General features: G+C 43.5%; 2 protein-coding genes and 1 pseudogene across 6 annotated transcripts; 1 reads left to right on the top strand and 2 right to left on the bottom strand.

The window, feature by feature from the left end:
* The first annotated feature begins 28,503 nt into the window (after window positions 1-28,503).
* On the top strand, window positions 28,504-61,577 carry Pitrm1 (pitrilysin metallopeptidase 1). Of its 2 annotated transcripts, none has more exons than XM_028890917.2 (27): window positions 28,504-28,609; window positions 30,092-30,191; window positions 33,298-33,404; window positions 33,869-34,020; window positions 34,994-35,108; window positions 35,192-35,288; window positions 36,143-36,303; window positions 37,383-37,509; window positions 37,737-37,825; window positions 39,210-39,338; window positions 39,915-40,028; window positions 40,424-40,520; window positions 42,742-42,876; window positions 44,344-44,482; window positions 45,912-46,028; window positions 48,517-48,649; window positions 50,234-50,354; window positions 50,468-50,544; window positions 50,771-50,936; window positions 52,256-52,356; window positions 54,488-54,608; window positions 55,645-55,716; window positions 56,377-56,489; window positions 58,357-58,482; window positions 59,442-59,587; window positions 60,932-61,034; window positions 61,170-61,577. In XM_028890917.2, exons 1-27 carry the CDS (start codon window positions 28,554-28,556, stop codon window positions 61,261-61,263), a joined length of 3,108 nt encoding a protein of 1,035 aa, XP_028746750.1. In that variant the 5' UTR covers window positions 28,504-28,553; the 3' UTR covers window positions 61,264-61,577. The 2 variants fall into 2 exon arrangements, with proteins under 2 accessions (XP_028746750.1, XP_028746744.1); XM_028890911.2 differs by having other exon boundaries at window positions 30,089-30,191.
* Window positions 61,578-63,179: 1,602 nt separating this feature from the next.
* On the bottom strand, window positions 63,180-128,648 carry LOC114707953 (phosphofructokinase, platelet). Of its 4 annotated transcripts, XM_028890905.2 has the most exons (23): window positions 128,428-128,648; window positions 114,316-114,389; window positions 102,114-102,191; window positions 99,297-99,486; window positions 97,417-97,582; window positions 95,984-96,028; window positions 95,652-95,760; window positions 91,071-91,166; window positions 89,322-89,414; window positions 88,644-88,769; window positions 87,027-87,091; window positions 86,530-86,599; window positions 86,145-86,291; window positions 84,774-84,844; window positions 82,256-82,343; window positions 76,973-76,988; window positions 76,354-76,490; window positions 72,034-72,198; window positions 70,486-70,547; window positions 69,944-70,055; window positions 67,589-67,688; window positions 64,470-64,572; window positions 63,180-63,639 (listed from the first exon to the last, which is right to left on the bottom strand). In XM_028890905.2, the coding sequence occupies exons 1-23, from the start codon at window positions 128,540-128,542 to the stop codon at window positions 63,483-63,485; spliced, it is 2,385 nt and encodes a 794-aa protein (XP_028746738.1). In that variant the 5' UTR covers window positions 128,543-128,648; the 3' UTR covers window positions 63,180-63,482. The 4 variants fall into 4 exon arrangements, with proteins under 4 accessions (XP_028746738.1, XP_028746721.1, XP_037061845.1 ...); XM_028890888.2 differs by lacking the exons at window positions 76,354-76,490; window positions 76,973-76,988 and adding an exon at window positions 81,383-81,535 and having other exon boundaries at window positions 128,428-128,646; XM_037205950.1 differs by lacking the exons at window positions 76,354-76,490; window positions 76,973-76,988 and adding an exon at window positions 81,383-81,535 and having other exon boundaries at window positions 128,496-128,636.
* An 11,216-nt stretch (window positions 128,649-139,864) lies between these two features.
* LOC114707809 overlaps window positions 139,865-144,179 on the bottom strand; it is a 17,876-nt pseudogene continuing 13,561 nt past the window's right edge.

The following is a 144,179-nucleotide window of genomic DNA, read 5'->3' as shown; positions in this document are numbered from 1 at the left end:
CCTTGCATTTCTTGGTCAAACTCTCTGCACTTTATTTTTTATACTCAATGAGAACTCATTTTAGGGAAGAAATCAATTCCTTCTATCTGTGGGAAATGGCTCAGACATAGAGAATCAGAGAACATACTACAATCTCAGCATCTTGTGCCTGTATTCATAACTGTCATGCAGCCAACTGCATCGTTGGAAGAAATAGCTTCAGAAAGATGACATATAATCTCCCAATTCTGTGACTTGCATCTGAATTGTGGGGGCTCAATACACTCTTATTTCAGAAGAAGCAAGTCAGAGATATTCCTTACATACTGATTGCAGACACAGAGAACACAAACAAGTACATACTAATAAAATTAAACCTGCTAGCTCAGAGAGGCAGAGAAAGCACCTGGCTGACCTTTCTCCTCTGCTGAGTTCCCAGAAAGAGAGTCTCACCTACACTACCTCAAAGGAAACTCCTCACACTGAATGTCCCTTCCTTCTACTTCCTGTGCATCTCTCTATCCATTCTCCTGACTCCCTCTTACTCTTCATGGTTTTTTCCCGTCAATCGGTGGTGGCTTGCTCCACCTCCTAACCTATGGTTGACTTTATTTGATCCTGTTTACAATATTCAAGCAGAATACTCTTGAATTAAAGGTGTGTGCTAGGGCTGAGCCACACCACAACTAGAAACATGATTTTCCAGTAAATAATGGAATCTCAAGGTTCATGGTGTGATCAAATATCCTGCAACATCCACAGAAGATTACAATGGTGATATTTAGGATTGGGGAATGGCTTATAATGACACATGCCAGGCTGGTTTCATAGCAGAACACAGGAAGCTTTAACTGAAGCACTGTATTTAAAACCACAAGAAGGTGTGATTAAACAGACCCCGAATTTAGCATTCTCAGAGTGCATCTGTTGTATGGTTCCTCCAAATTATACCATTCAGTCCTTCTCATAAAACTTGAGATGTAGCCAAGGCCAGTCTGGTCTGCAGAGTGAGTTCCAGGACAGGCTCCAAAACTATGCAGAGAAACCCCGTCTTGAAACAAAACAAAACAAAAACAAAGACTTGAGATGTAAACTAAACTAAACTCACAAGACTCAGAAATCTACTGAAACTTAAGAGTCACAATGCTTTTTCCCAAAGTTAGGAAAGCAGTCACTGTTGCTGAAGAGAAAAGACTGCTCCACTGGCCAAGCTGCTTGACAGTCATGCAATTAGCTCAAGGAACACAACTTTCCTGAGACATCAGTCATCAGTCATGCTGTGTGGACTTTTCAGTGATGTTCCTGCCTTTGAGTTATTCATGATTATGTAAGAAAACCTTCACTCATACTCCTGCAACTAACCCCAATAAATTTATTGGTTCACAGCTTATAGCCTTGGGTGGGATTGGTCTGTGGTCAGTGCCTTATCTGGGGTAATCAGACAGTTGTTCACGACTCCTCAACCAGCCCCCACATTTATTTACCCCAGGGACTATTGAGGAATGAGGAATAAGAGACTTAGTTAGAAATGAAGAGGGGAGAGAAAAAGATAGAAAATACAGGATAGACTCGGGAGTGCCTGGATCCTAATTCATCAGGCCCCAACTGTCTCTGACCTAGGGTATTTAAAGGAATGGCAAGGGGTGGAGCAAAGGACCTACCCCTAGCACAGCCAAGTGCAGACCATCTCAGACACCAGCACTCAGGCACTTGGCCCAATCACCCTCTCTATTCAGAACTGCTTTGTAAAGCCACTAGGAACCTGAAAATGATTTCCCACAAGTCACATACCACATTGCATCTAATATCACAAGAACTGTGGTCAAAGAATCACACACAGAAGACATGGAAGTCACGCCGGGCGGTGGTGGCGCACGCCTTTAATCCCAGCACTCGGAGGCAGAGCCAGGTGGATCTCTGTGAGTTCGAGGCCAGCCTGGGCTGCCAAGTGAGCTCCAGGAAAGGCGCAAAACTACTCAGAGAAACCCTGTCTCGAAAAAACCAAAAAAAAAAAAGAAGACATGGAAGTCAAGCATACATCCCATGCTCACATCAGCATATAAAGAGCCAGTTTCTAAACCCTAGCTGATGCATGTGGCAATCACAAATGCAAATTTAGGATTGAGAAGAGACTTATTTAATACTTCTTCCAAAATATTTTTCCTTCTTTGTAAGCCTTCCTCAATAACCTCAGTCATACTGGTTTGTACATTCCCAGTTTTTTCCCAAAGGTGTTCTAGTATTTCCTTTTCCATTTTCATAATATTTTCAATAGATCACAAGCCCAGATTTGACAATGGTAAAGAACCAAGTTAATATCTGTCCTAAAGAAGATGACTGAACTTTTTCTTTGGCAAGGTTTTCAGAGCAGGGGCCCACAGGAAGAATGCATGCCCACAGTTCTATGCAAGAGTGCTCTGTCCCTTGGTGAATTCACTGCTACTTCCTTTTTTTAAGATTTATTTATTTATTATGTATACAATGTTCTATCTCCATGTATGCCTGCAGGCCAAAAGAGGGCACCATGTGGTTGCTGGGAATTGAACTCAGGACTTCTAGAAGAACAGCCAGTGCTCTTAACCTCTAAGCCATCTCTCCAGCCCCTCCTTTTTCAATTAAAAAAAAAATCAAGGTTCCCAACAGAGTGAAATGTTTGAACAAACATTTTTCATGCCTTCTTGTTCTCCGGCAACCAGCAGGTAATGCTTCACATTCTCCTGCTGCTGTTCTCTTCTCCTTATTCCCTGTGGGCTGGGATGACAGGTGACAGCCATTTGGTCAGAAAGCCAGGTCTCCTTCATTGTCTAGAGCTCCCACCAGAATCCCTGGGTTGTTTGGCTGGTTGGTTGGATGGTTGGTTGCCTGGCTGGTTTTTTATAACAGAGAATGTGATTAAATCTATTTGACCCTCTTCTCAGAAAAAAAAATATGAATGTGCATAGCTAATTTTAAGAGGTTCCAAGTTCATTTACATTTGAACATTTCTTGAGATTTCCATCCTGAATCAATTTTCATAAGCAAAGCTCAACTCTACAACAAATTTATAAAAAGTTTTGTGTGATTTGAGTGAACTAGCAATACAGGGCAGTAAGCTGGCTACTATCTAGTAAATCTCCCTCACTCCTAACACTGGGACATGGAGAGTGGTTTTGTTCTTTAGAAGTATGTCTGCGAGCAATGAACAATTATTAAAGTGTTGACTGCACTTGCTGGGGTATACTGCATCTAATCACAGAATTTTGTTTTGACTTTGAATGGGTTTTTTGATGGGGCATGTTTGTTTTGTTTCTAGTTGAAACTGGATCTTTCTCTGTAGCCCAGGCTGACTTGGAATTCACAATCCTCCTGCCTTAGCCTCCTATGCTTACAGTACATATTATGGATTAAGCATGTTGCTGTCCTGAGGAAGAAAGCATCCTGTTTCCTTTTTGCTGAATCTTATCTTCATGCTCATGGCATTTAAGGCCTTCTGTTCACACCCTTATGCTATCCTAAGGTTGGGAAAGAAAAAGATTTGGGAGACAGGTACAGAATTTGAGTCATTAACTCAAACTAGTGTTTCAGAAATTTAATCTGACCTAACAACCAGTGCTTTAATATGATGATACAATGTATTTTCCTGAATCATAGTGGAATTTATGAGTTGGTATGCTTTGAAAGATTGTAGCTTCTATTAATAACATTTATTTTTAATAAAAACTCAACAAAATAGATCTATCTCAGAAATCTTCCTAGGCTATCACTTGCTACATTTAGCGTATTCATGGGGCAGGATAGACAGGAAAAATCCTGTTAGAGATAAAATTAGAGGGCTAATCATTGACCCTCCTGAGGGCCCTGTCCGTCTGCCCCCTGGGGAAGGTGTTTCTGATGGCTTGAAGGTGAAATGTCTCCCACAGGCTCATATATTTTAACTTCCCAGTCCACATCTGGTAGGTCCATTTGGGAACCCTGGGGAGGTAGATCCTAGTCAGCAGGTGGAAGTCACTAGTAGCCATCCTTTGAAGGTGTGGTCCAGCCTTGCTCCAAGCTACTGCCTGCTTCCTATCTGCCTCTAAGATCACCATGACATGAGAAGCTCTGCCAGCCACTCCCACTGCCAAGGATGGAACCACTCCTGCCTCCATGTTATCCTCACTGAAATCCCACTGGATCCATGAGCCACAACAGACCCTTCTTCCCTTGCATCACACCTAACTTGGTGTTCGCTCTGTGCTTGCTCCTGTTCATCACTCAGTGATGACAGTGATGACTTTGGCCATTGCTGCTTCATCTTCTCCTGATCAAAGTTTTCCTGCTGCCATGCTGTTATGACTCAGAAGAAACATTCTCCTGATTGTCCCTAACTCAGAGTAAAAAAAAAAAACAAAGATTTCTAAGAAACGAACAAACCTAAGTGCTGTATTTCCTTTATCTTTATGTTTTGCAAACTTTTGATTAGCTATTCTGGAAAGTAGAGTCTATCCTGATGATAGAAATTCAAGGTGGAAAAAAAAAATGCCTGAGAGAAGCAGGCACAGTTTCTCATGGAAGCAGTGGATTTGGCTGGTCTTGGGGTTCCCTGAAGCTTTGAGACGTTCCTCATGAGGGTTGAGCACGTTTGCAGGCTTCTGTCTCTACTTGGAGATCATGCAATTGTCTCACGTCTGCAGGGAATCACTCCAGCCGTTTAACCAGATCCTCTAATGAACAAAGAATTATGGCCTTCCAGATCTCATGGCAAATATTTTCAAAATTAACACGTAGGCTCCTTCCATTTCAGCTTTTTCTTCCATAGATTGGACTCAAAGCTTGTCATGTCAAAGCTGAAGAAGAATTATAAAAAGGAGAGTATCCCACTTACAAAAGGGACATGGTGCATGCCTGTGTTGCTCTGACACGAGGCAGTGAGGGGAATAGTGTCTAACCCTTTTCCTGAGCGGAGGAGCCACTTCCCACTGATCTATTACACCTGGGTTAGAAGAGCAGACACTGGAGAAGTTCCAGGCTTTCCCTGAAGTCACCCTGGGCAGCATGAGCAGGGTCTCTGCTGCCACCCAGTGTCCCACAGGTAGTCAGGTTCCAGAGAGGCCAGAGGCCGGAGGCCACAGGTATGGAGAATTGTTTGACACTTAGCTTCTGGGGAGCTGCCAGTAGACAGCCATGGGATTAGACCACCGTGCTCTTGATCTGGCCTTCCTCCCTCAACATGTGTTCTCCTGGGTAAAACCCAGACAAAATGAGCAGGAAGCATGAGCATTGGCCCTGGTTTTCAGTGTTGTAACTCTTTCCCTCCCGTGGGCACCTATGTATCCACTTCTAACAAGATAATACAACCAGTATATCGAACTCCCCAGGCACTTCAAGCCTCAGAGTGTTCTAGTGTCCCTGAGCAGGTTTCAGTGAGACTGTACCCCCATAGTCAGAGTCTCTGGCATTTGAATGCTTAGTCCCTAGTTGGTGACCCTGTCTGGGGAGGCTTCGGAGGTGTGGCCTTGTAGGAGGAAGTGCCTCACTGGAGGTGCTTCTCTCTCTGATTTGTGCTTGCAGTTCCAAAAGTGCGTCCCAGCTTGCTACTGTAACCACCGTGCCGACCGCTTCCCCATCTTGATAGACTCTCCTACCCCTGTAACCATCAGCCAGAATAAATATTTTCTTCTATAAATTGCCCTGATCATGGTGTTTTGTCGCAGTGACAGAGAAACAAATTAATAGAATTCCTAGTATTCTCTGTTGATATAACTGAACAAAAGAGCCCTGATGTTTACTGGGATGGTTTGGAATGACCACCTGAAAGAGGAGACTAGCTAGAAGGCCTTGCTGAGATGGGAATCACCTGCTACAGTTTCACTGACCCGAGAAAGCAAAAGGAAGTGATGCTGAAATAAGGGGGGCGGCATCAACACTTCCTTTGTGAAAGATCCACCTGGAAATTGATTCTCAGTTTGGCCTGATTTTTTTTTTTGGGGGGGGGGTGGAGTAGGGGGAGGCAACCTGTGAAGAAATTCAAGACACTTCTCTAAAGAGAGGGGAAGTTAATGGCAGGCAGGCCAGGGCTGGGCTCTCCTCTGCCTTTCCTTCAAGACCCAGCTGTGGTAGCTACTGCAGCAGGCTATATACCCAGTGTGATGGATAAGGAGAGGTGACTCTTCTGCATTCCCTCTGGTTGCAACTGTAGCAGCAGTCTTGGTTCTTGTGTTCCCAAGGGAGAAGAATTTATATGAATGAGTGAATAAAGTATTTCAAAGGTGAGAAAACCTAGCTAGGCAGTGGTGGCGCATGCCTTTAATCCCAGCACTCGGGAGGCAGAGGCAAGCAGATCTCTGAGTTTGAGGTTAGCCTGGTCTACAGAGTGAGTTCCAGGACAACCAGAGCTACACAGAGAAACCCTGTCTGGAAAAAAACAAAAGAGGTGAGAAAGCCAAGGCAGGAGCAAGCAGGCACCCCCAGAGTGCCCTGCAGACCGAGCTGAATAGGGCACAGCTGCCTCTAGTATGTGGGCTTATAAACTTGTATGATGCTGGATGAGAACGCAGTTGTGCGCATCTGTAATCCCATAACTCCTATGGCAGGATAGCAGAGACAGGAAAATCACTCAGAAACTCAGACCAGCTACCCTGAGTACACAGCACAGTGAGGACAAGAGAGACAGACCCTGACTCGGCGAGACACAGCTTTGGGGTAATCTAGTGTCAAAGACACAATAACTGTGTAAATTTAATGAACAGATTCTTGGCAGACTGGACATTTTACAAAGTGGCCATTCATTGAGTTGATTTTTAGTAGTTGGCTTCCAGATTGGTAGCTGATGTGGTGCCCAGGTAAGCAGTGTTCATTTCTCAGTGGCAACTGAAATGATTCGTTCAATGTGACAACTGCGAGGAGCAGTGGAAATGAATATTGCAGACATTGTGCAACAGTTCACAGTGAGTAAAGAGCTGGCAGGAAAGAGAATGGGTCACTATCCAGAGGAGCCAAAGCAATCCTGGCCAGCTGTTGGTGACTTTACCCAGACAGAGGGGAAGAGAAGACTGTCGGGGAATCATCCAAAATTGGATGACATTCATAGTAGCCACCATTTATGAAGATGTCATCATAGTCTGTGCTGAGCATTTTATAGGCATCTATTTATTAGTCTTCAGAAAGACCCTTGAGCTAGGAACTCTTATCACCATTCTGGTTTGGTAGGGTGGAATCTGAGTCACAAGAGTAAAGAGACTTAAAATGAACCTCACAATCCCAGTGATGCAAATGGATTCAAACCACACACTGAAGTTCCTACAAAGAGGCTGAATTTGAGCTCACCGGCTATTTAATTCTCAGTGATTAAGTGTGGGTTGAGCTTAAGCAGAGATGAAGTGTTGTAAACCTAGAGGCCCAAGCTGTACTGGGATGCCTGGACTACTTTGGAAGCCTGTTGTCATGACCTCTGTCTTAATTTGCATTTCTGTGGTTGTAAGATGATATTTTATAGATGTATGTCAGCCTCAGTTTAAATCTTGAGGCTGGCACTGGTACAATAGAGGCTTGAAGGTTATAAGGATAACCAACTTCTTTGGGGTTGGATTTGAGGCCTGATTCCCATGAAGGAACTCAAGGCCTGGAACTGTAAAACTGGTCAAAAGTCCCTGAGGTGGGAGATCAGGTTCTCAGGGGGAAACTACTATAGGTGTTTTGCTAACTGACATGATGTCAAGCTTCTTTCTAAATATGTATGATGATACCAATGGATTAATGCAGATCTCAACCTTAACCAAAGAAGCTTCTCTCTACAGTGGTCAGCAGTTAATGCAGAGACTCATAACTGGCCAAAGAGAGTAACAGTCTGTTGAGTGTTCAGCCCTAAATGAGACATCTATATCACACACACACACACACACACACACACACACACACACACGCGCGCGCGCACACACACACACACACACATACACACACACACTCATGCATGGACTTGAATGCATGTACACCCTAAAACTCAGAGAACATCTCAGAAGAGGTGTGGAAAGAATATTAGTTTAGAAATGGAAATGTTATTCTAGTGAGGGTGTCTCTGTGGATTTTAGTACAATGAGTGGTGTTTTAGTTACTCTTCTATTACAGTGATGAAATACCATGACTTAGACAGATTATGGAACAAAGAGTTTATTTTGACCCACAGTTCCAGAGGGAGAAGTGTCTCCCCATGATGAGAAGGCATGGCAGCAAGCTGCAGCTGCAGGAAGCTGAGAGATCACATCTTTAGCTGCAAACAAGGAGGAAGAACAAACCAGAAATGGAGCGAGGCCCTGTACAATCAAAGCCTGTCTCCAGTGTGTACTTCCTCCAAGGCTCTCCTATAACTTCCTCCAAACAGTGCCATCAACTGGGGACCAAGAATTCAAAAAAGTGAGCCTGTGGGAAATGGTTCTCATTCAAACACCAGCACAGGCAGTCTTGTTCTAAAAGGATTGATTTCTACATTTAAAAATAAAGAAATATAGTTAAGTGAAGATGAGAAAATAGTAATGATGGGATGATGAAAATTCAAATGTGTTGTTAAAGATTCCACATTCCATTTCAATAGGGATAAAAGCCAGGAAATAAAAATTACCGAACTTTTTTTTTTTTTTGATTTCTTTATTTATTATATATACAGTGTTCTGCCTGCATGCCTGCCTGCAGACCAAAAGAGGGCACCAGATCTCATTCTAGATGACTGTGAGACACCATGTAGTTGCTGGGAATTGAACTCAGGACCTCTGGAAGAGCAGCCAGTCTGCTCTTGACCTCTGAGCCATCTCTCCGGCCCCGAGTTTTTTGTGTTAATCCATAATGATGAACCAATTCATCATTAAAGGTTTTCTCATTTTTATTTTGTTGGAGAGTTCACAACTCTCCCAAATACCCAAGATAACATTTAAACTCATATTCATTTAGGTATTTGATCTGGATTACGAACTACAAATGGAACAATGGTCAGAGAAGAATGTTGCCTTCCTGACCCACCTGTAGTTTGGCCTATTAGGTCATTGGCATGCCCAGCCGTACTCCATGAGCCTCCTGCAGTGACAGGAGATAGCCAGCAGGGGGAGGTGTGGCTACCTCATCTGCCTACAGAGCACTTTGTTCACCAAAAGAGCTCAAACTCTCTGAGTTGACCGGTTGAAGATCTTCCAAAAATGAACTGCAACTTGAGATGTTTCTTCTCAAAGGGTAATGATTAGAAAAGACAGAGAAAATTAAGAAATTACAAGTTTAAACTTTGAGTTAGTAGATTTACTAGAAAATAATAGAGCAATTTTGAATATTAAAGTTAACATTGAGACTCTCTGAGTGAAGGATTCTAAGAGATCAGTTGCTATGAGGGAATTGTGATGTAGTCAAAACAGAAGTGAAACCAGGATGAAATTTGTTTATAAGTGGACTGAGCGTTCAGTCCTAAACAAGACCATACCAACCCCTCAAAAGCTTGGCAAGATAAAGGAAGAAAGAGAGTAGAAGGAATGTAAGGCCTGGAGCACAGACAGAAAGGCTTTGAAATGCCTCTTTCTGAGCAGGACAAGGCCATGTCAATCAAGATCTCACAGCAGGTGTGGTTGCCTGTACTGGATCTGCACAAGAATGGGCCCATCAGTAGTCAGTCACCAATGGGGGTGGAGCCTAGGGAGCCACTCCCCCTTCCAGCTGAACTATTGGCTAATGATAAATTCTGGGAGAAGCAGAGTCACTGGTGAGACCCAGACTCCAAAGACTACTTCCAAACTAATGGTCAAACAGATGGCCCAGGTTAAACCTACTGGGTCACAGGCTTGCAGGAGAAAGGGAAGTTGATAAGGATGGAAGAAGGGAAGAGAGGGGAGGGGTGGAAGCACTCAGAATGCACTGTCCATAAATTCAAAGAACAAATTTAATTTTAAAAGTACACACACTTATGTTCAGGCTAGAGTTGTAGCTCAGTTGGTAGAATATCTGCCTGGGGTGCAAGAGGACCTGGGTACGGTCCCCAGTAACACACAAACCAGGATGGAGCTTGTCTGTCATCCCAGAGGCAGGAGGACCATGTGCTCAAGTTTATCCTCAGCTGGCTACATAGTGAGTTTAAGGCCAGCCAGGGGTACATGAGACCCTGTCTCACAATAAAATAAAACAATGATATGGAAAATATATACAATAGAAATCCTAGCAGAGTATAATGTGAAGAAAATGCATGTTTGATCAAAATGTTTTGCTATATCTTTATATACATTCACACAGAAAAATGTGGAAAGGGGTCAGCCAGATGGCTCAGCAGGTAAAAGCATTCACCTCTAGGCCTGATAGCCTGAGTTTTGGACCCTGGAGTGCATACGATGGAAGGAGAGGATCAATTTCTGCACATTATCTGGTGACCTCCACACACGTGCAATATAAAGTGCACCCTTCCCCATAAAAAAATAAATAAATAAATATTGGAAAACCTAAAGAAAAATGTGGAAGTATAAACATATTGGCCAGGGACTGTCTCTGAGTAGTGAAAAAAAAAAAAGGAGGAATTGTGATTAGTATAGGCTCCTCTCCAAAAGCATTCTAGAAATGAGTCTCTACTGGTGTGGCTTGAGAGATTTGTTTGTTTATTTAACCAATGATTGTGGCTAAGGGAATAAAATGTGACTCCAGATAAATGACATGACTAGAGAGTGTGGATGGCAGAAGAAAATAAGAAGATGGCCCAGTGTGAACAGTGAGAGGCCCTAATGAATGTCGTCAGGCCAAACCGACTCATGTCCACTCCAGACTCCTCATCCAGGACTTTCCTGCCAGAGACATGAGCGTTGTGCATTTATTTACATAATGCACAAAATCAAGTAATGCCACATGGCAGGAACTCATTGTTTAAAAACTCCCCTTCACTTCCCATTTATTTACAGTGACATTTCCTTTGCTTCACTTATGCCTCTTAAAATGCCAACCCAGCTGTATGAAGTGGTTGTAAGTTTGAATCCCTGTCATGAAAGCAATTTTAGTAAAAATAAATAAGCCCTGTAAAGGATGTATTTACTCAAAAGCAGAATCAGTGCCAAGGAAACAGTAAGAAGGAAAAGATGGCCATCTAGTGGCTACATCGTTTCATATCAATGTGAAAACATGAAGGATTTGGAAACACTGATTTAGCGGGGATTATTTTATCATCCAAGAAGAAATACAATGACTACAAATTAAGTTTGGCATGATAGCACATGCATGTAATCCCAGCATTCAGGAGGCTGGAGGCAGGAGTATGAGTCTGTGGCTATCCCTGGCTACATAGTGAGTTTGCAGCTAGCTTTGGCTACATGCAACCGTGTCTCCCTACCTGCTTCCCTCTCAAGCATATATATGTTTTGCTTTTTTAATAAAAGTCACAGTCTATCTACAAATTCACCAGGGAAATAATCACCCAAAAACTCCTCTCATTTTCCTGTTATTAAGGAGTGACATTAAACCTGGCTCCTGTCTTAGTAATTGTTAGTGGGATTAGTCAAATTTCTGTCACTGCTTTTCACAATTTGCAAAATATAAGTGTTTAATTCACATTCACATAACTCATTGATAATACTATTAAGAATTTAACATCCAGCCATGTGAACACAGATAAACTATGTAATATTAATTAGAGAAGCAGGTTTCCCAGATTTATCTCACACATAATATCATTTTGTAAGGTTAAAATCTAAGAAAAATAAGAAATTAAGTGTATTTTTTTTCTTTATTAAGAAATTTTTTATTCACTTTACATGCCAATCATGGATGCCCCTCTGTAGCTAGAGTTTTCCTGCCTTGCCCACAGTCAGGACAAATCTTTGTCACCCGCCAGTCCCACAGCTGCTCAGACCTGACCAAGTAAACACAGAGACTTATATTGCTTACAAACTGTATGGCCATGGCAGGCTTCTTGCTAACTGTTCTTATATCTTAAATTAATCCATTTCCATAAATCTATACCTTGCCACATGGCTCTTGGCTTACCGGCATTTTCACATGCTTCTTGTCATGGCGGCGGCTGGCAGTGTCTCTGTCTTCCTGTTCCCTCCTTTCTCCTCTCTGTTAGTCCTGCCTATGCTTCCTGCCTGGCCACTGGCCAATCAGTGTTTTATTTATTGACCAATCAGAGTAATTTGACATATAGACCATCCCACAGCACCCCTCTCTTCCCTCCTCCCGCTCCCACATAGCCCTCCCCCTACCCCCCATTCCCTTCTCCAAAAAGTTAGGCCTTCCATGGGGAGTCAGCAAAATCTGGTACATTCAATTGAGGCAGGACCCCCCTGCATCAAGGCTATGCAAGGTGTCCCACCATAGGTAATGGGCTCCAAAAAGCTAGCTCATGCACCAGGGATAGATCCTGAGCCAACTGCCAGGGAGCCCCTTAAGTGGAAGAGCAATGAAAGAGATATCTTGAAAGAGGGAGACATCATGGAGATAGAGAGAAATGTAGTGCTCGGGAAGTTCCCAGGAATCCACAGGATGATCCCAGCTTAGACTAGTAGCAATAGTGGAGAGAGTACCTAAGCTGGTTTACCCTGGTAAACCTTCGTAGAGCCTTCATCCATTAACTGATGGAAGCAGATGCAGAGATCCACAGCCAAGCACCAGGCTGAGCTCTAGGAGTCCAGTTGGAGAGAGGAAAGAGGGATTCCATGAGCAAGAGGCATCAAGATCATAATGGGGAAACCTACAGACAATCGAACCAAGCTAGTGGGAACTCATGAACTTTAGACCAACAGCTGTGGAGCTTCTATGGGACTGGTCTAGGCCCTCTGCATAAGTGAAATATGTATGCTTTAACATTATATATACATGTAAAAATCACAAATAAAATGGTGAAGAAGAGAATAATTATTACCAAATGTTGGGGCACAGACCAATAATCCCAGGTACTTGGAAGATTAAGACAGGAGACTCACCAAGTTAGGGATAGCATGGGCTACAGAATGGGTTGAAGGCTAGCCTGGACAATATAGTAAGACCCTGTCTCAGTTTTTGAAATTTTAGATTTTTATTGAGAAAGAGAGAAGTAGGAGCATAACCTAGTGGTAGAATTCTTGCTTAGTGTACATGAAGCCACAGGAGCAGTAGAGAGAGGGGAAAAGATCTCAGATCAAAGAAGGGAAGGCTGTGGTTCACAGAATAAAGTTGTCGTTCTCAGATTTACAAACCTAAACACATAAAACACATCCCCATGTTCTATGAAGTCCATTTCTCAGTATGTTAACTAGATTTACAGCATAACATGAGAAACTCGCTGCTGGGACACGGGATTTATTCTGTGCTGATATGCATGGGTTTTAAAGAAGAAATGCTTGTTGGTGAGCTTGTGTTTGTATTAATTACTCTTCTTGCTTTGACAGAAAGCCTGAAAAGAACAACTTACAGAAGGAAGGGCTTGTTTTGAGTCAGTTTGAGGGCACTGTCAATCATGGAGTCAAAACATGGTGATGGAAGTGAGGCAGCTGGTCACATTGCATCTGCATCTAAGGAGCAGTGAGAGAGGTACACTGGCACTCAGCTCATTTTCTTCCTTTTATTCAGTCTAGATCTCCAGCCCATGGGATGATGCCATCCATATTTACAGTGTGCCCTCCCATCTCAATTAATCCAGTCTCTAACCTCCGCTCACTGATGTGCCCAGAGGTTTGCCTATTAGCTGATTCTAGGTCCTGCCAAGTTGACAATTATTAGCCATCTATTACAGTAGAATTAACTCATGGAATAGCAACTTAGGAAGGAAGAAGACTTTAGAGAGCTCTTTGGGCCTCTTTTACTTTATACAAAAGTGAACTGAAGCCCAGGGAAATTCTATAACTTTGCCATGTTACCTTGCCCAGCAGTAGAAGAGCATGGCATTGACCTCCTCACCTGTGCTTGCTGGAGTACACTCTGCTTCTACCTTCTAACTATAATTTAGAGTTGCAATTTTGTTCATGGCCTTGTATGACAACACTTTATAGATGTTCAGGTAACAGCAGCAAAAATACCTGCCAAAAATCTGAGGAAGAACAGTTTATTTGTAAAACAAGAAAGGAGATGGGTATTATTTATGAGCCAGCCTTTCTTTACTGTTCTTTATTAATATTTTATTAGTATCCAGTTTTATTAGTGCTAGTCTCATGTACTTGATTTGTATGTAATCTGCTAATTGTCAACATCTTTATAAGCAGAAATATTAATTATTGAGCTATGAGAAAAGTCTCTTCAAAAAGAGGTAAAATAGCCTATCATATTTAGGATCACTGGGAAATAAAATAATAATCATCTCAAATATAAGAATCGTATACCATATGATTAACATTAAGGTAGGCCTACCATTTATATCTTTAAAAAGCATTAAGCTAACTATATTGTTATTTTTAAATTGCCAAAGTTTCAGAGAGAGAATGATGAATTAACTATTTTTATTTGGGAAATCTTTCAATGTTTTTCATTCAGAATGAGGATGATGTAAGTCCTGTGTGTCAGCCATGATTCAGGACTGACCCTGAGGGTTAGTTCAATCTCCAGAGTAGACTCCAGTGAGTGGAGGGTCACTCATCACTCAGCAAGGTCAAGCAGGAAGGGGTCATTGTCAGCATGTATGTGAGGCAATGAACCTCAGAACATTAGAAATCATAGGAGGCTGAGCTTTTATGGACGTCAGCTGTATTCAGTATCAAAGACAGCTGTAAGGGGTCATAAAGAGAGACCCTGTAGCCTTGCTATGAAGGGAACTCACCCACTCTGTAGTCTGACACACACTTGTTCATTTCATTTAGTTGTTCTTTCTTTGATTTCCACTGTAAATGATTGGAGTGGGCTTATGATTAGCTCAGCCAATAACTGTTTATTTGAAGTATGCTATGGGATGTCCAGTATGCTGTGAATATATGCTGCTATGATTGATTGATAAATAAAATGCTGATTGGCCAGCAGCCAGGCAGCAAGGATAGTGTAGGTGGGACAAGGAGAGAGGAGAATGCTGGGTGAGAAGGCTGAGTAAGGAGATGCTGCCAGCCACCGCAATGAGTAGCAAGATAAAGTTACTGGTAAGCCATGAGCCACATGGCAAGGTATAGAGTAATAGAAATGGACTGAGTTTAAGTGTAAGAGCTAGACAGTGGTAGGCCTGAGCTAATGGCTGAGCAGTTTAATTAATATGAGCTTCTGAGTGATTATTTTATAAGTGGTTGTGGGGTCCGTGGGTCTGGGCAGGACTGGAGAAAACTCCAGCTGCAGAAGTACTTCTGCAGAGCCTATGGCATCAGATCAACTCGCAGATTCCAGCCTAGGAACAGACTCTAAAGTGGCCCAGGGTTTCACACATTGTTGTTGACTAAGTCTGGTGTCCCCAGCAGAGACTGAATGAATGGTGGCAATATTCTGGGGAGGGGCTGTGGATATAGCAGAGTCGGTGACTGATTGTCTGACATTTGCTATAATTTAAAGAAATATATTTTGAAACACGTTATAAAATAGAAATGCAAATTTAAACTTTGTCAAATAGAAAAATACACTGACAAAATCCACTTAATGAAGGAAGCATTTATTTTAGCTCACAGTTTGAGGTACAATCTATCACGGCAGGGAAACCAGGGCAGCAGCAGCGAGAAGCAGCTGGCCATATTATGTCCACAGTCAGAAGAAGAAAGCAATGAATGCATACATTTCTAGTGCTCAGCTTATACAACACTGTCAGGGAATAGCACCACCCATAGTGGGTGGGTTTTCTTACCTTAATTAACATAATCACACACGTGACCAGAAGTCTGCTGGGGATGTCTTTCTCTATACTGTGAATGTGTTGCTCTGATTGATTGATAAATAAAATGCTGACTGGCCAGTAGCCAGGCAGGAAGTATAGTATAGGTGGGATAAGCAGAGAGGAGAATTCTGGGAAGTGGAAGGCTGTGTCAGGAAATGCTGCCAGCCACTACCTCCATGAGAAGTAAGATGTAAAGTACCGGTAAGCCACAAGCCACATGGAAACTTATAGATTAATAGAAATGGGTTAATTTAAGATATAAGAACTAGATAGCAAGAAGCCTGCCACAGCCATATAGTTTATAAGTGATATAAGTCTCTGTGTGTTTACTTGGGTCTGAGTGGCTGCAGTCCCTGGCGTGACTGGAGAAATCTCCAGCTACAGACGTCTATTTCCATAATAGTTCCAGATTCCATCAGGTTGACAATTAACATTAATTAACCACAAGAGTGTTGCTTATTTAGTCTTTCACTCTGAATAACTGTAGAACAATTGTATTATTCAATCAAAATGTCTTTGACATTTAAAAATAGTTATATAAGGGGAGAAGGGGGTGGCTCAGTGGTTAAGAGCACTGGCTGCTCTTTCAGAGGACCTGCATATAATTCCCAGAACCTACATATTGTGTCTCACAATTCTATAACTCTAGTTCCATGGGATCCAATGCCTTCTTCAGACCTCTGCAAGTCACCCATCATATACATAGAGTACAGACATACAATCAGGCAAAATCCCCATACACACAAAGTAATAAAATAAAAAAAAAATTTCAAAATTAAAAAAAACTATAATAAAACTTTAAAGTATGTTAAGTAAATAATTCACCTTGCCCAAAGAGAAGTCTTGCTTCTGCTCTTGGATGCTGGAAGATCTCCTTTCAGATCTTTGAAAGTCCTATGTGGCATGAGTGTCTTAGATAGCATAGTCTAGTTTTATAATATGTCATAGGGCTTGGTGTCAAGCAGGTAATGGTCTTCTACTAAACTCATGTTGAACCACAGCCCTTCAGGCAATAGGATAAAAAGGTGTGATTTGGGGGAGGAGATTATAACCCTCACAAATGGATCTGAAGTTTAAGGGAGTTGGTTCTTACTCTTCCATCCCTCTGACTTACAAGGAAAGAACATTCTTCCCTCCAATGAATGGAGCCACAAAGTGCCACGATGGAAGCAGAAACCAGCTCTCTCTGATGCTGAACCTTATGATGCCTTGATCATGGATATCACAATCTCAATAAGAGATCAATTTATAGCCTTCTTCAATACAAAGGAACTTAGATATCTGGGGATGAAGGACAGCCAAGTAGGGAGTCAACCATATGTAAGTGACCAGATTCCAATAAAAATAGCTGGACACAATGATCTAGAAGCATTTCTGTCTGGAAAGACTCCATGCATATTACCATAAATCATCTCTGGGAAAAGTTAGGATTGTCCTTGACTCTAATGAGAGAGGGTAATCAGAAGCTCTTTCCATGGGATTCTCCACCCTCTACTCTCTCTGCCTCTTCCTATGGCTGGTTTAATATCTACCCTTCATCTGCAATAATCTGTAACTATGCAACAGTCATTTTCAGTGACTTCTGTGAGGCCTTCCAGTGAATAATCAAACATGAGATGCCCTTAGGGATTTGCAAACTCAACAAAGTGTTGTCACCTTGATGAACATTTTATCCTTTGAAAATTATGCTGTGTTGCATTAATTCCTAAATGGTCTTGTAATTAAAAAAAAAAACAGAAGCCTGATATTGGGGTAAATGCTGAAAGATTAGGGAGACAAAGGAAGAAGACACAGCCACCTTATACTTCTAGGACTCCTCAGCCTGAAAAGCTTCAGCTCCTGTCTCCTCATGCCTTAGATACTTTTCTCCACCCAGCCATATCATTTCCTTCTTAGTGCTGGGATTAAAGGTGTGTGTGCTTCCCAAGTACTGGGATTAAATTGTGTGCCACCTTTGCCTGGCTCTATTTCTTACCTAGACTGAGTCAATCTCATGTAATCCAGGGTGGCTTTGAACTCACAGAGATCCAGACAGATCTCTGCCTCCTGAGAGTTAGGATTAAAGGTGTGTGCCACCACTCCCTGGCATCTACGTTTAATCTAGTAGCTTGTTCTGTTTCTCTGATCTTCAAGCAAATTTTATTTGATACACAGTATATCACCACAACTCTAGGAGTAATTTCAAACATTAGCTAAACAACTTGGTTTTGTGTATTCAAAAAGCTATTAAAGCACATTTCTGGAATTAACTTCCAGTTTACATCATTGAGGAACTAGTCAACATTTCAGCAGCCTTTGGGGAAAGACTGAGAGTGCATTCTGCCTACTCCCATCAACTTCCTTGTAAGTCCTTTTCTCTGCATCACATGATTCTGTATGGAAGTCATCACTGTGTTGTGATGCTGCCGTGTGTGTGTGTGTGTGTGTGTGTGTGTGTGTGTGTGTGTGTGTGTGTTATGACTATTGGAGCTGTGCTGATGCTGGCTTGAAAGCAACTTAATATTAACTGCCTTCTCTGACTTTGAATTGGCCGTTGATGTCATTCACAGTGGGACCTCTTACATCAAACTGTAAATGCTGCATTTCAGGGCTTCCAATTCCTTATCCCAGAGCCAACCATGAAACATTCAGCCACTCTGTACTCATACTTAATAATAATTCTATTTCCATATCTGTTTGCTGAGTTTGGTCTCAAGTGTGAGCATTAAGCTCAAATGTCCACCTAGTCTAAGATCCATTTTGGCACCTCCTTGGATCTCTGTATTTTTATCATCCCCATTACACGCATCAGCTCACACTTTGTGGAAGAATGCGTAGTCCTTGTCTTTCAGTAGAATCAAAAGAACTCACTGGGTGAGAGTCCCTCTCTAATGGCTGAGAAACCACTTAAAAATGTTTTTCTCGTTGCACAGGAAGTCTGTTTATAAATGCACACTTCCAATACATCTGTGAGTACTTCCTAACTACTCAAGTATTTAAAACACCTCCTCAAAACCAGGATAAGTATTTGGTTGCATGAATCCTAAATGGTCTTATAATAAAAACCCAGAGCCAGATATCAGAGTAAAAGCTGAGAGATCAATGAAGCAGAGCAAGCCACAGCCACCACTTCTTACCTCACTAACTCCTCAGCCTGGCAGACCTGACAGAGCCTCTGCAAGAGAAAGAATTCCTGTCTCCTTCCACCTTATATTCCTTTCTCTGCCCTGTCATATCACTTCCTGTTTCAACCTTCCTCATGCTGTGATTAAAGGTGTGTGATCCTAAGGGCTGGAATTAAAGGTGTGTGTCACCACTGCCTGGCTCTGTTTATCTTTTAGACTGTATAAATCTCATGTAGCCCAATGTGGCCTTGAATTCACAGAAATCCAGATGGATCTCTCCCTCTGCCTCCCGAGTGCTAGGATTAAAGTTGTGTGCCAGCACTGCCTGACCTCTGTGACTAACTCTGTGGCTGCTCTGTCCTCTGAATCTTCAGGCAAGCTTTATTTATTAGATTATAAATATATCAACACATTTCCCCCTTTTGCCTAAAATAATAAAAGAAAATTATAACTAATATAAGAAAAACTATATACAATAAGTACAATAACTATATACAATATACAGTCAAGAATTACATTAATAATGTACAGCCCATTAACAATGGACAAATTCAGAGAAAATACTCCATTATTTATCATATTTTAGTGAGTCCAAAGTGTTGTGCCTAATTCACTTTCTATCCTAACTTGTATTACCAACACAAAACTATCTTTTGATGTCTTTCAAACTTAAACACTTTATACCTCTTTAGTGAGTTTCTTTTCTGAATTTGTTAACAAGGAAAACTAAATATAACCATCTAGTCTTCAACTCCCTCAGACACCTGAGAAGGAAATGATATTACCTAAGTAAACAGGAAGTGCAGGCAAGCAACTTCCAAAAATGTGAGAAATGACAGAAACATCTGGCTGCCTGGACAGTCACCCCAGGTTCTTTTGCAATGTTGGGGCATCAATATTTGGCCTACAGGCCTTGCATATTTAACAGACTTTTCTATGGAGCAGGATTTTCTAAAGGGCCTCCTCACCTTGTCTTGGCAAGGTTCATCAGTCCTTTCCTTTGTGTCCTGCTTGCCCATTTGGGCAGCATACTGTCAGCAGTTGAGGCAAGGGCACTTTCTTGCTCAGCGGCTAACTTTTGCCACAAAGAAAGTAAGCTCAATATGGGGTTTTCTTCAATGCCTATCATCTTCTCTGAAGTAGATTGGTGCTGCCAGAAGCAGACATATCTCATTGTTTTATATATATATATATATATATATATATATATATATGAATCTATGTTATTAAAAGATCTTAAATGTCATATTCTGTAGATTTCTGTAAATGGTTGAAGATGACCTGTCTATCTAAAATATATTTGTTTGACCTTGAAAACATACCTAACAGTATTTCATTTCTCTAGAAATACATTTGAAAAGACACAATGTATAGCTTATGAGTCAAAATGACCTGAACTCAGGCATCTGTTTCAGGCTTGGGTATGAAATCCAGTCCTCTGCCTGAGACTCATGTGCCTGCTTTGGGAAGTGGATGGAGAGCTGGTGAATGAATATGCCAAAGTGGTTTTGTTCTTTGCTTGTTTTAATTTCTAATCCTAGTGGGATGGTGCTTTTTCAAAATATAGTAATTACTAGGAAAATAAAATAAACTCAAATTTATAAAAACAAAGGAAAAAATAATTTCCAGTATAAAAACCTTAACTTTTAGACCCAGAAAGACAAACAAGGTATGTACTCACTCATAAATGGATGTTAGATGAAAAGCAAAGGATAACCAGGCTACAAGCCAAAACCAACCCCAGAGAGGCTAGGTAACAAGGAGGACCCTAAGAGAGACATGCATGGATCCCCCTAGAAAGGGGAAATAGATAAGATCTCATGAGTAAATTGGGAGCATGGAGGCGGGAGGAGGTAAAGGGAGATGGCAAGAGAACATGAGGGACAGGGATGGTCAAGTTTGGGGAGGGACAGAGAGGGAGAGCAATGGAAAAGGTATCTTGATTAGAGGGGGCCATTATAGAGTTAGGGAGAAACCTGGTGCCAGGGAAACTCCCAGGAATCCACAAGAATGACCCTAGCTAAGACTCCAAGCAATAGTGGAAAGGGGCCCTGAACTGACCTTCCCCTGTGATCAGATCAATGACTACCCTAATTGTCATCATAGAACCTTCATCCAATAACTGATGGAAGTAGATGCAGAGATCCACAGCTAAGCATATGCTGAGCTCCCAGAGTACAGTTGAAAAGAGAGAGGAGGGATTACATGAGCAAAAGGGTCAAGATCGTGATGGGGAAACCCACAGAGACAGCTGACCTGAGCTAGTTGGATATCCTGCATAGGACTGAACTAGGCCCTCTGAAAATGGGTGACAGTTGTGTGGCTTGGGCAGTTTGTGGGGCCACTGGCGGTGGAACCAAGATTTATCCTAACGCATGAGCTGGCTTTTTGGAGCCCATTCACTATGGAGGGATACAGAGGAGAGGGGCTTGGTCCTGCCTCAATTTGATACACCAGACTTTGTTGACTTCACATGGGAGGCCTTACCTTCTCTGAGGAATGGATGGGGGAGTGTGGTGGGGGGAAAGTGGGGGATGAGCAGAAGGAGGGGAGGGATAGGGAACTGTGGTTGGTATGTAAAATGGAAAAAACAAAGCAAAACAAAAAAACCTTCATTTTTATCTTAGATTTAGAGAAAAATGATAGGAGCCGGAGAGATGGCTCAATGATTAAGAGCGCTTGCTGTTCTTGCAGAGGACCCAGGTTCAGTTCCCAGCACCTACATGGCAGTCCACAATTGTCTGTAACTCTAGTTCAGACTGTTATGACACCTCTTCTGGTCTCTATGGAAACTACATGCACATGGCACACATGCATATGTGCAGGCAAACACTCATACACATCAAAAAGAAGGAAAGAAAAAGAAAATGGGGTTTTGTTAAAATGCAATATGTTTTTACATTTTGCAGATTTTACTTCTGTGCAGTTTACTCAGTTTCCCAATTTATACAGTCTTACCTTCAGCACTCTAATTTCTTCTTCAGATTTCTTTATTGTAGATCTTACATAGCACAGATCCAGGCCACCTCTACACAGTGACACAAATATAGTCTCATCCATGTGAGGCTTCCTGGATAGTTTGGAGTGTTCCTTTCATGAAGTTTGCATATTTATGTTGCATAATACTAGAGGCCAGGTCTATTGAAAGAAAAGCAATCAAAAATTTTGAAATCCAGTTTCAACTCACAGAATGATGGATTATTAACAAGCAATTGAATTTGGTGTTCAAATTACGTGTATTTATCTCTAAGCCCAGTGCATAACTATTGAGCGGCTCAGTGTCTACCATACAGTAAATGAACTCTGTTGGAATGAATTTAGAAGAACATTGCCCTTATGAAGCAATTAATTAGTTTACCAATTAGTTGATCCAAATCAATTACAATTATAACCAAGAAAATACATCCATATTCATTCATGACATTTATTTCCTTGAAATATTGGGCTTACATGTACCTCCTTACAACTTCCTAAGAACTCAGGATTAAAAGTGTCCCTCGAAACAAGGATAAGTATTCATTTCTCTAAAAATACATTTGAAAAGATATAACTTTAGAATTTCATTCATGAGTAAAAATGTCTTGAACTTCAGGCATCTGCTTAAAAATCTAGTCCTCTACCTGGGTACCACATACTTGCTTTTGGGATGGAAGTGGGGGTTGATGAATGAATAGTCAAAAGTGGTTTGTAGAAATCACCCAGGAGCTGCTTCTAAGTTAATGCTTGACTTGTTTCTCTCTCCTCTTTGAACTTGGGATTTCATCTTTGACTTTAGGCCTTCTCACTTCCAAATCAGCCATCACCACACTCACATCTCCTTGAAGACCCTGGTTCTAACATAGGATTATTCTTCCTCATTACTTCACACTAGATGTAGAGGGATAAGAAGTTTGTGTCCTTGGCCTTATTCTTGGACAAAATTATGGGGCTCAAACTCAAAATATTCTTAGTGTTTCCTCAACAAATTATTTCAATATTATCAAGAAAGCAATGATTTAAACAAAAACAGTCTTGGTGTTGGTATGAATCTATTTCAATGATGTGTTTTCTAAGTCAATAAAAGACTCTTCTGAGAAGTAACAAAAACAGCTTTTCTCCCATTGGGCTTTATGTTCTGTAAGGATGATGTTGCCTGGGATGAGTTTGCACTAAAAGGACTCTGCATTAATTACTCTCTGTCTCACTCCACAAACAATAATGCATGAAACAATGCATAAGTGCCATCAGAGGTACTCCTTTTCTTCCTCCACCCTCTTGCATGCATACAATTTTTCTCTTTATTACAGACAGATTTTGGGTTTCAAAGCTCAAAAGTTTAGTGTCTAAGAATTAAATTATCATCATATTTATTTTTCTCTTTGTGTCTAGCACATCAAAATTTCTCCTTTATATGAATAAGCTAGAATACTACAGATTTTTTTTTCTGAAAATACCAACAACTTGCGCATTTGCCCTGTACATTAAATAAAACTGGACAAAGAAGTTTGGAAGGAAACCTGCAAAAAAAGTATCAATTGGTAACAAAGAACTGCCTCTTAAAAATGTGTGTGTGTGTGTGTGAGAGAGAGAGGGGGGGGGGCATGTATGTTCAATGGTATGACAGTGGAGGTCACAGGACAACTCTTTTGGAGTTTTCTCCTTCCACCTTGTTGAGGCAGGGTCTCTCTTGTTTCTGCCATGCTGCATGCTCTAGAATAGCTGGCTAACCGGATTCCTGGGTATTCTCTTGTTTTCATGTACCACCTCAGCATAAGAGTTATGGGATTACAGATACTCACCATCTTATGGGCTTTTTATGTCATGGGGATCAAACTCAGCTGAGCTATATTCCTAACTCCCAAAGTCTCCCTAACTACCTATTTTGGACTGTTAACCTGACTCTTTCTTTCTTACTTTCTTTCTTTCTTTCTTTCTTTCTTTCTTTCTTTCTTTCTTTCTTTCTTTCTTTCTTTCTTTCTTTCTTTCTTTTTCTTTTTGGTTTTTCAAGACAGGGTTTCTCTGTGTAGCTTTGCGCCTTTCCTGGATCTCACTCTGTAGACCAGACTGGCCTCAAACTCACAGAGATTCTTCTGCCTCTGCCTCCTGAGTGCTGGGATTAAAGGTGTTTGCCACCGCTGCCTGGTGACTATTTCATTTTTAAAAGCAACAAACCAACAAGACATTACTTTTGCTGCACTAACACACCTCTAGCCTTCACCTCCTGAGAGCTACAGTTACAAACATGCTACCCCATGCCTAGATTCTAATATTTTATTATTAAAGCATCTTCTTGTATTTCATAAGAACGAGATTTTATTTTAGTCTTGAAGCACTGTAGTGGACATAATAGTACCCAAGTATGTCTGCATCCTGATCCCAAGAACCTATGATTATATAGCAAAGGCAAGCTAGATTGTAATGGTGGGGCTAGAAACACAGTTCAGTGGCACAGTACTTGTTTAGCATGTCCTAGGTCCTGAGTTTCATTTCCAGTACTGGAGAGAGGGGGAGGAGGAGGAAGATGAAGAGTAGGTGGAAAAGGGGAAGGAGGAGGAAGAGAAGGAGGATAGGAAGTGAGAAGGGAGAGGATGGGGATGTTTTAGATAGAATTAAGATTGATGGTCTGAGATTCTTAAAATAAGCCTTGATGTGTTGGGTCCTTAACTACAATAAGGCACAGTGATCTGTGGAGGCAAAGCCAGGAGGATGCCTAGGGACTGCTGGTATTCTAGTCTAGCTAAATCAGTGAGCTCCAGGCTTAGTGAGAGACTCTGTCTCAACACATAAAGTAGGTAACAAGTGAGGAAGACAGCATCAAACTCTAGTCTCCACAAAGTACACAAATCCTCTCTCTCTCTCTCTCTCTCTCTCTCTCTCTCTCACACACACACACACACACACACACACACACACACACACACACCAATATGGATATACAGACACTATACATAAAGAATAGATATCATGAACATATTTAGAAGCAGGAAGAAAATCTAATCAAGCAAACTAATTTGAATTTATTTTCATTTTCTTCTTTTTATTTAGACAGTTTCATTCAGTGTCTCAGGATGACTTCAAACACAATATTCTGCCTTTTGAGTGCTGGGCTAATATGGGGGTGTATGTATTACTGGCTCTAGTTCATATTAACTTTATTTGGAGCAAGTTTAGCAACTGGGTCTCATGTAGCCCAGGATGGCCTCAAACTCACCATGTAGTTGAGGCTGTCCTTAAATCTTGATCTTCCTGCCTCCACCTCTCAAGTTCGGAGACAATAGGTGTGTGCTGCCATGCTGTGCTGCTCCTAATTTAGATTTCTTCGTGGACAATATTTAATGGACAGAAAACAAAATTGGAGGGTGAATTCAGTGTTGTCACCAACACTGCAAGTTTCTTTGTTATGGCATTCAGTCTCATGAAATTACAAAACCAAAGGAAACCAGTGAGCACAGGGTGTGTGTCAAAAACATATAAATATGAGGACACAGTTTTGGTAAGGAAGGTTTAAAAGGAAAAAAAGCTCATTTCAGGTAAGAAACAATTTTATATAAAAAAATAAGTTTTGGCCTGAGATGAAATTGCTGGATTTTTCAAGATGAAAAAGAGGAGTGCAAAACCAGAGAGCTTAAGCACATTACAAAAGGTCACAAAAGGTTTGCAAAAGATAAAACTCAAAGATGTTCCATGTGTTGGGAGTAAACATTATTAAAATGCTTCAGGTCAAAATCCAGGTCACTGACAGAAAACTAAAATCTGCCTTTTGTGGAAAACAATAAAGTTTGCTGAAGGTATTTATCTGCTCATGGTAATATTTGCAAGAACAGGCCTAAAGAACAAAGATTTCAGATATTTTTTTCAAGGTAAGTATGTATGTTTTCTCCTAGATTTGTTAAAATTTTATCTACTTAAAAGTCTTAGCCAGGCGGCAGTGGCCCATGCCTTTAATTCCAGGCCTCATGAGGCAGAGGCAGGTCTCCAAGTTTGAAGCCAGCCTCCTAGAAGGAGTTCCAGGGCAGTTAAGACTACACAGAGAAATTCCGTCTCAAAAAAACAAAAACAAAAAACAACAAAACAAAACAAAAACAAAACAAGAAACTGAGTCTTACTAAAATTGGGATTTATTCAAAATTCTGTTGTCTTTTATTTAAACTCTACTTAAATGTTACCTCCAAAAGTTAAACTAAAAATCCATTACTCCTTTTGTAAACTGATAAAACCTCTGTGTTTTCACCAACAAAAGCTTACAAGACAAATCCAAAAGAGATGAGCAAGCTAATAGGATAGTCAATATTTTGGCATTTCCTCTCCAAGTTTAGGCCAGACCCAAGGTGTAATGAGAACCCTCTACAACGGCCCTGCATCTCCAATAAGCCATCCATCCTCTTGCAGAGAGGCTATGGATACCCCAGATGATGATCTCTAACCACCAAATGCCCCACAAAGGGTGTGTCTCAAGCCAAAGTGTCTGCAGTGGGTTACTCCTGGGGCTATGCCAGAATCCTTGTGTCTGTCCTAGCTTCTGGTGGCTTGCTGGAAATTCTTGACATTCCCTGGCTTACAGAAGCTTCACTCTAATTGTTGTCTTTATTTTCACATTGTTTTCTTGTGAGTGTGTGTGTGTGTGTGTGTGTGTGTGTGTGTGTGTGTGTGTGTGTATAACACACAGACACACCATAGAGGAGTAGAGCCTACTCCTAATGCCTTCTTTTGGGGATTGACTACCTGTCAAAAGCCTTTTCTCCCAGTGATATATTTGTGACCAGGATTCCCATACCTTCTGGTGGCATCACAAACAAACCTCTAGAACCTCCAAAACTCACTTGATGATTCCCCTAGGTTACAACCTATATTGCTAAAAATAACTTACTTGCTAACCTTGCTAAAATAAGTTTCACTGTGATGTGGAACCTGCATTTTATAATATAGAAAGTTGTAGTTCATGGTTTTCATTTCTACACTGCAATTGTTTTTTTTAATAATAGTCTAGCTTACACTCAAGTCTTAATATTAGGTCAAATGCTACTCGGGGTAAGTATTTATTTATAAATCCTGACTGTGTGTGTATCTAGGTTATCCTCAATGAGGTTGTGTCCTGTGGGAACATACTAGTAAGTGGTAATTACTGGATTTATATAGTATCTACTCCTTAGAGAGGGGGAAACACTATAATACCCCAGAGCCTCTGATTCCTGAGCATTCACAACAGGGTTAATAATACCCAGCTGTCTCCCTCAAGATCATAGAGTCAATGTGAAGCCTCATTAAGATGCATCACTCCAATCCTCCTTAGAAGAAAGGAATACAGTGTGTTTGTAGGCACCTACAGCTTCCTATTCTCACCTGTGTCGGGGTTCATTTGGGTTCATCAACAAGAAGGGACTTTAGCTGCAGTCTGGGCTGCACTATGAGGAGTTTGGACAGGTGGTCTGTGGCTTTTGAACACAGTGTATCACCTTCCATGTTTAAGCTGGAGCCTCTACATGTTTAAACAGGTTCTACCTATCTATTAGCATTCAGTCTTTACAAGAGTAGCTTAAGGAAAGCTTTGCATGAATGGGCCAATGGGCAAGAAGGAGTGAAAGCAAGAAACAAGGCTTAAGAACCTGAGGTCTGAAGTGTCCTGACATTTTCCTAGTCCCATCCAAACACTTCCTAGGTGTAGGGAATCCTAAATGTCCCTTCCAATTCACAAGAGTGAACCTAGCCCACTGATTTCTCTAGGTCTCCTAGTTCTGAGAAGAGTCTGTGGGGACTTTGCAAACCCTAAGACACACCACTGTCTTCTTTCTAAACTCAAAATGAGCCAACGAACCAGAAGAGCAGAAACAGTGGACCACGTGCCCCTGCTGAGCTGTCCAGGGTGTGCCACGGGATATCTGTGAGACCATTCCTAATGGTAACATCGTAGTGTTAGGGACCTGGCTACCATCCAGTGTAGCATCTTTGAAGCCACCACCCCAAGAGTTTCAGACACCGGATGGGTACCCATCTGGACTTTTTTCACCTGTCATCTTAGTACTAACGGTGGGCGAAGCAGGATCACAGTTTCATTTGAGAGGGCCAGGATCACAGTTTCATTTCAGGGTTCACACCACCTCGCTCCAGACAATCAGGCACCATGTTCCGCCCCCTCATGTGCTAATGGGCAGCGTTTTGTCCGGACTGCTCACCAGCATATGCCCCACCCCTTATCTGCACCTACTTGGTTCATAAACTGCAAAAGCTAGGTCCTTCATTTGCACCTGCATCTGACCCGCCCTTTATCTGCCTAGGACCGTTTCCTCATTAGCAAAGCTCCATCCCCTCATCTGCACAAGTACCACCACTACCACTCCCCCCTCCTCAACACCTCCTTAGCCAGGTGCTCACTTGCCCAAATACCCCTTCGCCAGCACATGCTCCTCCCCTCTTGCCTACGCTACGTCCCATACCCACATCACGCCCTTCATTAGCAAATGTCCCGCTTCTTATTGCTCCAGGCTGGTCCTTTGCAGCAAAACCCCTATCACTTGCCCCTTTACGTCCGTCTCCAGCTCTGCTTCCTTCCCGCCCTCCTCCCTCGGGTCCTTCTCTGAGGCCTGCCCATCACTATCACCCACCCATCATCCGCCCCACACCTGACTCCGCCCCATGGAACCGCCTTCCTCCCCTCCAGCCTATTGCAGACGACGTCTCCACTTCGCCTGTCCAATGAGAGTCTCGAGGTCGCTCCCCGCCCCGCGCCGTGCGTCAGGTTAAAGGCAGTCCCCACACTGGCCCCATGTTGGTCACTTGCCATGTGGCGCTTCAGCGGTCGTCCAGGACTGTGCGCTGTACAGCGACTGAGCTGCGGGTGAGACACCGCGGGTGGCAAGAGCGGACGGGCAGGGGCGGGGCCGGTACGAGAGACTTCGGCGTCTCTGCCATCCCTGGGCACGGGTGACAGCCCTCTCTGGGGCTCTGGCTTCCTAAAATTTCTTGAGGGTGCCTCACGTACCCCCAAACCCTCTCCTGGGCTCCCCAAACCAAGTATCCTTACTTCCTACTTCCATCGGGGCCTGTAAAGTAGTCCTTTTATCTCCGGCGCGTGGCACAGCACGCTCTCCCCCAAGAAGCTGCTGCCCCAGCTACCAGAGTTGGGGTGACACCGGTGCTCCAAAGGGGAGCCAGGTCCAGGGCACTGTCCTGACCCACTTTCCCTTCTTGGACTTTTTGTGGTCCCAGAGCGAGTGGGTGGTCCTGAGTGTGGGTTACCAAGGCTGTTTGAAGTAAAGATGGGCTTTGATGTGGATTTTAACTGTGTAATAAAAGAGGCAGTTTATGGCTCTCATTAATAGATTTGTGCCCATCTCATTTTTGTTACGAGGCAGAGTCCTTTAGGGCTCCATGACAAGCTACTGTTTTGTAAAGTCGTGCCTCCTGGAGTCTAACATTTTGTAGCGACTCGATTTATGGAAAAGTAAAGATGCTTTTTAAAAGTGTTGGATTTTCATGCTAATCCAAACCCTTATTTTATAGTGCTGCCAAACTCCTCTTAGTCCAGGTGAGGAAACATGGGGGTGTGGGTTTCTGTGGGGGTGTGGGCTTTAAGAGTGTTTGAACTTGATAGCCGCGATTTTATAAGTGTATGCAGCTACCAAAATAGAAATGAGTAAATCATCCTAGCCTTTTGTCTGTCAGTGTTGTCATGCAGATCCTGTTCTGATGATCAACAGTTGCTTAAAATTTCTACCCATAATCTAGAACTTTCTGTCGGAGAGGAAAACCAGTTGAATTTAACATCTCTCCCTGGTACTGCCAAGGACTGAATTGATGGGGTTTGGGGTTGGTTTGTGTTGTTATTTTCTTTTCCTTCTGTCCATATAACCTTTATAAGGGATACTTCTGAGATCTTAATACAGAAAACTTCATAAACATACAGTTTGAGAAAATAACTGTTCTAAATGATGTCATCATTACTTGGCAAGATTGCCCTGACAAGATTGTAACTATCTGTTTTGGGTAGTTATGCCCCCCAGTCTTAAGAGTTTATTTGCTTTTTTCCTTTTTATTATCTATGTACATTCCTCTAATAAGTTTATCAGCTCACATGATACCCCTGTACTGTCTTTTTTAAAGTCTTCGTGCTTTTGTTTTATTCAAGGTCAAAACAGAAAGAGCACAACTAGAAACTAGTCTGTTGAAATGTCCAAGATCTTGGAAGATGCAGGATACAAGTTCTCTTTAATTAGTTTACTTTATCCTATGGGGTTATTTACATATGTCACTAAGGTATTTAACCAAACAGCTTACCAGGAAATTCACTAACTTTGAGAACTTTCTTTAAACTCAGCAGGGTACATCACAAAGTATGGAGGGAGAAGAGTGATCAAGCCTGCCAGCGAGCTCTTAAGTATAAAGTGGGCGAAAAGATCCATGGATTCACCGTAAACCAGGTACTCACCCATCTGTCTTGCCATGTTCTTTATGAAGCAAGGTTGGTACACATTCAGCTTCTGCTGGCAGATGAGATCTCTTGAGAGTAGAGACTGCAATTTTTATCCTTACCTTTCCAGGACCTGGCAAGCTTCCTGACTCATAGCAGGTGCTCCAGATGGCTTACACATGAAATGATGGCCAGGCCTTAATTGTACCCCTCAAAGCCTCAATCATTAGAATATGACCCCACACACACACCAAAGTAGGGCTTTTGTAGTCAAACCCACTGAAATTTCTGCACCCAAGCCTGATGGTTCACTATGATCAGTACAGATGATGTTTCCTGTACCCTATGTCCCCTCATTTACATTCTGTCATCAAGTATAGTTGTCTCTAAACTTACATACAACCCTTTTTAGCTAGTTTGTCTTGGAATTACAAAGAAGAGATAGTATACCAGTATTTACTTGATTTACATTAAAAATGGGTTTTGTTGGTTCTTTTTCTTGTCTTTATTTTGTACGTTTAGGTTAAAACCTTCATATTACTTTTTTATTTAAATGTAATTATTGAGACATTTGAGCTGGGGATGTATCTCAGTTGGTAGAATGCCTGTCTAGGGTCCAGGAAGCCCTAGGTTTCATCCCTAGCACCATATGAAACCTTGTTTGGTGGTATATGCCTATAAATGAAAGGTGGACACAAGAGGATCAGGAGTTCAGGGTCGTTTTTTGTATATTTAGCAAGTTCATGGACAGCCTGGAATACTCTGTCATATATATATATATATATATATATATATATATATATATATATACCTTAAATACATAGATACATATATGAAAGAAAATCTCACCGATCAATTTTTTGGTCACAGACTTTGTACTGTGCTTGTATTTAACAAATATAATAAGGCAGAACCTGTAAGCTAGAAAGCCTCATGTGGCTGCAACAAAGGGCAGAATTTGATAAGTGGTAGAAATAAGCAAGGCCAGTGAAACTGGAGCATTCGTTCCAGGATAGATCTTGGAGTGATGAATCACAAAAATGGGGTGAGAGCATTGCGAGTTCCCTGAAAGGTCATGCAGAGGAATTTACAAGTTGCTGGCAGTGAAGACCTTGTTCAGAATGGTGCGTTCAGAGAGAAGTGTGGAGGAAATGGTAATTCTTGTTTGAAAACAACTTCCCTGAAAGCTGTTGTTAAGCAGGCACAACATTATCTCTTGGTTTTAAGTACATTGATCATCTCTTTGAATGAATTCAGGAACACAAAACCAGCTACAATTACACAAGTATCAAGAACCTGCTTTATCCATGTCATTTGTATATCTGGGCCCCTAAGTTAGACTCAGGAGACTTGGTTCTAATTGTGGTTTTGATAGGAACTTCCTGTAGAGAAGTGGACAGGTTATCGTCAGAGAAAAGAGAATGATAATGGTATAGTTATCATAGTATGTATGGCTTATGATTGAAAGGAAGAGGACCAGCTGATATGAATGTGTGACAGGAAACACTGTGTGTGGGGGGGCATGTGCATGTGTGTATGCATGCATGTCACACACACACACACACACACACACACACACACACACACACACACTGGTCCCTATGGGTTTCTCAGGGGTATCTTCCTCAACCTTACTTACTTTTTTTTTTTTTTTTTTTTTTTTTTTTTTTGGTTTTTCGAGACAGGGTTTCTCTATGTAGCTTTGCGCCTTTCCTGGGACTCATTTGGTAGCCCAGGCTGGCCTCGAACTCACAGAGATCCGCATGGTTCTGCCTCCCGAGTGCTGGGATTAAAGGCGTGCACCACCACTGTCCGGCATGATCCTTACTTACTTTTTTTAGGCAGGTTTTCACGTCTTCCTGGCTGGCCTCAAATGTGCAGTGTAGCCAAGGACAGCCTTCAGCTTCTCTTACCCTCCTGCCTCCATCTCCCAGGGCCTGGGATTGCATGTGTATGCTCCCATGCTCTGTTTCCTAGGGTGCTGGGGATGGAACTCAGGGCTCCATCCATGGCAGATCCCCTGCCAACTGCATTACATCACAGCCTTGAGACAAGCTCTCTCACTGAACGTGGAGTTTGCTGATTGTGTTAGACTGACTGGCTGGCCAGTGAACTTCAGGAGTCTTCCTGTCTCTGCCTCCTTGGTACTGGAATTACAGACATATTGTTGTGTGCATCTGGCTTTTTGTGGATGCTGGGGATTGAACTTAGGTCCACATGTTCTCTCAGCAAGCACTTTATTGACTTACCTGTCTCTCCAGCCCCCTGAATCCTGTAGTTTATATCAAGGACTCTAGAGACTCACTTGAGGAAGAGGTCATTCCTCCATCTCTCTGCTGCTGCTCCCTTCCTGAGGAGTGGGGAGTCATTCATTTGTTTGGCAGGCATTCATGACATAGTTCAGTAGGAAGGACATGGACAGCAGGTGGACCTTGGCTCAGTGGTTGTGAACTGAGCCTCAGCTGTGTTTCTCTGTAAACGAGTAAATGAGGGGATGGATGGCAATGTGCAGTTCGTATGTAACATGCTTGGAAAATGATTGGTAAAGAATAAGTAATTAGGGCCAGAAGCAGCATGCCTTCTCATTGGCCTTTAATTGAGTCTTAATTTCCTTGGTTGTGAGATCAGGGATTTGAATAAGATGGTCTGTCTATACCAGGTCTGAAATGCTAGCTTCCTAGCCTCTAGTTTAAGTCTTGGCCAGGGGAAATAACTTAGTTGGTGGAATACTTACAAGAGGACCTAAACGGAATCCCTAGAATCCATGTTAAAACAGAAAACCAGGGATGGTGCCATGCACCTGTCGTCCCCTAACAAAAGAGGTAGAGACAGGTGGATGCCTGATGTTCACTGGCCACTAAGTCTAGCTTACTCAGCAAGTTCCAGGCTAGTGAGAATTTGTATCAAAAAACAAGATGGACTGCTCCTAAGGAACGCCACCAGAGGTTGTCCTCTGACCTCCACACACTCGTGCGTGCATGCACGCGCGCGCGCGCGCACACACACACACACACACACACACACACACACACACACGAGAAAAGACGCTGGCTTTCTTGGTGTGTTGAAGGCAGCTATGCTTCGTGAGTGTGCTTACACTGTCCTTCTCTCCCCAGGTCACTCCTGTCCCTGAGCTGTTCCTGACAGCCGTAAAGCTCAGCCATGACAACACGGGAGCCAGATACCTGCACCTCGCGAGGGAAGACAAAAATAATTTATTCAGGTGTGGGGTCCTTTTGAGACCATGTCCTTGAATGTCTCTGTCCAACACATCTACCATACATCCTGAAATGAGAGGAGAAAGTGTGCCTTCCTGGGCATGGTGGCTCACCAGTAAACCTAGTACTAGGGAGGCAGAAGCAGGAGGATTGCTGTTAACTCACTAGGCTACGTAGTGAGTTCTAGGCCAGACTGGGCTATAGAGCGAGAATCTATTTCCACCTCTCTCCCTCCTCCCATAAAGGAAGATTATATGAATTCATCTAAAGATGCTGTCATCTAGATTCATTGAAATTTTACAGCATGACTCAGTGATTCAGACATTATAGTCAGAAAGCATTTTATTGAAAGACTGAGATATGAGAGTGGTTGTTTTTAATGATGCAGGGTGGCCACAGGCTCAGGAGTTCTGCTACAGAATGTTAGGCTAACCCATGTCACCTGTTTGTCATCTGTCGTTTCCCTCAGTGTACAGTTCCGCACAACCCCGATGGACAGCACTGGGGTCCCCCATGTTCTTGAGCACACCGTCCTCTGCGGTTCTCAGAAGTACCCATGCAGAGATCCTTTCTTCAAAATGCTCAACAGGTCACTGTCCACGTTTATGAATGCCTTCACAGGTAGGACTGACATCCTGAATCAAAACCATGTTTGGTCTCTCAGATATAAGTGAGTGATTTAAGTTATTTTCCAAGAGCAGAAGAGGACTTAATGTAGTAGAATAATTTTTATCAATCCCTGGACTAGGTGAAAGGTGTTAGAAACTCAATTATTTTAGGAAAGCTACATTTTGGTTCGATAATAAAAATGGGAGTACTAGGGTCTGGGGAGATGGCTCCATTGATACAGTGCTTGCCGCAAAGCATGAGGACGAGGACCCAAGTTCAGGACTCTAGCACTTATTGCCAGGCATAGTGGTGTTTACCCACAATCCTAATGCAGGAGCGTGGAGGCAGGAGGATCTTTTGTCTTTTTATCCAGTCAATTTAGCTGAATTGGTGAGCTCTGGGTTCAATGTAAGACCCTGTGTCAAAATAGAAGGCCGAGGGTGATTGATAGAAGTATCAACATCAACCTCTGGCCTCCATGGTCACACAAGCACATGTGTACATGCACCCAAGCACACAAACATATACACACACGTATGAACACACACAATTAGCAAGTAAGTAAGTGAAAACTGGACTTTTAGGACAATGGCGTGGGAGTTTTTCTGATAAAGTTCAGAACAAATTTGGGGATATCCCTATAGCGTGTACAATGTTTGATTAATGTCTGTATTGCTTTAATTAAATCAGTCAATCAGTCTTATCAATTAAGCCAGTGGAGCAACCAAGTCAAGCAGTCAATCAAATCAGAGCACAGGGAAGGTCACTGGCGAGCTGGTATGAGTGTCTGTTCAGAGAAGACATTGGGCTTTGGAAAGGTTAAGGCTCAGCGTGATGAGCTGAGCGGAAATGCCAAGTGCAGGGCTACCCCTTCTGTTATCATGGGAATTAAATACTGAAGGATGTCAAGAAGTGAGACTTCAAAGTCATGAGTTTCTCAAAGCATTTCGTATATTTTTAAATCTCACTCTTCTTTTCTCCCCAGCCAGCGATTATACGATGTATCCGTTCTCCACACAAAATCCCAAAGATTTTCAGAACCTCCTCTCAGTGTATTTGGATGCAACTTTCTTCCCATGCTTGAGGGAACTGGACTTCTGGTGTGTAATGATTAGTTATTTGATGTGGGCGTTAGTAGTCTGCTCACTACCATCTTTTATTTATCCATTTGCTGTTTATTTAGGCAGGAAGGATGGCGACTAGAACATGAGAATCCAAGTGACCCTCAGACCCCCTTGATCTTTAAAGGAGTCGTCTTTAATGAGATGAAAGGGGCGTTTGTAAGTGCTCTTCCTCACTTCTACGGTATTAAAATTATCGTTGTAAAAAAAGTATGTGTCTAAATGGAGCCTGTTCATCTGTGAGTGCAGACTCTGGCATGCCACGGTGCCTGTGGAGAGCAGAGGACAGCATAAGGTGTTGGTGCTTGCCTTCTACTGTGTTTGAGGAGGGTTCTCTCGTTTTTCACACCAGGCAGTCTGGCCCATGAACTTCTGTAGCTTTGCAACTTTCCTGGATCTCACTCTGTAGCCCAGGCTGAAATCCGCCCGCCTCTGCCTCCCCAGTGCTGGGATTAAAGGCGTGCGCCACCACCTCTCCCCCTCTACCCACCCACCTTTGTAAAATTTTGAAATGTGTATGCACATGGAATGTAGGAGACCTGTGGTTATTTAATATTCTCACCTAACTCCTTAAATTGTCAGTACTGAGAGCAGAACCCTTCGATGGTGAGAGGGCAGGTTTCATTATACAGGACCTGGAATGTGAAGGCCTGCCCTAGTTTGGCCCACTCATTCAGAAACACACAGAATATACCAGGACAATCTCTGATTCTGTGGCCTCTTTTAATAGCGAATCCGTTATCTTTTATACTCTAGTTGGTATCATCTTGTTCATGACACTGCATGGTAGTAACATCCTTGTGTCTATATAGTTTGTGGACCAAGCAGTTCTTTCCTTCTTCCTTACCTCACCATGCCCTTCTCTCTGACTTCAAACTGCTTCTGAGAGAGCCAGTCTTAGGGTTCACAGATTATGAATAACTTGAACACCAAGTTAAACTGAACCCCTGTGGCTCTTGGGCGGCCTTTGATTTACAAGTATTTTCGTTAACTTACTTCTTTTCAATTTCAAGACAGACAATGAGAGGATATTCTCCCAGCACCTTCAGAACAAGCTTCTTCCTGACCACACGTACTCTGTGGTCTCCGGTGGGGACCCACTGTGCATCCCTGAGCTCACGTGGGAGCAACTGAAACAGTTCCATGCTACTCACTATCACCCAAGCAATGCCAGGTAGTGTTGGTGTAGAGATTTGATGGTGGACCAATAGTTGACTTGCTTACATTCTTACAGTTCTTACATTAAGTATGTGGCTTCTCATTGAAGGAAGAGTGTTTACTGAACAGATTCATAACTGTGGGTAAAAATCATGTTACTTTAGTTCACCTCTGGATCCTACTGGGGCATCACTGTAAATATCTATAGCCATAATACTCAGTTGGCAGTGTTTAGTGGTTACAAACTATCATTAGAGTCACCTCTGCTGGAGTCCCAATTCCCCATCCTGGTCTGTGTTACACCTTATTACGTACAGTTTGTGAATGGTGATGTCCACTCTAGGACTAATGTTCACCATGGCAGACTGAAGTGTTCTGTAAATGGTGAATAAATGGTGAATGGTAATAATTGAACTTTATTTTTCATTGCTGTTAGTTTTTTTTTTGCTTGGTTAGTTGTGTGTACTTTTATGTATAATGTTTGTTTGATTGGTTTGTTTTGTTTTTTGAGACAGGGTCTCACTGTGTAGCTTTGGCTGGCCTGAAATTCACTATGTAGATCAGGTGGCCTCAAACTCACAGAGATCCACATGCTTCTGCCTACTAAGTGCTGGGATTAAAGGCATGTACCAGGCTAATAATTGAACTTTAAGTGATAGCTTTAAATGGAAAAGAAAGATTGTCTCTGGCATCTGTAGCCTTTTCCCCTGATGATTACATAACATTATATTAAAAACATGCAGTCTGGTAATTGTAGCCTAAAGTTGAATTTTATGAAGTTCCTTATTTGGGGCTGCCAATCTTAGATACATTCTGGTATACATTGTATGCCATTGGAACTCATTTGGTTTTTGCAATGCCTTTATAGCAGGTTCAAAATAAAATTAAATAATTTTTGTTGCATTTAACCAAGTTCTCCTGTTTGCTATGTGTAGTTAGACTGCCTCAAAACAAAAAACATCCTTAAATGCAGTTAACGATCACGGGGAGATTAGCTGTTCTATACCTTGTACCCTCTGTCTCATGCAAAATCCTTCCATGTGGATTCCTTCCCATTTCAAGCAAATAAGCTGCTATGTTCCCTGGAACTCTTAGGTTCTTCACTTATGGCAGTTTTCAGCTGGAACAGCACCTGAAACAAATTCAAGAAGAAGCCCTGAGTAAATTTCAGAAAATGGAGGAGAGTACAGCGGTGCCAGCCCAGCAACACTGGGACAAGCCTGTGAGTGCCCTATCCAGTTATTGTCAGTGTTTTTATCCTATGGGTTAAATGTAATGAAACACAAACTTGGACAGTGTAGTACTAATAATAACACTGTCCTGGGGTGTGCAGTGTTTCCGAGCTTTTCAAGACTGAGAGAATGGTTACTGCAAAGCATTTGACATGTCCAGATAATCTCTGGTTGGTTCATGCTCAGTGCCTGCCTAAAGTATCACATTGTTTTGCAGAGAGAATTCCATATAACGTGTGGCCCAGACTCGTTAGCTACGGATGCCTCTAAACAAACTACTGTCAGCGTTAGCTTCCTCTTACCAGAGTAAGTATGTGTTGTAAAATTGATGCTGGCAGACAGTAAGGAAATAGGCAGATTAGAAGGGTAGATAATTTACTTCTCAGGAGTTAATTTAATGGACATGTAGGAGGGTTCAGGAAGCCAGCAAGTTTTAAGACTAGAGAACAAATGTCAGGTTTTTAGTAATATCAGATGTGGGGTTGGGAAAATCAATTCTGCCATCCAATCAGGGAAAAATAATGTTCTTATTGTGTATGCACACATATTCACACAGGGTCTCTGCACTTCAGTCTGGCTTGGCACAGGCTATATAGCCAAGAATGACCTTGAATTTCAGCTTTTCCTACTTCTGTCTCAAATGCTGTGATGATAAGTATGTGCCACCACGCCTGGTTTTTAATGCAATTCTGGGACATGAACCCAGGGTTTTTATGCATGCTAGGAAAGTACTCTACCAATTGACCCACATTCCCTTCCCTACTTAGTATATATGTATATATTAATGTTAATTGATTCATTAATATTAAACGCTTCCCAAAAGGGGACTGCTTTTAATGGTTTAGCTTTTGTGGGGTTCCTGGTCCACTCCAGGTATAAGTATCCTGTGAATGTTGTCCTCAGGAAAATATGCCATAAACAAAACTTTATAACTCTAGAGATTTACTGAAGAGCAGCATCAAATTTATGCCCTGAAGAGCATTTCAGAAAGGAAGAACAGGGCTCTTCTACCCCACCCAAGCTCTGGCTGCTGCTCATAACTTCACAGTCTGTTATGGTGCTAACGTGGTCCCATTGCTGAACCTACAGCATGTCAAAAGACAGGGTAGACCATCTTTTGATAGCATCTGATGTGTAACTAAATTAATTTTCTGGTTCTGAGCCCCCCCCCATCCCATATAATTATTAAAATAAAGTAAAAATTCAAGAATTTCTAGTTGAAATTAGGCTTGATTGGAGATGCAGGTGCTAATTTAAGAGTGGTTTTGAATGACTTTAAAAGCTCTTAGGGCTATAGAGAGGGCTCTGCCAGGAAAGTGCTTATTACGTAGCCATGAGGACCTGAATTCAATCCCAGAATTTTAAAGCTGGGCATGGTGACACAAACTTGTAATCTCAGTGCTTTTGGCAGTGAGTAAAGATAGACAGATCCTCAGGGCTCACTGTCCAGCCAGCATAGCAGAATCAGGAACTTATAGTAAAAATAAGAGAGACTGTCTCCAAAAGTAAGCTGGGTGGCACCTGAGGATTGATGAATGAAGTTGACTGTCGTGAGTATGTGTGCAACTACAAACACATATAAACATGTTTATACACACATTTTAAAACAGAATATATGTATAACCACCAGTAATGTTCCTTTATGTTCTCTTCTTACTGACCCTCACTTATTCTCCCTCCCCCCATGAAGTATCACTGACACTTTTGAAGCCTTCACACTGAACCTTCTGTCTTCTCTCCTGATTGCTGGGCCCAATTCCCCCTTTTACAAAGCGCTGATTGAATCTGGACTCGGCACAGACTTTTCTCCTGATGTTGGGTAAGTTGTATTTCTTTGGTTGGATTTGATCAACTTGATTGGTTCATGGGTTTGACTTATTGATATGGATAGGGTTTGATATAGTTGGCAGGTGGCTGAATTGATTGGTTTGATGGAAATTGATGTGACTGATTTAGTTGATTTGATTGATTGACCTGTTTGATTGATTGACTGATTTGCCCAGGTAGCCTTGCATTTTCAGCCTCAGCCTCTGGGGTAACTGGCACTCCTGACCTGTCTGTGTTCCAAGGCCTGGATTTATTGGTGTTCTACATCAATACCACTTACATTGAGCTTTAAAACACTAAGGTGTTGTAAAGCTCAGCAGTTCACTCCTTCTAGGATTGTTTTACTATAAGGCAGAAGCTCAAGTAGTACTGACTTTTAGAAATATTTAAAAGGTTATGATTGTACATTTGACTAGCCACTAGAAGCAAGTGTCTGAGACCATTACTTTAGTACATTGCTTTAATGCATTCTTCAATGGGTTAGAGTCTTTAGTCCTGATACGTCGGTAAAGTACATCACAAAGGAAAGTGCTTGGCTGCTGAGGCATTGTTTGCTTTTGTATTCTAGATATAATGGCTACACGAGGGAGGCTTACTTCAGTGTTGGCCTCCAAGGGATTGGAGAGAACGATGTCAAGACAGTCCGAGAGCTCGTAGACAGGACAATTGAAGAAGTTATTGAGTACGTGCGAGGGTCATGATGACCTGCTTCTGTCCTTCCTTCATGAGTGTTCTGTGGGAAGGAGACTGAGCCATCTCCACTGCCACCATTGACAACCTCCTCTCCATGTAATGTGTGACATGTGTTGGTTCAATTTAGTTGTTTATATATTTGATTTTTATTCTGGATTTTTTTTCATACAAACTAACGGGTGGTATGAGATTTTCATGTGTGTATTTGTGTGTGTGTGTGGTGTATGATTTGTTCTTATTTGTCTTTCCCATCTTTATGTCCCACCCCTTGCTCCTTCCTCCCCCATGTAGTCCCTCCTTATATGTCACTTATTTAATTGTTTCTGTATTCCCTTTGCCACCAGGGGACTTCTCTCTTTTCACAGCATCTCACTTGTTTTTTAGGAAAGGATTTGAAGATGATCGGATTGAAGCTTTGCTTCACAAAATCGAAATCCAAATGAAGCATCAGTCTACCAGCTTTGGCCTGGCCCTGACGTCGGTATGTGATCATTGCTACAGCTGCTTTCCCTTTTGTTTTGATTTTGATTTTATAACTAGTAATTCTTTCTGAGTTTATTTTTTTATTGGTATGTTGTTTTATTCTTTTTTTAAACTTGTTTTTGTAATTTTTATTTGTATTTAAAACAAGGTCCTGCCATGTAGCCCAAAACCCAGTTCTCTCAGCATCCTGAATGCCAGGGTTCTAGGCATGCACCATGATGCTCACCAGAACTATGGTTCTTGACAGCAATGAATATATTGATTAACATTGACAATTGATTTTTATTTGAGCTGAGAAACTTCTACCATACTGAATCAAATACAAATATACTTATGATTTAATTTCAAATCATTTATGAATACACTTATGATTTAGTTTTTCTCTCTTTTTAAAGTTTTTTTTAAATGTATGTGTGTGAGTGAATACCTATGAAAATTTATATGCACTGTGTGCATGTAGGAGCCATTGGAGAGCAGGAGACAGTATTGGATCCCCTGGGAACTGAACATGGGTCCTCTGCAAGAGCAGTAGCTCTCTTTACCACTGAGCCATCTTACCAGATCTTTTTATTAGTTTTTGATTAGCTTGTTTAATTGGCTGTTAGTTTCGTTCTCTTTTATTTGCCTGTGACTATTAAGTATGCAAGTCTATGTGTGTATGAAGGTGTATGTGTATCTGGATGTTTATATGCAAACCAGGGGGGCAATATCAGATGTTGCTCCTCAACTACTGTCTGTGGTGGTAATCTAATTGTACTGAAATATTATTTTGATTGTATGTTAATAAATAAAGTTGTCCGGGGGTCAGAGCTATTAGAGCCATAGCAAGAGTGTGGCGGTGGTGACACACGCCTTTAATCCCATAGATATCTGTGTGTTCAGGGATATAGCCAGCATTGGAGACATATGCCTTTAAGACCTAGGGGGCTGTACATTCAGACAGTGACGAGGCAGTCATGTGTTTGGGTTTACAATCAATGAGAAGGCAGAACAACATACTATAAAAAAAAGAACAGACAGGAAGTAGGTCTTTTTCGCGAAGCTGGGACAGCAGGAGGAAGGGTGAGATTTTAGCTCTGAGCTCTGACCTCTCTGCTTTCTCTTTTACATTGTTTCTGTGTTTCTTATTTAATAAGACGGTTGGTTACATCAATAACTGTCCATCATTTCTTTAAGTCAGGGCCCCTCACTGGCCTCTTACCAAGTAGGTGAGGGTGGCTAGACAGTGAGCAACAGGGACCCACCTGTCTCTGCCTACCCAACATGTATCACCGTGCTTGGCTTCTTTCTTGTTAATGGGGGTTCTGGAGATCAATCACATGTGCTTGCAAGGCAAGTTCTTTACCAAGTCTCCCCAGCCTCTTAATTGACTGCTTGAGAATATTACTTTTTTATATGAAATGGATTTATTTATATAGCTAATATATTATATATCATAAGCAAAATAGAATTAATAGACTTTAAACTTTGTTATAAACAGTTATGTCTTGGGAATGGAGGATATTAGTGTAGCATGAATCTTAGAAGGTCTTATTAATAAAATGAAACCCGGGGCCAGTTATTGGGGTGAAATGCTGGAATGTCAGAGAGACAGAACAAGCCACAGCTAACCTCATCTGGCCAACTTCTCAGCTTGGTCTTGTTTCCTCAGACTGGAAGCCTCTGAGTCCTCATATCCAAATAGCTCTCAGCTGAACTGTGCTGCTAGAAGCCTGAAAGCTTAACCAGCCAAATGCTTCTTGTTCCTGGTCTTTGTGCCTTATATATCTTTCCTTTCTGCCATCACTCCCTGGGATTAAAGGCTCACTTCTTGGGATTAAAGGCATGTGTCACCATGCCTGGCTGTTTCCAGTGTGGCCTTGAACTCACAGAGATCCAGAGAGATTTCTACCTCTGGAGTGCTAGGATTAAAGGTGTGAGTGCCACCATTTTCTAGTCTTTATATCTAGTGGCTGTTCTGTCTCTGACCCCAGATAAGTTTATTAGGGTGCACAATATTTTGGGGAACACAATACCATCACATATTAGGGATTGAACACAGGGCCTTGAACATACTAGACAAGTGCTGTACAAACTGAACTATATCCCCACCCCTCATTCATGGTGTTTTTAAGTAGATCCTGGTATCATAATAGACTGTCATGCCTTTGATGTTTACTGGGGTAGCCTAGTTCTGAGTTTATAACACTGCACTTTATGTTTATATTTCTTTGTTGTAGTATATAGCTTCTTGCTGGAATCATGATGGGGACCCCGTGGAACTCCTGCAGATGGGAAATCAGTTGACTAAATTTAGGCAGTGCCTTAAGGAAAATCCAAAATTTTTACAAGAAAAAGTAGAGCAGTATTTTAAGGTAAGAAAATTGGAGAATCTGTAACTTGGTAGTTATTACTTAGAATTCAAAATATTGAAAAATGTCAAGTTTTTAAAAGTTGTAAAGTTAAGATCACAATCTATGTAAGTCAGTTTCTGTTAATAAATTATGTATGTATGTATGTATGTGTGTGTGTGTATGTAATAAGAAATACCTGTGCTTACATGCCTTAAATTCTGTTTTTGAGATTAAATTGCAAGTTTAGTACTTAGTTTATTATAGTAATATGTGTATATAGAATGAATTATTGATTTCTGTTTCCCCCACTTTCTATCAAGCTAAACTTGGTTGCTTATTTTCTGTTGTACTCTACTTAATTACTGAGGGTCACACTGTTACCTGTTTTGAAGGATAGCTTTCTGATGCGAATTGGCATTGTTTGGAAAAAGGAATGTGATCATTTGACCTATGATTTCTCTGTGTCCTATACGTACCGCCCCCCATACATACTTCGATTGATTTGAGTCCTGGCATACACCAAGCTTGCTTCTCAGCCTTCCTGCCTCTGCCTCCTGAGTGTTGGGATAACAGGCAACCCCCACCACATCCAGCTGTTGGGAAGTTCTTATTGTAATCAGATCTACATGCTACTCTTCATTGAACATCATGTGCACATGCTTAATTATTGAAGTAAATAACAGAAGCAGGCTAAGAACACCTGCCTTTTTTTTTTTTTTTGTATATTTGGTCAACATCTGTCTTGTACACTTAAATTATAAACTGATAAACTATTGTTCCAGAGGCGAACATGGTGGCACATGCCTGTCATCCCAGCACTGGTGAAGCAGAGGCAGGAGTCCAGGGTCATCCCTAGCTACATCATAAGTTTAAGGCCAGCATGGGCTGCCCAAGACCTTGTCTCAAAACAAACAAACAAACAAAAAATTATACTTCTAGCTGTGACGGTTGTGGCAAGTGCCTTTAATCCCAGCACTCAGGAGGCACAGCCAGGTAGATCTCTGTGAGTTGGAGGCCAGCCTGGTCTACAGAGCAAGATCCAGGACAGGCACCAAAACTACACAGAGAAACGCTGTCTTGAAAAACCAAAAAAAAAATTATAGTTCTAGCCTTTCAGAAATTCATAGTACTAGATAAGAATTAATTTTGAGTTCTCTTATCTTTAAAATAATTCATAATATCAGAAAGTGCAGGTTTTCTTTACAGCCAAAATGTGCATTTTGGGAAAGACAGTGGTTACAGTTGGCCTGATTGAAGTAACACCCCTATGGCTCACGTACTGACCATAGAGTAGGTATGGTCGCGAGTGTTTCATATGGCCCGTGTGCTCAGAGCTGCCAAACAGCCCGAACGAAGTTCTCATTATCTGAGAGTCGGGTCAACAGAACTGTAAGCCCAGGTGCGCACTGCTCTCATGTTTTAATTCATTGGATTTAATTTCACCTAATCATGTTTTAATATGCATTCTTGTTGCCATGGTTTCGACAGAACAACCAGCACAAGCTGACTTTATCCATGAAACCAGATGACAAATATTATGAGAAACAAACGCAAATGGAAACTGAAAAGCTAGAGCAAAAGGTGAATTCTCTCTCCCAGGCGGACAAGCAGCAAATCTATCAGAAAGGTCAGAGGGATTGGGGTGAGGTGGCTTACTTGATTTGATGGGATGCATCTGATTCCTATGATTGGCCTGATGTTCCTCGGGCCTGAACTCAGGGCGCTGTCAGAGCTAGGCAAGTGCACTCCCACAAAGCTCTGTCTCTAGCCTCTTCACTGTTTATTTTGAGATAAGGGCTCAACACTGACCTTGAACTTTCCCACTGCCTTTAGCTGGGATACAGGCTTGTGCCTCCAGGCCTGGAAACACAGTTAATTACATCAGTAGTTCTCAACTGAAGGCCATTGTTCCTGTCTTCCTCTCCATGCCCTGCAACACCCCGCCAAAGAATCCAACACTTGGCAGTAGAAAAGTTTTGCTTGTTTGAAAGGCCATGCATCTGTCTTAATGCTTGCACGCTCTCTACCCTCTGCACAGCCTAGTGAACTTTTTACCCCTCATAGTTATTTTTTGGCAAGATATTTTTTGGACACCTACAGACTTCATATATGTCATGATGGGTTCCACACATGACATTTAACCATTTCAGAAAATTCACACTGTAGTTTGTTTATTTATATCGACTCACAGGTCCAGGTTACGGGCCACCCATCATAGGGAAGTTAAGGTGGCAGGAATGTGAAACAGCTATCACAACACATCCAGAGTGGAGATCAGAGTGCAGAGAATACGTTCATACCCACTTCCCTACTTGTGTGCAACTAGCTTTCTTTATTCTTAGGTAATTCAGAGCCCAGCTCATGAAGTGGTGCCACCTACATTCAGGACGGGTCTTCCTACCTCAGTTAACTCTTTTAAGACAATCCCCACAGACATAACCAAATCCACTCTATCTAGATAATTCCTCATCGAGACTCTTTCCAGGTGATTCTAGATTGTGTCAAGTTGAAATTTGAAGTAGAGCAGTAGCACAAGACGTTAATGATGATGCTCAGGCTACAGAAGGTGTTTTTTTTCTGTGCAGATTCTCTGCAGAGCTCACTTAAAGTAAGGCACAGTGCTTGGAACCTCTGGATTAAAAGCCAGTCAGAAGATGCCTGGCAATGGGAAAACATTTATTAAGTTTACATCAGTGTTTTTGGTGTCTGACTGCCACGGAAGACTGAAGTCCTTAGCATGAGGGACTTTTGATTAGAGGAAAGAAAAAAGAAAAATAGCTGAGTGATTCAAATGTTGACTATGAATATATGCACACAAGGGGCAGTGGGGGTGCTGGGGTAGTTGCAGAATGATGCAGTGACGTCAGGTTTGCCTAGACACGGTGTGGCAAGCACTTCTGTGCTTTGATGATCGTGTCCCCTCTACCTGTGGCCTCAGTGGCTCACCTTGGATCTTATATAATGAAGACTAGCAGACCAAGAAGAGCATAGAACCCTAAAACTTTCAGTCGGGGTTGTTTGGTTTTCATTTTCACTTTTTTTTTTTTCCACTTTAGGTTTAGAATTACGAACTCAGCAAAGTAAACCTCAAGATGCCTCCTGTCTCCCAGCTTTAAAAGTCTCTGACATTGAGCCCACCATGCCTGTCACCAAGTTTGACATCGCGCTCGCAGGTCACCATCAAGTCCTTCTCATGGGTACCTGGGTGCTTTGACTGCATGAAGAAGCAGTTTGCAAACAGGCAGAGTCATGTTTTAGATGTTTTCCAGAAAACATCTGAGTGAGCAACCTGTTCATGTAGTTCTGCTGTTTATATGCCTTGCAAATTATTGTTGGTTTATATGTGCATATGTGTGTGTGTGTGTGTGTGTGTATACACATACACACACATACACATATATATGTGCATGTGCATGTGTGTGTGTATGTATATCTATACACACACACACGTGTGTGTGTGTGTGTGTGTGTGTGTGTGTGTGTGTGTGTGTGTGTGTGTGTGTGTGTGTAGGCCAAAGGCCAATCTTGTGTCTCTCTGCTCAGGTATGATCCACCTGTTTTTCAAGACACTGTCACCACAGTGTCACTCACTGGGACTTGGGGCTTTGCAGTTCAGTTAGGCTGGTGAGCTGGTGACATGTCTCCATCTCCCAGTTTGGGGATTACCAGTGTGCACCTCCACTCCTGGCTTCCTTCCTTTCTTTTCTTTTCTTTTTTTCTGTGGAGTGTGAGGATCAAACTCAGGCCCCTGATTTCACCAACTGAGCTTTTTCCCAGTCCTTGCAAATTATTTTGACCTCAATGACCATAGACTTCTATATTCGGTAAGAAGCTTTGTTCCTGTAAGTATAGATTTGATGGTGTCAAGGGGATTCACTGCTGCTGGAATCAGGTGAGGATAGGTGTTTCCCTGTGGTCGAATTCAGGATGGTTTTGGAAGACTGTAGGAATCCTCTGAGCGCTTGCCTCACTCTAGCTCTTTCGCTTGACTGTCATCCTGGAGAGGAAGTGAGGGGGTAAATAAACATTGGCAAAGTTAGGTCCTGAGGAGTTACAGAGAAAGGACAGGGCCTGGGGATGCTGTGGGCCTCCTGTATCACTGCTGTGAGATCTCAGAGTTGCTTGTTTTCCCTTTGCTTGTGGTTGGTGGCATGAGAGATAGTTGTCTCTGGAAGAGCGTTTTCCTGGAAGATGTTGCCACATGAACTTGTGAGTGGCCATGGGTAGTTTTCTATTGATCCAGCCAGAGGTTGAGCTTTAATGTGCACTGTGGATGATGGATGGATTTGGTTTGATTTGATTTTGGAACTGAGAGCCTCCTGTTTGCTGTTTGGATGACAACCCCAGGGTAGAAACAGTTTCCTGTGAGTAATCTTTACCCTGCCTTGCATATTTTAACAGTGATTATCTTACTTGCCATGTCTGATTTATTTGTATAGGTTTATGTGTTTAGCTGAGAGGGGACGCAGGGAGGGAATGAAAACTCCCAGAAATCATTTTCATGTGTGATATGTGTGTGTGAGATTCCAGATGCACCTGTATGTGGTTGAGTGAACATGTGGGGAGCATGTGCATGTGGAGGTTGATATTGAGAATCATTCTCCACTGATCTTATAACTTATCTATTGAGGCGGGGTCTCTCAATCAAACTCAGAGTTGACCAATATGGCTAATCTTGCTAGACAGCTTCTTCCAGGAAATACCATCTCCAACCTTCAAGGCTGAAATTAAAAGTGGGCTGCTATGCCTATGTGACATTTTACATGGATGTCTGGAGATCCCAACTCTGGTCCTCTTCCTTGTGAGGCAAGCACTTTGACTACTGAGTGATCACCATGACCCCTCTTATATTTTTATTTATAAGGGAATTTCAAGAAATAGAGACAATAAATCACTCATCACCAAACATTTTCATTCCACTTTCAGTACAGGGCACTGTTCTAGGTGGGGATATATAAAACAGAATCCAGAAAACCTACCCCCAGAGATGAGGAGATGCCCTAAGGTCATGGTGTCCTAAGATATCATGAGGCTTGTGGAGGACAGGGCATTCATTATACAGTGCTCCTGAAGGGTGGGAGGACTCACTGGGGGAGACCAGCAGCATATAGAGATGGGACAATGAAGTCAGATATTGTGGGAATGACCATCAACATGGACTTAACCATATTGATGAAGGAAAGCTCTCAGGGTACGGCTCAGATACAGGTGAAACTGACACCGAGATGGGGCTGAAATTAGCTGTGCACCCAGAAAAACATGATGATTGTACATTCCCAGTGCTTTAGCAAGCAGGGGCTGCCTTACACTTCATACCGTAAGTGCAGTAAGGAAACATGTATCAGCCATGGGAAATGATCAGTATGTTTCTATGCTCTTACAAGTTCTAAACCTCCATCCTTGAAAAGCAGTAGCATGATTTCTTAAAGAATGATTAGGGGCTGGGGATGTAGCTCAGTTGGTAGAGAGCTTGCCCAGCATGCAGAGTATCACTTAAATCCTACTGTAATCCCAGTAGGAGAAATCAAGAGCTCAGGGCCATCCTACGATAAACATCTAGTTTGAGGGTAGCCCTACCTACATGAGACCCTGCTTCAAAAACAACAACAAACTCATTCAAATTTTATTAATTAAACCAAAAGGATTGCTTTTGTTTTCCAGCTGGAGACATCCCTGTGCAGTACTGCCCCCAGCCCACCAATGGTGTGGTATATTTCCGAGCCTTTTCCAGCTTAAACACCCTTCCAGAGGAGTTGAGACCCTATGTGCCTCTCTTCTGCAATGTGCTGACCAAGTGAGTTGTAGAGCATAGTAGATGCACATCCGTGCTGTTCAGCATATTTTTATGATGTTTATTAGTGTGTGTGTGTGTGTGTGTGTGTGTGTGTGTGTTTGTGTCCTTTGAGTATTTGTGTTATTTTCATGCCCTGATGGGTGTCACCTCCCAGGGAATTATTTTATTTTTAAAACCTCCCAGGGGGTTATTTGGTTTTTAAAACTTAGTGTTGTCACTGCCTATACAATGGTATTTGCTTTCTTATGGACATGTTTTCTCATTTTAAATATGTTACATTAACATATGAATCTAGAGAAGTGAGTAATACTTATGAAGGCATCTGTTCAGATGAATCACCGAAGATCTTGAAGAAAGGGGAATATACTTAATCAGGAAATAAGAACAATTCAGTGTAAGGAACTTGAGGGCTGTTTGTCCAGGTGGACAGCCTCCTCCTGTCTCTGCTGTCTGTCCAGGTGGACAGCCTCCTCCTGTCTCTGCTGTCTGTCCAGGTGGACAGCCTCCTCCTGTCTCTGCTTTTCTCCTGACCTAACTCGGCAGTGACTGTTTTCCCCCACAGACCAGCCTGTGGATAGATTAGAAATTGTACGTGAGTTTGTCTTGACAGCTGCAGACTTCCTCTCCTGCTATAGGACAGTAAAGGGAAACTGAGGCTGGAGAGATGACCCAGCAGCACTTGCTGCTCTTCCAGAGGCCCCAGGTTCTATCCCCAGCACCCTCCTGGTAGCTCACAACTGACTGTAAATCTAGTTCCAGGGATTCTGATGTCTTCCTCTGGTCTCTACAGGCACCAGGACACACGTGGTACACAGACATCCATGCAGGCAAATACTTAAACATATGAAATAATAGAATAAAAGAAAAAGTTGAGGAAACCTAAACCACTGTGCACAGTGGCTGCGTGTTGCCCCTCGGTCTGATGTGCCCTTCATGAAGTTGAAGTTGCCTGCGTGTTCCAAATGCTGCCTGCCTCTGGAGCCTGTATGCTGGCTGAGGATTGGATTGCATGGAAAATACATCTTTGACTTTTAGGAAGTTTTGTCCCAATTCTCAACCATTTTAATAGCTCCTAGTGTCTGCCCTTTTAACCCAGTTTTCAGGAGCACCTCACAGTAATGCTCTGGGTTTAGATGGATAATATTTCTTCTAGATACATCAGTATACATATTCTGCACATATTTCTCAGATTCTCTGCACATATTCCTCCACTCCATCACCAGATATTTGAGCAAATAAAGTATGTGTGAAAATATTTAGGGAGAAGAGAGCACTCATGACAACTGTACAAGCTGAAGACTGTAAAAGCACATGCATCCTGTTATCTTTAGCGGTGGACACTAACTGCTAAAATCTAGTGTCCTGGATGCTGGACATGAGTTCCAAATGGAGAAGTGGATTTGTACTTCAGTGAGTAAGCACACTGAGCTGTGTACAGGTTTATGCTAGCGTGCATTCAGGAACCGTGATGTGTACAGGAGATAGGAGAGTTGTGGTTATGAATTAGCATACATACCCTGTGCAGTTTTTGAAAATGATAGGCACAGGCAACTCTCATAACTCAGGTGCTTTTTTGCTCATCAGGCTGGGTTGTGGCATCCTTGACTACAGAGAGCAAGCCCAACAGATTGAGCTAAAGACAGGAGGCATGACCGTTTCGCCCCATGTGCTCCCTGACGACTCACAGCTGGATACCTATGAGCAGGTAGCCTTTCACTCTCCATCACGGCTATAGTCAAAGGCTTGTCTCTACAGTGTCCTTAGTTTTAATGGTACCATAATTAATTTCGTCTTTTATATTTTTCCTTGGTGATGTAGGGTGTACTGTTTTCATCCCTCTGCCTGGAACGGAACCTGCCAGACATGATGCATCTCTGGAGTGAAATATTTAACAAGTAACTTTACTTGCACTGTATATTAAAATAAGTGGGAGTTTAACATATCTAATTCTGAAATGCTTCCCCAAGGATTTTCTTCACTTGTCAGATTCTAGTCTGATTTTACTTGTAATTCCTAAGGACATAGAAAATTTTGAAAGGTACCGGATTACTCTGTAATAACTTGGCTGCTGTATCAAAATGGAGCTGGGTCGGTCTCCAAGACTTCACTGTGTTTTTGTAGCCCATGCTTTGAAGAAGAAGAGCACTTCAAAGTGTTGGTGAAGATGACTGCTCAGGAGCTCTCCAATGGCATTCCAGACTCGGGACATCTCTATGCATCCCTCAGAGCGAGCAAGACGCTCACACCTGCAGGAGACTTGCAGGAGACCTTCGGTGGGATGGATCAGGTGGGCACTGGCAAGGACAGGTGCTTGTTCAGGATAAGCAAGGCTTCCTGGAATTGGTAATGTTCTCTGGTAATAAGTGATTTTATCTCAGAAAGCTAACCTTCTAAAAGCTGGATTTGGTAGCTTATGCTTATAATACCAGTGCTAAGAAGTCAAGGCAGACAGATTCCTGAGGATTGCTGGCCAGTCAGCCTAGCCTATGTAAGGAGTTCCAGGCCAGTGAGAGACAGTGTCTCATTAAAAAGGTGGGTGGATCCTGAGGAATGAGCTGAACTTGTCCTCTGGCCTCCACATATACATGTTTGCACATATGGCTGTGAAAATACATTCACATACACACAGAGACTGAAACCAGAAGGCTAACTTTCTAACTTAATTCTGATTTCTTTGTTTTGTTTTGTTTTTAGTTTCTGGTTTCAGATACACAGACAGTTTCTCTGTGTATCCCTGGCTGTCCTGGAATTCACTTCTGTAGACTAAGCTGGCCTTGAACTCATTTACCTGCCTCTGCCTCCTGAGTGCTGGGATTAAAGACGTCTGCCACCACTGCCTGGCTTAATTCTGATTTCCAATTCCCAGACTTGACGGCAGAAAGTGTTGGTTTGAACTCACTTTCCTCTTGGTGCCATACGCTCCCTCAGCAGTACCCAAGTGATGCTGGCAGTAGACACACATGTGCACCCCAAACCAGGGCACATCCAGTGATCAGTCAGGACCTGGATCAGGGACTTTTGCATTTCAGACCTATCCAGAGAAGAAATAAACAACTGGAAACTGAAAAATTACTACTAACATAGAAATTGCAAGGTGCCAAAAAAAAAAATTGCTGTGCTCCGCAAACATATTTTCTATAACTGCCAAATTCTAGAGCATCACAAATACTCTTGTATTATTTTCCTGCCACTGTGATAAAATACCATAAGCAAAGGCAATTTAAGGAAGAAGAGATCTATGTTAGCTTGTGGTTCCAGAAGGATAGAGTCCATGATGATGGGAAAGGCATGGCAACAGGAGGCAGAAGCAGAGGCCACATTTTCCTCCATACCTGGGAAGCAGAGAAAACAGGAAGTGGGTGAGGCTATAAACCCTCAAAGCCCACCCCCACCAACTTACCCCCTCCAGCAAAGCAGCACATCCAAGGGGTCCTATAATCTCCCCAAACAGCACCACCATCAGGTGGACCAAGTATTCAGATACATGAGTCTACAGAGGACTTTTCTTATCCCAACCACCACGGCTGTCACCTAAAATTTGTTTGAATTGTGCAGTGTATTGACTGTGGGTGTGGTCTGACTCAGTATCTGCCTCCTATTGTCTAGGTCAGGTTGATGAAAAGAATTGCAGAAATGACAGACATCAAGCCCATCCTGAGAAAACTGCCCCGGATCAAGAAGTACCTACTAAACTGTGATAACATGAGGTGGGGTGCCCCGATTGCTTCCAAACAGATCTTATGATTCACACCATTTCATGAAATATCATTTTTTCAATATTCTTTTTTGAAGATATAATTACCTAAATTTATCTTCAAAACAGAAAGTGTGTTGGTGTAGGTGTTAAATTACAGGACTGCTTCTAGACTTCAAAATAATGTTTTGTGGAAATGAAAAGAATAGCATTTTAATTTAATAACGGGTGTAGTGGAGAAGAAAGCGACTAATTTAAGTCTCGAACTGCAAAGTAGGCTTATGGTACCAACTAAAAAGTTATTTGCTTTTAAAAGTAAGTATTTCATAAACAAGGAATCGGTGAGACCTAGTGAAGGTTATCTTGCTCAAGACCGGTAGCCTATTAGGGTTTCTGTTGCTGTGATGAAACACCACAACCAAAAGCATTTGGGGAGGAACGGCTTTATTTGGCTTATACATCCAGTGTCACAGTCCACTGAAGGAAGTCAAGACAGGAACTCAAGCAGGGCAGGAACCTGGAGGGAAGGACTGATAAGTCTATGGAGGGGTGCTTCTTACTGGCTCGTTCCTCAGGACTTACTCAGCCTTCTTGAATAAAACTCAGGACCACCAGCCCAGGGCTGGCCCCATTCACAATGGACTGAGCCCTCCCCCATCAATCACTAATTACGAAAATGCCTTACAGCTGGATCTCATGGAGGCATTTTCTCAATTGAGGTTTTCTCATTTCAGTTGACGCTAGCTTGTGTCAAGTTGACATTTTAGCCAGGACAACCAGTACACACTAAATTTGCTCTATGCATTCAGGCTTGAGGTGAATAAAAATGAAGTATCAGTAGTTTACGTGCAGTGTCTTGCTACCACTTGCTATCATATTCACTGATGATTAATGAGAAAATGCATAATTAAAGCTACTGTTTTGCATAGACTCCTGTCTCTTCCTCCAGTCAGTTCTCGAGAACCACTAACAGATGCCACAGGGCAGACTAGCTGCAAGAGTGGGGCCTAGTCATCCTCAGTGCTCCAGCCTTCAGTATCTTGTGGGCCTGGTTTGCACTTCCTTCCCTTCACCCCAGGCCAGCTGAATTCAGTGCTTACCCTTACACCCCAGGCTTTATTTAGTCCAGCATTCACCATGGTGCCCCAGGCCAGCCTGGCCCAGCAATTACTCTTACATCCCAGGCTAACTTTCCCCGGGATTCATTTTACACCTTAGCACTCACCTATACCCTAGGATGGCTTCCTCCTGTGTTCACCATAATACCCAAGACCAGCCTAGGGAACTTAGATTGTCTACTTCCTTCTCCATCAAACTGTCTTTGCAAGTTTCTTACATGCAGTAAAATCAGTAATCTATACACGAAGTGAGTGTAGAGCCCATCCGCAGTATTAATTAAATAGTGTCTGCTGTGAGTTAACTCCAAAAGGGGGAAACATGCATAATCTTCGTGATTCTCTCAAGTGGGGAGGAGTTTTGTAAAAGGATGTTTTAAAATGTTTTTGGCATCTTTAATTTCTGGTTTATGGAGCTGGAGAGAGGGCTCAGCTTTCAGAGCATTTGCTGCTCTTACCGAGGACTGGAATTCAGTTCCCAGCACCCACATTGAGCAGCTCACAACTGCCTGTAAGTCCAACTCCAGAAAATCCAGTGTCTTCTCCTGGCCTCCATGGGTACCTGCACACATGTGCCTATACATAGTACGAGTAAGATGTGTACATGATTTCTATTTTTAATTCTCTATTTTAGAACAAGTTTATAGTTTCAGAATTCTTTTATGGATAGTCATGATTTTAAGTTTTCTGCTTTTTTGTTATAAATCTGAGGCATTGATGGAAGCTGCTAGTGTTCATGCTCTTGACTTTGCTCTTCAGAGAACCTTTGTGTTCACAGCTGTGAGGGAGTGACATGGACGTCACATGGACCACACTGATGTTAAAGCTACTCTAGAGAATGAGACAGCTGCATGATTTCTACATCTGGATACTGTTTCTTTTAAAGATTTTTTTAGTGTTTTATAACAAAAATAATGTTAATCACTTCACATTTCTGTGTCATTTGTACAAGAATATGATGTTAGTAAAATAATGGGTTTTTTTTTTTTTGGTTAGGTGATTTTACATGTACACAATTCTTTTCTGCAGATGCTCAGTCAATGCCACGTCTCAGCAGATGCCTCAGGCAGAGAAAGAGGTGGAAAACTTTCTTAGAAATATTGGCCGCAGCAAAAAGGAACGGAAACCCATCCGTCCACATATTGTCGAGGTAACAGAAACCATGTCACCTAGTCTCAGTGCATGAGATATATAGGAATTAATATCCTTATGGTTATATTTGGAGATGTAGGTGTATGGGAGGATTAAGTGACTTAGTCAACCTAGTTAAGTGAATTCAGATCCTTGATTTGGTCTTCAACCCTACATCATGTAGTTTTGTTCATGCTTTGAGGTGAGCTTTCTCCTCATAGAGAAGAGCACACTTTGTCCTGGAGTGTAGTAATAAATAAAGAGACAAAAACCTTGATCCAGTTAAATTGCTCCCTGCATTTTGTTAGACTTGGAATCAGACACAAATTGGTAAAAAGCTTTTTCAGTGATTTTATCCTTGGGTACTATACTTGTCAATAATAATCTTATCAGTGCAATTGATTTGCAAAAGTTTGTTTTGTTTTTTAGTCTGAATTCCTAGAAGCCTCACTTGTCACTGCAGAAGGTTGACACTTTGCAGATCATGCAGGAATTATTTTAGTGTCTTCTCTGCTGTGGTTACATGTCCCTTCTTCCTTTTGTCATTTGGTGTCTCTGTCTCTTTGTCCTCTTTATTCCCCTGGGAAGGGAAACCACACGGAAGTAACCCACTGTTCCTTTGGGTGTCTGTCTATAGCCTGTTCGCCATAACCTCATGCTTTGGAAGATACAGGGATACTTTGGTCATTGTTTTTGTTGTTGCTGCTGTTACTTTTATTTCCACATGTGAATGAATGTATGTGTGTGAGCATGAGTGTGCCATAGTGCATGTGAAGGTCATAGACAACTTGTAGGAATCAGTTGTCTCTTTCCACCTTGCAGGCCCAGACCTGTTGAGTCATCTCATTGGCTCTGAAAGACACAGTTTTATGACTCGAAATAGTTTTCTTCATTGACTATTTGAAAAATGTGCTTAAAATTTCACTGCTTTACAACATGAAGCCTGTCTGCCTTAGCTAATCCATGTAAAGAACTCTGTGAACTTTGTAGCGCCCATACCTCCTTAACTATTTCAAGTAAGTTTCTCTTCACTCTTGGACACTTTTTATTTTCAGAAACCTACACAAAGTGGCCCCAGTGGCAGTGCACACGTTAACGGCTCCCAGATCGTCAGAAAGCTGATAACAGTGAGTGACCACAGACTGTCGGGCTTCTTACTGTGTGCTCGAGCAACCTCAGACTGTCAGCATTCTTCTAGTGGGTCCTTTCCAGGACCGTACCGTGTAACCTCAGACTTGGGGATTCACCGTCTCTTGCCTTTTCTTTTGAGACAGCCCAGAATGGGTATCATAGTTCTTAATAAGCCTCTACTTATTCTGCCAAATGGTCTCATCACTTCTCAATTTACCCTCATTTTAATGTAGTTTATGGTGCTTAAATCACAGCAGCGGCCTCCAGTCAGGCAGTGGCATCAATCCCCTTGTACTCACTGGTTTCCACAATGATGCTTCTTGGTCTGTTTCTTTGTAGAATATGGCAGTTTAATGTGTTCCTGGAAAATCAGCCTCACTCGGGAATGCTTTTAATTTAATAGTAATTGCATTTTAATGCATCTTACCAAATGTGGAGTGTTTCTTGTTAGTTCATAAGTATACTATTATGTGAATTTCTATTGTGCCGGCCTTAGCAGAGCCTTGTGACTCCCATGGAGAAGGAGATGCTGGGGAGGTGGAGACGGGGTTTACTGTGGACCACATTTTGTTGTGCAGTCTAGTCTGACTGGGTTTACTGTGGACCACATTTTGTTGTACAGTCTAGTCTGACCCATAGGCCTCTCTGCCCGTCAGGACCCCACCTTCAAACCCTGCCAGATGAAGACACATTTTGTGCTGCCCTTCCCTGTGAATTACGTTGGCGAGTGTGTCAGAACTGTCCCCTATGCTGATCCGGATCATGCCAGGTAGGAGGAGGGGTAGAGGTGCATTCCCTCTCTCACATCTGGACTACAATAAAATTGTTTATCCAGCATGATAGAAGGTAGAAAGGGGACCGGCTGGATAGATGGCTTTGTTGGTAGAGTGCGAAAACCTGAATTGAGATTCCCAGTACCCACAGAAAAGCCAGATGTGGTGGCATCTGTAACCCCAGTGCCACAGAGGCAGAGACAGGCAGACTTCTGGAACTCATTGACCAATCAGTCTAGCCAAATCAGAGTACTCCAGGCTCGGTGAGAAATCCTGCCTCCAATAATAAAGAGCATTCTATCAGAAGAATGGCCATGATAGCTGAACTTTCAGTTACAAATGAATTAGTTTACTAGATAGCATATAACAATTAGAAATAAAAGAACAAATAGCAAGCAGTTGACAGCAGAATATCAAACCCTGCACTTAAAATATCTAGAAGTGACTGGATAAGCATTGCCAAAGCTGTCAGCTAGCGTCCAGATTCAAAGTCTTGCCAGTGATTTCCCCTTATGAGACTTCCAGCTTCTGGAAATGCTTTGCCTTCCAGCTGTTCTCAGGGCACAATGTTTTTAATGCCCTTTTGACTGTTCTCTATTCTCCTTGTCATAGGGCCAGGGTGGCCAGCTTGCCCCAGGACACTAGGTCTTAGAGGACACTTGAGATAAACACTCTTGAGTCTGAGACAAGGGAACCTACCCTGTACCCAGAGTCAGCTCTCAGCAAACACAAGCAGCACATGACAGTTAACTGATGTGATTTTTTTTTTTTTTTTTAAAGACTTTATTTTGTTATGTATACAGCATATATGACAGCAGGCCAGGAGAGGGCACCAGATCTTGTTACAGATGGTTGTGAGCCACCATGTGGTTGCTGGGAATTGAACTCAGGACCTCTGGAAGAGCAGTCAGCGCTCTTAACCGCTGAGCCATCTCTCCAGCCCCAACTGATGTGATTTATAATACAGAGACTGAGCGAGGAAGATACTCATCACTGACTTCTGACCTACACACACACACACACACACACACACACACACACACACACACACACACATCCACTAATCACCCTGAAGACTATCAGCAAGGATGTTAACAAGGGCATAAAACCACCAGGAAGAAAAACAAGACAGTGTATTAGTAACTACAGAAGGGAGTTTATTATGGTTCATGGCTAGAAGCTACATTCTATCAGGATAAGGAAACATGGCAGCAGGACCCTGAAACATCTCATCTTGTGTCCACAGCCAGGAAGCAGAGAGCAGTGTATGCTGGTGCTCAGTTCCCCTCTCCTTTTTATACAGTCTGGGACCCCAGCCCATGGGACGGTGCTACTCACGTTTGGGTTCAGTCTTCCCATTTCAGGAAACTCAGTCTAGAAACTCCTACACACATGTGTCCCCTCAAGCTGACAGTTGATATTAGTCATCTAGATTGCAGGGCATGCAGCATGTGAGAGTTGCAGGGAAATTTTGAAAGTGGCAGATAGAGGTACATGGATAGGGTACCTACCTGTCCTGCAGAGGGACAGATCCACACAAGGAGAAAGACAGTCTGCCCTGAAGCCCTGAAGTGGCAGCAACCCAGACTGATGCATCTCAGAAAGCAAGGGCATCTAGAATGAGGGACAGTTCCAGATTCCTCTGAGGAATGGTTAGACTCCAGGCTCTGCCCTACCTCAGAAGCTTAGAAAGGCCCTCGCTGGTAGAAAAGTCAGAGTGCCTTGGAAGCCGGCCTACTGTCTATGACCTTACAGTCTAACCAGACTGTATTTTCCTTTTCTCATCCACCCCATTTCTTGACATTGGTTGTTACACTTTCTATGAGTCATGCTCTAACTTGTTTTTTGCTCCCTCTATTTCAGTCTTAAGATCCTTGCCCGTCTAATGACGGCTAAATTCTTGCATACAGAAATTCGAGAAAAGGGAGGTGCTTATGGTGGAGGTGCTAAACTCAGCCACAGCGGGATTTTCACGCTTTACTCTTACAGGTGAGTTTCTGAGTTGTCATGTTTCCCGTGTGAGAGCACCCACATTCCAGCCACTGGCTCCATTCACTCAGAATGTCGCCATTCTATGTGAATGTTAGTGCAATGAAGGTTACATCTGTTTATTTGGTCCCCATCTTGAGCAACTAACCACCAGACTATATCTTTCTTATGCCAAGGAACAGACACAGTAGTGTAAGGGTTGTGTTGTTGAATTGTTTACCTTAGACAAAATTCTAGCTTCATAATCAGCATGTTTCCATAGAATGCAATCAGAGTGCTTTCTGAACTTACTTCTGTTGTGGGAACCTAAGCAAGATATGGTTCTCTTGGGTTTTCACAGGTGTGGGACTATTGCCATTTTCTGTGAATGTTTAGTCTCTCAGGCACTAGTCCCTGAAGTCTTGGATACCAGCCTGCTAAGAACAAAGCCTTGCCACTGATGCCATTCTCCATGTCCTGATTGTGCCTTAGAACTGCACTTTAGACAGGGAGAGTCCCACTGACAAATCTGCAGGTCCTTGATGGTGAGCCTAAAGAGCTAAGAGGAGCGTTGAACACAAGAAAGTATTCCAGAAATCCCCCCAGCTCTAGCTCATTTCTGGATTATTCTAGGTCTGTCTTGGGGAAGTCAGGGCAGGTTTAATGTGTATCTTCTCTGGCTCTTCTATAATGTCTTGCTATTCCTGATACCCCACCATCCATGTGACTTCCTCTCTAGATGAAGTCACTGTCGAGCAGTGAGGTAAGCAGGTGAACTGTGGTATTAAATATAGAGGGAGTGTGTTGTGAGGCTTCCTGGGTCAGATGTAAATTTCTCCAGGGACATTGCTGTGTCAGTGGGCTGTGTAGAATGTAGACTATCAGAAAGAAAAAAATTGAAACTGTTAAATCCACGTGATTATCATCCATTTCCCCCCCTCTGATATAATGCTTCAGTTTTGGCTCTTTTGGGTTCCCAGGGATCCAAACTCCATAGAAACACTCCAATCTTTTGGGAAGGCTGTAGACTGGGCTAAATCCGGAAAGTTCACACAGCAGGACATCGATGAAGCCAAGCTTTCTGTTTTCTCTGCTGTGGATTCTCCTGTTGCTCCTTCGGATAAAGGTATTTGAAGTCTTGGTAACCTGGGTACATGGTTTCCGGGGGCAGAATTCCAGACAGTTTTCATAGTCATGTGTCTCTTGACTCACCTGAATGAAACCCAGCAGTGTAGCAGGAATCTTAGAGAGTCTTATTAATAAAATCAAACCCGGGGCCAGTTATTGGGGTGAAATGCTGGATGGTCAGAGAGACAGAACAAGCCACAGCTAACCTCACCTGGCCAGCTTCTCAGCTGGTCTTGTTTCCTCAGACTGGAAGCCTCTGTGTCCTCATATCTGAATGGGTCTCAGCTGAACTGCTGCTCAAAGGCCTGAATGCTTAACCAGGCCAAATGCTTAACCAGGCCAAAATGCTTGTTTCTGGTCCTCACGCCTTATATATTTTTCTGCTTTCTGCCATCACTCCCTGGGATTAAAGGCTGGCTTTCTGGGATTAAAGGCGGGTGTCACCATGCCTGCCCATTTCCAATGTGGCCTTGAACTCACAGAGATCCAGAGGGATTTCTACCTCTGAAATGCTAGGATTAAAGGTGTGAGTGCCACCATTTTCTAGCCTTTGTATCTAGTGTCTGTTCTGTCTCTGACCCCAGATAAGTTTATTAGGGTGCACAATATTTTGGGGAATACAATACCACCACACAGTAGCAACTATGTTTTTGCAGTTTCTCCATCTCTCTATCCTGTGTGTTAAGATTTTAAAACTTGAACATCTGAACATTAACCTTAAAAACAGCTTCATCAGTAAAGACCTGAGTTGACTCCATGTAAAAAGCCAGGCACGGTGGTAGGTACTTCTTAATCCCAACACTGGGAAGTTGAGGACAGGTAGATCCTTGAGGATCACCAGTCAGCCAGCCAACATACCCTGCTTGGTAAGCTCCAAGCCCGTGAGGGAAGCCCTGTCTCAAAAAGCAAGGAGGGTGGAGCTGGGCAGACGGTTCAGCAATTAAGAGTGAGGATCTGGGTTTGGGCCTTAGCATCTGACTCTGGCAGTTCACACCCACTTGTAACTTCATTCCCAGGGGATCTGATAGCTAGTTTGGGTGAAGGAAGACATTTTGACCTAGAACCAGACTGGCCACATCATTACTGAATGTTGCTTTTATTTACAGTATTCCTACCCATGAGGCCTATACTGACTCTGCATCCTTACTCTGGAAAGGGAGTCTATAATGGGATTGGTACCATTTTGTAGAGGTGGATGTCAAGTTTGATCTCTTGCCCACATAACCTTTTTGATTGAAGAGCATACCATAAAGTGACATGAGTGTTCCCACTATACTTTGAGCACAGAGGCCCCCGTGCAAGCCACCTATCTCCCCAGCCAGACCTGTGGTTTCACTTTTAGGAATGGACCACTTCCTGTATGGCCTCTCTGATGAAATGAAGCAGGCATACCGGGAACAGCTCTTTGCCGTCAGCCATGACAAACTGACCTCTGTGAGCCATAAGTGAGTAGTATGTGTCCCCTGGCTGCCTGGGCTAGCTGTGGGGAGGGAAACTCAGAAAGGTAAAGGCTTTGACCACTGTTGACCACTAAAAATGCTACAAATAGAAAATGGTCCAATGTGCCATCTCCCTTGCAGGTACCTTGGCATCGGGAAGAGCACACACGGCCTGGCTATACTCGGGCCAGAGAACTCAAAAATTGCCAAAGACCCATCATGGATCATAAGATGATAATGAATCTCTCATATTTCTGAGTATATGTAAGAAACCAGAGGCTCTTAATAACTAAGCCCCTGAACTAAATTTAATTGGAATGATCACAAGTGTTGCTGCTTTGTTGTTGTTCCAAAAAATCATAGTTATATTAAAAATCTGACCAAAGATGTTTATTGACTCACAAGGTAGGCAAAGACTCTAAGGAAATACTGTGACCATGAAGACATAAAGTTATCATGCATTAAATGATAGAGGTGGACGAATTAAAATTCTGAAACATTACTAAGCCTAGAACATTTATTTTAAAAATAAAAGTCATCTCTAACCTACCTGGGTTTAGTCATTATTTTAAACAACATTTTACTACTTTAAAATTAGTAAATTTTGGGGTTTTTTTGGGGGTTTTGTTTGTTTGTTTTTGTTTGTTTAAGGAATGAATATTCATTTGGAGAAATAGCTCAGCAGCTAAGAGCACTTGCTGCTCTTGCAGACCAGAGATAGGTTCCCAGAACCCATATAGCATCTCCCAACCATCTGTAACTTGTTTCTGGGGATCTGATTTCCTCTTCTGGTTTCTAAGGGCACTGCATGCATTTGGTGCAGTCATACATGCAGGCAAATATTCACACATAGAATAAATCATTTTTTTAGGAGACTACCAGAACAAATGGAGAGATCTGTATGGAGTGTGTGTGATCACACCATAAGCCTGAAGGGAAGTGCAGATTTGAGTCCCACAGGGCTGTCCAGTGAGCATCCACTTAAGAACTAACCGTGTTCATGTTAACTCAAGCTTTTGCCCTCTGTCATTACTGAGACAGGAAGAAGACTGAGTGTCTGTGCCTTTTATATTTTATCCTCAAACACAATTGACTTTTAATTACCCCTTTCCTCTGTAGTTTTCCTCATTACTGCTGTGTAGATATCTAGAGGATGCCTTTAGAAGTGAGAACATCTAGATAGCGACAAGAGGCAACGGTGCTTTGCCCTGCAGAGGACTCATCAATTTACGATGGGGTGGGGTGGAGTGGAGGGTCTATTGCCTAGGACCCCATCATTAACCCTTAATAGTGAGTTAGGATCCTTCCGAGGGTGAAAGCCCGAGTTCCACTCAGCACCACTGTTTTTGAAGAAGCTGGTAGATTGTTCTTCAAACCCCCTTGGTGGCTTTAGTGTACAACTAGGGCTGAAACTGAGAATACGAGAGATCTTACTCTTAACCACAGGTTCAATACTTGTCATTTAAAAATTCTACACTTGATCTCATTTTCAAAGAAGATCTAGCTAAGCGTAGTGATGAACCTCTAAATAGCTAAATCATAAACCTGGAGTTAATAATGTTCCCCACTTATACAATCATCAGTGTCAAAGCCAAATAAGCTCAGGTCCCAGACCAGCACTGCGTGTGTGTGGGGGGGGGGGGTGTGAGAGAGAGAGCATGTGACAGATTTTCTGCATCATATGCAGCTGGAGGTCAGAAGACTTCCTGAGGTGTCCTGCATCGAGCATCATCCACCAGGTTTTGATTTGTTCTGTTCTGTATTTTGACACAAGGTCTCTCCCTGGCCTGGAGCCCATTAAGCAGGCTGGAACTGGCCAGCACACCAGGGAGTTCTGCCTGTCTCTGCTAGTACATGCCACTACACCCAGCTTTTTAATGGGTTGTGGGGATCCAAACTCAGTTCCTCTAACCCATCCCTTTCAGTATGGACACAGAGGAGTGCCATGTTCGCTTGGTGGCACACAGCTGGCATTTATCATAGCGCTCCCTTTCCCCTCCTTTCATGACACTGTATTTGCAGGGTCCCCATCTATACCTGCCCCTGTAGTATCCAAGGAGACTTTGCTAACTTCCATCCATAAAACTGCTGAGGAAACCCTTGGTGGCAAGTAAAGAGCATCTTACTTAAAACAATGAGCTGAGGACCATGGGAGTTGTAACCAAATGTTTACTTCCACAAGATACACACATGGTAAAGCACAAGACAGTAAGTACCCCATAGAGTAGAAAACTGACACCGGATCAAGCACACGAGGCTGGGTTTCATTTCTCAGGGTCTGATGGGTCAGTGGTCATGGCAAGTGGCGCTCTCTGATTATTACTGCTGACAATGCTTGGTCAACAATACTTGCATAAAGTGCTGATAAATAACTATGTTACAAAAAGCATGGTCCCCGGGGAACGTTACAGGCTTCCCTAGACAAGTGTGTAGGTCAGGCGATAGCATGCTTGATCAGATGGCTGCCGGTTCTCCATGGGAGGTGCCCTGCTGTTGCCGCAAGGATTCCAGCTTGCCTGCATCGGACACATCATAGCTCGCCTCGTACTTGGCCAAGATCTTCATGAGAGGCCGCAGTTTCAGCCACCACTGCTCCTTGGGGATCCGGTGCCTGGCAGGAAGACAAGTCAGCCATCAAGTATTACATTTGTACTGGAAAACAACTTCTGACTGCTACAGGCTGCTGAGGGCTGTTTGAATAGCCTTCCCAGAAAAGATGGGCTTTGTGGTGCAGTCACCTGATATGGCTCTGGGGAGACACCACAACTGTTTTTTAATTTCAAGATAAGGTTTTAGTATGTAGCTCAGAGTGGCCTTGAACTTGTAATCCTTCAGCTTATCAAATGAATGCTAGGATTACAAGTATTACCACAATGCCATGTGTGTGTGTGTGTGTGTGTGTGTGTGTGTGTGTGTGTGTGTGTATGTGTGTATGTGTGCATATGTGTCTGTGTATGTACATATGTATATATGTGTATATGCATATGTCACTGGAGATTACCCCATACAGCTAGGTAAGTGCTCTACTACAAAGCTATGTCCTCAGCCCTTTATATATTTAGTGTTTTGGAGCAAGGTCTCACCATGTTGTCCAAGCTGACCTTGAATTCAGGACTCCCCTAAATCAGCTTCCGTGCTGGGATTACAGACCTATTCCACCACACCCCACTGCACAGGTGAGTTGAAACCATTCCTTCTGTTTCTTCCTAAAACATCTGCCCTAGTTTCACACACACACACACACACACACGCACGCACGCACGCACGCACGCACGCACACTTAACTAGCTTCAGAAAAGCTCATATATTACCTAAAAGAGGTCAATAAGTGAGTCCCATACAGTAGCCAGGGTAGCACTGGTGATCTGTCCTCACAGTTCCTATTCTCATACCATCTCATGATGAGATTCAGATAAGGAACATTTCATTTCATTGACTTACTCAAAATCAGTTTTTTCCCTCAGTTCTGCCACTGGTTGAAACAGGAGGTCTCTTTTGCTTATTCCCAGGACACAAATGGAATCATCGCTAACAAATTTTTTCCCTGTAAAAGTTAGAATAAGAAATCTAAGAATTACTCAGCATATTGAGTGAGCACATTTACCAGTGCAGTAAAAAACAAGACAGTGAAGGGAGAGAAACCATCAGAGAGTACATCTGTGTATCGAGGAAAGAACTGCCCCTCTTTGGAGGCCTTCTGAAGAGTGTCAGCTCAGTGCAAAGCCCAATGGGGGTGTGGAGTACTCCTGAGCAACAGCTGTGCAGTCTCTTGAGGGGACCTCTGAGACTAGGGTCCTTCCCAGACGGCCAACATGGCTCTGTTTCCTTAGGTACCATCAAGGTTCCTCCAGGATGGATACAAAGAGGCCTAGATTCTGCTGGGGCCTTCTTTATGTCACACACCCAAAGAGGAGCCCTTTACCTGCCTTCCACCTAAAGTAAGGGAGCACTTTATAGAGTGCTGGCCAAGTGTTTCACTAAATAGTGTAATAAGAATATCTGCTCAAATTGCAAGAAGAGTTCACTTTAATAATTAGTGCTCAAAGACAAACTGGGAAAGGAAATCTAGTCAGAAAGAATACAAGAGTATGAAGTGATGTTGAAAAATTATCAAGAGAATTAAAAATCAGAGTCAGGACTTTGAAAATACTAAAAGTTAGCTGGAATTTTTTATATCTGTTTTTGTAGAGCGCCACATTTGTAAGCCACATGTTGGTCATTGTGTAGATCTCTTCTGATGAAAACATACCTAGTATGACTGATAAAGAAGCCTGAGGTGGGGAGAGGGTGCCAAAAACCCTGGTATAAATACTATGAAAAGGGAATGGGATCTGGAACTGCAGGCCTCAAAAGGGAACAGTATGAAAAGTCTCATGCAAATGTTTGATAATGTAAATGATTGTAAACTATCCTAGAAAACATGTTAGAAAAGTTATCCAAGAAAAAAAAAAGTGTGCAGTTTCATTAAGCATGAATGAAATCCATTTAGCACTCAAATCTTTCCACAAAGGAAACTGGAGGTTTTGACAGATGGTTTCACAGGAAGGGTTTACCAAACATCCTGAAAGTTAAACTCCCATGTGACACAGAGTATGGAGGAAAGCCCCTCCACCCTCCATTTTCAAACTTGACCCTATGGAAACAAGAGTGGGGAAACAGCTGGCAGATGTTTTCCATCACCACAACAAGCGTCCTACCCCAAAGAACTGCAACATCTAAGCAGTCTGGGTGTCAGTCATGGGCCAGGTGGACATAAAGCAAACCAATGTGCCTGTGAGTGAGCAAAAGACTGCTGGGTCTGGCTTAGAGCCTGTGCTGAGCATCCATCTGGGTCGGTGTGGCAGAGGGAAAGAGCCCAGACACTACAGCATATTGAGTCAAGAAACTTAGAGACACCTGAAGGGTTAGTTGGCCTTAGCAGTTAGCAGTTCCATTATGTATCTTCATCAATGTGTGAACAAGACCATCAGAAAAGTACAGAAGCATACCCTTCCTTCATATGCTGTGGGATAATGCTTTTGTACACTGGTTTAATAAAATGCTGATTGGCCAATAGTCAGGCAGAAAGTATAGGCAGGCGAGCAGATGAGAATTCTGGGAAGAAGAAGGGCTGAGTCAGGGGTCACCAGGCAGACAGAGGAAGCAAGATGACAAGGCAGAACTGAGAAAAGGTACAAAGCCACTTGGCTAAACCTAGATAAGAATTATGGGTTAATTTAAGTGTGAGAGCTAGTCAATAATAAGCCTGAGCTAATGGCAGAGCCGTTATAATTAATATAAGCTTCAGAGTCATTATTTTATAAGCAGGCCATGGGACTGCGGGGGGGGGGGGGGGGGGGGGGGGGGGGGGGGGGGGGGCCCTGGCAGGACCGGAGAAACCATCCAACTAATTTGTACAAGCTAGAATGCTGAGCTAAATTACACCTTGAAGATGTATAAACTTCATAGTGACGTTGGTTATCATAGAATCCCAAGGTTATCTGTGGAGGAGACAATAAAACATTGCAGAAAGACAGTATTTAAGACTCACAGCCAAACATTAGGTGGAGAGAGCCCAAATGGAAATCCCCATCGGGTCCCTCCCTTAGAACTTGGGGAATCCTGCAGAAGAGGGGGAGGAAGAATTGCAGGAGCCAGAGGGATTGAGGACACCAGGAGAACCTGGCCCACAGAATCAACTAAGCAGGGCTCCTGTGGGCTCACAGAGACTGTAGCAACAATCACTGAGCCTGCCTGAGTCTGCACTGAATCCTCTGCATATATGTGATGGTTGTTAGCTTGGTGTTTTTGTGGGACTCCTAACAGTGGAAGTGGGGGTGTCTGACTCTCTCCCTGCTCTTTGAACTCTTCCTCTCACTGGGTTGCCTCACCCAGCCTCCATACGAGGCTTTATGCCTAGTTTACTGTACCTTGTGCCATGTTCAGTTGATATCCCTGAAAGGCCTGCCCTTTTCTGAAGGGAAATGGAAGAGAAGTGGGTCTGGGGGAGAAGGAAGAGGGGAAAAGGAGGAGTGGAGGGAGGGGAAACTGTCATCAGGAAGTACTGTATGAGAGAATTAAAACAAACAAACAAATAAACAAACAAAAACACTATTAAGGGTTTGATGAAGGGAAATAGGAAATCAGACAGAGAACTCCCAGTCAGTTGTGCATATTTCCCACCCTATGTTAAAGTTGCCTGTGAATCAAATCAACGAACCACGGTTAGATAGCCTAAATAAAAGGACCTTGAATGTGTTTCATGACACCACAGAAATAAGTAAAAGCTACATTTTACAGTCTTGCTAATGGCAAGCAATGTGTGCCTGGCAACTACTTGCCACCCATTGCTAACAGCAGAAATAAAACATTTATTTTTATTAATATGTTTAATTATAACCTTGGGAAGTCATAAATGGTATTCAGTACTCACAAGCAAGGAAGGATAAGATAGTATGCCAGGAATCTCAATGGCGGATTTAAAGGACAAGGAAAAACATCATAGCTTTATAACACACGGTTCCCAGTGAGGGAGCTGAGGCATCTCACACTGTGCGTCCATTCTCCCCACTGACTCCTACCTGCGCCCGGGGACCCCTTCAGTTTGTCGCTGATCCACGCCATAGCTCTGGCAGAGATTTTTGTTCCAAAGTTCCGATCAAATGGAGAAGGCGCTCCCCCCTGTGGTGGGCAAGGTATATGACATGTAAGTCACCCAGCAATTTCTCCAGATTAAAAAAAAAAAAAAAAAAGAAAAGAAACCAATAAAAAAATACCATCACTTAACAAGATCCGTGTGGTGTTTAGAACTGCAAATCGGCAAACATGGTTTGGTTTTGCATATACAGGACAAAAAGGAAGCAGGCCTACATGTCTTGGAGCCTCACCTCAGCCTGCTACACAACTTTGTAGTGTTCTCCACGAAACAAGTAAGCTATCATTCTTCCTGTCTGTCTGTGTGGTGCAGGCATGTGAGAATGCAGATGTGCTCATCTGTGTGTGCACATGCAGTGGGCAGAGCAAGAGATCAGGTGTCTACCTCTGTAGCTTTCCAACAATTGCCTTGAGACAGGGTCTCTCATACAACTGGAAGCTCCCCATTTAGGCAAGGCTGCCTGGCCAGCTAGTCTTCTCTATCTCACATCCCAATGTTGGGGCCAGAGGCACGTGGAGCTGTGCCAGGCTTATTATGCAGGTGCTAGAGATTCAAATCCTGGTGCTCATTCTTGCAGAGCAAGGGCTATTATTCGTTGAATCATCTTCCCAGGCCATTTCTAATATCCGGGATGAATCACAGCTTCCTTTACTGATAAAAATCTGTGGACTCACAAAAATGAGAGCATACATATTCCTACTCATCCTAACTTCAGGAATTCATGAACTCTTTTGAAATAAGTTCGTGGCTCCTAGTTTAAAAGTTCCCTCAAGTGGGCATCTTCATGGACCAGCCAAAGAGCAATATCAGTGATCTCTGAATTTGATTGAGACTCTTCCTCTGTGAATAATGTGGGAGAGCAATCATGTCTGATTCCTGCTGTCAACCTCAGGTCTCCACATACAATGGACACACATGTACATACACACCAAAGGAAGGAAAAGGGTGCATGTCTTACTCAGTGTTCTACTGATGTGAAGAGAAACCATGACCACAGCAACTCTTATAAACAAAAACATTTAATTGGAGGCTAGCTTACAGTTCAGAGGTTTAGTCCATTACCATCATGGAGAGGAGCACGCAGGCAGACATAGTGCTGGAGAAGGAGCTGAGAGTTCTATATTTTAAATCCATAGGCAACAGGAAGTGAAGTGTCTCACTGGGTGTAGCTTGAGCATTTATGAGACCTCAAAGCCCACCTCCACAGTGACACATGTCCTCCAACAAGGCCACACCTCCTAATAGTGCCACTCTCTCTATAGGCCAAGCATTCAAACACACGAGCCTATGGGAGACATATCTATTCAAACCACCGCAGTGCATATACATACATGTGCAACATGCACACACACACACACACACACACACACACACACACACACACACACACACGAATGGATGAAGATAAAAAGTTCCCAGCAATGCACATAGGTCAGCAAATAAGGAAAAATGGGGCCACTGATTCCCACGCTGACCGCTAGCCTTGTCACCTAGGTGCACTCATTTGTCATAAATGGAGAGTATTAAAAAAATGAAAAGAAATTGCCATTATTCTGGAGGTGGAGAAGTACTTCTATATTTCCAAATGATCTTGATTTGGTGAAAGTGTTAAGTAAATACTACTGGTCTCATATTCCACCTTAAATCTTATTAAATGCTAGTATTTAATTCAACAAAGAAGTAATCAGAGTATTTCCAGTCACCAGTGTTCTCGTCTACATGGAAGCTGGTAGTTTTTCCTGTAAAAATCCTGCTGTGGTTTGAGTGCGGAATCTCCCCATAGATTCATGCCTTAGAACATTTGGTCCCCTACTGGCGGTGGAGCTTGAGATAGCCTAAGTGGAGGAAGTAGATCCCTGAGGCAGAGTTGATGTCCCTTAGCGCAGCCCCACTTCCTGACTGCCCTCTGCCTCCAGACTGTGGATTCAAAGTGACCAGCTGCCTCGCACTCCTGTCCCCATTCTATTCCCACTATGGTTGGCTCTATTCCCACCACGACAGCTCTATCCCCTTAAATTATTGGCCAGCAAAAATCCTTCCTCCTGACAGTGCTTTTTGCCAGCTATTCAATCACAGCCATGAGCAAAGCAACTAAGCATTTCCCATAAACCCCAGATATTACAGAAGACAGGGAACCCTAAAGATGATGGTGTTTGCTATGACTTATAATTCTGGATACTTACAATAACCTCAGAATTTACTTATGCTCAATTTCCACAGAATGGTACCATTATAAAGGGGAGCCCTAGAAGCTCAGGGGTCACAGAAGACCTCAGCCTACCTGCTGCATGTGGCCCAGCACGTTTTTCCTGCAGTCAAACACTCCTTTGCCTTCCTCTGAGTAGAGCTGGTAAATGAAGTCCGTGGTATAATTTACATTGCAGCTTTCATTTCTGAAATGAATGTGAAGGAGTCAAGTTTACTCGGGGCTATAGAGAGGGGCTGAGGGCTTTCCAGCCGGACTGCTTAAGGCTCAGGGTGCCCAGTCACTTGCCACATCAGCCTCCTTCACCTCTGCCCCTACCCTGACTCTCTGTATATTTCCCTTTCTTCCTCTTTACATAAGCCAGGAGGGCTTAAGTAAATGAGTTGCAGATGTCTTGAAAATAACTTACAGACTATAGAGCAGAAATAAACCATAAAAGATTGCCCTTTACTTAAAGGAAAACCTGTTTTTTTTAACAACTCAGTTCTGTACCTGTATTTCTTCAGCATTCATAGAACCAGTGGAAAATGAAAGATACTTCTGGGGTTTAGATCACATGGCTGCTTTGGCCCAAGAACTCGCATCTAAAGTGGAAGTATGCAAACACTTTCCATTACCTGAGTATAAGGCCCCTCTGGATGGTGGTCTTCATTTTCTCTGTCAAATGCTCTACATTGGACTAGAAAAGAATGTTTTATCAATCAATTAGGCAGTACACTTATTGGGCACCTACTATAACACCATTTATGCTACAATGTAACACCATGTATCAACATAGTCAGCAGCTTTTACTTATTTATTTATTTTTAATTTATTTATTATGTATGCAGAGGGCACCAGATAGAATTATAGATGGTTGTGAGCCACCATGTGGTTGCTGGGAATTGAACTCAGGACCTCTGGAAGAGTAGCCAGTGCTCTCAACCTCTGAGCCATCTCTCCAGCCCAGTCAGCAGCTTTTATAGCTTAAATGTTTTTTGGGGAGGGGGGGTATTACAGTACACAGGAATATAGTGGGTAATGGGAAACATGATGGTATTGATAGTAAATCAGATGAACATAGAACGTTTAAGAGATGGCACTATGCTACTGAATATAGTTATTAGTAAATGAATACTGCCCCATCCCCAAATAGGTTTCCCTCTTAAAATACTTACCCTATACATTTGCCTAACACATACATTTTTTGAAATGATCATGAATGTGATGGTTAGTTTTTACTGTCAACCTGACACAATCCATAACCACCTAAAAGTCTCTGTACTTTCTATCAGGCTGAGTCTATAGGCAGGTCTATGAGGGATTATCTTGATTATGTTAATTGAGGAGGGAAGACTCATACTCATTGTGGGTGGCACCATTCCCTAGGAAGGGTTTCTGAACTATATACAAGAGAAAGTAAGCTAATGGCTAGCACGCATGCATTGGTTCTCTGTGCTTTTGACTGTGCACGTGATTAGCAGCTTCAAGTTCCAGCTGCTTTGACTTCCCTGTAACAACAGACCATACCCTGGAACTATGAACAAAATAAACCCTTTCTCCCCTGAGTTGCTTTTGCCTGAGTATTTTATCGTATCAATGGGAAACAAAACTAGGACCATGACAATGTTTCAAAGGGTCTGAGGGATGTTATTTAAAACACCAGGTCCCATTAAATAAGTATTTTTAAGTGACTTATACCAAACATTGGGAAAGTATTTCATATTTCCTAAAAGAATAATCATTTAAAGATACATATACATTCATAAACAGAGAGAGAAAGGGGGTCTTAACCGTTAAGAGCACTTTTGGTTTTTGCAGAAGACCCAGCTTCTGTTCTCAGCACCCATATGGTTTAACTCCAGTTCCAGGGGACTCTAGCACCTTTTTCTGGCCTATGAGGTATGCACATACACACTGCCAAAGTACTCTTATGTATAAAGTATCTTCACACACAAGAAGAAGCCTCAACCCTCCCTAGTCATAGTCACCCATCCAAAGAGCTCCTAAGACTCAAGTGCAAGCATCTGGACTTGAAGATGACAGCTGAAAAGCAAACAGCTTGCAGTGTTTTTCAACACCATCGCCAGCCTTCACAAAACCAATGGGCAGTTAGTAAATAAGGTTTCTTTACTTATCACGTGGTTAAACTAAGTGCTCTCGGAGTCATGCATTCATTGATATACCTGTAAATCTCTGATGTCAAATGGCTCTTCAAAGATGTAGGCAGCATCGGCTCCTGATGCCAGTCCCCCCATGTTGGCCAGATAGCCACAGTATCCGCCCATGGTTTCAATGATGAACACCCGGCGCTTGGTCCCACTGGCCGACTGTTTGATTCGGTCACAGGTCTGGTTAGAGACAAGGAGATCCGTCATTTGAATCCAGGACCTTGGCTAGTGCCACATGTGCACTAACCCAGGGCCTGCTCTCCCCACAAGCTGCATGTCCCTCCACCAAACCTGAGCGTGCAGCAGCAAGCATTGGGTACAGAGAGGGGCAGTAGATACAAGTGCTTAGAGGCAGCCTGTGAGTCAGAATCTGTGATCACCTGCGGTGGGGGCCTGGCTGGGCCATTACCCTGGAGAGTAGTCCTCCAAGTCAGCTCACTTGCTTTGCTGTCTGAATATGTCCTCACTGGAAGGATTTTTGCAAGCCAATATTTAGCTGGTATAAATTTATATTCCCATGGGAATGTTGGTTACCTGGCTTCCTAGATGCTATCATTACTTTTCTGATGTTTTGTTGTGAAAAGCTCTTTGTGACATGACAGGTTTTGTTTATCTTAGGTATGTCCTTGAGTGTTTTATAAGGGTACCTCTGTCCACAGAGAAGAGCTTCTTGGACAACAGCATCCAGAGACATCTTCTGGGCACTGGCACCAGGTCTCACACGGGAAAAACTACCCACTGCCTCACACCCACGGCACCCGTGTGGATGCCATTCATTTTCTCAAAAACCAGTGACAGCCTCTCACTTCATTCTCAACATTCGTTCTGTACCCAAAAAACTGAGCTCCAATATATGCAGTCCAACCTGACTGTCTTCTTGTCCTCTCCAAAACCTTGTAAGTCCAAAAACTTAACTTGTAAGTATGCATCCAAGACTTCCTGTGGAATACACAGCCCAGCCAATCCCCAGCACCCTGTCCAGCTCCCACCTCCAGCTGCTTTCCTAGCTCAGAGTTATGCTGCTCTTTGAGCCTCCATGGGAACTTCCCACACATGTGGACTCCAGACTCAGTGGAGAACTGTACATAGAAGCCTTCAAAGGTATTCCATGCATACTCCCTGGAATGGCGTGAGCATTTTCTTATACAAATAAGTAAAAGATCCTGAATCGGGATTATTCTGGATTATCTAAGAGAACCTTGGATGCCATTGTGTGTCATTGTAAAGGGGGAAAGGGGGGCCAGGACACAGAAACAGGCTATTATACAAAGGAGAGAGAAACTTCATGCTGGCTGAGAGGATGCAAGAGAAGTCAGGGGTCATGGCCTGTCAGGGATGCAGGTCAGAAAAGTAGAAGACGCAGGGATTGCCTCTCTCTCCTGGAGCTTGACCCTTGACTTTAGTTCTCTGACTTCTGCCCCTGACAGCTGTGAGCAAAAGGGTATTATATTAACACAAGTGTGCAGCCATTTATGACAACAACCATAGGAAACTCACTCAGGCTCTTTTCTGCTGTCTTATCTGCGACCTGTGACCCAGTTAAAAAGTCATTTCCTCAGGAAGACACTGTTTGAACTCTAGGACTGGAGAGTCCCTCTGGTAGCAAGTCTCATGACTCTGCGTCCTCTCTTCACCCAGTATGTCCTCCTGCAATGCGTGCTTATTAGATTTGGGTATTTCCTCCTCTCTGGACAGGAACCCTGGGCTGGGCTAATGCCACTCCACTACCCTCCACAGCCAGCTGTGCCTGCAACACAGTAGATGCTTAATACTGAATAAAAGTGCATGAGCTACTTGCCCTACCCGTCAACAGTCTAAACCTAAGAGGACAGTGCCATCCTGTTGGGAGAAGGGACTCAGGGAATGTAACAGTCACAGATCTTAGTCTTTGCTTAAGAACAAACACAGGTTTGATGAGAAGCATTCTGATCTGCAATTTCTCTTGTAGATCCCCCTGCTTTGGTGGGTGGGAAGGCCTGAATTCTCAGGCAACAGAGATGTAACTAAGGAAGAGAGGAACTTCTTTCAGGACATTCAAATACTGAAAGGGTGGTCTTTGTTACAGAGCCACCCTTCAAGGTGAAGGGAAGCTACAGATCTGCATGGCTGTGCTGAGGCAGGTGGCCAGTCCCCTGAGGGGAGCAAAACCACATGGGTTATTTTTCTAATTGGATCTTTCCCCATATGCCCATTCTATTGCCCACTAATCCAAAGAACTATGCTGTAGTCACCTGATGATACAAGAATATTACTAAGAAAGAAGCCTTTGGACCCAAGGCCCATTCATACAGTTGTCTAAGCTCTGATCTAAATGGATTATTGATTAAACAAAAAGAAACTGATTAGACTATTCCTGACATGGAGAAAAAGCCCAGGCTTTCTATGTGCCACTGGCTGGAAAAGCAAGGGCAGGGGTTTGGAATGGTCAGCCTCTGCCTGGAGTTTACATACACTCATCCTAAATACTCACTCATTACCCAGATTGCATCTGAAGACTTCAGCTGGCTTCTTTTAAAAACAGTAACCCATCCTAGCCATGTCTCACTCAATTACTCAAAGTAGTACTGACATGGAAAGGACCAGCCTACCAATGCCATCTGCCATGTGCTGAGGGGCCTCCCTAACTTCTGGCTGAGAGTGGGAACCACTTATACTAGAACAAATGCCTCCTAGCCAAGTTCATGGAGCACCAAGGGCACAGAGTGGTGATTCCTCTGGGGGAGGCCTCTGGAAGGGATCCTGCTGGAGGAAGAATGTCAAGCTACAGTTCAAACATTATGGCCATTCTGTTACACATACTGTCTTTTCAGAATGGAAATGAAAAGTAAGACAATAAGGCCTAGTTCATCACAGAGCTAATTTTTTTTAGTCAATAGACTTTATTGGATTTAATGTGGGAGCAATCATGTCTTACATATTAAGAGGTTTCCTTGCCACCTTGCCCTTGACTGCAATAACTAGTATTTCTTCAGAATACTCACTGAAGAACTTGGGTAGCCAGAGAGGGAAGGAGCTAGACAATGGGCAGGGGGATTCCTGTCCTACTATGTGCTGTAAGAGAAATGACTGATCCTCATTTTCCTGTCTGTGAATCCAGTGTCCAAGGCAGAAGGCTAATGCACGCTGGATCATCTAGGGCTTCTGCCTGTGATATCACCTGTTCAGGGAGATGTTTAGAAGGGAAAGCTCAGGACTGTGCTTGGGCCCTAAGGCCTTCAGTGACTAGGATTCAATTTACAGGCTTGTTTGTGATTCTATTTAACACACATACACACACACACACAAATTAAACTCCAAGGAGGCTGAGTATGGGCCAGGCAAACTTCCACATTGCTCATGAGCTACACCAACAGACAGGTTAAGAGGGAGATCCCTAGGGTATGGCCATCTGTTTGAGTCCCATGCTAAGATATTAGTGGAGAATTCAGATGCTTAACCCAACTGGGCACCTTCCCTTTTCCTGCAATGTAATTTAACTTAGAAGAACACTTGGGATTTAGGATCCAATCCTTTGTGCTCACTCCTGAGACTTGTTCTCTAACCCTCCTTGACATCACAACTCTAACAATGGGACTTTGGACAGAAGCAACTGCTGTGGGATGTCCTGTATGCTGTTAAAATGTATTGCTATGATTGATTGATAAATAAAACATTGATTGGCCAATAGCCAGACAGGAAGTATAGGGTAGGCAGGACAAGGAGGAGAAAATTTCTAGGAGGTGGAAGGCTGAGGCAGGGAGACACTGTCAGCCGCCGCCATGAGAAGCAGGATGTAAAGTACTGGTAAGCCATGAGCCACACGGCAAGGTATAGATTTATAGAAATGGGTTAATTTAAGATATGAGAACTAGACAGCAAGAAGTCTGAGCCATTAGGCCAAACAGTTTAAGTAATATAAACGTCTGTGTGTTTATTTTATAAGTGGGCTGCGGGACTGCCAGGAGCTGGAGAGAAACTCTCCAGCTACAAGCAACTGACCTTACCGGAAGTGATGTCCACAGCTCTCCTGTTCAGATGGTACAGAAACCCTGTGGAGAGGCCTGCATGGAGCATTTTATCTTGAGTTCATAAAGAAAAGGCGCTCACCGTGAGAAATGAGGAAACACTATCCTATTATCGAAAGTGTGGCCAAAAAGTAAACATACATTTTGACTTATTCCTTCCCGAAAAAAAAATCTCAAAAGCGTTTCTTTTTCAATTTCTAATTAAGGTCAGACAGGCGTAGGTTAAAGACCACAAGTTGCGAGTTGGAGCTGACAAGCAGGTTTAGGACTGAAGAAAAACATCATTAAGGCAAAGCAAGCAAAAGGGGAGTAGAAGCAGAAGATCTCTTACCTGGACAATCACATTCAAGCTAGTATCAGAACCGATAGATAGATCTGTGCCGGGGACACCGTTACTAATAGTGGCAGGCAAAACGCATACTGGGATGCAAAACTCCTCATGGCTGTTTCGAGCCTCACCCATCATGGCTGTTTCGAGCCTCACCCATCATGGCTGCTTCGAGCCTCACCCATCATGGCTGCAGCATGGAAAGCCTGAAGCAGCAGGGCCATGGCAGTTAGAGAGGTGCCAGTACATCACTTGCCAAGTCACTGAGCACAGGCAGTAAACTCCAGGGATGTGACAGGGAGGGAACCAAGTAACCAGCAGGAAGTTGGTCCACATGGGTCAGCAGAGCCCATGAGAGGCCTGGATTGACATCTGAGCAGGCGCAGGGCATGCTGCAACTATTCACAGGCTGCTAGGTGCATCCCTCAGCCTTGTCCTTCTTGTCCCGCGGGAAGAAGACACAAGCAGCAGGGTCAAAGCGGTGCAAAGCAGGCAGCAAAGCAGGCACCAGGCCGAGGGGACAGAGGTGCATCATGGGTTAGTCATTAGATGGAACAGCTGCTCCTTTTTCGGCATTACGGCGGAGGTGGGGAAGGAAAATGAAGTTGGGGTGTTTAAGCACAAAGCCAATGCCAACCCTTCTCTAGGTATGGATGGAGTGTGCGGAGGAGCATATGGCTGCAAGAATAACATCAAATGACTGGCATCACCAATGCAGACTGGGGTCCCTGCACCACCGCCAAATGCTGACAGGAAAAGAGGCATGCACTTTACATTACCTTCAGGTCCATCCCAGAACCCACAGTGGCTTCTGTGTGTCCCTCTGCTCCCCATTAACAATATCTATCTCCCTCCCAGAGGGAACAGCCTTTCTGGGCCTTTGGCAGTGCTGACATGAAGCATGATAAATCATTTGGAACCTCAGTCACTGCTTCAGAAGGATAACTCACTGGTACAGAGGTTTCAAATGCCTGTCTCAGGTATTAAAGCCAGGTTAGTAGTATCATACAGGTCTACTCACCCACAGTTCCTAAATCCAGGCAGCTCACAGAGTGAGGCAGGGTATTTTTAGACCATTGTGGGTGGCAAGTCTGACCCATAAATCTTATTTATCCTTCTTAGTATAATTATAGATACAAGTTGCTGCGGAATTATTGCTAGAATGCAGCATGGGACTCTGCCTCCCCACAAGGCAGCTGTAATAAATGTTGCATGTTCTATACCATCTTTCTGCAACCAAATCATCCTGAGATTTAAAACCTGTACACTCCAAGGATTTTTGGACAGTGGGTCATGGACCTGTGGTAAGTTAGTCCTTAGAGTGATCAGTCTGAAGGTCAGACAGGGTCACCAGCATTGGCCAGTGACAGGGTTTCCCTCGTTTGCAACACAACCAACCCTCCACCTCCACTCCCAGGTGGCTCTGAGTCTTTTCACTGCTCTCCAGGTGCTCAGCTGTTTCTTGCTAAGGTTGTTAGTGTTACAATTGACTGCGCTCAAAATGGCACCCTATGTCAAAGCCATCTGGGTACACCCACTGGTCAATACCCCACACATTTGCTTGGCTCCTCAGAACTTTCTAAGAAAGAGCTTTGATTTGCTGAGGACCATTTTAGCTAGGTATGTATTAGGAACAAATTATACAAAAAGAAGCTGAGTCATTGAGACACCTCCCACCACAAGTCAAAGGGGTGTAGGCAACATGCCTGGCAGACCAGAGTCTTCCCTGTGGGTGGGGTAGGGTCAGGGGTGTGTGAGGAGGGCAGGTGCCAATGGAGAGGGTTAGTGCCTTAACTCCATTCTGACATTCATAGTGATGGTTATATGGCTGCAAGAGCTTTCTTCCCAACATTCCTCTTTTGGTTCTGCTCCTCTCTCATGAACTGAAAGGGAAACGCCAGGTCAGCCCTACCCAAGAAAAGCAAACTGAAGAAACCATCCCAAAAGTCTTGCTTCTAGATCCTGCAGGGGGGAGCAACAGCAATTTTTAAAACACCAATAAAGCTGCATTAGACATTTTGACTGTACACATTGCAGAAAGAGATGGGACACAGTTATAAGGCCCTAAGGTCAATTTTCTATAGCTTAGTGTTCACAATTGGGGGGGGGCTATCCTCAGGGCCGTGTCATGCCACCTTCATGGTATTTGGTGGCAGCTCACACTTAGCTTGCCTTGGTTGTATCTTTTGACGAGAACAAAGCTTGGTGCCAATGGTAAGGAATAAAAACAAGTCCCAGTAAAAAGCCTCAGCACTCCAACACTAGACTTCTGAAGCACCTGCTTTGGGATGCTGCCCACAGAACTTCTCCATCACCTTGCAGACACTAAAGCCCATTCAAGGGATGCACCTATACCTGAGTATCAATGCTGGCAAGGAGGGAACGATTAGTGAAGACAATGATCCATACAAGGGCAATTATGTTCTCTAATCAAATTAGAGAAGCTTGGGGTTCTGCACCTCAAGACAGTAGACATTCTGACACTGATATTTCCCCATGGTGGGGACTGACCCCTATACTGTAAAGCAGTGAACAGCATTCCTGACCTCCACCGACTGCATGTTAGGGATTCTTCTCTCCTATATCTCTGATGATGCAAAATGTCATTCCTGCATCATTGCAGCTGTCTGCTAGATGCATAATCACCCAAAGCTGAGAACTGCCTGGCACTCCAAACCTAAAGAAAGACTTGGTTCTGGAAGATGATAAGCCTAGACATTATTCAAGGCCAATAAGAGGCTATTATCCTCTAGAAACAGATGAGTGTTTAAGGTTAGGCAACTCTCTCAACTCCCTGCCAGCTCTACACAGTGGCTTCCTAGATGCAGCAACAGATGGCAATGGGAGCACTGTGTAGAGTCTCCTCATGTCCTCCTTTCCGAGACACAGGGTCAACCTCCTATCATGTTTGCGGCCAGCCTCACCTAATTCAGCTCCACCTTTCAACTGCTAGAATTAACTTTCATTTTGCCTTCACGCCTTTTTACATTCTAGGCCTTCTACCTTCAGGAAGCACAAAGGGACTCTGGGCTGTTTTCTCCTCCTCACTCAGCTATCAGCTCCAGAGCAATGGCAGCATTCACTAAGGTTACCTTTACTGGCCCAGCTTCAGCCAGCCACCTTGAGATCACAGAGCCCAGATGACCCAGCTCCCTGGAACCTCAGAAGCAATGAGTAACAAAGACCACACGTACACATCGACTTACCACATGTTACCAAGCCTGAAGCCCTCAGGAATGGCTACCTAGCTACCATTCCGTTTTTGTTCTCACATGCTACCACTGGCTTTGAGAAACTCAAATGAATAAGAAAAGAAATTAAAGAACAACCATCACAAAATCCCTTTATGGGAAGTAAAAGGAAGAGGGAGTAGATATCTTTTTTCCCTCCTCTCTATTTTGAGTTTCAAATTTTCAACAATATGTAAATATTATATAGTCAAGTCTGGGACAAAACAATTACTAGCATGGGAGCTAAGAATCATAAATTATATTGTGAGGACATTATAATAAAAAGAGAGACTCTTTCCTTCATGCCTGACGCTGCACACTGAATATCCACAAGGAGATAAATACCCACCTTGGCTGCCATCTGCAGAGGCTCCCACTCACTGCAAATGACAGTATGCAGGAGTGTCCAGCCTTCAACGTTTTGACAGGATACTGCCATCGACAAAGTTCACACTCAAGATATAGTTTCCAAAAAATCATTGGCAAAAATAATTCTCATTGACTTCATGATCCTTTTTGGCTAGGTCAAACTCACAGCTGCTCTAGGGTGCACGCTAGCCACAGGCTACTGGTCAGATGCACCTGTAAGCGGGCTTTTAGTTAGATGACGAAGAGCTTGTGGAAAAAGAAACTTTAAATGCTTCTCCTGCAAATTCCTCCTGTGTAAAGTGTAGACCGTAATTCGGTGTCTGAGATGCACAAAGCCCTGGGTCCCAATCCATTTTGTGACAGACACCTTCTTTCCACTCACAAAGGAAGATCCATCAAGAGCCCGAATCTATCAACAGCAACAGCAAAAGCCATAGCAACAGTCCCCAGACAGCACACGCAACAGAGAAGGGAGATGTTAGTGATCGAAACTAAATAAAACAGTCATTGCTTCTAGGAGACACCAGGCATGAGGCTTCAGTAAGCAGACTGAAGGAAACGTTTCTGACACGGAGAAAAGCAAGAAATCAGCGCTAAGCATTACTTACCACCCTGCGATTTATTGTAAAAGCTTTGGAGCTTTTATTTACCAGTACTAGAAATGAATTTGGCGTCAGGAGCTTAAGAAAAACAAAAACCCTACCAAAATATGTATAAGAATTAAGTCTCCCAGGAAAAAAAATAGCAGTTAATAGAGTTAATGAAAAATTTTGAAATTCTGACTTAGCGATCTTAAAATCCCACAGGAATCAACAAGTATAATTTACAAATGTGACACTAAAATGTATGTGTACATTTTGTTACTTTTTTTTGGAAAAAAGAAAAATAATAAGACATCAATATTTTTGACTTAAGACTGCCAATTTATAAAAGGGGGAAAAATAACAACAACCATAGCCAAAAAATCCAGTGAAGCGCCAACAGTTGGTTCAGAAAATAACATTATGAAATATTTAGTTCAATTTCTACCCTTGGACAATAAGCAGAGAATGTTGGACACAGGATTCAAGTGCAATAAGAGGCTACAGGCTGAAAGGAAATTATATTCAGCCAACACTTTAAAAAATGCTAAAGACACTGTGATCTAGCTAGCACTGCTTGAACTGGGATGGGATGTTACTCCACAGGTCTTAGTAATGGAGCGAAATCAGGCTGGCAGTGGCTTGGGAGGATGCTTGGGAAAAGTTGGGGTGGGATTAGATCAAGGAATTTCCAAGGAACTTCTAAAATGTGCTTTCCTGAAACAAACAAAAAAAACGTAGGAATCCGGTTGGTGGCTGGCAAAAGGCTACTTCTAGTGCATGGTAGATAAAAGGGTCCAGGCCTCGGGTTAGCATCAGCTGCACCTGCTTTGCTGGCACACTCGCACTTACGTCTGTGATAGTGTTCAGAGCTGTGTCTGCCCCGATGCTGAAATCGGAACCCGGCACGTTGTTGGAGACAGTAGCAGGAACCATAACCATAGGGACACAGAACGCCTCGTGTTTCTCCCGGGCAGCTGCCAACTCTAGGAGTCCCAGGTAGGCCTGTCAGATAAGTGTGTGTGATTGTGGGGCCAGGGAGGGAGAGGGGGACATGGGCAGTGTGTGACCAGGAGTGAGCAAGCATGGGAGAGTCCCAGGGAGGCACTGTCACTACAGTGCACAGGGTACAGTGAGACCAGGCACCACTAGAAAATCAACACAGGCGAGTTAAGAGCACAGACAAGGACAGCTTCCCAGGCACAAATGGGAGATGAGGTCTTAGCATGTAGTAGTAAGACTAACTCTTACAAATTTGAGTTTGATTATGTGAAGTTCTTACATTTCTTTAAGTAAGTCAACTTTCTGTGAGACTCATCCCCACTGAACGGGATATAATTAAGGACTACAGTCCAATATATTTCTTAGAAATCTAAAGAGAAAAACTAGCCATATAACCACCTTCCTTTCTAAATCATCAGTGTATTTCAAACACCAAGTATGGAATTTTTATTGACTGATAACAAATCAGAAAACTTCAAAATGAGTCCCAGCAGAATGGTCAAACTTGTGCTGGCCTGGTTAATTTACTTTAACCGAATTGGGCCAGTCTTGTGCTATATCACACTACCCTGCTATTCTGCATTCCAGGGCAACTGGGTTGGGTATTAAAATCCTAGTTCCTGAGGAACAGCCAATAAAACCAGGTATATGTAAAGCAAGCATGGGGCTACCATTCGCACCTCCAAAACCCACAGGAGAGGAGACAGAGAGACAGTAACATACCTCAAATCCTCCAATGATTAGAAGCGCGTTGATACTGTGGGAACGTATCTGTTCGGCAATCTTCTCCAAGTTCTTTCCAGGTAGGGTGCTGAAGACAGACAGACCAAGGGGTGAGAATACACCCACAAGCTGAGAGACTTCTTGGAAATCATCTACCCACTCATTGGGGTCTCTTCTCCCACCTCCCACCTATGTCTGAACTCTGCGGCATGAAAGATAGAGTGGGTAGTGGGGCTACTTTATGATGCCCCCTCAGACGACGGGCACGTGGGACAGGAGTACTGCAGAATGATCACTCAAGGCAGGAGCAGCACGGTATCAGGTCCCAGAAGAGCTTTTTTTCGAAATGCGGAAGGGACTTAGCTCAGTGGTATTTTCCTAATATGTGTAACATGCGTAAAATGCTAAGTTCAAGCCGTATCACCAAAAATAAATAGGCAGACAGACAGGTAGAAACAATACTACCCCAGAAGACCTGTGCTGCCTCAGCAAGTTGTGGCAGTACACACTTGTAATCTCAACACTCAGGGTGGAGGCAGGAGGATTGCCGAGTTCAAGGCCAGCCTGGGCTGCATGTGACATAGTGAATTCCAGAACAGACTGAGCTACATAAGACCCTGGCTCAAAAAAGCCAAAAGGAATTACACCAACTCATGAGGAAAAAGAAAATACACATTAGCTTACAATTATTAATAGTAAGTAATTGCTTACGTAGAAATTTCCATTTTCTAAATTGTGTACATGTGCATAAATGTGTACAGATGTATGTCTGTAGCTTAATATATCTTAGTATATTTATGTGTATATGAATAATACAATAATAAAATAATATAACATATGTTTATATGTGTGTATATTTATATATAATGTTAACTAACATATATATACATTTCCTTTATATATATATATATATATGAAATATATCCATATATATCAATTTAATTTCCTCCAAAACTACATACATCCTATTCTATACTGTCACCTACTTCAAACGACACAGTCAGCAGGAACACCACTAAGCAAAGGAAACTGATTTATGCCCCATTCTAATATTTCATCTAACAACCACCCCTAATCTTTCTTTCACGCTTAGAGGATAAAATGAAGTATTTCTACTGTTGGTAGACACATGTAAGCTTAAGGTGAAACTATTGGAATATGGACACAGATATTGGAAGTGGAATATGGAAAACGGTACCAAACAAGTGAGTGTGTCTCAGGCTGTCAGCTCGCTCCCACACTGCTCAAGAGCAATGCCTAGGTTGCTTTACATGAAGCACACCTGGGTTTGCAGGGATCAGCCTCTCCTCAGAGGCCTAAGGAGTCGATTTGTGTAACCACCAGTCTATTGGGGCTTTGCCATCCAAAGCACCAATGCCATGGCACCAAGGAAAGGACCCAGATGGCTGGGGAAGCCACCCTGTGGGATCCCCACTTGTCTAGCTGGCACCAAAAGCCCTGATTTTGAAGAGAGCAAAAAAAAAGTTGGCTTGATTCTTCTCAGATTATAGTAAGCCACAACGACATAGAGCCCAATACCTAAAAACTACTCTCCTTCCATACAAAAAAAAAAAAAATGTAAGTAAGTTACAATAATGGCTGATATTAATACTTGCATCCTGGAACTAATCAAAGATAAAACAGGGTTGGAACCAACATAATACACTTTGCCAAAATGCCTTAATCCCAGCTATATAGATAACTGAAGAACTTTGCAAGTCAGAAAAACATGATTTTACTTTAGCAATACACTGGTAATTTCTTCAGCTGTGCATGTTGGCCCACAGTCACTGTGTGGCTCAGCTCTGTTATACACAGACACGCCACACTTCTCCCACAATGCTGAAATAAATGCTTGTTCACATAATAGCACAGTTAATGCCAGCTTTGCAAATCATCACTTATTCTCCTGACCAGAGAGGGACAGAAGCTTTTCACATATTGTTTTGCTCTTCAAATAAATGGAAGTATGGAATTAATGGGAAGGTCTGCCAGGTACTGGACTTCTCATTTTAGAGTACTGGGGATTGAACCTAAGGCCTCATGGATGGTAAGTACCACCACACTAACCGGTGTGGTACATATCCATCCTAATCTGCCCTCCCTTTCCTAGCACTGAGATCCCTAAAACATGATTGAGTTCCTGGGGCAATGGCAGACAGATGTCCCTGCTTCATTACAGGGAAATTGATTACAGGGTATTCATTACAGGGAAAATACAGAGGCATCTACACTCTCGACACTACCTCTAGCCATTCTCTCTACGAGGTGCTTCTTCCTTCTTTGTTAAGAATTACTGGATGGCCCAACAGTTAAGAACACTTGCTGCTCTTGCAGAGGACTGGGTTTTGGTTCCTAGAATCCACATGGCAGCTCACAACCATCCTTAATTCCAGTTCCAAGTGAGCCAATGTCCTCTCACATGGTACACAGACATCCACACAGGCAAAACACTCATACACATAAGATGAAAATAAAATAAACAGAACTTGTCCAAGAGTTAAAATTTAGAAATTACCGTTTTGTCCCAAGAATGGACCCTCCTTGTCCAGTCCAACCGCCGACATCTCCCCAGCCGATCTCTTTTACCTAAATTTCCAACACAGAGTGAAACAGCTCAAGTGAGGAGGAAAGGGCAGGAATAGAAGGCTCTGAAGACAGCTCAAGGTTCTGAACTCTCTCACAGGCTGAGTTCCCATAGAGACGGGGAAGGCCTGTTTCCCCACGGCACTGCAGACTCAGCCAAGACATGACGTGTCCTTCCAAGGTTAAACAAAAGGCCGAGCCTCAGTAAACCTCTTCCTCCCATGCCGGTGGGGGACATCCACCCCCTAACCCTAAGCATGAGTCCTAGGTGGACACCTTATGTGACCAGACTCTGTCACTGAAAGAAAATGAATACCATGGTTTTTAAATTGGTAAAGGTTAAAATAATTTAGCACCAAAGGCAAGGAAGAAAATAAAGAGAGAAACACAAACACAGTTTGGCGAAGCAGATAAAGTTCAACCAACTGGAACCCATGTTAGGTGAGGCATGAGTTAGTCACAGAGCAGAACACAGTCAGCCACAACTCCAGGTCTGCCAGCTTCCAGTCATGTGATTTTTGGTGAACCTCTTACTCTTCATGTATTCTGGTGGTCTTTAGGTAAGTTAAAGACATCTCCCAACTTGGCATCTCCAACCTAATGATATAGTACCAATTACAGCAGCTCTTTAACCCTACTGATACAGCAGTACCAATTATAGTGGCTCTGGGTTCAGAGTAGAGCCATGCCTCACCATCCTTTTCAAATCCTACATCATGAGAAACAGACAAAAGTTTGTCAATATTTCTCTTCCTTGCTTCTCTCATAAAAAAAAATGGTATGAAGACCTTAGACATATTGTAAGGTCAGAAGGATTAATGTATGCAAATCACATGCAACAAGAGGAAAACAGTGACTGCTCCAGACCTTTGTCTGCTGATGGTTGTTGTTCTCCCCATGCTGGGGATTGAACCCAGAGCCTTACAGGTGCAAGGCGAGTGTTCCACTACTCAGCTACATCCCAGCCTAGAAGTGTTTTTATGAAGGTTTTGTATCACAAATTCTAGTATGTACTATAAACCATGCACTTTGCCCATGCCATCCAGCCTGTGAGGTGAGCATCATGGTATCGCCATGCCTTGGTGTGTTTTGAGAAATTCTAAAAACACATGACACCCTGAGCTTTATGTAAAGGCTTACGACCTAACTTAGGGCAGGATTCCTAAGCAGAACTTGACCCTCAGCTCAGTTACTGGTATGGTCACACCACCACAGAATCCTGAAGTAGCAGGTGCTGCCGGAAGTCTGGGCTCCCCATGTGTGATAATATTCTCACTTCCACAGGGACTCCTGGGAGACTCACATTGCCTTTGGCGAAGCCATCAAAGCCGTCATAGACTGCTAACATCCTGTGGCCATCTGCAATCCCGACTCGGACAGCAGAGCGCACGGCTGCGTTCATCCCAGCTGCGGGCGCCCCTACATTGATGACAGCCACATTGCAATTGCTCTAAAACACAGAACAGGAAACTGTTGAGTTACCAGGTGAGTGCCAGCTCCCATTTGCTGCACACTTATAAGGGGCCATACTGTGCCACATTTGGCAGGAGGTGGCCATGTTACGATTAAGGGTCACAATGGAGAGGTGAAGACAGGTTTCCAGGGATCCCCATTAAGAGGGCTATGGGGTAAAAAGGTTCCTAGGCCACTCATAAAACTGGGGTCGTTGCTGGAAGCTAACTACCTACCTTGGTGATCTTGTCATCAGGCAACTTAATGGCAAGACGCTTGTAGATCTTCAGGTTTCCTTCAAAACTCCTAAAGAAAAATGATAATTTAGTTTTAATTTAATATGGGTTTGTGCACATGAATGCCCATGGAGATCAGAAGAGTGCATTCGATTTTCCTGGAGCTGGAGTGATCTTAGGTTGTTCCCTAAACTGCTGATCCATCTCTTCAGCCCAAACTCTTTCAAAAAAAATTTTTTTTTAAAGATTTATTTATTTATTATGTATACAGTGTTCTGCAGGCCAGAAGAGGGCACCAGATCTCATTACAGATGGTTGTGAGCCACCATATGGTTGCTGGGAATTGAACTCAGGACCTCTGGAAGAGCAGTCAGTGCTCTTAACCTCTGAGCCATCTCTCCAGACCCCATCAAAATTTTTATACTGAAACTAAGAACAGTCTCAATGACCAAACAAGGACCTAAATTTCTAGTAGAGTTTTATTCACAATAACTCACCTCCCTCGGAGCTGTACGGCTTCCTTAAATCTCCTCTCATCCATTGCCTTTTGTACATCCTGGGTCTTTAAAAAAGGTAATAAAGAATTAATCAGGCCTTTGATGCTCTAAGGCTGAACCTTCACAGTCTAACCCCATTGGCTTGTTAATGGCCCCCAAATTGACAGATGACATGGCAGTGCCCATCCGTGAGGTTAGAGCCCCAAAGAAAAGGAGGTGACTCTTGCTGCTCATGGCCACAGAGTCAGGAAGACTGAGTTCCACACAGGCAAAGTTCATGGAAATAGGTCTTTTAGGAGAGGACCTGATTAACCCTCAATTCAGCTCAGTTAAGGAAAAAGAAAACACTTCTAGATCATGGCTCCACTGAGGACTGCAGGTCTCCAGGATGGTTCGCAGGTGGCTGAAAAGGACAGAGGGCCGAAGGCAGCCTCAGGACAGAGAGCTCAGGGCTGAGCATCCGGACTGCCTCAGTTAACTGGCAGCTCTCAACAAGTGGCTCTCTCTGGCTGTTTCTGAATGAAACTTCCATGTGATTATTTGAATATCAAGAGAGTTATAAGTAATTCACTGTCCGAAGTGAATACAGACACGGGGTGAGCAATAAACTCCAAAGAAATGTAACAACGTAATGCACATGGTTCATACAGTTTCCAAAACTTCTTTTGTCCTTCCCCAAGGATACATAGGAACACACACACACACACACACACACACACACACACACACACACACACATCTATCTTTATATATGCAAACATGCACACACAGAAGCACATCACCACTCTTACGTATATATACTGTCTTTCTTCATCCCTATTGGCTTCTGGGAATTAAGTTAAGGTTAGTTTCAACAAGTTCCTTCTCTCTCTCTCTCTCTCTCTCTCTCTCTCTCTCTCTCTCTCTCTCTCTCTGTGTGTGTGTGTGTGTGTGTGTGTGTGTATGTGTCTGTATTTCTGTATTATAAAAGGTACATATGTCAGGGTCATTCAAAAGCCTAAATATTGTAACATTTCATGAAAAAAAAATTGGAAAAATGAAAAGTAACAGCATCTACTCAACAACTGATTTGAAAAGCACAATCCATTTTTCCTTCTTGTATCAGTAGATACACCTGAAAGAGTGGCCCTATCTCACCTTTCCTGGAATCTATCCCAAGGTCATATCACAGATCAGAATGGCCTCAGGAACAAAAGGATAGAAAACAAAACTGGAGGAACTTAGGCACGTCACACCTACAGCACTCCTGGCAGGACCACTTTCTCACACTCATCCTGCTGCTCACACACAGGAGCTATGTGGACCATTTGTGACTATAGGTGGCACCAGTCACCGACTCTTTACCAGTTCGGTGGAGAGGACTCATCCTTAGGAGAGATGACCACTAGAAGTGCCTCATGGGTGGCGACCGAAAAGGAGCAAGAGATGGAGAAGCTTTTTCACACTACATAGTGACGGAGGAAGCCTGCTGCCATCATCCACTGGGCAGATCATTCTGCCCTCCAAAGGCCACTTGACCCAGCGCTCAACTGAATCTGAAGCAGACCAGCTTGAAGCACCCACTGTTCCTGTAGGTGGCCCATCCCATGTCCATGCCCACCCAGTAGCTGAGCTCACCATTTGCACACACTCCATCAGAGGCAGGCGCACAGCATGGTTTCCCCTCAGTGACACCACACAGGCCGGGGTCTCAGGAGTAGCCTCCAGCAAGGCTAAGACAGCTTCCACCCCCATGCGGCTGGCCTGCAAATGATAATCACAATCACTAAAGTTAGTGAGTCCTTCATCCTATGCTCAGGAGGCACTGTGTGCGTGCACAGTCAGAGACCACCCCAGGGTTCACTTTCTGCCTGCTTTCTATGCTGTGAAACAATGACTCAGTCAGGGCTTTACCCTGCTTCTGTCTTGCTTATCTCTATTCATCTCTGTAACAACAAGATTATAATTCCAGTAAGAACTACCAGGTAATACTAAGAATTTAGGGCTTGGACTCAGGATGCCTGTTGTCCTCTTGGGTTAGTTTCTGGAAGCTTACACTTGGGATACCGAATTCCTACATCCTGGCACCCATGCCTTCCCTCAGTAGGCATACTGACTTCCCACGTCAGCTGTGACCTCAGCCCAGGAAATTATCCTACGTCAATAAGTCTCAAAGGACCTTGAAATAAGGACATGGGCCACTATCGTCTCAAGGGATGAGGCTGCTGGTCAGCCTCCACAATAATAAACTAGCACTTCTAAATTTCTTTCAAGGAGGCCTCATGAAAATGTCCAGTACTTTCCATCCCCACTTACCAAAATCCTGTCAAATGCCGAAGGGGTCCCTCCTCGTTGCACGTGTCCAAGAATGGTCACCCGGGTGTCAAAGCCCAGCTGCTTCACCACAAGCTGTGGAGAAGGATGGCCATCAGAAAACAGAGAGCAAAACAGACCTCACTGTGACTGTATCAAGCTAAGTGAGGGCACAGGGTGCTGGCACCAAGACAAGGGTGCTCGACTTGGTCTTCAGACATGAATGTTAAAACTGATTATTACTTCACTTCTCCTTACAGGAACAGCTATACACAATCCTAAAATTTGTTTTTCCAAATAATGCTTTCACTGTAAAGAAAATCTTTTTGATGTTACTGACATTTGTTTGTTTGTTTTGATTTGGTTTGGGTTACTGGAAACTGTACATAGGCCAGGTTGGCTTTGAACTTAACAATCCTCCTGCCTCAGCATCCTGAGTTTGAGGGTTACGGACAGGACTCACCACAGTCAGACTACTAAAATTAAAATCTTTATCTCCTAGCAAGCAGATAAAATAAGTAACACCGACTTCTCTACGAAAACGCTGTTTCAAGTAGCTGTATTTAAAGCATGATTTATATTACAAGCATTTCCCTGGATAGTGTACAGCTCTTCTGTGAAGACAGTAACCCCGGCATTTCAGCCCCATGCTAACAGCAGTACTGGCTGGTGACCCCTGTGTATAAAAAAAGAGCCACCGATATCCATCTATTCACACTTCTTGGTCCAGTATTGCTGGAGTTCATCTTAATTTCATTTCAGTGGGAATGAACCCCCTGCCCTGCTTTGACAGAGAGCCATCAGTAAATACTATTGAAGATCTTTCCCTGGCACCTGCTGATGATTTAGTGCTGAGGTGCAGATCTGCTACTGGAGTCAATGAGAAATGAGCTCGGCTCACTAAATAACCATAACTTAAGAATGATAAAAACAGCTTGCAGGGCTAGGGGTGTGCTTCGATGGTAAAGCACTTGCCAGGCACATGAGCTCCTGGGTTCCAGTCCTCACAAAAGACAATAAGTGAGGCATAATATGGTGGTCAGGCCTGTAATTCTAACATTTGGGAAGAGGATGCAGGAGGATGGTCAGTTTGAGTCTAGCATGGCTACTTAGCAAGAATTTTTTAAAAAGAAAAGAAAAAGAAAGAAAGAAAAAAAAAACTTGTAAAACCAGATTAGTAATGCCTGTGGGCCCTGACTCAGGGCTGGAACAACAGCCTCGCTTGTGGTTCCTCGTTGACTCTGAGATGCTAGTGAAGGAGTCAAAGTCCTGTAGAGATGAGTGAGCACCAGTGTGAAGAAGTGGCAGAGCAGCAGCCAGCCAGACCCTGCCCTTCCTCAGGGCCATGAGGAATCAGTGACTCATAGCCAACTAGGCAGTTTGATTGGTGAGGAAATCAGACACCTTGTCTATCGTTCCAAATAGAGAAGCCCCTGGACTGTACCTGCTGCCAAGTAGTCAAGGCTCCTTACCTTCAGTGCAACATCTGCTCAGCAACTGGTCCTTTGTCACCCAGCAACATGCTTATCCACTCAACTGTCTCTCCTCTATTGTTAGAGAAGTTATTTATGGAGCCATTAGGACTATGGAGTCATGAGACAAAAAATGCTGGCTGGCCAGAGCTCTTAAGCTTCTTGCTCCCCATGCTGCGAAAGTTGAGTTAATATTCTAAATCTAAGTCCTGTCAATCATGCTGACACGCTTATGTCCAGCCTGGCAGCAGCACAAAGGTGAGGCATCACACAAGCTTACCTCCTTGATTTTCTCAGAGGTGATTGGTTTATTTTGGATATCGATTGCTCCTTCAGCCACAATGATAATATTCAGCCTCTTTTTCCGAGCACGGTTCTAAGGAAACAGAAAATTCGAACTCCTAAAATTTATAATCTGTTTTTCATGGTAGCAAACCCAGAGAAATGTGTCCCAAATGGAAATGGCTTTTTTCCAGGTCGAAACCATTGCCTAACTTGAGGATTTCTCAGTAACCCCCAGAGTAGGTGAAAGGTGCCTTTGTGAGGGCTGAGGGAGTTAGTAGTCTAGGTGACATTACAAATACACATGAGAACTTGACCCCAATTAGCCCTGGGTTAAGGTGGGAGGTATGGACATGTTGATTGATCGTGATCCCCACAACAGTAAGCAAACACAGGCTGGGCTCTCCCAGTTTTCCCTGTCCCAAATCATGGTTTCCGCTCCCTCTATGCTTGAGCCTTTCCCCATCTCCCGGTGGACTGTCCTAAACTTACTCTTGTGAAGCCAACAATTGTCCTCCATCACATTAGATAATACTGCACACAGGCATGGGGAGCTGACAGGTGGGTCACAGATAAGAAATCAGAAAAGGATACTGGAATATCACAAGGCCCATGCATTGAGTGCTTGTCCCCAGCCCATGGAACTATTAGATGAGAATAAAAGAGATAGAGCCTAGGGGAAGAAGGCTAGGTAATTGGTAGAGAGTGTTTGTATGTGTGTATGTGGGGGTGGATTATGACCCCATCCCCACTTGTGGTAGTTTGAATGTAATTAGGCCCCATAAGCTCATAAGGAGGAGTACTATTAGGAGGTGTGGCCTTGTTGAAGTCAGTGTAGCCTTGTTGGAAGAAGTATGTCACTGTTGGGGCAGGGTTTGAGGTCTATGTTCAAGATACATTTAGTTCAGTTCACTTTCTTTGCCTGCAGATCTAGACGTAGGACTCTCAGCTCCTTCTCCAGCACCATGTCTGCCTCCATGATCCATGTCCTACCATGATGATAATGGACTGAACCTCTGAACTGTAAGCCACCCTAATTAAGTGTTTTCCTTTATAAGAGTTGCCTTGGTCATGGTATCTCTTCACAGGAACAGAAGCCTAACTAAGACAATATTACTCCTTTTCCTCTTTCTTTTCTTTTGGCCACTATGATGTATGTAAACAGACCTCTTCTGTCCTGCAACCCTGTCATGATTCATGATATGATCACATGGTTAATGTGGCATCAACCAAACATGGGTCCATGCCTCCAAGACCATGAGCCAAAATAAATGTTTCCCTTTACAGTTAATTTAGCTCAGATGTTTACCACAGTAACAGAAATCTAACAGATACTGAGACAAACAGTTACCCTTATTTGCCATTTCATATACTCTGGGACCCTGTGTTATATATTCAGTCTGGGACCCTGTCTTATGTACTTATACTCTGGTATACTCTCTTATATCTTCACACTCTAGGATTCTGTCTTATGTACTCACACTCTGGTACACTCTCGTATATATTCACACTCTGGGATCCTGTCTTATATATTCACATTCTGGGACCCTGTATTATGTACTTACACTCTGGTATGCTGTTTTATGTACTCACACTCTGGGAACTTGTCTTACATTAGCCTTACACAAGGTCACTTAAGGCTAAAATAAACCTAAGTGTGCATGAATGTACACATTCTCAATGTATTTGCTTTCTATAAAGTGCCAAACAAAATATGCTTCCTTATAAAAGGTCAGTAACAATGTGTGGGGCCCCGGCTGTGCCTGAAAGTAGGGAATCAATTAATAAACCTATGTGGATCAGAGGGATGTGGCATCAAAGATTTTGTTCTTGGTTATGACTGCTATGAAATGTGGCATGCTTTGAACAATGTGCTGATAAGAAACACCTTCTTTAAAGTATAAAGGCAGGAGTACAAGGTAATTACCTTAACATTGCCTGAAAGAATATTGGAAGGACAATTCCCATAAATATGGGATAGCTAAATAGGTGTGCTACAGCTACAAAACACAATATTCTGAAGTGGCTAAAAGACAATGGAATCTGTGGCCTGCACAAATAGCTCTTTTGGTAAAATACTTCCCTTAAAAGCACAAGGACATAAATTTGATTCCCAGGGCATGTTTGCATGTTTTTTTTTTTAAAAAAAAAAAAACCACTGGAGAAATAATTGGACAACTTATAACTCTAGAGCTGGGGAAATGGAGACAGAAGGTAGATCCCTTGGATTCGCCAATTAGAGATTGTCTCCAAAAGAGAAAACAGGAAGACAGTGTCTGAAGAACAAGATCCAAAAAGCATTTTCTTGATTGTTATTTGAGGTAGGAGGCCTATGCCTGCTGTGGGCCATGGCATCCCTTACATCCCTGAGCAGGTGGGGCTGGCCTACATAAGAAACATAGCTGAATATGATCCAGAGGAAGCAAGCCAGTAAGCCAGAGACCTCTGCAGTCTCTGCTTCCGTTCCTGCCTCCAGGTTCCTGCCTTGAGCTTCTGCCCTAACTTGTCTAGATGATGGACTGTAAACTAAAGTAAACCCTTCTCTCTCCAAGTTCATTTTGGTCCAGTGTTTTATCACAACAACAGAGAAACAAACTACAATATCTTCATACACATGTGTACCTGCACACACATGAACATATATGTGTGGGGAATGCACATACAAACAATCGAATCCTCAGTATATTCAAGTATGAAAATAGGCATCATGCCACTACAATTTAATGAGTGCCTCCATGTTTGGTATCTAGACTGAATTTATTGATCCACTGACTTTCACAGAATCACTAGGAATTAATTAAGGAATGTAATTTTCCACATAAGGGAGGAGCACCTTTGGACATAGAAAGGTGAGTTTATTTGATCAAAACCATCCTAATAGTAGTACAGCCAACAGCCAGTCCAAGGGATTTTGAACCCTGAAAACCTCTTTTACATTTTACACTTAAATACATGTTGTGGAGACTGTTTCTCAGGCTAGGTAATCTTCTAAAATATTGGGTAAACTTCTTGAAGTATTATATTGGTGACCCATAAAAACAAATGACAGATACAAAAATATCAAATGTTTCCACCCTAACTCAACCCAAACTTGGGGGATGAAAGGTGATGTATCCTGGTCTTATCGTATTTGAAAACACAGTGTATGCAGTCTAGAATCCAAGCAGGTTTTTAGACAGGATTCCACGAAGAAATTTTCTTTAAATCTAAAGTGAATATCTAGAAACTGAATGTCCACTCCGACCACATAGACTGACTGCATACTTCCTATCAGCCAGGCCCCAACAGTCTTCCCTATATCAGAATCATTGCCCATGGATCTGTGGCCTGTGACAATTCACTGTGCAATCAGGCTTCAGGCAAGTCAGGAAGAAGACATGAGGAGACCAGGTATGCCTTCTAAGGAGGTAGAGACCACTGAGGTGATGTCCTGTGAGGTGGCAATCCAGTCTTTGGGTCAAAGGGTCACACAAAAGTGCTAATAAGTGGACATACCTCTCATCTCATGGACAGGTATGGATAACCTGTCTTAATTAGGCATCTAAGGATACTGCTAATGTCCCCCAGACAGGCAAGACCAAAGCAAAGAAACATTCCTTCCCAGTGGCAATGGCTGCACTTGGCCATCCACTATAGGTGGCTTATTTCAAGTTATGAATGCTTGATTTTTCCTACCATGATATAACTTTAATCAGTAGCTTTCCACATAAGTTTTTATTTCAGCAAAACCTATTTGGTTCATGACTTGAATTATTACCCTCCTTTGAGATCGATACTCGAAAGCAACATTTTATTGTCCATACATGCACGGCATTTTCCAAGCAGTACTTATGTGCTTGCTAACTATAAATAAAACTGGTCTGTGATATAATGCTTACATAATTTCCTTGTACAACAGTGATAACATTGCTTCAAAAGTAAGGGACAGAAGAGTTACGTACTTGTCAATATCTCTACCCTGAAAGCTATGCATGACAATAAAGAGGCCTCCCACACTGTTTATATTGGGCCTTCATACAGGGATATCCGCCCTCCCCTAAAAAGCAACTGTACTTTGAAAGACAATGTACAACAAACTCTTGACAGGGGGAGAGAGGAGCATGGATCTAAATAGTTAGGAACTAGAAGAACCTAAAAATCCTCACACACTGAGGAAAGAAAAGTCAGGACACTTCACCCCATATTGGAAAGGGGGGGGGGCATGAGGAGGGCAAGATTTAAAACTAGAGAGTCTAACACATGTCTGAGGTCAACGATGAGGAAATCTTGAACAGCAAACAGGAGTTTTCTCTGTAACTCTGACTTCATTTTACCACCATGATTTCATCTCATGGTGCGAGAGCCACCTAGAAACACAACTACTGCTTTGGATGAGAGACAATCAACGGTTCCAGCTGTTTCTCCATGGCAACGTCGGAAAGAGAACTGCACAGGCCACAGCCTACGCAGGCAGAGCCTTGGCAACGGGCTTGACCTCGTTTTACGAGTTGTCAAGTGTTTAAAGAAGTCATCCAAATTGGCCACCCCACAAGGCCTTGTGGATCCTTACTCGAAGCAACCCATCCAGACTCCCAATTACCTCTGAGAGTTTTAAGCACATGTTTTCCTCCCAACCTTCCTCGGGTGGAGACTCCGGAAGGAACACCCAGTCCGCACCACAAGCCAAGGCGCTCACCAAGGCCAAGTAACTATGTGGGGAAAAGAATAATTAATACACTGGGAGGAAAAAGCCTGCTTGCAAAGCTAGTGTGCCACCCACACTTGGAGACAATCTTGGGCCGCTCTAGCCCTTGATATCCTGCAGGAGTTTTCCCCTCTGTGACTGCCCTCTGTTTCAATGCATGGTGAGGAGCACTCACATAGATGCCGCCAGGGTTTGTACCTACCAGGATGGTGTCTGCAGATACCTACCCACAATGTCTCCCCATCACCTCCAGGACAAAGGTCCTCTGGTGGCTGGAAAAGAGGTAAAGGGTACGTGTTACCACTCACAGCAAGAAAAGTATACTTACAGGTGTGAGAGAGAGAGAGAGAGAGAGAGAGAGAGAGAGAGAGAACCTGATTCTCAACTATTGCTGGTACCAAGCTTCCAAAAGCTGACTCATTTTCTACAAAAAGTAAGCTCGGGGTTGGGGATTTAGCTCAGTGGTAGAGCGCTTGCCTAGCAAGCACAAGGCCCTGAGTTCAGTCCTTAGCTCTGGAAAAAAAAAAGCAAGCTCTACTGCAAAGAGTAATGAAGCTGCTATAACTGCATTTTGGGGAGGACTTTGTTTTTTGAAACACGCTCTTCACAGCGACCTTGAACTCTCTGTAAAGCCAAGGGTGGGTAATCTTGAGCTTCTGATCCTTCTGTCTCCACATCCAAGATGCTAGGACTATAGGCATATAGCACGACCTCCAGCTTGTGTGGTACTGGAAATCAAACCTAGGGCTTCCTGCATGCTAGGCAAGCACTACATGAACCACATCACAGTCTTAGGACTGCTTCGAGTCACATACTTTATATCCATCGCTTGTTCCCTAAGACTTCTCTATACTTTTAAAGTGCTCTCCTGTGCCCTTTTCTAAAAAGCATCACCATGAACTAAGTTGGATACTTGTTAAAGCCATGGGTTGGCTAGGTTTATATCTGTAATCTCGGAACTGGAGAGGCCATGAAGTTGGGAGTTTAAATCCAATCTGGTAAAGCCATAGGCTGGCTATATCCATGTAATCACATGAACATGAATGTTACAAACCAGCTCCATCAACACATAATGACTATCTTCCCTTCAATGGAAAAACCCAATTGTTCTGAGCCATCCTTCCTTTTCTGAAGAGAGGATGTGGTTTTCCAGTGTCACAGAGTTCAGAGGACAGAGGGCAGCTGAGAATCAGACAGATGCAGAAAGGAATCCATGAGGTCCCAGCCTACCTCAATATAATGCTTGTTCCAATCTCCCAAGCCTCAAGCAACCTGCTCACAAAATAGAAGGCGCTTGTCTAACTTACAATGTCACATGATTTTCATGAAAATGCTTCCAGGAACTCCGAGATGCTCTAGCAAGTTGTTGGTGATGCCTCCTTGTGGGTCTACATCACTGCAGATGAACAGCTAATGATCTACTCACAGTCCATCTGGACCTTAGGATCCTAAAATCGACACTATAATGGCTCACTACACTAACAAGTGTGCCAAACTCACTAAATCTCTCTCTCTCTCTTTTATTATTCCATGAGAAGACCCTTGGGAGTGGAGGGCTTTAGATAATTATTGTTTCTTTCTGTTTTCTAATTTCTCTTCCATAAGCACATTTAGAATAAACCTAACATGGTAACCAACTAGTGTCTGAAAGTCCTTTTACCTCTGGGCAGTGGTCATGATGGCGTCAACAACTTCAATAATTCGGTGCAGAGCTGAATCTGTACCGATGGTCATGTCTGTGCCACAGAAGTCATTGTCAATGGAGCCCACCATGCCCACAACGTTGAGGTAGGAGTACTTCTGCACTGCATCTTTATCGATCTCACCTGCATTGGAGACAAGAAACACACTTGATATCCAGGGAGAGCTGCCACGCCTCCTTGTGCCCCACCAGATGTGAAAGACATTGGCCATGGCATCCCCTAAACTCCGGTTTTTATGAATTTCCTCCGAACTATACACAGCCTGAATCAACATACCAGGTGAAGACAGAAGGAACTGCACCAAGTATAAATTGGCACTGGACATTAAACAAGAACCCTGAATTATAAAAAAAAAATAAAAATAAAAAAAAAATCCAAAGCTTTCAATTTAAGACAAAAACTTAAATTTTTCTTAGCCATGGCTTTGGACAATAATGACTTTCAATAAGGACACATGATAATTTCATAGTTAAGTACTTTAGAAACTTATGGTCACCTTGATATAGGTTTCTTAAAGATGCCCATGGAACTAGTTAGTAGGTGTACAGCTAGCTCACCAAGATAAACACATCTGTCAGGTAGTTCTACACAGATGAAATTAGAATAGTGTAGGGGTGAGGTGAGGGGGTGTTCCTAGGCTTTTACCCGTGGTCACCAATGGGCTGGTGAATGTAAAGATAGAGTTCCTGAGTAGAGTTTGTTTGTTTTTGAGACAGGGTTTCTCTGTATAGCTTTGGCTCTTCTAGAACTAGCTCTGTAGACCAGGCTGGCCTCGGACTCACAGCGACATATTTTTGAAGTTTTTTGGGGTTTTGAGGACATATGATTTATCACAAGCTTTCACTTTTCATGAAGTTGTATCACGTGTGTTTGAGCAACATACTCTTGTTAGTTATACTTGACATAGAATTGGAATTATATAATACCAGCTTTAAAGAGACAGAGACAGCAATTCATATAGAGTTCTCAGACATCCATTCCTAAGTAACAGCCAAAACAATTCAAAATTCAAAATAAAAAATGAGTAAAAGCAGATCAACATCTTCTAATAAAACTCTTGAAACAACATAAGTTTGGAAACATCCCAGCATACCAGGAGGAATACAGTATGATGGCTGGAAGTGTGGACATTGGCATCCAAGGGCCCCGTATGTACCCAGACCATGGTCACAGTAGCTTGGCATAGAAAATGGGGGTGTATATGATTACCGTCATAGAGTCCATAGGCCTAGCACATAGTGGGGTTATTGTTATTACTGCTTCTATTTGAAGTACAGATTTAAATCCTGTGTACCAAATCCTGAAATAAAACCACAGACAGTTTTGCTCCAGTTGAAAATGAAATGGGATTGGGTGTGGTGATGCATACCTTTACTCCCAGCACTTAGGAGGCAGGTACCATGTGCATCTGTCCCTGAGATTTCAAGATTTCAAAAACTAAAATTAAGTGAAAATTTAAAAGTTCGCTCAATAGCCGGGCGGTGGTGGCGCACGCCTTTAATCACAGCACTCGGGAGGCAGAGCCAGGCGGATCTCTGTGAGTTCGAGGCCAGCCTGGGCTACCAAGTGAGTCCCAGGAAAGGCGCAAAGCTACACAGAGAAACCCTGTCTCGAAAAACCAAAAAAAAAAAAAAAAAAAAAAAAAAAAGTTCGCTCAAAAGTATGTATGCTCATGCCAATTATAAATAAAATAGCTCCTTTTTCATCCCCTCAAAGAAGGCACAAGGTATGACTTTGCAAGCTCCTGAAAAGCAGACGGGGAAACGTGAAGCAGGCAACTCAGAGAAAGGCAGTAATAGGAGTGGAAACGGAAATGGAAACAGAAACAGAAACGCACCATTCTTAGCCAGCTCTTCCAAAAGTCCATTCCACTCCTTCCGGAAGATGTTGGCTCCCGTGAGACTTCCGTCCCCACCGATCACGCACAGGTTGGTGATGCCCAGACGCACCAAGTTACAGGCAGCTTTCAGACGCCCTTCCCGGCTGCGAAAGACTTGGCAACGGGCACTGCCGATGATTGTTCCACCCTGGAGAGGACATAAACCATGCTCAATGCTAGGAAGTCAGATGGATCAGCACAGGCACGGATTGACTGACTATATGTGTAGAACATTCCACATGTTTTCCTCATTTTCATCTCTTCAATCAGTCTACTGTCAAAGTCTGAGTTCCTCACTTCAGTTCCTCTCTGGAAATCCATGAAGAAACACACTAGCCTGATGTCCTTGATGGACAAATGGACGTCAGCCTTCAACTGAATGGACAGAGCAAGTATCTACAGGGTCACCACAGCCTCCCAGCTTGTTTGGGTCAAAGTTGTCCCTACATGGTATGAACTGGACCAGGAACACACAAAGGGAAAAAGATGTCAGCAACCCTCTGGACATCAGTCATTACCTGAAGAACAAAACTGTCTTGTCTCCTGATGGTGACCTGGCTCTCTTACGAGTCAGATCAATAAACCAAAGGAATATGAAAGGTGTGCGGTTTCCACCATTTCACTTAAAGTTATAGTCCCGGAGTGGCTGTCCCCCTGGAGGGTCAGGGCTATATTCAAGAGTGAGAGTTAGAGCCGGGAGGTGGTAGCACATGCCTTTTATCCCAGCACTCAGGAGGCAAAGCCAAGGCGGATCTCTGAATTCGAGGCCAACCCGGTCTACAGAGCGAGATCTAGGACAGGCACCAAAAAAACCTACCATTCACAACAAGTGCATTTCCTATTTTGCTGTCTCTATCACAACAGCAGAATGAGAATGTTCTGTGTTGGTAATGAGCTACTCTTGAAAGCATTACTCTGCCTAATTATGGATGGGCGAAAATATCCTTCACTCTCTTTCCAGGTATGTAGCAAAGCCAAAAAAATTCCAAGTGCAATTTCAGCGTCTTGGACATTTGTTAAAGTGCACACCCCCTTAGCACCTTCAGAGTGAATTTGCCAGTTTTACTTATATTAAAAAAGTACTCAAAGCTGGGCAGTGCTGGAGCACGCCTTTAATCCCAGCACTCGGCAGACAAAAGCAGGTGGATCTCTGTGAGTTCAAGGCCATTCTGGTCTACAAAGCAAGTTCCAGGACAGGCTCCAAAGCTACACAGAGAAACCCTGACTCGAAACAAACAAACAAACAAAAAAGTACTCAAGCCAGACATGGTGGTGCACGCCTTTAGTCCCAGCACTCAGGAGGCAGAGGCAGGAGGATTTCTCAGTTCCAGTACAGCCTGGTCTACAGAGCAAGATCTAAGACAGGCAAGACTACACAGAGAAACCTTGCCTCCAAAAAAAAAAAAAAAAAAAAAAAAGGACCCAAGATGAGTCAGAGATTAATTCTTAGGTTTTAGAAGCTCAAGCCACAAATAAAGAGCTTTTTATAGTCTTTTCTTTGTACATCATCTCTTTATTTCTCAACTAATTTGGACCTTTCTTAAGCCAAAATGTTCCAGGAATGTATGAGGCGTAAGTTCTCTGGACAGATTTCTTTTAAACTCAAAGCAGGCAACTGTTTTGCCTGAAGTAGCAATTACTTCTTCCTTGTGCACAACACAGAAATTAGCTGTGTCTGCTTCAAGCTAGAGCTGGGATGAAGTGTCCCTGTTAAATCCACAGCCCTAGGGGCTGCCAGGCAGAATCTTTCCCCTGCTTTGTTTTACTCGGTGCCAAGGGATAAGTAAAAACCCAGTGGGCACAGAGATTTGCCAATGAGCACATGGCAAACCGAAGTAACCTCTACATTCCTCTGCTCTTAAAAAAAAATTGCCAGAAGTAACACAATGAACAGTAGCAGAGGCTGAGACATACAAGTTGTATTGGAAAGATACTTCCTGAGTTAAGGTCATGTTGATATTTTTAAGACTTAATAAAAGGGCCTGGAAGATGACTCAGTGCTTAAGACTACTTGATGTGTAATCATGAAGACCAGAGTTCAGATTCCAGCCCCCATGTAACAAGCCAGGTATTCCACAAATGGCTGAAACTCCAGCTCCATGAGGTCCAACATCATTTTCGGGCTTTTCTGTGCACAGGTGCACACATATGCACATACACTCACATAGGCACACACACACACATAAAGTAAAAAATAATTAAGTGACCCATATTGTAGATTGAATGTGACGTATACCCCACAGGCAGCTGCGGTTGAACCCTTGGTCCTCAAGTAATGATGTTTGGGAAGAATTGTGGCTGCTTTGAGACTGGGCTGAAGTCCAAGTGGGTTGCTGGGGTGATCTTTGAAGGTGATAAGCACCTCAGCTTCTGGCCCCAGCTCTCTGTTTTTGATCTGCTAAGGTGTGAGAAGCCATGAAGAATCTCCCTCTGTTACAAGCTCAGTCACAAGCTTCCTGCCACCACAGACTGAACTGCTGGGCTTCTCAGCCACCTTGCTCTCTTGACATGAAGGACTATATCCACTGAATCACGAACCAAATCAATCCTCCCTCAGTTTCAGTCAGTCAGATATTTGTCAGAGACAAGAAAAACAGTAAGCAATGGGTGTTTTCTGTCCTCATAATTAGTTTAAAACAATAAACTAGTTATAGTTTATAATTAGCTAGCTGGGATGGGAACTCACTTTAGAACTTCCTGAAGCTTGAGCATAAAATGTTTCAAACTAAAACAGTGACTTGAATATAGAGAAACGAAGAGCAATGTGGCACCTACCACTTGTAGAATGCTGGAGACACTCTCCCACGTGGCTTCCACAATATTGGAGCCTCCATCCACCATGCCTTGGTAACCCTGGATGAGAAAAAATAAACATCTATTTTAAAAGACGCTGGACTTTACATTAATAGACCCTCAACTTATACAAACCAGAAACACAAGCGGCAGTGAATGCAGTTTCCAAAGTGACTCTTAGAAGACAGAGCAATGCAAGTGTTGGCTAAGAGTAGTGAACCATGATTAAAAAACAAAGAAGAACTCTTCCGAAATCCATTTCTACAAAGCCTGGAAGGGAAGGAAAAGAACAAGTAGACCAGTGGCCAGGGGGCATGAGGGGTCTGTGTGTCAGATCCTAGTCACCTATGATGAAATGGATTCAACCTAGAATGCCAGTGTCTTCATCCAAATTCACAAGCTCAGAAGAGCCGGAAAGCAAACAGTGAAAGGTGCAGCCAGAGTGACAGCCATAACTCAGGAGTACGCTCAAAAGACCAGGACACAGAGTCACACTCACTGGACTTTGACACAATGTAGCATGAGGACGGGCCAAGCTCCCACACAAAGGCCCATTGCAATAAGGTCTGGCATTCAATGGTAGGGTAAAACAAGAGGCACAAGGAGAGAAGATGGTCACAGCTTGCACACTGAGGAAGAGGACAAGCTGGAGGTCAAAAAGCATCCTGAGTGGACAGCCTTGTCTTGTTCCCAATTTTAGTGGAATTGTTTTAGAGTCTCTCCATTTAATTTTTTTTTCTTTGTGGTTTTTGGAGACAGGGTTTCTGTGTAGCTTTGTACCTTTCCTAGAACTCACTCTGTAGCCCAGCCTGGCCTTGAACTCACAGATAATCTGCCTGGCTCTGCCTCCCGAGTGCTGGGATTAAAGGCATGCACCACCACCGCCCAGCTTCTCCATTTAATTTGATGTTGGCTGTAGGCTTGCTGTATATTGCCTTTATTATGTTTAGGTATGTCCCTTGTATCCCTGATCTCTCCAAGAGTTTTATCATGAAGGGATGTTGAATTTATCAAAGGCTTTTTCAGTGTCTAATGAGATAATCATGTGTGTTTTTTTTTATTTCAGTTTATTTATATGGTGGATTACATTGACTGATTTTCATATGTTGGTCCATCCCTGCATCTATGGGATGAGGCCTACTTGATCATGGTGGATGATCTTTTTGATACATTCTTGGATTTGGTTTGCAAGAAATTTTGCATCTATGTTCATGGGGAAATTGGTCTGCAATTCTCTTTCTTTGTTGAGTCTTTGTGTAGTTTGAGTATCAGGGTAATTGTGACCTCATAAGATGAATTTGGCAATGCTTCTTCTGAAATAGCTGGAGGTCATAAAGTGTCCTGAGATTGTCTCAGAGCTGGATTCAGGTAAACCTTTTGTAGTATCACTGTCCACAGTATTCCTGCAGCATCCACAATTACAGAACTGCTCCCCACTCATCCACTACAGGCTGTTATACTATTTAATTATGCCACACAGTGAACAGAAATGTTCCCTTTCCTCTTATTCTTTTAATTTAAATGTTTGATTTTGGCCTTGAATTTATTGTGCAGCTGGGGCTGGCCTCGAACTTCTGACGATTCTGCCTCCAGCTCCCAAGTACTGGGGTTACAAGTGTGCACTGCACTGGCACACCTAGTTTTATTTGGAGTTCGAGACTGAATTCAGGGCTTCCTATGTGCTAGTCCAGCCCTAAATACTGAGTTGCTACTTTAAAATTTGTTTGTTTTTTACAAAGAATTTTGCTACTTAGAAAACAAGGACAATGCTCTACAAGTCTTAACACATTTAAAGGTGCTTGGCAATAATAATTTAAATATTTTGCATAGTCTAGATCTGTATGATGAAGGAAGCAGTTTAAAAAAATGAGAAGAGAATGACTCAGTTACTATCGCATTGAAAGCTTCCACTCCACTGTACACGTGGTAACTTGCTAGGAAATGACTCATTCTTTCGTTTGCAAAGTCACTGTGCTCACATCCTATCAGAAAAATAACTGCCACCTGCAGCTTTAAGCTGCTTTTACTAAGAAGAGATTACCAAATTAGGAGAACTAAGTTTACTCTAATTTATTATTGTGTAGAAAGTGAAATCTTTTTTCCCCTAATGAAACAGAAACTTATTTTAATATAGCCAAACAATTTTCTAAAATTCCATTTTGTCCTCTGCCTTCAAAGCCAGTTTTATGACTCACCTAAGAAAAGCAAACCATTGAGCCTTTTAAAATCATACTAAGTTCTTAACCAAAGAAATGCTACCAGCTGTGTTTACTCTCCTTCAGAGGACAATCCTAAGAGACCCCTGGCTGGCTCTATCAGACCCATCCTCCACCAGAATTTCTCTTATCAGGTCATTCACTCCCATGAAAACACAGGTCACAGGCTCTGATTTATACTGAACAGCGCCACACTGGTCATCAACTGATTCTGAAGGAATGCATTGCTATATTTAGGGAACCTTGTGGCCACTATGTTTAGTCACGTGTTGACTCCACCATAAACAAAGTAAGACCCAGCCCACTCATAGGTAGTTTTCAAAGTGATCTCTCTCTCTTTTTTTTTTCCCCAAAATTAAAGGGCCATAGGAACAAATTACCATCTCATATTAAACCAAGCCTTTTCCTTTCTTAGTCTTGTCAGATGGATCTATGGGCAGTTTCTACTCATCCACAGGGTGCTGTCTCAATGTGAATCCCCAAATTTCTCTGCTAAAAAAAAATGCCTAAGGGCAGGCATGTTCAGAGGCTTTGAATGGCTATATAGTTTTGTATTCATATATTTATATTAGTAAAAACCATTGATCAAAACTAGCTTGCTGTGGGATGTTCTGTATGTCCTGTGGGAGCCCATTCTTGGGTTCCTCGAGGCTTTACCCAGCAGGTCCGCATAGAGGATGCTTAGGACCATGGGCCTGAGTGCAGGTGTCTGAGATAGTCTGCACTTGGCTGTGCTGTGGGATGGTCTGTATGACAAGTTGCTCTGATTGGTCAATAAATAAAACACTGATTGGTCCGTGGCTAGGCAGGAAGTATAGGCGGGACTAACAGAGAGGAGAAATAAAAGAACAAGAAGGCAGAAGGAACCACTGCCAGCCACCGCCAGGACAAGCAGCATGTAAAGATGCTGGTAGCCACGAGCTACGTGGCAAGGTATAGATTTGTAGAAATGAATTAATTTAAGTTATAAGAACAGTTAGCAAGAAGCCTGCCACGGCCATAAGTTTGTAAGCAATATAAGTCTCTGTGTTTACTTGTTTGGGTCTGAGCAGCTGTGGGACTGGCAGGTGACAAAGATTTGTCCTGACTGTGGGCAAGGCAGGAAAACTCTAGCTACACTAGGTGCTCACACAAAAAAGAGGCAACAAAAGTCCTCTATGTCCATGGTTTTCTCTTCCTTCCTTCTTTCCTTTTTGATTTTCAAGACAGGGTTTCTTTGTATAGTCTTGGCTGTCACAGAACTAGCTCTGTAAACCAGACTAGCCTCCAACTCAGAGATTGGTCTGCCTCTGCCTCCCAAGTGCTGGAATTAAAGGTGTGTGCCACCACCACCCAGAATTTTTCTAAGATTTTGTTCTATTTTTTTTTTTTTGGTGTGTGTGTGTGTGTGTGTGTGTGTGTGTGTGTGTGTGATGTGTGTATAGGTACTCTTAGAAGCAGAAGAGGGCATCAGATCCCCTGCAGCTGGAGTTAAAAACAGTTGCGAACCTACTGAAATAAGTGCTAGGAACTGAATTGAAGCCCTCTGTAAGAGTAGCAAGCACCGTGTGGGTTATTTTTATTTAAATATATATTAAATTTTAATTTAATAATTTTCCTCCTCATTCTTCCATGTCTATGAATATATATATATATATATATATATACATATATATATATATATATATATATATATTCCTAAATACATAAATATAACCTGCTCAGCCTCTACATTACTAGTGTGTATATGATTTCAATAGACATGCTAACACAAAAGAGAGAAATCTAATAGGGCCTCAACCCTACACAAAGAACTATAGGCAACCAAGGAATTCTGAGAGTAGAAGTCTTCCCCAGGGAAGAACCTCCAAACTGGTTCTCTAATACCATGTGGTATTAGATCAGATACATACAAGCAAGTACTGGGCCTTCTCTCTAACCCCACCCCCCTTTTTTCCCAAGACAAGATCTCACTCTGCAGTGCAGACTTGTCTGGAGGCCAAGTTAGCCTTGGATTCAAGGGAATCCTGTTTAGCTTCCTGACCTCAGATTCATGGAATCCTGTTTCAGCTTCCTGATTGATGGAACTACAGGCATGAATCACCATGCCAGGGTCCCCAGTGATTTTTCAAAGTCAGGCCCTTGGCTTGATTTTGCCCACACAAAGGGCCCATGCAGAACCTGAGAGTGTAGAGTGTTTCCTTCTCTGACCTGGAGGGCTCTGATTGTCTCTCTCCCAAGGCTCTGAACTAAAGTGAAGAACTTCACAGTCATCACATAAAAAATGTTCTCGTGGCTTAATTACTTCATGGAAAATTCCTATGGAGGAAGAAGCCATAGAACTTGTCCTTGGTAAGGCTGGGTCAGCTTGAAAATAGGTTGGAACATGGCAAGCCATTGTATAGTCTTGCACCTGGAGCATGAGCAAACCGCTAATACACTGACTTGATTTATTTAGTTCTCTGGCACTATTAAATTTCTTTAAGCCAAAGCTAACAATGCACAATTTCAGGAACACTGTAAACATAACAGCCACAGCAGGAAGGAGGCAGGTCAGCCTTCCTCCAGGGATAACAGTCAAATCTACACGGGTGATTATGACACCAGTGTCCTCAGTGGGCACTCACTCAGCCTCACTGTGGCTGCCAAGGTGACAGTGAAGATGGCAGCAGTGGGCAGACAGAGTCCACTCTGTTGTAATTTGACAATGTTGTGTGTTTAGACTGTCTGAAACCGTCATGACAACGATGGCTGTAGGGATTACCAGCTCAAAAATGGCATATAAATTTAGAGTAAGACCTAGCATAGTTTTAACATTGAACAGAAAACAGTACTCACACCTGCAGTTATTTTCAATACCCAAGACATATCCTAGCCAGTTCCAGTGAAAAGGGCAGGCACTGACCGTATGAATTGGCCTTTTATAAATCAGTGTAAGTTAACCTGTGCAATTAAGAGTCACGCTTGTTAGTACAAGGGCTGGGCCTGGTGAACAGCCTACAGGAGACAACATGTGGTGATGCCATACAGCTCCACCCTCAAACAAAGCAGAGGCTAGACAAGGGTTTTATGGGGTCACCGCTTAGCATCTCTCACTTTAAACATCAGGAGTTGGGAGTGCATTCTTTTGGGCATGCTCTTAGGTTTAGGCAGATTTAGTGCTTAACTAGTTTGGGTATTAAGGAAGTTCAAATGCCCACAAACGGTTATGTTAAAAATCCTAGTGACATGCGTGAAGAAAATATGGATAGCATTGCTTGAATTTTGAAACACTGAGAGGGGAAGGGGGATCCAGCATCAGAACAGGAGGATTGGCATTTGATGACAATGAACAACCAAGAGATGTTGAAAAACATTAGAGCTGATGCGCGACCTGTTGTCAAGTCCAGGAATCTCACCAGCTGGCGTTGTCCATGCATTGCAAGAGCTTTAAGTATTACCTGGATTAAAGCACCAGACAAGTGCTCACAATCAGAATAAGAAAAGCAGAGGCTAGACAAGGGTTTTATGGGGTCACTGCTTAGCATCTCTCACTTTAAACATCAGGAGTTGGGAGTGCATTCTTTTGGGCATTAAGTCATTATTCTTCTAGCAAAGGGAAGAGGGGGGGAGGAATATATATTAGGAAGGAAAAAATGGTGACAATCCACTAGTTAGCATAAAATCTTTCCTTTCATCTCTTTGGCTTTTATCTATTTTACTTTTTCCTTAGGGGACAGTCTCCTGCAGCCCAGAATGGCCTGGAACTTAGAGGATGCCCTTACGCTCCTGTCATTCCTGCCTCCAGCTCCTGAGTGCCCGGATCACAGGGCCTCTTCTTCCAAGTTTGCTGTGCTGGGGACCAAAGGCAAGGCTTCACGTACTCTTCCACCTGTGCCGCATTCCTCAACCCCAAACTGTCTTGCCTTTACAGGGATAGTACGTCAGGCTCTAGAGCTCAGGGCGGAAATAAGAGAAGCCAAAATGACAGGCTAATCACTCAAGTTCCAGATGAGAAGCCAGTCTGGTGTAAACCAGAAATAGACATGTCAACGGGAGGTGACAAGGACAGCAGAGACCCTCAGGCCTCTGGAGCCACCGGGGAGGTGACAAAGGTCACCATTTGGGGAGATCTGTGAGAACATGGCAGTATCAGCTTTCCTCTACCTTAATCTTTGCATCTAACATATTTAGAATTTGGAACAAAAATTTAGAATAGCAAGAAGATTAGCTGCCCAAAAGGTAAGAATTCTCCTGGCCTTTGTTCACAGTATGGACTGAGAGATGAGCTTGGGCAGCATTTATAAATGGCTGCCCATGTATAATATCAAACTGTTAAATCCTTCATCTAAAGACAAAAGACATTTAGGTTACCTTTTTTGTAAAGATCTCTAAGAATGATTCTTTAAAAGTCTGCAGGAAAGCTTCAACAATAGGATATTAAACCCACATAATAAACTAAAAGCAATGAGAAGCCGGTCTTGATGCTCCCAGGTTAATTTCACTTTTTCCTATCCTGGCTTGGACCCACCTAATCCAGGGCAGCCTGCTCTGTAGATCTTTCCTATACAGTATTTTTAGCCTTGTCTTATCACTACTGAGGAGCTCTTGCCTTCTGTGGGCTATTAAGGAAAGAACCCAGCTTCAGAGCAATTAAAACTAATGGGAAAAAGAAAGTAATGAACAATCAGCTCATTACTCAGGAAAAAACTGGGTTAACCCACCAACCCTTCCCATCTCCCCTGGAATGGAGCCCAAGGGCTCCACATGCATCACACGTAGGCCTGACCCAGATCTGCAGGCTTGCAAGTAGCAGCTAGACAAAACAGCTTAGCCCAAGCAAGCACCAGGCTTTTGCCAGAAATATGAGAGTTTTCAGGTTCATACATTCTCACATATTTTCAGAAGAGATGGCGGAGGGGGGAAGAGGAGCAAGGAGATGAGGATGAAGATGGAGGAGTAGAAAGAAGGGGGAACAGAAGAAGAGATGGTAAAGGAGGAGGAGAAGAACCCATTATTTAATTCATACCATCCCCATTTAACTGTTCTAATCTGCTGGTAACATTGAAAGTTCTAGGCAAACTGAGAAACTGGAGTATACATGAACAAACATGTTGGGATGAATCACTAAATGATGCTTAAAAACATAATGCCAGGTACCTTTTAAATTTAAATCAAATAGGTTGAGAATAATGAGAGGGACTGTGCCACCAGGGAACGGTGCCACTTGGAGATAGTCTTGACTGCCATGATTATGGGAAGAACTGCGTCTGGTATCCAGTGGGTAGAGAGGCAGAATGCTTCTGAAAATTCTGTAATGGACAGGATGCCCATTCCCCACCCCTGATATCCCATTCCAAACACCACAGTGCTGAGTGAGGTTAATGAAGAAGACTCAATATTAGACAACTCATGATTCCCAGAAGGTCCGGGAGTACATCAGTTCAGTCACATGCCTCAGTTCTGTGCCTGGCCACAAACCAACGGAGTCAAAGGTGAGCGTGTCTTCTTGTCCTGCGACCAGCCAGCAAATAGTGCCTTTGTGGTTAGTGCTCACTACTCTTCCACACATTTTCTACCAGTGAGGGAGAGAGACAGAAGATTTCTGTTTTTTTTTTTTCCTTCCCTTTCTTATTTTTTTCCTCTTGACCCCTCATGCCCCATTCTTTTGTCTTTTATGGGTTTTGAAGCATGATCTTATGTAGCCCAGGCCTGCCTGGAACTAACTAGGTAATCAAGGATGACTCTGAACTCCTGATGCTTTCCTGACTCCATCATACCCAGCACAATTATTACTCCCATGGGTCAAATGAGGACACAAGGTCAAAGGTTTATTCATCCATCCTCAGGCACCAGGCCACTTGCTAAAGATCCATAGTCCCATACCTAGCCACAGGAAGAGATATGCTATGATAGCTTGGCATTTATTTTCAAAAGCGGTGTGGATATGACTGTAAATGCAAACTGAGGTAATTTGAAGCTCAGTGGAGGCCATCGCTGTAGGTGTCAGTTTCTGTACAGAAAGGTACAGCACCCCACACCAAATAGACTGAGCCAGGATTATACTCAGGCTCATTCCAGGCCATCAGGGCTTTGCTGTCAAGCAAGTGAGGTAAAAGCTTACAGATTTCCTGGTTCTTTTTGGATTTTAAAATTAAAGTTTTACATCTAGAGTAGATGATGACACTTTCAATTGATTCAACTCAGGTAATACTTATTGCTTCTGAAGAAAGACTCTTACACATGAGCCTAGTCCTACAGCAGCATTGGCCTCTCTCTCATACTGAGGCTTCCAGCTCCTAAGACTGAACATCTACTCATTTCCCCCAACTCACCAGCCAGACGGAGCCTATGAGTGTATGAGCCAATCTAATAAACCCTGTCTTATAATTACATATTGTTGGTTCTGTTTCTCTAGAGAACTCTAAAAACAATAGTGTAGAGAGTAAATCTGGTTAACCTCAAAAAAAAAAAAAGATCAAAAGTCTTTCATTGTAGGCCCCTAAGATGTTCTCCCTATCAGCTCTTTAATTTTTAATTGTGCAGTCTGGTAGTCACAGGTCTGGAGATAGCTAAATATCAGCAGAACCCAGACAGGCAATCACAAGACCAGATGAAAAAGAACAAAGTACAGACACACAAGATTCAACAACTGCATACACGGAGCATCTGAGAAAGCACTAAGCGTTTACCAGCTTCTAGCAAAGGTTAAAGCTTCACACAGCCAACACAACTTCCCCAACTAACTTCCAGTCTCTTCCCCAACTAACAACATTCAAAACAGAGTTGGCTCTCCATGGAACAGTGGGTTTCTCAATATTGTTTGACCTGACATTTTGGGCCTGCTGATTCTTCGAGGTTGAGAGCTGCCTTGTCTGGTTTAAAAGGTGTTAGGCAGGATCCTGTTGTTACCATCTGGATGCCAGAACAATCCTCCCTCTAACAATGAGGTCATCAAAAATGTCTTCAACCAATGGCAAATGTCCTTGGGTCTAAGTCACCCCCACTAGGCTTAGGGGTCACACATGGCTGAGCTCTCTCTAGCTCTGCAAAGGGCACAGAGAACACCAACCATTCGGGGGAGGATTCAGTTTGACTAGGAAATAACAGATTTAACTTCCGTCCTAACCTCATACACCCTCCAGAGCCACCAGCAAGAGCAAAGCAGTGACTCATGGGGAACTTTCTACTTTCTCAGGTGCTCAGCTGCCATGCAGCTAGAGCAGAGGACACTAGCACTGTGGCCTGTGTGCAAATCACATGGGCTCCTGGGGGGATGTTCTGTAGACTCTAAGTCGCTAGCAAATTTGAAACCGCTGCTAATTTTAACAGGAAACCACATCTGGCATTGCTCCAACCCCAGAGAGCTCATGAACACCACATTTGCTAATTAGGAACTGCTCTCAGGCCAGAATGCACAGTTCTCTCGCAAAGCTTGAGGTAGGAGAGAGCAGCAGAGAGAGGTCGGGGAAAGGGGGAGAGAACCCACCTCTGTGTTCACACGCAGGCTCTGAAACAGAGCAAAAAGAACAACACAAAAGTCCAGGTGAAATGTTACGGAGACACTGGAAGCCCAGTGGCCCAATGGGTACGTCGATGGCCTCCCTCCAGAGACCATGACACACAAATGCAAACTCTAAGGAAGGGAGGAAGAGGAGCAAGAGGGCTCATGTTCTGTGTGGCATGGATCTTAGTCTGCGCTTACACCTCACAGAGCAGAGCCAGGCATGGCAGCAGTCAGGATAAGAACCCAGGCATGGAAATTCACAAGGAGAATTTGACCTTCACATGCTCCAAATAGTAAATGTTAAAATGGTCTGAACGGACTAAAGGTTAGAACCATGGTTTTCAAACTGCCCAAATGTAATAAAGAAATATCACACAACCACAGATTTCGAAAAGCAAATTAAAACACAAGAATCAGGAAAACCTTTCCCAAGCAAATGATAAATACATGAGCAAAGGAATACAGGTGCAACCATTTCACAAAAAGAAAGATGTTTTAGTAAATACCGGTATGGTAGTTTGACCGTAAATGGCACTAGTTGAAGTAGGGGTGGCCTTGTTGAAGTGAGTGTGTCACTGTGGAGGTGGGCTTTGAGTACTCAAGATACTGCCCAGTGTCACAGTCTACTTCCTGTTGCCTACATATCAAGACATAGCCAGCACCATTTCTGCCTGCACACCGCCATGCTCCCCACCATGATGAAAATGGACTGAAACCCTGAAAATGTAAGCCACCCTAATTAAATGTTTTTCCTTGAAGACATTAAATGAAAACATTTCCTTGAAGAGTTGCCTTGATCATGGTATCTCTTCACAGCAATAGAAACCCTAAGACAACCAGCTAGCAGCATTCAGACACCTGTCTGCAAGGATCTGATGTAGTCATCTCTGGGGTGGTTGGGGTTGAGAGTTAGGGTCAGAGGGCTTTCAGAAAATGCTTCTTCAGCCAGAGGTATCCATCACAATGGTCATGACATTTAACTGATTGGTGCCGTTATCTACAGATCAAAGTATTGACTCAAAACACAGCATTTTAAATATCAATGTAGACCTGGAAGTAGTTTTTAAGAAATGGGGAATAGCTGGGCGGTGGTGGCGCACGCCTTTAATCCCAGCACTCGGGAGGCAGAGCTAGGTGGATCTCTGTGAGTTCGAGGCCAGCCTGGACTAAAGAGTGAGTTCCAGGAAAGGTACAAAGCTACACAGAGAAATCCTATCTCGGGGGAAAAAAAAAAAAGAAAGAAAGAAAGAAATTAAGAAAAGAAATGGGGAATAACGTGAATAGGCCAGGGACATAAGAATCTTACACATCAGTTTGATGTGACATTACCCCGAAACCCCAGATTCTAGGGCCATTCCCCTGTCTCTGCCTCCAACCGTGTCATAGGACTAATGGAATTACAGATGGTTATGGCCACAGTGGCTTCTACAAGGCTTCTGTGGATTCACAGTTGGGTCCTGATGCTTCTATAGAAAGTTCTTACCCCAAGAGCCATCTTCTCAGCCCTAAAGTGATCATTTAGAAACCAATTCTTTTCCATTTTTAGCTACATTTTATGAATTTAAAAACAAAATGATTTCCCTCGTACTTCATAAAATAAAGTGGCTCAGTATATACTGGTTCCTTCTTCACATACTACATATTTCCTAAGCTGCCAGGACCTCAACACAAGAGATAAAGAGCAGTTCCAGTTAACTTAGGCATTGTTACCTAGTTTCAGTGTAATTAGTACAGGAGATAGTGGATTTCATTATGGCATTTTCACCCATGTTTCTCCTCATTCATTCCCCTCCTCTCCCTCCCGTTCTCTTGCCCCCTCTTGCTCTCGCCCTCCCAACATCTCCCCTCTGTCCTCAAGTCACAGGCATTTTATCACCTTCTTTGCCCTCCCTCCTCTACCCCTTTAGATGTTTTCTTCCTGTCAGTCTCCTTTCCCTTCTAGTTCTCTCTCTCTCTCTCTCTCTCTCTCTCTCTCTCTCTCTCTCTCTCTCTCTCTCTCGCTCTCTCGCTCTCGCTCTCGCTCTCGCTCTCGCTCTCGCTCTTTCTCTCACGAGTCTAGCTTATTTATTTAATGTGATGATTTCCAGTTGCATCCATTTCCAGGCAAGCTCATGACATCATTTTTATTTGTGCACTCACTAATAAAATTCCATTTAACCCACAGATTCTTCACTGTGAAGTTAAGACATGAGCAGACACCAGGAAGTGGCTTCAGCATCCGCTTAAGGACGGAAAGCTCCAAGTGGCTGTCTGTCCATTTCTCGTACTATTCTTTGACATCAGCTCACACAGTTAACACATCCAGGATCATTAACCCAGTAATCAAGACCAGGAAGTTGATACCAGCCTGACTTTTGTTCTGTCTTATCTCATTTTCTCCCTCACTTCTGGCACTCAGCCAGGGCAGTCAGCAGGAGAGAGACCTGTGAGCTCAGGGCTCTGAGCCAGTGGGCAGTCCGAATTCCTGAGTCAGAGAAAGCACAAATGGGAAGCAAGCACTGACCTCATATATAAAGAACACTTTGGCCCCCACGTATATTCCCATGCGCACCACAGCACGGACCGCAGCGTTCATACCTGTGGAAGGAACAGGAGCAGTTGTCAATAGAGAGCTTGACGCTCGTCCACCAAGACCTGTGTCAACAGCATAACTGCCTGTGCTTCTGTTTCCTCATGAGACATGACTATGGCACATACCTCAAGGATGAGTACAGTGAATATAAAAAACAATTGGGAGTCAGGGTACCCACCACACTAGGGTTCATCTAAAGATGGGTTCACATTATGAAAGAGCCTAGGCTATTTTCAGTTCAGAATACCACTGCTCAACCTGCTGTAGATTTTCCTTTTGAGGAGTCAAGCTTGAGGCTGAGTAGAGCTTCCAGCTCCTTAGCCTCCTGAGTGTTGGGATGGCAGATGCGTGCTCTGCAATACAAAAGTTTAGGCAACTCCAGACAATCACTCAAGAAAACAGAGGGCAGGTGTTGATAGCCAAATTCAAAGGAATTAATAGTGAAGGGGGCAATGAGTCTGTGGCTTGAGGAGAAGTTGAATAGTTATTTCATCCCTACCTATCAGTGTGATTAAAAAAAATAGGCAATGGTCTTAAACCAATCATGGCATTTTTGTTAGAAGAGAGAAGGTAAAACAAGCCAGCCTGCTAGGAATCTCCATACATCATCAAGATAGACCGGGGACATTTTCCACACTTCTAGTAAGAGCAGCAGTGTGCAATGTTTTAGAATGCAAGGCCAGAAGTTCAAGTTTACATTCCACTGAGATAACATTTCTGGAAGCCCGAAAGCATGCTTTCTTAGCCTGCCGGTGGCATAAGAGTTGAAGAATCTTGTACCATCTTAGCTCAGGATCTAAGGCCCAGCAGAAGAAGGGAGGACAAGGAGGAAGGACAGAGAGGATGTGGTCCTCAGCCTCAGAATGAAGAACGACTGGACTTTCAGCCAAGTTCCTCCCGGGCTGCCATTCTCTCCAAATCTCCCATCTTGTACCTTGAAATTTGGGGAAACAAATATCAAAAGTAGGCATGCTGCAATACAGAAGGATGACAGGTGACATCCTTAAATAAGTAAAATGGGAGCTAGGGCAATGGTTCCATCCATAAAGTGCTTGCTGCACAAGCATGGGAACCTGAGTTCTGATCCCTGCCTCCCACCTAAAAAGCCAACCATGGTCATGTCCTTGTATTCCTGAAGAGGGGCAGACAGGAGGATTACTGTAACTTGAGGGCTAGCTATCCTGTCCAAGTCAATGAGTTCCAGATTCAATAACAGGCCCTGTCTCAAAAACAGGGTGGAGAACAATTAAGGAAGGCACTCGACCTCTGGCCTCCACAGAAATAGGTGCATGCCCACACAAATATGCACACATTTTCCTCATTTTCACTTCTGCAAATAGTATACACATGCCTTTATCACATAAACCCATATTCTCAACACTGAAAACATATTTTGGAAGCTAAAGACTTAATTTGAGTAGTCCCCTTTGGCATAATAGCTAAAGAATCCCGTATCGTTGACTTTAGCTCACAATTACATGTAAGGCAACAACCATGTAAGACCCCACCCCTTAGAATACTTGGTAAGGCACTCAACTGCTGTGTCCTACAGAGTCTCACCCTTGTTCTTGGACTCAACAATGTTTGAAGAGTTTTCTGCCAAGAGAAGGACTGTTTTTGCTAAGGCATGAATACATATGCCAAGCTCCTCCTCTGAAGGGATCTATGGGAAGGAAAACAAAACTGGCCTGGGGGAGAGTGAGCACACCTGGCCGTACCCTGAGGACTCTCCTGCTAGTTGGTGACAGTGAGACATCCCTGTGACATCTGCTAGAACTTCAACACCATCCCCACTCATACGCTTCCCCCCAGCAGGCTTTCTTTAACTTCCTAGTTCTGCGTCTCCAGTCTCCCCCTTTCCCTGCCAGACAGAGCTGCCTGCCCCTCTGTATTCACAGCTATGTGGTAATGACGCAGGCATCTCTCCAAGGGAAGGGTGAGCTGTGTGTTGGCCCTTACATTTTAGCTGCATGGATGAAAGCAGCACTCCATGGTTCCAGCAGAATGGCTGTGCTTATGGGGCTTTGGGCCCCAGCTGTAATCACTTAAACAACCACTAGGTAGGTACCTGAACTGTACAAACCCTGGGAAACGAGTTGATGCAGCACCCCCAAGGAACGATGCCCTGGACCCTTTTGCTCCTCTCCTGTCTTAAGATCTCATTTCCACAAGTTTTTTTTGGCAGAAACATTATCTCATGAACAACCTTGGGGGTTCAAAAATGTGTGTGTAAAAGAAGAGGCAGAAGGAATGGGGTGCTGAAAGCCGAGAGTGATAAGAAAAGGAGAGAGCTGAGTGTGGTAGAGAGGGTGACAGGAACCAGGCTAGACTCCAGGGATAAATAGAAAGAAACCTGAAACCACTTCACACTGCGGAGATTATGCTGATGACCTCTACCTCACCAGGAAAGAGGTGTGGTTGCACTCCAGCAGTTGACCCCAGGCCCAAGGTGGGCTCCTAAGACTGGGGCTATATAGGCTGTAGGCTGCCTCAGGAGCTTCCAGGGATAGCCAGAGAGTTTGCATTTCTCCCATGCTGAGAATGCTTTAAGAGGCACCGCCCTAAGTCCTGAAGGCTTTCATCCACTTGCAAACCAGTCTTAAGAAGTTAAACCCTAGGGATCCAACCCTCTAAAGGCATTACTTTACTCCCCAAACAGTACAAGTGCTCTGGCAGGGACTGAAATCTCCTAGGAAAGCCTGCAAAAGTCCGGATGCCTCTCAGGGGGCAGGAGAAAGCTGGGGCTCTGAAGGGTACTGACCAGCAGGGCTAACAGAATTAAATGAGAAGCTGCGACTTAGGCCTCCCCTGTGCTTTAACAAGGCAAGTTTCTAAAGACTGCCAACAGGGGCCAGATTCCTATCTAACAGCTATGCAGGTTTTAGGCTCTGCTTTTGAAATGAATGCAAAATGCTTTTGAAGGAATGCAGAGTGAGATGAACCCCAGGAAGTTCTGGAAGAGGTGAACGAGGATCAAGGAGGAAACAAAGAAGCTAATATGTAGACATGCATCCTTACAATTCAGTGTTTATAGTCTCCCGGGTGAACATCTGTTTCGTCATTTTGCTTAGAGCTGTCCTTGTCCTTGGCCACCTGGTCATTTGGGACAAAGAGTAGATTCAAGAGTGTCCACTCACACGCAACCTACTGTTTTTCCCAGAACAGTTACAGCATAGTGTTCATTCACTCGTTTGTTTAGGTTTTATAGTCTGGGACTCAAAACAATCTTCTTGGGTGTTTCCACGGAGGAAATGTCATCTTCCTACGAAGCAATAATCTTAGTGTTTGGAAAGAAATCTAAATCTCAGCTGGGTCCTCCCAGAAGGTTTGGAACAGGGATAAAGATAATCTAAGGAGACATTGGTGTCCCTCCCTTTGTCTGTCAGACTATTGAAACAATGGACCCCAAGGAACTGGAATTTCCCCAGGAGTCTCATGCTGGGAGAAAAAAAGGTTGGAGCTCGGCAGCAGCCAGAGTGGAGCTTTCTCTCAAAAGAAGGTGCATATAGTTCTGCTAAACTGTCAGAACACCTTGCAAGGAGCTGGGCTTGGTGGGACACACCTTTAATATTTTGGAAGCTAAAGACTTAATTTGAGTAGTCCCCTTTGGCATAATAGCTAAAGAATCCCGTATCATTGACTTTAGTTCATAATTACATGTAAGGCAACAACCATGTAAGACCCCACCCCTTAGAATACTTGGCAAGGCACTCAACTGCTGTGTCCTACAGAGTCTCACCCTTGTTCTTGGACTCAACAGTGGGAAGCAGAGGCAGGCAGGTGGATTTTTGTGAGTTCAGGCCTAGCCTGGTCTACAAAACCATTTCCAGGACAACAGGGAAACCCTGTCTCAAAAAAATCTTTAAAAATGAAATAAAGTAAAATAAAATAAACACCTTGCCGGACAGACTGTAGCCTAAACAGTGGAAAGTCACTGGTGGGCATGACCACGCTAGTTATGCATACCTCTTGTCTTCAAATTAACCCAAACCTGGGAGGTTTCAGGACCTGGAAGGTAGACTTGGGGTGAGGTGGGGTGGTCTAGGAACGTCTTTGTTTCTCTTCTCGGGTGTGTGATCACTCTGAATATTTCCCCCTTTTCTGCTTTCCACTATTACTTTGCATGTTTCGTTGACATAGTGAGGGCTGGTGGCAGAGGCTGGTTTGTCAGGCCTGCCAGAGCCAGGCACTGACCCGAACGACTCCAGTAACAGGTACAATCTCACAGGGCTGGAACTAATTTAACATGGAGACAAGGATGCTGGTAGGTGGGAAATGTGTGACGGGCCGGAGATGCAAGGGGAAGGACGGCCATGGCGCGGACAGCTTCTCACTAATGGACAGTGGAGGCGAAAGGGCAGCGAGCTCTCTGCTTTGAGGCCAGAGTCTCTCATCCAAAGGCCATGCAAGGAAACATCAGGTAAATCTTTTATTTTCCAGCTGCTGTGAGGCAAACCTCACTGTTGCAAAGGCTGGCTTTGAAATTCTACTCTGGCAACACTTAAACTGTCAGTCACTGGAAAGATACTTAGACGAAAGAGCTAATCACCCTCATTCGATTGCTGCACATGATCTACGGGTGCCTAGCAACAAACCCATGTACCATAAAGTAGTACAGATATTAGATACCAACTAATAAAATTAATTAAGAATGAGAAAAACATTCTGTCTAATAAAATCCTGTTATTACTTGGGTTCATCCTTCCACCGTTTTTTGAGATCTGAAGAGTGCACCCACCTCCTAGCTCAGTCTTTTGACAGCACATTTCTGTTCCACAGTATATACAGTCACTCTCTTACTAGTTTCCACAGCTGACTTCCTCTGGGAAAAAGAAAGTCAAGCGGCTCAAGGGGGCTACTAGTTTGTCAAAGAAATGGATGCGAGCGGCTGGAGAGACGGCACAGTGGTGAAGAACGAGTATCGCTTTTCCAGAAGATCTGAGTTTAGTCCTCAGCACCCATGTAATGTGCCTCACAACCACCTCTAATTCTAGCTCCGGGAATCCTCCACCCTCCCCTGGCCTCTGCAGGACACACACGTGGCATTCATTCATGTAAAGAAACACATATACAGAAAGAAAACAGAAAAGGTCTTTTTAAAAGACGAAACATGCCCTATATTATTCTTGCTACTGTAGTTATTCATTAAGCTTTGTCTGTAATGATGTTGATAGGGAAGGGGTGTGGATAGAGGGACAGAACCCAGGCAAAGCCTGGCTCCCTCATAGTTATCAAGCTGGGAGCCACCCTGGACCCAGGTCCAAGAGTCAACATCAGAAGAGTTCAGATAAATCTCTAAGTATGTCTTCATCTGCCTAGCCATCACATACATCCCGTATATGTGGATTGAGTGTCTACTCTCTGCCAGGGGCTGTTGGGAGACTTTGCTGATGTAACAGCAGGGGACTGTGGCCCTCTGGAGCTTAGTGCAGCCAGGAGAGGGCAAAGAGCAGTATCGTAAGTACCAATGGTGCCCACCGACAGGATCTGGGAATTCAGCTAGTGGAGGACCATCGGGAGACCCTGAATGTGGCCTGCCACAGGAGTAAACGAAGGAATGAAGGGCTGAGAAGATGGCTCAGTGGATAAAGGATGGATGCCTATGCAAAGCCAATGCTGAGAGGAGGGGCCCATGAAAACAGACAGAGCCTGGGAAGGAGGGGGGCACTTGTGGGTTAGCCGGTCTAGCTGCAACAGTGAGCTCCAGGTTCATATGAAATAAGAGTGTCTTAGAAAATAGAGTGGAGAACTGATTGGATAAGATCGCTGATGTCCATCCTTGTCCTCCACAGGTTTCCACCCAAGCAAGAGTGCCCACACATGAATGCCTACACAAAGAAAGAAAGATACACACACACACACACACACACACACACACACACAGGATAAATAAATTAGTAATGATCACATTAGAACGAACTACCACTAAGAAGAAAACTGTCAAGCAGAGAGGTACAGGAGACTGGATGTGGAGGATTCAGGAAGCACTATAGTGGTTAACCAAGAGCTTTGCTTTGTGAGAGGCGGAAGAAGAAAGAAACTGAGGCGGAAAAAGTTAGCCAAACAGACAGCTGGAAAATACTACAGGCCCTGAAGCCAGAGGGTTCAGAGAGTATGAAGAGTCCCAGTGACCACAGCAAACACCCGAGACCACTGTCACCTGATCCCTGCTTATACTCATAGCTTCCATACAAGCATGTAGAGTTTCATGTGTGTGTGCATGTATGTATGTATATATGTATGTTTTCCTTAAATCAAAGTTCCTCACCCATTATACTCTTGTCTTCCCTCTCTCACCAAATCTATTCTTCCCAAGTGCCTTTTCCTACTTTTCATGTCTTTGTGTATTGTGCGATAAATTTAATTAGAGATCTCTGCATGAACATAGATGGATGGGTACTTGAGTAAGGTCAAGTGGCTGTATCACTGAGGAATATGATTCCTCCCTACCCCCCGTGCACACTTTCATTGCCTATAACCCCTCTGCGAGTTGGGGGTCTCATGAGCCACACTCCCATCGAGGATGGAATACCGATGGGCCCCCTCTTGGGCAGGTCTTGTGCAGGTCACCGCTGGTGCCATAGGCACGTGCACAACAGCCACATCATGGCGTCATGTCAGAGCAGTTTGCAGCAACCCTCACATCTCCATTTTTCACAGTCTCTCCTTTTCCTTGAGGAACAGATGCCCCAACTGTAAGTAGAATCTTTTAAATAAAGGTAATGACACACCATTGTGGCTCTCTGACCATACTGTCCACCAGGGTAGCTTCTGGTCACGTGTGTCTTGCCCAAATTTAAGTGTGTTATAATGGCAGTACATACAGATTCCAGTTTTAATTCAGAAAAGAAAGTATTGTATAACCAATACAATAGTTATGTTGTAAAATCCTGATTACACATATAATTATTTCACCTCTTACGGTTACTTTCATTAATGTGGCTACTATATCAATAATTACCTGTAAAATGCAAGCCACCAATGAATGCAAACCTTATTCTTAATGGACATCTTAAAGAGATGCTCTTAAAATCTACTCATTAACGTGTGAAATACTATACACAGCCTGCTACATAACTAGGTCCTTATTAAACACTGGTGAACGTTCTAGACCAGGACCTACTTCCTATGGATAATTTTTCACTGACTTATTTTTTCTCCCTATTTATTTGTTGCTGTTATAAGCACCATTGGAAAGAATATATTCTCACAAGCCTTCCTACACCTACCTTTTTCATATATTGTCCTTACTGTTTCAGCAGATGAGTTCTTGTCTATCTTGTGCCTCCACCTGCTCCAAAGCCCTTCTGTTCCTTCCTCGGCTGCGGCCACAGCAGCATCCAGTCGGTCACATGACCTGCCCCACCTCCTCAAGCCCCCATCTGTGACTTGCTCCTATTTCTTCTGAGTCACTAAACTCCAGTTCTCTGCCTCTCCATTCTACAAAACAACCTTTATCAGAGGCAGCCTGTAACCTCAGCATGGCTTCCCAGTTCACCTAAGGTAAATCCAAAGTCTACATATAGGCTGTGCTGACTAGTACCTACCCAAGACTACTTCCTCCCATCCCCCATGAGGGCTCTGGCTCCCTGGCCTTGGGCTGCTTCCTGCTGACTCCTTCCAGGCATTTCAAGGTTCTGTAGGCCTCTATAGAAAAGTAGCTCACACCCCATCCCTCTCCTAGTACAGGATCCTTCTTAGGTGCCCGCAGCCTGTGAGATACACAGTCCATTGGTTCATGTCGTAACAGTGATATAGAGGATTCCATGGTTCTACCTAAGGCTTTACACATTCCACAACCTGTTCCTGGGTGAAATGGTCATAAAAGAGCATAAACAATCTGAATAAAAGTTATCCAGATTTGAAAAATACCAGACGGAATGACTGGGGAGACTACATGTGCCCACCCCTTTCAATTGTTTCTAATCAGAAAACTTGTAATTGGGTCACAATTTTAGATAATGGACCCTATGTTATGGAAGCCTCTCAGTCCAAATGCTGACCAAGCAGAGAAAACAGTGACATAGGGTCACTGGGCTGATGTATTAGGGAAGCCTCTTGGGAACCTGGATTTACAAACAATAGCCCCATTGATTCCTGAATCTTGTGTGGTCCTAACCCACCTGGGGATGGAGGGAATATTAGGGAACTCCAAGTACACATTTCCAGCCTTTGGCAGATCTACTCTATGAACATAGGCATCTTCACAGTATCTTTCCGGTGGCTGTAAGCACAGTGAGGGTGGACAAGATAGTGCATGGGTCCTCCGAGGCAGTGCTGTTAGAAGCCCAGAGCAGTCCAACCCTTCCTCTTTGGCTCTGGGTCCTACTTTTGCCTGACTATGTTAGGAGATAAGGGGGGAGGGATACAGGGTAGGGGTAAGGAATACAGGGAAAGGAAAGAAAAAGGCAGAGATGGGACATTCTGACTCCTTCACTTTGCAAACAAGGAAGAAACCCCTGTTGCCATTCTAGTAGATAGAAGACAGGGCCTATAGATAAGTCTGAGGCTAGGGAGACTGTTCTGCTAAGTTTTAAAGCTTCATCCATCTAGACAGGCACATTACTGTAATTCCAAACAAAATACAAGGTGGCAAAGCCCGGTTGTGAGGAAGAATCCAGCCTCCACAGAGGGACTTGGCAACAAATAGAAATCCAAGACTAGCCAAAGCTTGTTGAAGAGTGTACAACACTGAAGAAATGACTCAGCTTTCTGCGGAGTACAGCCGCCTGCTCTTCATCCCTGAGCACTCAACGTCGGGTGGTGACTGTAATGGCAAATGAATGCAGTTTTGTATTCTGACATCTGTCTCCAACATGTGGTGACCTTATCTTCGTATTTCTAATTCTCATGGCTTTTGACAGCAAATCAATAGATCAGATCTTAAACAGCTTCAGATTTCCTGAATAAAAGCCTTCTTCACAACCAAAAGCTTTGAGTTCACTGTAACCAGAGGAAAACATGCCTCAGGTTTTCATCTTATTTACTTACTTATTCTGGAAAGGCAACAAAATAGCTTCCAAAGGTCATAGGAATACATGTCACACAAAATACCTGCCCTCAGAAAATGATGCACTGGGGCTTGGGAAGCAACTCAGTTGTAGACCACTTACCTGGCATATACAAAGCTCTGGTTTGATCCCCAGCATCAAGAAAATAAACAAAGAGATATTACACTGTCATACAAAGCCCCTACTCTGTGATAGACTTGCCCTATATTTTTGCTCAAATAATTATTTTAACCTAGAAAGATGCACTCAAAAAAGCAGATAGGCAGAGTCTTAAGATAGTAAGCACATGCGCTTGTGTGCTTTGCTCGCGCACACGCACACGTGCACACATACCCTGGAGCTGTGTAAACTCACACGTCTATTGTTCACAAAGTCTTTTTTGCATATACTGGTATCCCATACAAGCACAGCTATGGGTAATGAAGGGGCCCAACCAGGGCTCTCATCTGGGTGTTCAATGAATGTAGACTTGCTCTCCCCCCACCCCCACCCCGGGAATTGATTCTTGGATCCTGTCAGAAATCAATCCAAGGACTCGAAGTACATCTATAAAAACCACAAAAGTTCTTATACAAATTTGCACATTCTCCTAAAGCATCTCTGCTTTAATTTATCACAGCTAGTACAATGCAAATAGAAAGCAAATGGTTACTATGCTATATTGATTAGGGGGTAATGATAATGAAACAGTCATAGCTATGTTTAGAAATTTATGTTGAAGCCATGTTTGACGGCATTTGCAAATGTGAAATCCATAAATACAAAAGGCAGAGTGAATGTATAAAATAGAGGAACCAAATCAGCACTTGGGTCAGGTCTGTGGGCACCTCCGGCTTCTAATTCTAATTTTAAAGTTCTTTACAATTACTAGTAGTTGGTACCTATTGCTCAAAGGCTGAAGGGGTAATTTTGATTAGTGAGGGTTTAATTCACCCAAGACAAGTCACATTTACTCCCTGTCATTTTCACTGGTGATTGTAGGTGGAAGACAGTCAACAAATATCACAATGCTTGCTGCTAGCCATGCCAGATGGTGTGGCCATAGTTCCAATGGGAACTCTGTCAACAGCACATTGTATCTGCATCCAATCTACAGCCACAAGTCTTGGCCCTGACACTCAGTTCTGTGAACTTCAGAAAACCAGTTCATCTTAAGCTCATGCATCAGATGGGGGTAACTTGACATCCAGAGTAAATTCAGCCTACCACATAACAAGCAGTCTTTAACAGCTAGTATTTCCACAGAGCCTGGAGAGAGTCCTATAGAATCTAAGCAGGGGTTTTGTAAATATTGTATTAATGTTGATGTCTCCACAGACAATAAAACAACTGAGCCTATCCTAAACACGTACCATGGATTCTGACTAGTCTGAATGCCACCATACACCAGACCTACAGAGGCCACAATCTAATTGTTTTAATTATTATATTAATGTAGTTATTTATTTGTGTATATGGGGAGGGGTGTGAATGGGCCATGGTGCACACAAGGAAGTCAGAGGACAATTTGCAGGAGTCAGTTTTCTCCTTCCACCATGGGGGACTCAGGTATCGAACTCCCCGGACGTGGTAAAAAGCATGTCTACCCACTGAGCCATCTCAGCAACCTGCCCCAGTGTATCTAAAATCATTAATCATTTTTGTACGGAATGCAATACTGCTTGAAGGTGGGTACTTAGTCATAGTAAACTTGCCTGTCTAGCAATGTGGAGTTCATTTTAGGCTACAGTGAAATTAATGGCGACTTTTCAGTTTTATCTTATAATGATACAATATAAATTCCTTTAGAAAAAGAAAGCCTTGCTGCCTTTGTATTGAGTGTTATGCTACACGGCTTAAGCAACCTTGCTGTTACTATTACTGTAAAAAAAAAAAAAAAAAAAAAAAAAGATGTTTACCTCCTCTGCTAACAAAGTTGCCCAAAGAGACTCTATATACTTTTGAGAGAGCTGGGCTCCATTCAGTTTTGAGCAATAACTCAACCAGTCTTACAGAGAAAGATGCCATGAAGACAAGGTTCAGTAAGAAGAATTTGGGGATGAGATTTCATAAAGCATCATTTAAATCTTGTTACCACTGGGTATAAGCCTCATGGCCTTGCCTAAGTTACTTATCTCTTGTGAGTCTTTTTTCCCACCTCCAAAATGAAGAGCTCAGTATCTTGAAGTCATGTCATTAGGCATAGAGATGAGAATTGCAAGACTTTGCCATAAGATGTATAGAATATGTACTGTACTAAATATGGCCATTTCAGCATAAAACTACACTATTGAGCCGGGTGTGGTGGCGCACGCCTTTAATCCCAGCACTCGGGAGGCAGAGCCAGGCGGATCTCTGTGAGTTCGAGGCCAGTCTGGGCTACCAAGTGAGGAAAGGCACAAAGCTACACAGAGAAACCCTGTCTCGAAAAAACCAAAAAAAAAAAAAAAAAAAAAAAACTACACTATTATTCCATCGGTAAGATTTGGCTATGAACCTCTGGCTATGAACCAACCCATCTCTCAAGTAAAAATCAGGTACTAATGAAATCAAGACAAAATAGTAAAAGAATAGGGTACAATAACCACTTTCTAGGAGTAACACTGCTAAGTCCAGGTTCTCTGAGCATCTTCAGAGAATTTTCCAGGAAAAAAAAAAAATACATGCACCCCCTCACACAGGTCCAATATAGCATGACAACAAAACATGACTGTTTACACAAGTTCTAAGAAAAACTAGGCAGAGTACCCATACAACTGGCGTTGACTTTCTTCCCAAGCAACAGCTCAGGTATGACAAGACAGAGTGGATGCCCCTTATGAAGCTGAGAGCAGCCATTTCCCATGGACCTGATACTACACTAACCCAGCGATGTTCAAACGTAATTTTGGTTCTGAAAATATCTTTTTTCCACTGAAGAGACAGCAGATGAATTTAAAAATCAGATTCCCCACTTCTCACCTGTGGCCGACACAAGATAAGCAGAAAAGAAAATGGAGTTTTGACCAAATACCCTAAAATCGCACATAGTTGCACCCAGGCTAAATATTTCAGGAAATATTTTTGGAAAGGGATTTCAAAAGGATAAGCCACCAATATTGGTTTTCTAACTGATCCAGGACGTTAATTCTAAAATAAAACCTTTTACCACCTCAGCTTGCAGCCCCGCTGGCCATAAGCCTCTTCCTGTAGTGGTAATTTCTTCTCTGACTGCTCAGGATAAGAACCAAAATACTTCCTACTTTAAGAACCTACTTAGTACGGTTCTGTGTAAGGATGCAAGACTTTAAAAGTCCCCCCATTTTGGTGTCTTAGTACAGGCTCCTGGCTGCCCCATAGATGGGTATCTTCAGGCATTTAAATTTGGGTAACTGGTGATGTTACCTCACATTCCACTTTGCTGTTTTTACAGCCTCCAGTGTATCACTGCATTCTCTCTCTGGGAAACTAGCCCTCCTTGAAGTAGTTCGTACTGAGGATCTCCTTACTAAAATACTAGTACTGCTTTCAGGGGAGGAAGGAGGGCCTGTTGCAGTGCCTAGGGTGACTGATGTTGCCATTGGCGCCTTTAAGATAATGGGAGGGGAGAACACTGGGGACCCCTCATTGGGCAGACGCAGTTTCCGGTGTCTGTGAGCCCAACGCGCCTCCGATAGTACACTAATTTAAGCCGGTACAGGAGACTTAAAGCACACCGGAGGCGACGGGCCCAGCATCACGTAGGCTCCCACGCCGGGCGGGGCGTTGCCCTAAGCCCCAACCTGCGGCACCGGCGACGGCCCCGCCCTGCTCAAGGGCGAAGTGAAGGTCATCCGTAGGGTGGGCGGAAGGCAAGGACACCGGGCTCCAACCCTAAGCCTCCCTTCTTGGGCTGGGTTAGAACGAAGGAAAATAAAACGTGACATTTGGACTCCTCTAGGGCAGAGGAAAGAACGGAAAAGCAAAAGCAAAACCCAAGCTCCGGGAACTGTCTGCAGCCGGCAGACCTCAAGGCTTGGAGAGCATGTAAGCTATGGAAATGTACGTCTACCTTCTAATTCTAATGAAGGAATTAGCATTGGAAACACCCCTGTCTGGGAACCCTAGTACCCCCACGTGTACCCAGGGCGAAGGGCCGGAGGCGTGATTGGTCACCCCCATCGCTTTTACAGTTTAAATATTCTCTTAGTTTATCAAGTCCAAACATCCTGGAATCGGGTCTCTTCAGCTCTAAAATCAACCTCGCCATTGGTAGAAAAGGGAAGACTGCAGCCGGTGCTTGAGTGAGTGCGGTGACGTCCTGGAGTCCTCGCTTCCTGGTCTTTCCCGTCCTGGGGAGACTGGCGGGGAGGGCCTAGTGACCCATTTTAGTTTTCAGTTTTGTCACGAGCAAGAAGGCGACAGAAAACCTTTTAAATGATCCCCTTAGTGAAAACACGAGGCGCTGCCTGACCGTCAACGCCACGCCCGGAGAGACCCCTGCGCGCCCCCAGCCGCGCTTCCCGCAGTGCAGCAGCAGGGATGCAGCCTGAGCTGCGTGGGAGGCGGGACTGGACAGGAGGCGCTGCGGGGGACCCCGATGTTTTTTCTATGATGCCCAGGGATTGGGGTGGGGCGAGTGCCTTGGCATCCGAGTAGTCGCCCTGTTCCTAATTTCAGGAAAGAACGCCTGGCTCTATCTTATAGACTCAGACACTAGACGACCCCTCAATCAATAAACCTGGAGATGGAAAAATTATTCATCTTGCCAATGAAGGATCCTACAACCATACCCCTCATCCTCTACACCTCACCCGGCAATGGGGCTCCACCCTCTAAGGTCGCTTTTCAGACACCCTAGTCCTTTCTAGTTTAGGGCTGGCTCTTCCTGCTCTAGGCCACCGGTTCGCCTTAGCTCACCCGTCATTTTCACTCTTTCCTCATCCTTTCTCCCAGATCCATATCACTCAACGTTTCTCCCAAGCTCTTCCTCCCTGTCATTCCACCCCGGTTATCCTCTTCTGCAGCCCTCTCCAGTCGCCCTCCCCTCCAGCCCGGGACCAGGAGGCAGGCTAGAGAGCCGGTAGGAGCGCACCTTGGGCATCCCCGCCGCTGGTCAGGACACCGATGGCTTTGCCATCCCCAGAGAGGTGCTCCAGGTACCTCGGTAAGGAGGTGCTGGAGATCGCGGGGTCGTCTGCTTTTTTCATGGTCAGGAGGTCGAGAAATGCCGGACAGCTCCGGCTCCGGTGCTCAGCAAGCAGTGAAGACTTGGCCCACGCGCGCCAGCCTTGGAACCGCTGCCCCGCCTGCAACCCGCAGGAGCCGCCCACGCCCCGCCCGAGCACCAATGGGAGGGGGCGGGGGCGGGGCTCTCGCAAGGGCGGGGCCTGTCGGGTTTAGGACTCCAACAAGCTGCAGGGTGGGCGAGGAGGATAGGGTGGAACCGCGGTAGTGTTAGGGATGTGGCGCCACCAGCCCTGAGAGGTGGAGTCGGATGTGTGGTGCCATCTCTAAAGAGGGATGAAGGGATCATCGCCCGGTATGGAGCCATAAGTGGATGGCAGCGCAGCTGTGGGGATGATTCTGCAAGTGGGCGCCGAGCGGGCAGGCCCACCACGTGGGCGCCGAGGCTCGTGGTGGCCCCATCACCCAACGTGCTCTAGCTGTTAGGGTGGCGGTTGAGGAAGCCCGGAGATCTGTGCAGAAGCAGAGGCACGCGCCTTGCTTTCAGCCAGATTCTTTTCTGGCCTGACAATCGGAAGAGTAGGGCTCTCCAGCCTTTTTGTTCAGGGTCCAGAATCCGCAGGATTCCCAAGGTTTCACCTCCATTCCGAAATTAGAAAGAAAAAAAAAATGTGCGAATAGATTAAGTTGTGTCGCTGACTGTAGAGAAGGGATTGGGTGTAGAAGAATGTCCGAAGGCCATTCTTAGACACATCCTCAGCAGGTAGGCCTGGGTTCTGAATAATCCAAAAGAAACCCGAGAAGGTGCAACAAGAAACGTTTGACAGGTGTGACTAGACAGACAGTTCCCATCCAATGAAAGCCCTGCTCTTGCTTTGTTTGCCAGGACCCTGGAGGTTCTATTTGAAATTACAAATGCTAAAATATGAATATCCAGTCTGTGGTTGATTACTAGTTGTTCTGGAGATCCACTTCGTGCTAATTTCTGTGCTGTCATGGGACTTAATCTCCAAAGACATGCAGGTTCCTTCAGCAGTCACCCCAAGAAAAAGACCACATATATAAGCAGCCAAACTGGATGACCCTCAGAAGGGGTGGCAGCACTGAGCCTCCTTCCTATGCAAATGATACTTGTTGAATACATAGAAAAATGAGAAACAAAATAACAAAACTAAGCAAAGACAATACAAGTAATGTAACTTTGTCTTTTGACTTTTTGGACAACCCTAGAAAAAAAGATGGAGGCAGACAAATTTGTATCTTCCAACTCACTCCCTAAGCATCAAACATTTAGAGGAAAAACAATCGGCTATAAACGGGGATGGATAAGCTCTGATCTCTGCCTTTCAGAATTGATTGAGCATTCCTAAACTCCCATAATCAGCAGAAGAACTTGGCCATCTTCAGGTCCCTCCCTCCACCTTCCAACTTCTGGGAAGCAGCCAGGAAATATATATTTTAACAGGTTCTCTAGATTATTTTGGTGAGCACTAAATTCACCAGCAACAAATCTAATGGCTTGGTAATGGATTGTTCCTGAGCATCATTCTAAAAGAGAAGAGGAGAATACTACTGGGTGGGTACCTTGAAAATGGGGTGGGATGCCTTTGACCTTCCAGAGGCAGCAGGTTTGTTTTGGAGGCCAGGGATGTCAGACTCTGAGCACCTCTGCCCACAGAGGTTTCTGTAACAGCTCAGGGCCCAAGGTGAAGCTCCAGGAATTTTAAAACATGCCTTTCTAGAGCAGACAACATTCTAACACAGTGGCTCTCAACCTTCCTGATGCTGTGACCCTTTAATACAGTTTCTCAGGTTGTGGTGACCCCCAACCATAAAACTACTTTTGTTCCTACTTCATAACTGTAATTTTGCTACTGTTATAAATCATAATGTAAATATCTGATATACAGGATCTTTGATATGTGACCCCTGTGAAAGAGATGTTTGACCCCCAAAGGGTTCCCATGACTACTGGCTACACCTCAGGAGACAGCTTCTTTCTCTTGCTACCATCCTCTCTGCACGTTTTGGGTATTGGCTACCATGCCTAAGCTTATGTTTCTTTATACCCAGTGCATACACCCTTCTTCAGGCTTCCTCATCTCCTGTGTACAGGCCAAAGCCCTTGGTGATAATTGTAAAGTCCTGACATCTAAGGTCCTCCTGACTTCTGAGGACATCCTCCTAGAGTGTTCTGGGGTGTTCAGCACCTTGCTACCACACGGGCTGCCCCAATCTCAACAACAGCTTCCTTTTGGGTCCCTGTACTCTGTCCTTCCTCTACCATCCTGCTGTGCATCTTCAAGACAGATTAACAACAAGCATCGATTGAAATGTAATTTCGAGGTTAAAGTGACAGCTCAGTAAAGTGCTTGCTTTGCAGACACGAGGGCCTGAGTTCCAGCCCCAGCACCGTGTAAAGGGGTGGGCATAATGGCACAAGCTTGTAATACCAGCTCTGGGAGCCTGAAATAGCTAGATCCCTGGGTCTTTCTGGCCAGCCGGCCTAGCCAAATGGGTAAGCTTTAAGCCAGAGAGGCTGTCTCAAAACAAAGTGGGGAACATCCTAAAGAATGACACAATAGAGGTAGCCTTCGCACACACATATATGAAAATGCACATACATGCACATGCAAAAGTTTGTTTTATTTTGTTTGTTAATATAAGTTCAGGGCCTTGTCCTTGCTCCAGTGACACCTGGTCACTCAGAGTGAACGCTTTCCCTCCCATTTGGAATGCATCCAGCTGCCCCATCCATGGCCCCCTTGGCTGGCTTGGTTACTGATCTTCTAAGACCGCCAGTCCCTGCTCTTCCCTGAGGTCCATCCAGACAACAGCTTCCCAACCTCTGTACCTGATCTTTCCTACCTCAAAAGCTCTCCTCTCCCACACCCTGCCTCCTTAACTTGGGGCCTTAATCAAGGTCACCTTCATTGTGAGGTGTTCCGGGATAGACCTTTTGGAAACTGTGACTTCAACATAGATGTCTCTCTCTCTGTTTCTTCCAAAGGACTAGTTATCAAGTCACATACACCTCATGCTCACTGCACTTGCTGACCTTGGGTTTTGGCAGGTTCCCCCCACTCATCTCCAAGTGCTATGAACAAAAGGGACTTTGTTATCCATAACTGCTGCCCTGGACCCTCCAACAGGGTCCAGGTAATCCATGAGCACATGCTGAATGAATGAATAAGTGAATAAACAAATGAGCACTTTTATCTCTCACAGAAAGAAGGAGAAATGGCGCTCCACTTATAAATGTCACAGTGGTCATAGCTGAGGAAAGAGATGGGCATACACCTGGCAGAAACTGATGTATTCTCTCAACATGTGGCTCTGCTTGTGCCTCTGACAACTACATTTCACAGGCAGTGGCTCTTTATGGGTTATTAAAGATACTTCCCACATTTAGGGGTACTTCTGGCTTTCTTTTTACATCAGTTTCCAACCTTGGAATCTTCCACTTCTGTTTCCACCACATTCTCTTACTTAGGGATCATTTTAGGTTAGAATCGATGTAGGATAGAATGAAGTCAGGAACAGGATCGGGTGGAACTCCAAAACCTCCTCCTCTTTGCCACCATCCTTTGTCCTCCTCACTTGATTTGCCCTGTGTGCCTCGTTTCAGAGAAATCAAACATGGATAAACAGCACGAGCATTTTCAAAGGCTATGGTTGCTAAGGAGAGCCCCTTGGCTCCCAGCTCTGCCCCCTCACCAGTGGGCCAGACTTCCTAGGAACCCAACTGTGCCTCCACCCTGCTGGCCTGGTTCCTCCTCTTCCAACCATCTGGTAGACTTTTGACTCCTCTGTAGCCAAAGCCATACAGGCGCCTTCCCTGGCATCATGCCTTCCCTCCTCCTCATGTCCTTGTCCTATTCCTTCAGATGTGGGGAAGTTTAGTAAGAAAGGAAACCATGTGCTAGTTAAGAAATTTTTTCCTTCACCCCATGCCTTCCCTACCCACTCCCTTTTAGATCCCTGTATCTTATTTAGTTGTTAAACTTTAAGTTACATGTTTGGATGTTTCTCAAGAGTTTGAAGCAGATCGATGATACACTGAAACAATATCTAGAAATTGGAAAGAAAGGAAATCAAGATATCACATTACTTTTGTAAAGCATCCAATCATTATTCATTTTAATGTCCCTAGGCTATTGAATCAGTGGTGTGCACTAAAGGCTCTTTTTAAGAACAGCTTTTTTCCCCCTTAGTACTTAGGTCAATTAACAGAGACCACCTTTGCTTCCAGCACCCAGTGAAACAAGAAAGCAACAATAAGCACGGTGTTCCAGTGGAAAGAACGGAGTTGCTCTTTCAGGACTACCTACTGGGTATTTTGGTAATTAATAGTGTTACTTAGAGAGTGGAGAGTGATAATTTATTGAAAAGTAAGTTACATTTATTTCCCTGGTAGCAAAAGAGATCGTTTTGGACTTTAATTAACTTAAGATTTGAAAACAGAGAAGAAGCTATCTGGAAATACAAAGAGGACCAGTAGCAGGTGGGCAGATGAAACAGGAGAAGGTGAACATCGCATGAGGCTAGGGATGTAGTTCAGACATCAGAGTGCTCGTCTAGCGTCCATCAAGCCCCGGGTTCCACCCCCTGCCTGAAAAGAAGGGAACGGTGTTGCACTCCTTTAACCCCAGAACTCAGGAGGTAAAGGTGCGTGCATCACAAGTTCAAGGTCATCATCAACTGCATAGTGAGTTTGAGGCCAGTTTGGCCTTCCTGAGACCGGTCTAGAGGTGAGTGAGACTGAATGAGTTGGAAAAGTGGATTCATGGATAAAAGTGATAGCTGCTCAAACTTGACATGCTAAGTTTGATCCCTGGGACCCACATAAAAAACTGATGACGAGGCATACATCTGTAATCCTGGTACTCATACAGGAAGAAGGGAGACAGAATCAGGAAAAGCCACCTAAACCCTGAGGGTCAGCTAGCCTGGAGTACACATCACAGAAGCAGAAAAAAGAAAAACCCTGCTTTAACAAAGAGAAATGTGAGAATAAACTCCTGAAAGTTGTGCTCTGACCTTGATATGTGTGAGAGTAGACACACGCACGCACACACACACACACACACACACACACACACACACACTCACAGAGAGAAAGAGAGAGAGAGAGAAAGAGGGAGAGAGAGAGAGTTTAAGAAAGTACATTCATAAAACCAAAGTACATTATGTGTATACATGAGAATGTCCTAACAAAACCCATTATTTTATATAATAAACACTTAAAAAAGAGAAAAGATAGATGTGATTTTGACAGGGCTGCAGTCAGAATAAATGTGTCCCCTCCCCAGCTGTGAAATGCTGCAAGTTCCTTGTGTTTTTGTATGTGTAAACACAGACCTGTGGCATTTGTTGTTGCTTACAAGTGTGAGCTTGTAACTACTAGCTCTTTCAACTTCCTTGTACAGGGAACAGTTGTACAGTGTTGATGGAAATGGAAATTAGTACAGTCATTATGGAAAACAGTCTGGAAGTACCTGAATAATAAAATAGAACTCCCATGTGACCCAGCAATCTCATTACTGGGTTCACTTCAGAAGGAAATGAGATCGATATGTTAAAGAGAAATCTTCACCTCTTGTTCATTGCAGCAATAGTCATAATAGCCCAAACAAAGGGCAGCCTAGGTGTCCCTCATTACATGAATGGATAGAGAAAATGGCAGAAAAACAGACACAGACACACACTTATACACAAATACATACAGTGGAATGCTAGTCAGCCCTAAAAATAGAAGAAAATTCTGTCAATTTTGGCAACTTAGTGAAACTTCTAAGTGAAATAAGACAGTACAAGACCAAACATTGGATGATCTCATTTGTACAAACAAACAAACAGCAACAATAACAAAATCAACCACACTCCAAACTAATAGGAACAGAGAATAGAATGAGGGTATTGGTATTGGAAGCTGGAAGGGACTGGAGAGATGCAGGTCAAGGGTTTAAAAGATTCATTTAAGTCACAGGAATAAGTTTCAGAGACTTCTCTAAAGCTTGTAGAATGCAGTGATTATTGTTATGGCTGAATCTGGAATGCCTCTGCATGCTCGTGTTTTGAACATCCAGCCCCCAGACTGTGGTTCTATTTTGAAGGTTGTAGATCTTTCAGGATATGGAGTTTGGCTGGCAAAAGCAGATCCCTTGGGGGAGGCCTTTAAAGATAATGAATGGTTCAACCCTCTTCTGGTCTAGTTCTCTGCATTCTGTTGCACCCTGCACACCTGCCACCATGAAGCTGCTCTGACAGACAGACAGACAGATAGACCCTCCCTGCTATGATGGACTGAACTCTCTGAAACTCCAAACCAAAACAAACCTTGCCTCACTTCAGCTGTAACTGACAGATACTTTGTCACAGCAACAGAAAGGTAACTAATCCATTCATGTATCATAGGCCTGCAAATCCTTGGCAGAGGTATTAACTGTTCTCACCACACAGCAGTACTCAAGGAGATGATGGAGATGCACATCACTTCAGTTATTTTTTAATGTCTACATTGCAAACCTTGCACAGTACATCACAAAACCCATCTTGATTTGTCAGTAAAAAGACTTCCTATGTTTTAAATTAGCTTACAAAATAACTTGTTTCCTTATGACATTTTCATACATAGTTTGTTTTTGTTGATTCTCTCCCTTTTCAAATTCTTTTTAAAAAGTAGCTATTTTATTTTATTTATAATATTTATTATTAAAAACTTACTAGCAAGTAAATACACCATACACCAAAATTAACCAGATCCAAAGTCTATACAAGTTAATGAGTCCATGCACTATAATAATTGGCATTCAAAACAGAAGCTTCGAAACCTCACATTAAATTTCTCACTTTTAGTATCAAATGCATTTTGTGTACATATCCACCAGCAAAATGTCTAATGAAACTTCTGTTGTAGAAAGCAATGTCAAAAACAGGTTTAAAATTCCTAACTTCATTAATAAAACTAGCATTATTCATGGAAAACTAATATAAACCAGAGCTGTAATAAAAGACCTTTCCTTTTTCTTTTTTTTCTTATCTTTTCCTTTTTTTTTTTTTGTTTGTTTGTTTTTGTTTTTCCAGACAGGATTTCTCTGTGTAGCTTTGTGCCTTTCCTGAAACTCACTCTGTAGCCCAGGCTGGCCTCGAACTCACAGAGATCCCCCTGCCTCTGCCTCCCGAGTGCTGGAATTAAAGGCGTGCACCACCACTGCCTGGCATAAAAGACCTTTTCAATCTACAGGAATGCATATACCTGGAGCCATGTTCCTGTTAGTGGTACATGCCAGTATACCTGGGTCCAGTTGGAGTTTTTAACATGTTTGAGTCTAAGCTTTCAGAGATTCTTTGAGAAGCCATAGACCTCTCCCTCCACCTGAAAGCTCCTATTCACTTCTCCACTGCTATTGCAGAAGCTGTCAAACGAGAAAGGAGAAGTTAGAACTGGACAGAGCAAAAGCCCAGCCATGAGTGAGGGCAGAATAGGGGTCAGGGAAGGACATCTCAGTTCTCTCTCAGTGGCCAGGATGCCCTTGCAACATCAGAGCTGGTGGACAGTGAACCAAGGGGTGGTGAATTTTTGGCCCAAAGACAAAGCAGCCTGTCCAACAGGATAAGAACCCAGGGTTCTTGGTTCTGAGTGTGGGGGCTAGACCCGGAGGCTTGCTCTGATTCATCCCTCTGTCTTCCCTTGAGGTGCATTAGTTGACAAGCGGTCACTTCAGCTTAAGCAGTTGTCATTTGAACACTCCTTGCGAATAGATTATTATCTTGATCCTGTACACACACACACACACACACACACACACACACACACACACACACACACCCTTCCCTTCCTCACCCCCCTCAAGCTTTCTACCACAATGAGCCACTCCTTCAACACTATGCACCTGCAATGCTAAGCTACTGCTACGGTGGACCAAATGCAGATGACTTTTGTCACTTAATGTATTCTGGGATCTCTCTGATTTGTCCTCCATCTGTCTACCTGCCATAGTACCCATAACCTTTCTGGAAACTACTTCTCTGTCACAGACTAGGGTCACAATGAGATGGCCTGGCCACCCTGGCCAGTTTGGGAGGTGAATCCCCTTTGCCCTGGCCATGGATGAGCACTGCATAGAGCACTGTATATTTATCACACTAAGAGCTGCTGGGAAAGACAGTTTCTGGGCTTATTCGAAAATCAGAGGAAATGTGCATAGTGTAGCCAGAGAGAAGAGGGAGGAAGGGAGGGAAGGAGGAGTAGAAAGATGGGGGGAAATGGAAAATATAGGAAGGAAGACAGACTAAGCAAATATTCAGAATTCCTAGAATTTGCTTCCCCACTCAAGTTCCCATTCTATTTTTGTGTTTCTAATAATAGAAAATTTTGAAGTCATTAATTCTTCTTCCTTCCATATAGTCTCACTCAAACCTCCAAAAATCCACCTTCTCAACTCCAACTTGTCTGAAATGTCTCATTGAAAGGCTATAAGTTGATTTTCTAAACAACTAAAAATGGAAAAGCTTGAAAACAGTCTACCTGCTTCCATTCTTTTTTTCAGATTTTCAGCATTGCATGATGCTTTCTTAATACTCTCCTCTTAAAACTCTCTCTCTCTCTCTCTCTCTCTCTCTCTCTCTCTCTCTCTCTCTCTCTCTCTTCCCTCTCTAGTAAATGAAACTGAATTACTTTTTTATTACTCTGGGTTACTAATTCCCACTTCCCACCTTTCAGAGCTTTCTGGAAGGAAACCCATTTGAGAAACACACAGGGCCAGTAGCAGCAGCCTTCTGTATTTCAGTGCTCAGTGGGCGTCCTAAGCAGGCTCTTTCCCATGGCCTACCCACTGGAGACCCAGTCCAGCTCAAAGCTCAGTAAGGGTCCTGGGAAAGCTTCCAGAATGTGGATGCTCACTGAAGTGTTGCAGCTGGTCAGCCTCACAATGGGTAAGAGGTCGGCTGTAAGAGGATGAGAGCTGTGGGAGTGGCTTATTCGGCGTAGAGAACTTGACCTGCATGCAGCAAGTTCTGGGTTTGATCTCTAGCACTGAATAAAAACTGGGAGTAGTGTGCACACCTGTAACCCAACACTCAAAGGTGAAGAAGAGGAAGGCAGGAAGGTCAAAAGCTTAGGGTCATCCTTAGCTACATAACAAGTTCAAAGCTAGCCTGGGCTACATGAGATCCCATCTCAAAACATAACACAACACAGAGTGCTTGAATATTGTAGCTTAATGTCTCCCAGTCCTGTAGTGTGAGACCCTCAACACTTGTTCTCTCTTCTGTTTTGCTCATGTTTTTTTCTAGGCCTTAATAAGTCGCTCAGTTCTGCATGATCCCCCAGAAAACAGATTTATCACACAAGATCCCCATTGTCATTTGGAATTGCTCACGGAAGGCTAAAACAGAAAGCCACCACTGTCTGCTTATAAGTGCCACTAAAAGTGTCTAGAGAAAGGAATCTGAACAGAAACTGCTGGACCCCAAAATTTAGGGTCTCAAGTGGGCACCCCAAGAACCCAGACTCCAGTCCAGTTGATGCAACAGCACGAGGATTTTTTTTATTAAGGCATCTGTACAGATGGGCAAACTCTTGTCCTGAGAGCAAGAGTTGCATCTTACTGCAGCCCCATGGGGGCTTCTAAAGGAAAAACCCACAAAAGCCATAAGATTACAATTCCCATACAATTTCGTTTCACAAGATCATGGTCTGGTTACAGAGTGATCACAGAGGGGGTATAGTTACATCAACAAGTACATTTTCCCTGAAACCTCAAGGGGGGGGGTATCAGGGCGGGAGTGGAGTTTACATAAAGGTCACAGTGGTCCTTCCTAAAACACCTGCAACTATCCCAGTCACAGTTGAGCACATCTCTTAATAGAAATCTCTTTATATTGTTATATGGTTGTAGGGGAGATTGAACAATGGTTGAGTCAGCTTGCTCTTGGAACTAGATTTTTAGTTTCTCATTTCCTGGTGCTTGAAGTTTCTCTTTTCCTGAGGCTTGGGGGTGTAAGCCTGAAGGGTTAGGGTCTTTCAGAAACCACCTTGAGCTATTCTCATATGAGACTTTCCCCCTGCAACCAAAGGCTTCTGAGATGTAGTGTCTCCCTTCTGCAAATCCCTGACACCTGCTTCCTGTTTGTCCCTAACACAGTTGTTATTACAGCCCTGGTGAAGCTGCTGCTTAAGGACAGGTGTCCTAGACTCTAGAAAACCCATCACACTTCACGTAGTCAACATGAAGGACTAACTGATGGGTGGTTCTTTAGCAGCCAAGCAACAGAATTGGAAGATTTCCTGAGTCCTGATACTGCCCCCGCCACATAAAGTTGCATGCAAGAACACCAGAGTTCCCAGTTACTAATATTATCTTGTGTTAGTAATTTCAGCTTGATAGGCCCAGTAGCTGCTTTTAGCAACAACAACAACAACAAAGCTATTCCAGAGCCTTTTCTTCTACAAAGTTTGGGTTTTATTAATTTTGTTTTGGTTCTTCACCATTGCTAAAATCATCATCATCACCACCACCATCATCTTGTTGTAATACAGAAGATAGGGCAGGGTCCTGTTGCCATGCAGCTACCGAGAGGAGGCATGCTTTTTTGAGACAAAGAGTTTTGAGCAGTGGAAAATAATCTTGAATGCCAGGTCCTTCTGATCCCCCGACCCAGGTGCAGGGATTGTAGCCATGTGCTGCCACAGCTAGTTTATGTAGTGCCAGGGATTGAATTCAGGGTTTCATGCACACTAGATAAACATTCTACCAACTGAGCTACATCCTTAGTCCTGTTTTATTTTTATTTTTTTGTTTTTTTGTTTGTTTGTTTGTTTGTTTTAGTTATGGCATATAAAGTAGTGGGTTTCATTATGCGATTTTCATATATGCGTGTGTGTATGAAATATTTAATGATACATATGTTGTGTTGGGGGGTTTGCTGGGCCTTGAATCTAGGGCCTCATACATGTGAGGCAAACTTTCTACCTCGGATCTATAGCTTTATTTCACTATGGTTTGTTCTAATTCACTGTCTCTCCCACTGCTATTCCTTGTGTCTCACCTCTGGCTGTCTCCATTCCCTCCCTCATAGTTCTGCCAGTCTGCTTTTATGATGGGGCCATCTTAGTGAAAGGACCTCACAGCGACAGACCTGGTGAGCCCCACGTTGAATTGTTCAGCAGAAGTGCCCTGACCTGTGCAGTGGGAAGATACTCCTGAGTCTACTGGTGGGTTCTCCCTGCTCTTTAATTCAAACTACACTTGGAAATGTATTTTGGACAAATCCTCTTCCAGTGTCTCAGGACCCTCTCATTCTAATATTGTCTCTTCACTGCTGTGGAATATGTCCTCTGTCTACACAGAGTCCATTAACCCCATGTCTGTCTTCTCCTGTGTCAAGGGCGTTTTCTGGATGGTATCCTCATGCAGTACTCTCCCGTGCCCAGTATCTGAGCCACAACGTGCCACTGCCAGCTCCTCTTCCCCATGACTCAGAATTTGAACATCTTCTTGGCAGATGCACTGTGAAGTGGAAGCCAGCTCTGCAGAGGTGGGGTTTGCAGCTGCCTGTTGGCCTGGCTTCCTGCAGGGGGTGGGTGGAGGCATGAAGATGATGCTAGGTGTGGAGTGGGCAGAATCCTGACATTGTTTCATTATTCTGTTTTGCCTGTTTACAAGGCTTCCCCCCTCCAGGTACTGCTCTTGTATATCTCTTTCCTTCTTTCTTTATTGTTTTTGTGTGTTCATGTATGTATACATACTTGATAGCATGTGTGTACACACACAAGTGTGAAGACCAGAGGTTGGCATTGTCTTTTTTAACACTCTCTGTAGCAGGAATCTTAGAAGGTCTTATTAATAAAAACAAACCTGAGGCCAGTTATTGGGGTGAAATGCTGGATGGTCAGAGAGACAGAACAAGCCACAGCTACCTCACCTCACTGGATCCTCAGCTGGTCTTGTTTCCTCAGACTGGAGGCCTCTGAGTCCTCATCCAGAATGGGTCTCAGCTGAACTGCTTCTCAAAAGCCTGAATGCTTAACCAGCTAAAAGCTTAACCAACCAAAATGCTTCTAGTTCCTGGTCCTCACGCCTTATATACCTTTCTGCCTTCTACCACCACTCCCTGGGATTAAAGGCTCGCTTTCTGGGATTAAAGACGTGTGTCACCATGCCTGGCCGTTTCCAATGTGGCCTTGAACTCACAGAGATCCCAGGTGGATTTCTGCCTCTGGAATGCTAGGATTAAAGGCGTGAGTGCCACCATTTTCTAGCCTCTGTATCTAGTGGCTGTCTGTTCTCTGACCTCAGATAAATTTATCAGGGTACACAATATTTTGGGGAACACAATACCACCACAACTCTCTACCCTCTTCTTTGAGGCAAGGTCTCTCACTGAAGTTAGAGTTCTCCAATTCAGCTGGGCTGGATGGCCAGCAAGCCCCAGGGATTCCCTTTGCCTCCTCAGAGCTGGAATCCCAAGTATGCAATGACTGTACCTGCCTATTTTGTTTCTGGTTTTTGTTGTTATTGTTGTTGAGTCAGGGTAATTTTGTGTAGCCAGGGGCTTGCCTAGAGTTTACTATCCTCCTGTCCAGGTGCTGAGATTACAGGTAAACATCCCCCCTCCCCTGCCACACAGTTTGAAGTAATTTTTCATGGTGTAAAAAATATGAGGGAGGAGGAAAGGCCTAGGGCTTTGGTATTTTGATGAGGTTTCAGCCTCATTGCCTGTGGGATGCTTAGATCAAGATACAGAGGTCAGTTTATATCTTTTCCTGCGCTTCCTTATATGGGATGTCAAAGCCTGTTCTTCCTACCTCTGGAGAGCAAGACTATGTTAGTCTGCTCAGGTTGCTATAAACAAATAACACAGGCCGAGTGTCTTAAACAACAGATAGTTATTGTTTTTTATAAAGAATTTAAAGTATGGTTTTAACTGAAATAGAATTATATCACTGTCCCTGTTCCCATTCCTCCCTCCAGCCCCTTCCCAGCTATCTTCTCTCAAACCTCTCCAGTGTTTCCCCTAACTCTCAAGTTGACAGCTTCTTTTCTTTGATTATTATTGTTACATACATATATATGTGTATGTATGTTTGTGTATGCACAGATATATATGAATGCAACCTGCTGAGCCCATTTTTGTTGGTGGTGTGTATATATAGTTACAAAGTTGATCACTCCGATTGGACAACTGCATTTGACAACTAATAAGGGGGCTCATCCCTGGGAGAGGCTAATTCACCGCCCATTGTCATTAGTTGCCTGTAGTTCTTTGTCTAGGGGTGGGACTGTGAAATATCCCCCTTCCACATTGACATATTTGTTGTGCTGGCTAGTTTTGTCAACACGACACAAGCTGTAGCTATCTGAGAGGAGGAAATTTCCATTGAGAAAGTGTCTCCATGAGATTGGGCTGTAGGCAAGCCAGTTGGGCATTTTCTTAATTAGTGACTGTGGGTGGTGTCACTTCAGGCTGGAGGTCTTGGGTTCCATAAGAAAGCAGGCTGAACAAGCCATGAGGAGCAAGCCAGTAAGCGGCACCCCTCCTTGACCTCTGCATCAGCTCCTGCCTCCAGATTCCTGCCCTGTTTCAGTTCCTGGCCTGACTTCCTTTGATGATGAACAGTGATGTGGAAGTATAAGCCAAATAAACCCTTTCCTCCCCAACTTGCTTTTAGTCATGGTGTTTCATCACAGCAACAGTAACCCTCACTAGGATACAAGTCCGTTGATGTTGCTATTGTTCCAGTCTTGTTTGTGCAGCTATTTGTAGAAGAGATTTTTTTCCACAACAGACTTCCTGGTGTACTGGCTCTTAAAATCCACTCCCCCCTTTCTTGATGTCCCCTGAGCTGTAGATACAGGATCTGTGGTGGAGATGTATCCATTGAGGTCAGGCTCCCCAAGGTCTGTTGAGTTCTGCATTGAATGCAGGTGTTTAAATAGCAGATAGTGATTGCTCACAGGCCTCAGGGCTGGCGTGTGAACTCAGGATCTCACCCTCTTCCTAGCTTGCATGTGGCTGTCTCCTCAGTGTGTGTGTGTGTGTGTGTGTGTGAGAGAGAGAGAGAGAGAGAGAGAGAGAGAGAGAGAGAGAGAGAGAGAGAGAGAGGGAGAGGGAGAGGGAGAGGGAGAGGGAGAGGGAGAGGGAGAGGGAGAGGGAGAGGGAGAGGGAGAGGGAGAGAGAGGGAGAGGGAGAATCTTCTTATGAAGACACCAGTCAGACCAAGATACTACACCTGGGACTTGTCTAAGCTTAATTCCCTCCTTACAGTCTTAGCCCCTAAACAATCACACTAGGTTTTGGGCTGTAACGTGAACTTGAGGGGTGGGGGACACACAACTGACTACACAGGAGTGATTCAATGTGTGTGCTCTATGACTCACAGTGTTTCCAGTGGATCCGTGGATGAGGAGGGACAGGTACTGGGAGACACAGACAACATGAAACTCCATGTACTAGCAGGCTACTGGGGCCTGGAGTCACCAGAAAGCCCGGGCAGATTTCAGCAAAGTTCCAGCTGAAAGGGGAACATGGAGAAAACTGAGTTCACTGCAGCCTAAGGCAAACAGTGCCCCATGCTGTAGTTTATTTTTGGTGCCGTGACAGTTAGTGTTAATTGTCGATTTGACAGGTGTGTGTGTGTGTGTGTGTGCGCGTGCGTGTGTGAACGCATGTACTGTGTGAGAGTATGTGCAAATGTGAGTGTGCTCATGGATGCATGTTTGTGCATGTGCTCATGTATGTACATGTATATTGTGTATGTGTGTGCACATGTGTACACATGTGTGTTTGTGATTGTGACAAAGTGGGATAGAATGGTATGCATGCATGTTTTCAACTTTGTGAATGTGCATTATGTAAATGTGTACATGCACATGAATGCGTATATATGTGTGCATGTTTGCCTATGTGTGTTTGCTTGTGAGATAGAGTATGTACAAATAGTCAGGTATATATGACTGGTTGCATGTGAGTTTCCATATAATTGTGTGTGCTTATGTGTATAGGTTTTCACACCATGTGCATAATTGTGTGTGACTTGCATGCATGACTAGTGTTTGTATACATTTATTCTCCTGTGACTGTGCACATACATGCCTCTGAGTGAGTCTTTTCAGAGTTCATTTATGCATTTATGTGATTGTGTGTATATGCATGTGTGTGCATTTTGTGTATATTTGCACATGGAATTGAATTTTAAAACATGCATATGTGCATCTAAGTGTCCGTGTATTTGTGTGAGACTATTTAAATATGCTTGTGAGCACATGCATGTGTGCACCTGTTCATATGCTTTGTTTTGTACATCAAGTGTGTGCATATGGAAGTTTGCATGTGCATGTTTACAAACTCATTTGGTCACATGTATTTGAACATATGTGTGATGGTGGATACATGAATGTGCATGGGTTTGTAAGTGTGTACATGTGGGTGCTTGAAAGTGTATATATGTTTTTGTGCAGGAGATTGAATCCATGTGTGCCCATTTGTGAGTGTGAAGGAGCTTGGGTGTGCATTTGAGTACATTTGTGTGTGTTTGCATCCTTATGTGAGTGTGTTCATCAGTGTGTATAACTGTGCATGAGGAAGAATTTGTGACTCTGTGTGTGTTTGTGTGTGTATGTGTCTCTATATATGTGTTGGTGTATATGTATGTGC

Source organism: Peromyscus leucopus, chromosome 5 (assembly GCF_004664715.2).
Source record: "Peromyscus leucopus breed LL Stock chromosome 5, UCI_PerLeu_2.1, whole genome shotgun sequence".
NCBI classification, from domain to species: Eukaryota; Metazoa; Chordata; class Mammalia; order Rodentia; family Cricetidae; genus Peromyscus; species Peromyscus leucopus.
The sequence above is the reverse complement of the archived record's forward strand: the minus strand, read 5'-3'. Positions and strand labels throughout refer to the sequence as shown.

What these genes read in the sequence shown, in the direction of transcription:
- Pitrm1 (XM_028890911.2), top strand. Translation starts at nt 28,554, where the DNA reads ATGTGGCGCTTCAGCGGTCGTCCAGGACTGTGCGCTGTACAGCGACTG. An exon ending in TTGGCCTGGCCCTGACGTCG is followed by an intron (nt 40,521 to 42,741) that starts GTATGTGATCAT and finishes TCTTTGTTGTAG; the next exon opens with TATATAGCTTCTTGCTGGAA. An exon ending in GCTGATCCGGATCATGCCAG is followed by an intron (nt 56,490 to 58,356) that starts GTAGGAGGAGGG and finishes CCTCTATTTCAG; the next exon opens with TCTTAAGATCCTTGCCCGTC.
- LOC114707953 (XM_028890905.2), bottom strand. Translation starts at nt 128,542, where the DNA reads ATGAAAAAAGCAGACGACCCCGCGATCTCCAGCACCTCCTTACCGAGG. An exon ending in CTGATGACAAGATCACCAAG is followed by an intron (nt 86,292 to 86,529) that starts GTAGGTAGTTAG and finishes TCTGTGTTTTAG; the next exon opens with AGCAATTGCAATGTGGCTGT. An exon ending in GAAGGGGTCCCCGGGCGCAG is followed by an intron (nt 64,573 to 67,588) that starts GTAGGAGTCAGT and finishes TAACTTTTACAG; the next exon opens with GGAAAAAATTTGTTAGCGAT.